We start from the raw sequence: 144179 nt of genomic DNA, 5'->3' as shown, positions 1-144179 counted from the left end.
CAGGGCAATCTTAGAAGAAAACCTGTTAGAGTCTGCAAAAGACTTTAGACTGGGGTGGAGGTTCATCTTCCAGCAAAACAACTACCCTAAACATATAAAAAAAGGTATGGAGGGGACAAGGGAGCCCCCAGAAAGCAAAAAATGGCAGATCAACAATGGCTTAAGGTACAAAAGTATGAAAAAGGCTTTATTAGGGGTAGGGGTATCATATACATTAAATATCAAGCATATGTGAGGAGAACAATGTATCCAATATAACAAAGTATACCTCACAATACCTAACCATTTAATTAAAAACATGCTGCAGCAAATATAAATAAAAAATGCAGAGCGCTCTGACAGGCATCAAAAATTAGCAAACTCCATTTGTCCAGAAAAGGAAAGAGAAGACACTGCAAAAAACAGTCAATAACGTGCTGTTAGATAAGTGTGGAATTTTGGTGATATTGATATTTTGAAAAACGCACATATACACATCCAGAGTATTTGATGCACTATAATGATGAAGTGACTCAACATTAGGCTCAATGGCTCATGTGAATAGTGAATCAAAGCCAAACCAAAGATCAAACACACAGATCCACAGAAATCTCTAGATCATCAACAGCCTTAAAAGCACTTGTGTTGATTTAACCGCCTATGTACTGAAAATGCAGGGTTCCAGACACTGGATGCATATAAACATATAGCCAGAGCTACAATGGAATGGTTTCGATCAAAACTATTTATCATTTTCACAATTTTGTGTCACGTTGTGTTGGCCTATCACATAAAATCCCAATAAAATACATTTATGTTTTTGGTTGTAACATGACAAAATGTGGAAAATTTCAAGGGGTATGAATACTTTTTTAAGGCACTGTATCTCTGTTTTCAATATGTACGGATGAAGTACATTGTTAAAAAAAAAAAAGAAGTAGTAAAAAAACTCTTTGGTGTATTAATTCTATTAATGATTTCTGTCCTGCATAACTGGGGGTGGGTTTTTGAACATACCCCCATTGCTGATCCTGTCTAATAAACAAAAATCTTTGGTAGGGCGCCTCCCGCTGTCTGCTCCATAGACGAAACATGAAGGCAATGGGACCGTTCATATTTAGGAAAGTTCTGGCTGAGTTCAAGGTGATTGAATTGTGACTGGTCCCTAAAGGTCTACGGTGGCATTAGGGAGCCTCTAAATGCAATAAATGTGTGTCATTAAATGGTAAATATAATCATAGCGTTCTGAGTCAGGTTACCCCTTCAAGGATTAATGCTTATATCTTCATTCTCTTCAGCGTTCTATGATTCCACTGCAAGTTTTGTAAGTAAGTTTAGGACAAACAATGATCTCTATTTTAAATCCAGATAAAATTAACTTGGGTCCCTGTTTCCCAGGCTCTGTGCGTTCAGTTGCTTGTCAATCTTGCTGTTAATCTCCTTAACTCTATCAGAGCTGGCACTTTTTTGAGCTTGTCTCATAAAACTCACAATCTTCAAACAGATCCTTGTGATGATAAATGGTATGGCCGTCCATACATGGGTGTATCCACAAAGTTCAAATAGCCGACTCTTCCTCATCACAGCAAATGGCAGCCCTTCTTTTTAACTCAGAATATTTATTCACTTTTTGCAATTTAGGTGAGGTGCAAATATTGTTCCATTGCTTGTCTGAATTGTATTTTGCTGAATGGTTTTATGCTTAGGCAACAGAAATGTCCCATTAGACGGGAAAGTTGCTGCCATACGGTGTAATCTTTTCTTGCTAACATTGTTCCTTAACCACTTGACCCCCCGAAGATTTGGCTGCTCAATGACTGGGCCCAAACAAAATTAAAGTCCTTTTTTCCCCACAGAGCTTTCTTTTGGTGATATTTGATCATCTCTGCAGTTTTTCTTTTTTTGCGCTATAAACAAGAAAAGAGTGACAATAAATATCCCCAATTTATAAAAAAAAAAAAAAAACTTTTTTTTTATAAAAATTGCAATAAGTGTATATTGATTGGTTTGCACAAAAGTTATATAGGTAGATTCACATACCTGGCCGCAACTTTAAGGCGGCGTAGCTTAAGGCATTTAAGCTACGCCGCCGTATGTTAGCGAGGCAAGTACATGATTCACGATGTACTTGCCTGCTAAGTTCAGGCGGCGTAGCCTAAAGCGGGCGGGCGTAAGGGCGCCTAATTCAAATTTCTCTAAGGGTGGCGTGTTTTATGTTAATGGTGCTTGACCTGACGTTTTTTACGTTTCTCTTTACTGCGCATGCGCCAGGCGCCTACATTTCCCAGTGTGCATTGCGACTAAGTACGCCGCACGGGCCTATTGATTTCGACGTGGACGTAAACGACGTAAATCCCTATTCACGGACAACTTACGCAAACGACGTCAAAATTTCGAATTTCGACACGGGAACGGCGGCCATACTTAACATTGGCTACGCCACCTAGGGCCTAGCTTTAACTTTAGGCGGCCTATCCTTACGTAAACGGCGTAAATGTACTGCGGCGGCCGGGCGTACGTTCGTGAATAGGCGTATCTACTGATTTGCATATTCTACGGCGACCGCAATGGAAGCGCCACCTAGCGACTAGCCTCAATATTGCAACCTAACATAGGACGGCGCAAGCCGTCGTATCTTAGATATGTTTAAGCGTATCTCTGATACGCCGGCCTAACTCTCTCTGAATCTACCTAATAGTGTCTACAAAATAGGGGATAGATTTATGGCATGTGATCTTTTAATGGCGGTGATCTTTTCACCGGCATCAAGACATTATGGCGGACAGATCGGACACTTATGACACATTGTTGGCACCATTGACAATTATACAGCGATCAGTGCTATAAAAACACACTGATTACTGTGTAAATTTCACATAGCTCAAGCTGCAATTACAACCCAGTCTGAGGTTTCAGTGAGAGACATTTTGCCTGAACATAAATTATGAGGGCTCTTTTATGTTTGCAGTGCCCTCTTAAGGGCAACCCTTTTTAGGATCGCTTTTCAGAGGGCATTTGATGGGCGGCAAGAGCCGTTAGATCACCTCCTCACTGCCTGATTTAACCCTGTAAAGCCACACTACCACGCCACAATTGCATGCATTGTCCAACTCTGCACCCTCTGGCAACTAGATTTGTCCAGCCCTGAGACAGCTAGTATATCCAACCCCAACATCAAACATATGATATATAGCTGCTTAGCAGTCTTTAGATGTGTTGGCTGCATTTGTTTTCTTTTTTTCAGGATATATACATTCTTTACGAGTACAGGAAAAGTCCCATTGACCCTGTTGGAAATCCAGTGTGCTTACTTTGTACTGAACTGATTATTCATTCAATGTTATCATAATTTCCAGCTATTCGCTGTGAACTACAAAACATCTCACCCAATGTAATGGAGATGAGAAAGGGGGAATATTTGTGGTCCATATCAGGGAAGCAGTCTAGGGTGACAATGTTGCTTTTCAATAGATACAGTACCATGAGTGAACTCTGTCAGCCAAGCACAGGAAATGTGCTAATCATGAGGTAAAAAAAGAGGGAAAGAAAGACTGGTAAGCAGCAAAATAGAATATACATTGCAATTTCTTAATTTTTGTACATTATATTCCTGTAGTAAGCATTTCATGTGATTAAACTTTCATCTAGTTAATGCTTCTCTGCTACATTATACAATATGTGATTTCCCATCCGCATGACCTTTCCCAGGACTTAAGTGAGACAGGAACTATATTCTGTCTAATTTCACTGAATGTTTTATTTCCCTAGGGAATGGTTTTATCCTGATGTCTACCACAGTACCAAAAATATCCTAGCTGTGCTTTGTTGGCTTTCAGTAGCTGGAACAAAGTAAACTGCATAACTGGAATATTAACAATGTCAAGGATAATTAGTTTATCATAACGCATTTTCATACAATGTGTGAAAACGAAGGAGAGTAAATATTTATTATCTGAACACAGTTTAGGAAAAAGGTGATTGGTATTCAAAGAATTTGCTCCTTAAATGCAAATGTGTGCACTCTTTATTCAAAGCTCCTGCATGTTCCCCAAAATGTATGTAAACCCTAACAACGGATATTTCTTATTGGCTTCTTTTACAGACATTAACCACTTGCCCTCCGGAAGATTTACCCCCCCTCCCCATGACCAGGCCAGTTTTTGCCATATGGCACTGTGTTACTTAACTGACAATTGCACATTGTGGACCAAACAAAAACCGATGTCCCTTTTTTCCCCCCACAAATAGAGTTTACTATTGGTGGTATTTGATCACCACTGCGGTTTTTATTTTTTTGAGCTATAAACAAAAATAGACCTACAATTTTGAAAAAGAAAATATTTTTTACTTTCTGCTATAAAACATGTTCAATCAAAAAAAAAACAAAAAAAACATTTCTTTATCATTTCTGCTACATATTTTTGGTAAAAAAAGCCCCAATAAGCGTATATTGATTGGTTTGCACAAAAGTTATAGCGCCTACAAACTATGGGGTATTTATTTTTTATTTTTATTATTTTACTAATAATGGCAAGGAACAGCGACTTATAGCGATATTGCAGTAGACAGTTACGACACTAACTGACACTTTTGTGGACCAGTGACACTAATACAGTGATCAGTGCTAAAAATATGCACTTTCACTGTACTAATGACACTGGCTGGGAAGAGATTAAACATCAGGAGCAATGAAAGGGTTAACTGTGTGTCTAACCAGTGTTTGTGCACTGTGTGGGAGGTGCTTTTACTAAGGAAAGGCATTGATCCATTTTTCTGCTTTGCAGGAACACAGGATCAATGCGCTTCCCCATTGACAGAATGGTGATCTGCCTTGTTATCATAGGCAGATCGCCGCTCTGGCTCTCTGCATGATGATCGATGGGCGCCGGTGGTTTATCGAGTCCACGGTATCCGCAAATCAGCTCCCGCTGTATCTCGTTACAGTGGTAACTAGGAATGAGGTTCGAGTCGAACTCATGTTCGACTCGAACATTGCCTGTTCGCCTGTCCGGCGAACAACGAACAATTAGGGGTGTTTGCGGCAAATTCGAAAAGCCGCGGAACACCGTGTTAAAGTCTATGGGAGAAATCTAAAGTGTTAATTTTAAAGGCTAATATGCAAGTTATTGTCCTAAAAAGTGTTTGGGGACCTGGGTCCTGTCCCAGGAAACATGTATCAATGCAAAAAAAAGTTTTAAAAACTGACGTTTTTCCGGGAGCAGTGAATTTAATAATGCTAAAAGTGAAACAATAAAAGTGTAATATTACTTAAAATTTCGTACCTAGGGGGGGGTGTAAAGTCAGCATGTGAAAAAGCGCATGTTTCCCGTACATAGAACTGTCCCTGCACAAAGTGTCATTTCTGAAAGAAAAAAAAGGCATGTAAAACCGGCTTTGCGGCTCTAATGAATTGTCGGCTCTGGCAATTCATTGATGATTCATTCATAAAAAAAAAAAAAAAAAAAGCGTGGGGGTCCCCCCAAATTCCATTAACAGGCCCTTCAGGTCTGAAATGGATTTTAAGGGGAACTCCACCCCAAATTAAAAAAAAAATGGCGTGGAGTTCGCCCAAAAATCCACACCAGACCCTTATCCGAGCACGTTGACCTGTCCGGCCGCAGAAAAGCTCCCCCCTCTCCTGAACCGCACCAGGCCACATGCCCTCAACATGGGGAGGATGTCCCCATGTTGATGGGGACAAGGGCCTCATCCCCACAACCCTTGCCTGGTGGTTGTGGGGGTCTGCGGGCGGGGGGCTTATCAAAATCTGGAAGACCCCTTTAACAAAGGGGACCCCCAGATCCTACCCCCCCTATGTGAATTGGTAATGGGGTACACTGTACCTCTACCATTTCACGAAGGAAGTGTAAATAGTTAAAAAAAACACACAGACACTGTGTGTCCCAGTGACGTACGAGGGTGCGTCAGAGGGGGCGGGGTCACGTGACGGGTGGCCGCTTCCCCTATATAAGAAATGTCAAAACTCCAGCGCGTCTCTGCGGGGAGACACTGTGTTCACAGTATCTCCCCACAGGGTTGTAGTCCCAAGGGAGGGGGCGAGCGCCTGTCCAATCGCTTGCGCATGCGCAGTGGGTGCCCGGCCGTGAAGCCGAAAGCTGTCACTGCCGGGTGCCCACACTAGGAATGAAGACATCCGGCTGGCGAGGGGGGGCGAGGAGCGGAGCCCCGGCCGGCGCGTCGCTGGAGACGTGGAACAGGTAAGTGTCTGTTTATTAAAAGCCAGCAGCTACACTTTTTGTAGCTGCTGACTTTTAATAAACTTAAAAAAAGGCTGGAACACCCCTTTAACAACAAATGAGTTTAGTTTATTTTTCTGATGTCGGCTAACCTTCAAACATGATTTGTTATTGGTAAAGCAATATGGCCATCAAAATGAAACATGATCATGTCGGTGATCAGATTTTTGAACTGGCATGTATCACCTTGCTCCTAAGGCATCGTACACACAAGTTTCTCGGCAAAAACCAGCAAGAAACTTGCTGGGAGATATTTTTTTGCCGAAGAAACCGGTCGTGTGTACATTTTCGTCGAGGAAACTGTTGAGAAACTTGACGAGCCAAAAAGAGAGCATGTTCTCTATTTCCTTGACGGGAATGAAGAAAATTGGCTTGTCGAGTTTCTCGACGGCTTCACAAGGAACTCGACGAGCAAGACGATGTGTTTCGCCCGTCGAGTTTCTCGGTCGTGTGTACGAGACCTTAGTGTAATATTTGGGAAGAGAGTGTACTATAGGAAAACAGAAAGTCCGCTCTCTGATCTTTGCTTATTTTCCGGGGTGTGTAGACAAAGTGCACAGGGTAGACACCAACGAGTCTTTATGTTGCCTTTTCTTGTATGTTTTCGGAACAGGTTCCCGAGGTTTCCCATTGCACTTGTTACAGCCTGGACTGACCTCTTTCCTGTATGGATATTATTGACTTGTTTTTCAGGCTGTCTCTGCCAGATAAATTCTGCAGCTCATCTTCTCCACTAACGTAATGAGTGGTTTTCCTGCCTTCTAGAATCAATGGCTCTTATCAGTGACACCCTAGCCTTCCCTGTGGTTTTTAAAAAAACAAGAAGATTTTTTTTTTTGCTTAATTTGCAGTTATGGGGTTGACAGAGAATGGCCATAATTTCTGGGTAAACACTCAGATCTCACCTTCTCCAAAAACAGCAATTGACCTGGGAAATTGCCAATCTCTGGCTACATGTTGCTCTTGGAAAGACCTGCAATCCTGTTTCCTCCTGCTGTCTAAGCTACAGAGGAAGTGCCAGAGCAGGCCAGTGTTTGGAACATATGCATTAGTAGTGAAGGACAGCACTTATTTTAAAATACAAAAACAATGTTTCATGACTTGGTTAACCTGTACATAAGGACACATTCTTTGACAGTTGCCGGTAGGCGATTTTGGTTGTTGACTTTAGCAATTTCTGCAGGTTTTTCCCACTTGTTTATATTTATATGTTGGACAGAGCAATGCAGAGTTGGCGCTTTTATTTGGACAGGTTAAAGAAGAATTCCGGGCATGGTATGTTTTACATATGTAGCGCCTGTGTACTTAAATTTAGTAGGATGAGAGACTTACTTGCTCTCATCCATGTTGATTTATTTAAATTTGTCTGTCGCCAACCCTGAACTGTCCTGTGGGTCATTCTGTGCTCCGGAGATGCATTTCCATCTCTGGATGGCAGGTGGCGCCAGAGGGGTCCAGGCGGAGCCGCTTCTCCCCAGCAGCCAATTAGAGGAGTTTTCCCTCGCGGAGCATGCTGGGAGGGGTATTTCTGTGGCGAAGGCCATTGCTCGGGGTTCTTCGTGGGTTCCAGGTGCGGCACCCACCTTTAGGGTGTGCGCACATCACGGGCCCCGGCGATATGGCCTACCAGGCCGGGGCGCACGTGCTACGCGGAGTTCCTGACTCTGGGCCCTCATGGCCCGGAGCATCTGATGCTGTAAAGGGGCCCCAGTGACTTACTGGGTCCCTCACCTCTATTGAGAAGATCCCAGGCGAGTTGTGCTGTTCGGTTGAGAGTCGGTCTGAGGTGAACCCGGAGGCAGGTGATCCAACAGAGCTTGAACGAACCATCGGGGATCTGGGTACCGGACACTTACAGGTTGTATGCGGCAAACTGTCAGTCGGTGGCCCCAAATTATACACTGGGAGGATTCGCTCTACTATCCAAACTTTTAAAGCACTAGGCCTGTGGCAGAGGTCTCATCCTAAAATCTTAATTCTATTAGAGCCAAGTCTGTGGCAGAGACTTGTTCCTTCCCAGGAGAGCTAAGTGACACTCTGTGAGAGGGGCCTGTCCAGGGGCACTTTACCCACTTCGGCTGAAGTGGCGACGAGGAAAGATTTGCTACCCGGAGGCAGGACTGCTTCTGTTCATCCATTGCCTGTATCTGCAAGGTTTATTCTTTTTCATCAATCTGTCCTATCTACCTCAAGTTGACTGTTGGTCATGTTGGACATTCCGTCACTGCTCTCATCACTAGACATATCATGGAGGTAACTTAAATACGCCGATCCCAAATCTAATCAGCGGCTCCTCCGGGGGTAGCGCTACACATAGTTACATTGGTCCAGCTTGGCGGATGTCCCTGGAAGCTGAAGCTACTCCAGTGATCTCCACTTGCTTCTGGGTCCCATGCTAAGCAGCCGGCCTGATGCATTTTGAACATAAGAGGTCGGCAACTCAACAGGTATTGTTCAAAGAATGCAAAAGCTAGGTAAATAAGGGCACATGGATATAAACAGTATTGTTTATTCCATAAAAGAATAATATCCACCTACATAGATGTTGCTTTTATCCTGCAAAGGTCATAAGATGATGGCGAACAAGACCCGATACCAGTGCCATTAGACCTGCTCTACAGCTGTCTCAGCAGCATCTACAGCCACATCTGGCTCACGTGGAGGTCTCTGTGCCCTTGTTTATCTTGTTTGTCAATAGGATCTGTCAAGAGGAGCAGCAGCAAACTTTTGCCTTTTAAAAACTTTCAAGTCCTCACTTCATGGATATTATTCATGGATTCATGGATGTTATTTGCATTTTTATTTATTCATGGCTCTTTTGCTAGTAATATATGTGTTTTTTTTTTCAAAATTCTCGCTCTCTTTTTGTTAATAGTGCAAAAACTAAAAACCGCAGAGGTGATCAAATACCACCAAAAGAAAGCTCTATATGTGGGAAATAAAGGACGCCATTTTTGTTTGGGAAACACGTCGCACGACCGCGCAATTGTCAGTTAAAGTGACGCTGTGCCGAATCGCAAAAAGTGCTCTGGTCTTTGACCAGCAATATGGTCTGGGGGTTAAGTGTTTAATACCAGCTGAGAATTTCCAGCTGTATCATAAAGTGATATTAAAGGTAAGTTTAAACCCCCCCTCCAAAAAAAACGAACTTACCTACTTACCTGCTCTGTGTAGTGGTTTTGGACAGAGCAGCCCCAATCCTCCTCTTCTTGTGTTCCCCGCCGGCGCTCCTGGCCCCTTCCTCCTGCAGAGTGCCCACACAGCAAACAGTTTGCTTTGGGGGCACCTGAGTGACCCAAGCCACTGCTGTGCATGTCTATTCAGACACAGAGTTGTGGCTCAACGCCACCCTATTTTCTTCTCATTGGCTCACTGGCTGTGATTGATGTCTCCCGCTTCTGTCTTAGCCAACGAGAAGACTGGAGAGTTGAGGCTCTTGTGCACATCGCTGGATTGCGATGGGGCTCAGGCAAGTAGTATGAAGGGCTGGGGGGGTCTTCTGCACACAGAAGGTTTTTTTACCTTCATGAAGAATACATGAAGGTAAAAAACCTTGAGCCTTTAGAACCACTTTAGGCCTCTTAAGCTGGGCATTTTTTTTGGGGTCAGCCAGCATACTATTGGATGGTGGAATCCTCCCTGTTGTGTCATCGTATTCTGACAGCAGGCCTCCTCCGCCATCAGAATACACTGATCAACGCTGCATCCAATCGAAGCAAAATTTTCCAACAAGCCTCATACACACAGGCCGAATGTCGGGAGACAATGGACGGTTCAAAAAAAAAGTCAGACAATCGGCCGCGTATACATCGGTCTTTCTGACAGAAGCCAGCTTCTGTCAGACGAACATGCTGGAAAACCAGGATTAGCGCTCTCAGTCAATGGCGGAGAACGCTGATCGGAGTGTTCTGGAGGGGGGCTTCCCTCTGTCAGAACACAATAGCTCAGAGGGGGAGATTCCTGAACTAACCTCACATGGTTAGCATAGCGGCTCCGACTGGAGCTATCATTTTTTTCCGTGCAACTGGCTGGAGTGCAGAAAATACATTTTTTTTTAATGTTTACCCAGCTTTAGACTGAGTGCTCTCCAATAGGGAGGGCCATAGATTAAGTAAATTAGGCCCTTCCCTGCTGAACCGGCCAAATTGTGATCCATCTATAGCCAGCTTAATAAGTGCTAATGGCCCTGTGGCAACTGTTGCTGCGTGCTATATATCTGTCATATTAGCTAGATTCACATAGAGTTAGGTCGGCGTATCAGTAGATACGCCGACCTAACTCGGAATCTGCGCCGACCTAAGTTTAAGTGTATTCTCAAACAACAGAGATACACTTAAACCTATCTAAGATAGGACGGCTTGCGCCGTCCTATCTTAGGGTGCAATATTTAGGCTGGCCGCTAGGTGGCACTTCCATTGCGGTCAGCGTAGAATATGTAAATCACTAGATACGCCTATTCACGAATGTACGCCCAGCCGACGCAGTACAGATACGCCGTTTCCGTAAGAGATAGGCCGCCTAAAGATAAAGATGCCCCCTAGGTGGCGTAGCCAATGTTAAAGTATGGCCGCCGTTCCCGCTTCGAAATTCGGAATTTTTACGTCGTTTGCGTAAGTCGTCCGTGAATAGGGATTTACGTCATTTACGTCCACGTCAAAATCAATAGGACCGTGCTGCGTACTTAGCCGCAATGCACACTGGGAAATGTAGGCGGACGACACATGCGCCGTTCCAAAAAAACGTCAATCACGTCAGGTCAAAGCAAATTATCATAAAACACGCCCCCTCAGCCTATTTTTTAGCATTTACGCTACGCCGCCGTAAGTTAGGAGACAAGTACTTTGAGAATACAGTACTTGCCTCTCTGACTTAAGGCGGCGTAACGTAAATACGATACGCTACGCAGCCTTAAAGTTGCGCGGGGTAACCTGAATCTAGCTATATGTGTATATCTAAAAGAGACCCTGTGGCCAGACTAATTGTTTCAGCAGCAATCTTCCCATGAGATAAAGAGGTTGATTTAGGATCCATTCACACTTGTGCGACTTGTCATGCGACTTTGGACCTCAAAATCGAATGACAAATTGTTACCCATATTTTCCAATTCTAACCATTAATATATGTATGTAGTCGCAGCAACTTCAAATAGTTCATGCACTGCTTTGGTCCGACTTTCATGCAACTTGAGGGCCATAGACTTCAATGTTGGCCCTTGTGCTACAAGTTTTATCCTTATAACCTGTCAATGGAGGGAGGATATATTTGAAAAAAAAAATCCTTGTGTACTGTTAGTATAGCTATTTAATTTAAACTATTGTATCATTAATCTATCACTATCTTTTTGTGACACGAGGATAGGCTGTATCGCCATTCAAAATCATCTGCAGCTACTCTTATCAGGTTCAGCAACCAAAATTTATCTAGGATCGCAACTGCCACTTTAAACCTCTCCTATGATTGGGAGGAGGGACAATTAGAGTATTCTGATATAGGTTGTAAGGGGTTTGTGAACTAATCCGGAAAAATGTATATTATTATTATATTTTAGGCTACTTTATTTTTCCTTGTCAAAATATCTTTATTTAGACATATTTGTAAGTTTTATACATACAGTGTAAAGTTGTTACAGTATAGGCATTACCTAAATAAGAATAAGACATGGAAACTCCTATGCTTGTAAATTAACAAGTGACAATTTCTTGTGGGAGGTGAACTGTGGTACAGGTGGATAAATACGTGCTAAGTTAAGAACTATTTGTACTAAAGATAACGTAACTCTACGTATTTCCTTGACAACTTAAAGTCCAGTATCCTTTACCGTATGTTTCCACTTAATATATTTACATATTGTGATGACGAGAGGAGTTTCCGTTTTGTAGTAACCTCTCACATTTACCTAAAAGGAGTATAAACTATATCGTCAAAATGTTAAACAAGGGGAAGGGAAAGGAGGGGGGAGGGGATAAGGATGGGGGGTCTGCAGGACCAGGCCGGGAGTCTCCGTCACTGAATAAGAAGCGTATTGACGATTACAATGGCTGAGCTACCATGGCATCATAACATCTTTATTAAAAGCATTAGGTAACATATGCGTTAACCAGGGTTCCCATGTTTGTTCAAATTTGGTGATCGTGTCTGTATCAATAGCCGACATTTTGGCATACGTCATTGCATTATTTGTTCTGTTTAGTACCTCTGTTACTGACAAATTTGGGGATTTCCATGCCTTTGCAAGTGTTTGTTTTGCAGCTGTAAGGAGCTGTCTTATCAGTTTAAATTGTGCGGACGTCAAATTGCTGGGTTTTAAAGGCTACTTTATTTTTAAAGTTATTCTGTCATTTTCTTTTGAAAATGCTACATAACTGGCTATGTCTAACTTGTATACTTTTGAATCACAGAACATGCAACAAGAATGTCAACACAAAACATGTCATGCCTAGTTCAGTTTTTTTTACTCTCTCAAAGTATCAGAATGACATTCAGAATGACAGCAAGGAACTAGCATTTTCAAAAAGAGAGATTTGCCTTTTATATTTTACTAGCTGAATACCCGGCGTTGCCCGGTCTTCCTATCTTAACCTTTTGGGGAGGAAAATCATAGTAATATAAATATACCCATCTTTTATATAAGGGTGTAGGTAAGGGTTAATTTAACTGTCATATATTTTTATTTGGCATATAAGTAATATGTGTACCAGGTATTATTGAAATATCTCCAGGCGTACAGAAATTATGTGGGAACATACATTTCCCATTGATTTGCATGGGACTTTAAACAAAAACCCCGACCCTCACAAATGGGGGTAGTTAAGGGATAAATTAACTATCCTATAGTTTAAGTGGACATATAAGTAACATGTGACCAAGTGTTATCGAAATATCTACAGCCGTTTGGAAGTTATGAAGTAACATGTATTTCCCATAGAGTTGAATGGGACTTTAAAGGAAAACCCCGACCATGGCAAATGGGGGTGGGTAAGGGTTAAACCACCTATCCTATGTTTGTTCCTGACATATAAGTAACATGTGTGCCAAGTTTCATGTTTATATCTTTAGCCGTTTGGACGTGATGCTGGAACATACATACACACACACGTTGAGTTTTATATATATAGATATAGATTTTTAAACATAACTCTTTATTTAACCATCTACCGCCCAGCCTATAGTAAAATGATGGCCGGGCAGTGGTTGCCTTATCCTGACTGGACATCATATGACGTCCAGCAGGATAACAGCCGCCACGCGCCCGTGGGGGCCCATCATGGCGATCGGTGGTGCGGTGTGTCAGTTACACCGATCTCTGTAAAGAGGCTCTTTACCACGTGATCAGCCGTGTTCAATCACGGCTGATCACGATGTAACCAGGAAGAGCCATTTTCCTCACTCGCGTCTGACAGATGTGAGTAGAAGAGAGTCAATCGGCTGCTCTGAGTGGGGGGGGGGGTATGTGCTGATGGTTTATCAGCGCAGCCTCCCCTCGGATCCCACCCAGGACCACCAGGATGCCACACAGGACCACCAGGATGGCCATTCACACTAGACCACCAGGTATGCCCCCCAGACCACCAGGGAAATGCAAATCTGTGCCCAGGCAGCTGCCAATAAATGCCCAGGCAGCTGCCAATCAGTGCCCACCCACTATGCCTACCACTGCCAGTGCCAACAGAGATCCCTTTCAGTGCCGTGTATTAATGCCCATCAGTGCCCATCAGTACCGCCTATCAGTGCCCATCAGTGCCGCCTATCAGTGCCACCCATAAGTATTCATCCTTGCAGCCTTTCAGTGCCCATCAGTGTCACCTATCAATGCCCACCAGTGCCACCCATGAGTGCATATAAGTGCTGCCTATCAATGCCCATCAGTGCTGCATATCAGTGCCACCCATCAGTGCCGCCTACCAGTGCCCATCAGTGCCGCATATCTGTGCCCATCGGTGGTGCCCACTCATTGGTGCCACCTCATCGGTGCCGCCTTATCAGTGCCCATCAGTGAAGGAGAAAACGTACTTATTTACAAAATTGTATAACAGAAACAAAAGCAGAACTTTTTTTTTCAAAATTTTCAGTCTTTTTTTATTTGTTTAGCAAAAAATAAACACCGCAGAGGTGATCAAATACCACCAAAAGAAAGATCTATTTGTGCTAACAAAATGATAAAAATTCTGTATGGGTACAGTGTAGCATGACCACGCAATTGTCATTTAAACAGTGACAGCGCAGAAAACTGAAAATTGGCTTGGGCAGGAAATGGGGTAAGTGCCTGGTATTGAAGCGGTTAAAGAAGATTGGCAATACAATACAATAAAATATTTCCATTCTAACACATAGAACAAGGTAACACGGTAAAATCCCCCAAACAGTGCATACAGCATTCGTCCCTAAAGGTGTCCACATATATCAATGTAAATATCAATATAAATGAAACAAGGATTTAAAGACTATTAAAAGTGTTATTGCGCTTTCTACTATTTTCTTTTGTGATGACATATATACAGTGCCTAAATCCATTCATATTGATGTAAGTGCATTACTTATTCAATAAACATAGTTGGGTAAGGATTTTATGCTATGTTGGCATTTGCCTTCCTCAATCTCTATATGCCTGGTTGAGCCTTGGATCTTTTGGACGCTGCATTGGAGTGGTTGCATACCATTTGTGCTGGTTCCTGTGGAGTCCAATCTCCTTTGGTTTTTCTGCACATTTGGATCCTTGCTGATAGCAAGTAGCCCATTGGATCTGGTAAGAGTACCCGATCATTTTGCCTGGTGGTGGCTGCACACGCGGGAACGACGGCCATCACTTAACATTGACTAGGCCAGCTATTTGTTCGACTAACTTTACGCCGGAAAAATACGTACGTAAACGACATAAAAAAAATGCGCTGGGCGCACGTACGTTTCTGAATCGGCCTTATCTAGTCATTTGCATATTCTACGCCAAACTCAACGGAAGCGCCACCTAGCGGCCAGCGTAAATATTGCACCCTAAGATACGACGGCGTATGAGACTTGCGCCGCTCGTATCTTAGCCTAATTTAAGCGTATCTGGTTTCCAGAATATGCTTAAATTTAGGACGACGTAGATTCAGAGTTACGTCGGCGTAAAGCTATCTGAATCCAGCTAATAGTGTATACAATTAAAATAGGGCCTAAACTGTGGTAGCTGTGCCCCCCCCCCCCAAAAAAACAAACAAAATGGTTACTATTATTGTATCAGGGGCGTAACTAGAAATCACAGGGCCCCATAGCAAAATGGGGTATGGGGCCCCCCCAGAGCCGCCCTAGTGTCAATGCAGCGTGACCTGTGCCCTATACAGTGTGACCTGTGCCCTATACAGGGTGACCTGTGCCCCATACAGGGTGACCTGTGTCCAATGCAGCGTGACCTATGCCCCATGCAGCGGGACCTGTGCCCAATGCAACGGGACCTGTGCCCAATCCAGCCTGGCCTGCCTGTGTCCAATCCAGCCTGGCCTGCTTGTGCCCAATACAGCCTGGCCTGCTTGTGCCCAATACAGCGTGACCTGTGCCCAATACAGCGTGACCTGTGCCCAATACAGCGTGACCTGTGCCCAATACAGCCTGGCCTGCCTGTGCCCAATACAGTCTGAACTGCCTGTGCCCAATACAGCCTGGCCTGCCTGTGCCCAATACAGCGTGACCTGTGCCCAATACAGCATGACCTGTGCCCAATGCGGCATGACCTGTGCCCAATGCAGCCTGGCCTGCCTGTGCCCAATACAGCCTCACCTGTGCAGAGGAAGAGGCAAGCCGGCCGGATCAACAGAGAGCGGGATTGCCCGCTGTAATAGCTTTCATTTGAATTTCCCGTCTTCCCGGGGCTCATCGTCACATAGCCCCACCTCTTAGCCCAACGCCTTTGATGACGTCACATGTCCGACACTGGACCGGCGTTCTGTCGATCAAAGGTGCCGGACCAAGAGGTGGAGCTATGTGACATGAGCCCCGGGAACACTGGAAGTTCTAATGAAAGCTATTGCAGCGGGCAATTCCGCTCTCTACTGATACGGACAGCTCGCCTCTTCCTCTCCTCTCTCTTCCCCTGGCTGGGAGACCATGCCGGCAATCAGGGCCAGTGCAAGGATTTTTGCCAACTCAGGCGAAGGTGCATTTTGACGCCCCCGCCCCCCCCCCCCCGTGCGCGTTATAACGTCTGCAAAGTGCCTCAGTGTGAAAGGGGTCTTAGGTTACTTTCACACTGAGGAGCTTTGCAGGTGCTGCAGCGCTACAAAATAGCGTCTGCAAAGTGCTCTGAAAGAGCCTCTTTTCTCACTAGTGCCGCAAAAACGAAAGTAAAGTTCTGCTAAAATAGCGGCGCTTTACTGCCGACGGCGCAACGCCCCAGTGTGAAAGTAGGCCAAGTAATGTGCCAGGCACATGACCAAACAGATGCAAGCAGCCAATCAAATATAGTACTTGCTCAATATGGATTAAATAAATTAGAATTCTGCATAGCCATAGATAAAAAATAAAGTGATTTGTGCAACAGCAGGTACTACTTGCACAGATCACTTTATTTATGATATCTATGGCTATGCATAATTCTCATTTATTTAATCCATGTTGAGCAAGCACTATACATTTTGGCGGCTTGGCACTGTCTTGCAGTTGGAACCTGGCACACGTCATGATGATACAATGCAACATACACATGATAAAAAGCAGAATCAATGCCTATGTGAAATAAAATATTTGCTCAATAACTCATTTAGCAACATCAACATTTCCAGGAAGAAAAAAATGTAATAGATCTACTTTCCTAGTGAATTACTTAAGCTTTCTCCTCTGTGTTTTTCTGCTGGAATAGGTGGCAGCTGTCCCTGACACACACACATGATACATGGTACCTGGATGGCCTCACCTGCTGCTGCCTGGGCCTGGCTTTGGGGTTCCCCTAATAGCAAAGTCTCCTCACCTGTCCAGGCTCAGTCCTCCACGTGATGGGTACGAGATGAAGTCAAACAAGGCACGCAGAGGAGGGTAGGCGGAGCTTTAGGCTCCGCCTACTCTAGCTACCCAGCCGAATGACGCTAGTCTGGACGATCACACTATTCACCAAGCATGGGGGCGCCTGTCACACTCGGCTCCTCCATGCTGACTGCTGCTGAGCTCATTTTTTTTTTTGCAGGTGAAAATGTGCTGTGCCGTGCCGCCGCTGGGGCTTGTGGGAGACGGACGCAGCCATAGAAGGACGAGTGGGAATCATTTTAGGAGCAGGGAGCTTTTTTCTTGCCGCGCCCCCTCCCCCATAGCGCCGATGGCACTTCCCAACATGCATATCACATACACAGACACATTTTCTCTACGGCGGCGGCGGTGAAAAAAAAAAAAAAAAGACAATTTTCCGATGCTTTTATCCTTACCGGGCCCCCCTGATCCTCACTCAGCTGCGGGCCCCATAGCGCCCGCGTGGGTCGCTATGGCGGTAGTTCCGCCACTGTATTGTATGCTGGCTCCTTGTAGTTGATCTTTTCTCCATCACTCAATTACCATGCCTTTTTTACTGCATTGTGTCTGGGGGCAGCCATTTCTTTGCTTCCTCATATCAGAGCCACACTCCTGGTAACTGGTAGGGTGATATTCAAGAAGCAGTAGGAGAGGTAAACAGATCCAAAAACAGATCCAAACAGAATAAAAACAGATCCAAAGAGTGACTAAAGTAGATACAAGGAGATCCTTGCATTGCATGTTCTCAGGTAAAGCTTCCTCCCCAGCTAGGAGAACGGTGAGTAGCATAGTAGAAATATCACCATTTTTCTCTCCAAATCGTGTGAAACTAGCAGTCACAGGAGACATAGGGGTTGATTTACTAAAACTGGGCTAGAGTGCAAAATCTGGTGCAGCTGTACATAGGAACCAAACAGCTTCTATTTTTTTGTCAAAGCTTAATTGAACAAGCTGTACCTAGAAGCTGATTGGTTACCATGCACAGCTGCACCAGACTTGGCACGCTCCAGTTTTAGTAAATCAACCCCATAGTGCCTTAGATCAGTGGTTGCCTACCTTTTGGACCTCAAGTACCACTAAACTCACAATTTTGAATGGCCACTAACATGAATTTTACATTCCTTATACACACAATGCTCTGGCTCTCTGCCCCTCTCTCCCTGGATCACACTGCTGCCTTATACACACAATGTTCTGGCTCTCTGCTCCTCTCTCCCTGGATTACACTGCTGCCTTATACACACACAATGCTCTGATTCTCTGCCACACCCCCCTCCCCGCACTCTGCATCACTCAGACTCATCATTGGATCTCACCTATATATTTAGACCCCTTTCACACTGAGGAGTTTTTCAGGCGGTTTAGTGCTAAAAATAGTGCTTAATTACCCCCTGAAAAACTCCTGCCCTGCAGTCTCAATGTGAAAGCCCGAGGTGTGCTTACCGCTCCTTTCCTATTGAAAACAATGGGACACCGCGGTAATACAGACGGCAATGGGCCTCTGCAGAGTTAAAACCAAATACCGCCGCAATAAAAATAGCGGCGCTATACCGTCAGCACACCTCCCGCCCCAGTGTGACAGGGGCCTAAGTCATGTGCTTCTTCTTACAATAGGCTAACAGTACTTTCCCATTTTCATTTTTTATCTTTTACTTTTTTTACTTTTTATTTCTAATTTTTTAGTTTCTTTTGCATCACTTTTCTGTTTACCATCTAATTATAGATTATCTGTGTATATACATATGTAAAAACAATTTCATTTTTTTCTGTAAACATTAATATGCATATAATTTTGCATATAATTATTTAATTAATATTTAATTAATACTTTCCGTTGGCATTTTTCCTTTTTACATACTTATATTTCTCTATATGTATGTTTTTGTGCACTCTTGCATTTGTTCCATAGCCCTGAAGAAGGGGGGAGTCTCTGTTACCCCAAAATGCGTTGGCTTGATTTATTTGTTGCTACTCTCAATAAACGGTTTTAAACTCACCTTAAAACTTGCATTTACTATATACTGGACTCTTCTTTCTACCTACCTTTCCAAGTTCACATGCAGAAACAACCCTAAGGCCATTTTTAGAGGCAGCTTCCCAGGCCCCCATAAAGGGCCCACAGCCACCTCTTTCACATTAAGCATAAACGATTGGAAGGAAATTCTTCCTACCTGCTCACGGTACCACCTATCAACCACCAGTGACCAATTGAGTCAGTCCAGTGCGATCTGCAACACTAAAGTTATCTTCTCCTCTGTCAGTGGTAGTGAAAGGACTTTTCTTTTGTATTAAAAGGAACTCATGAAATGGTGTGTAAACAAGCCTGAACTGGCCATAGGGCACACTGGGTATTTGCCCGGTGGGCCTTGGCAGTCGGCCACAACTCCCCCCATTGGCATTGTGGAGCAGTCGGGTGCACAGGAGACAGTAAGCGATACACACTGTACTATTGCCCAGTGAGCAAAGAACGAATGGGGCCAGGAACTCCGCTGACTCTCTGACCCTGCTCTATGACATGCAGACTGTAAACTCAGGACTCAGTAGGCCACGGGGTAGGAGCTGAGATCAGAGAGGGAGTGGCAGCCAGCAGCACTGAGAGCCCATGGATGGTGAGCTTGGCTGTCCAGGACACGGTAGGTCCTTTTCCCCACTGTCTATTACTGTTCCTAACCCTGTCAGTAGCCTGGGTAATCAGTGACTACGGTCGGTATGGGGTGAGGGGGAAAGGGAATTGTGGAGAATGCCCGCACGGCGAGCCTCATCTATGGGGCTCCACTGGGCGCAGAGAGTGGCCAGAGGGGATCTGAAGATCAGAATGGGGGACTGTAGGTGGGGCTATTGAAATTAGAGGGCTTTGAGTGGTATCCCTATGGAGAGAGAAGTGACATTTGGGGGTGGAGTAATGGAGAGTAGAGTGGGCTTTGTGGGAGAGGCTATGGAGAGCTGAGTGGCATTTGGAGGTTGGGCTATTGAGAGAGGTTTGTGAGCAGGACTATTGAGAGTAGAGAAGGACATTGTGGGCATGGCTCTGAAGAGTACAGGGGGGGGGGGGGTTGTAGGTGGGGCTATGAAGAGTACAGAGGGGTGATGGGCAGAGCAATGGAGAGTTGGTTGGGGTTATGGAGCTACGTGATGGGTGAACAGTAATAATGTGCAGTTACCTCTAGCAATCAATCAGTGAGTGGTAAGGATGTGCAATAACCTCTAGCAGCCAATCAGTGAGCAGTAAGGATGTGAAATAACCTCTACCAACCAATCAGTGAGAGGTAAGGATGTGCAATAACCTCTAACAACCAATCACTTTTTCTTCTCAGTCCCATGTTGAATTATTAAAGTGTGAGTAAGCTCCCTTGGTTAATTTTTACCTAAAGGTAAGCCTATAATAAGACTTACACATAGGTACAATAAATATCTCCTAAATGCGCATCACCGTATTCACTCTGAAGGAATAGCATACCCGAGCCACTCCTACAGAGCCCTGTGCCATGAATAGCGAAACGCAGGAGTGACGTCATCACGGCTTGTCCAAAGGACCTGTAGCCACCAACCCAGATGAAAGAGCGAGTGAAGATGGAAGCCCTGTAAGCCGTGACATTTGGTATAAACAAACAAAAAAAATGGGCTGCTTAGTGTAAAATGCCCGATACTATTCTTTGACCCAGTTTAGGCCTGTGTGTAAATGATGTTCGGTGCAGTAGTACTCTGAGCCAAGGTGGGCATGATAACACGCTCAGGGGTGGTGTGTCCATGACAGCCAGGACTCACAGGAAGGTTGAAAAAATTTTTTCACCATTAAACCTGGAAAACTGCAGGGCACAGATCCAGAGCAAAGTTGACTATTGAAGCAGAACCTAATTTATCTATATGTGTTATTTTTGTGACATGTTTTTATACATCTGGAGTCAGCAGCTACAAATACTGTAGCTGTTGATTTTTAGGAAACAAACACTTACAAGCCCATGGAGTCCAGTGCTGTCATCTTTGCAGTCATCTCTTCACCGAGCTTCCGCTCTACAGCATCGCCATCTTGGATGTGGGAATCGGCTGTGACTCCCTGATGTCTCACAGAAGGCTACCCACCGTGGATGCAAAAGGCATGGCAGCGCCGTAGGGCTCATGACATCGATTGTACAGTGTCAGTTAGGTCTGTTCTTCTATAAAACTTAACTTGTTTACTACTTTTGCTACGTTATTTTGTTAAGGTCTTATTTGGCTTTTGGAAAAAATAAAAGCATTAACAATATAGGAAAGTTACTATGATTGGTCTCATGAGAAAAATTAGAGATTCATTTGCAAATATTTTGCCACATATAAGGTGTTGGATGGAGATGTGTCTGCCAGTCTAATGAAGGTACTGAGTGTCAGGAAGCAGAAGGAAATAGATATTAGTGAAAGTTAGGAGACACCAGCCAAGTTAAATAATATTTGGTCAGGTGGAAAAACAAGTTTTGTCGTCTGTAGAGTTAGCTCCCATACATGGGAAGGGAAAACTTTTCCATTCTAGGTAAAGGGTCAGGTAATGGCTTTAGTCCATTAGGCAAATGGTTGATGTTTTTTGATTGTTTATTCTGTAGATAACATTGTACTTGGCTCAATCTCTGTTAGTAAATGCACAATAATGAACATTATTATAAATATTCAAGTTTTAAGGAGAATACTAGGATGTCTGCAGCGTATTTAAAGCTGAACTCTAGGCAAACAACAAACAGTAAAAATGCTGTACATATACGGGAGCTAAAGGATTTGTAATTGTGTCCATCCAGTCCAGAGGTTTACACAGGCCTGCATGACTATACATTATAGCCATGCTGGTAACCTGTGTTTCCTGGAGCAGAATTTCTGCAAATAGGAGAATATGTCATACAAGCATGCGCATGTATATGTTGATGGACTAAAGCGCTGGTGTTTACCTGAATACGTCCCGCACAGCTATTCATTTTCATAACGGCACAGTGGCTAAGTGGTTAGCACTTTTGCCAGCCTGCACTAGGGTCACATGTTCAATATCCCAACTATGACACCACCTACCTGAAGTTTGCATGTTTTGCCTTTGTGGGTTTCCTCCGGTTTTTATCCACACTCCAAAGACATGCTGGTAGGTTGAGTGGATCCTGTCTAAATTGGCCCTTGTATATTTATGCATAAATGTTAGTCAGGGACCTTAGATTGTAGGCTCCTTGAGGCTGTACGATGTGACAATGGCATGTGAATCAAAAGACGCTTATACACTATATTGCCATAAGTATTGGTACACCTGCCTTTAAACGCACATGAACTTTATTGACATCCCAGTCTTAGTCCATACGGTTCAATATTGAGTTTACCCACCCTTTGGAGCTATAACAGCTTCAACTCTTCTGAGAAGGCTGTCCACAAGGTTTAGGAGTGTCTATGGGAATGTTTGACCATTCTTCCAGAAGTCCATTTGTGAGGTTAGGCACTGATGTTGGATGAAAAGGCCCGGCCCGCAGTCTCTACTCTAATTCATCCCAAAGGTGTTCTATCAGGTTGGGGTCAGGACTCTGGGCAGGTCAGTCAACTTCTTCCACCCCAAACTCGCTCATACATGTCTTTATGGACCTTGCTTTGTGCACTAAGTGCTTTTTACATTTTCAACCACAAACTTCTCATCATTGCGTTCCAGGTCTCCTATTTTTCTTGAAATTTCTTTGCATCTTGTATGGACAGCTCCCAGCACTTCCACATCCAACCTTTCCACTCAACACCTATACGTTTAAACATGTGCGTTTTAAAGCAGGGGTTTGCAATTGATTTTAACCCTCCTAGCGGTATTCCCGAGTCTGACTCGGGGTGAGATTTTTATACCAAAAGCGGTAACCCTGAGTCAGACTCGGGCTTGCCTCGCTGCAGCCACAGACAAAGTTACTTACCTTGTCCCTGGATCCAGCGATGCCACCGCGCTGTGTGAGCGAGCGGGACCTCGCTCAATTCACACAGTGTCCTCCTGTGCCGCCGATCTCTGTTTCCTTGCGACGTTACGACGCACGGGAGCTGAGAACGGAGCCAAATTCAAAAACGTAAACAAACACTTTACATACAGTATACTGTAATCTTATAGATTACAGTACTGTATGTAAAAAATACACACCCCCTTGTCCCTAGTGGTCTGCCCAGTGTCCTACATGTACTTTTATATAATAAAAACGGTTCTTTCTGCCTGCAAACTGTAGATTGTCCACAGCAACCAAAAGTGTCTTTTTATGTCAAAAATGGTTTTAGAGCAGCTAGAAAACAGCGATAATAAATTATAATCACTTGCAGAATTGAGCGATAGCGATTTGTGGGGAAATTCGTCATAAAAAAATAAAAGTAATGACAGCGACAATTCGGCAACTGAGCAAATTTCAGTGATTTTGAGTTGATTACATTATTGAATAATTTTTATTATAATTATATTATTACTTGTTATAATTATTTATAATTATCTATTAGATTATAATTTATAATTTTGTTTTTAACCACTTCCCGATCCGCGTATTGTAAATGTACGTCCTCTTTTTAAACATGGATATCTCAGTAACGGCAGCAGCTGCTGCCACAACTGAGATATCCATGTTTTCAGCGGGCGGCCGTGTAAACGATAACGGCGGTCTCCGCTTTTTTTAAAGCGCCCCGTCCCGACGAGCTCGCGCGCAGAAGCGAACGCATACGTGAGTAGCGCCCGCATATGAAAACGGTATTCAAATCACACAAGTGAGGTATCGCCGCGATCGTTAGAGCGAGAGCAATAATTATAGCCCTAGAGCTACTCTGCAACTTATAGAATTTTTTAAACGTCGCCTATCTAGATTTTTAAGGGTAAAAGTTTGACGCCATGCCACGAGCGGGCGCAATTTTAAAGCGTGACATGTTGGGTATCATTTTACTCGGCGTAACATTATCTTTCACAATATATAAAAAAATTGGGCCAAATTTATTGTTGTCTTATTTTTTAATTAAAAAAAGTGATTTTTTTCCAAAAAAAGTGCGCTTGTAAGACCGCTGCGCAAATACGGTGTGACAAAAAGTATTGCGATGACCGCCATTTTATTCTCTAGGGTGTTAGAAAAAAATATATATATAATGTTTGGGGGTTTTAAGTAATTTTCTAGCAGAAAAAACTGTTTTAGTCTTGCAAACACCAAATCTGAAAAACACCTAAGGTCTTTAAGTGGTTAAAAAAATGTCATACCCGGGATGCCTACTAGACTCTTGTCAATCTGTTGTCAGATTTAGGTGAGTTATTCCTAAGAATTACAGGCCTACAGTATAAAACGCCAAATTTCCTTGCAAATAATTGTACCACTTTCAGCACCTTTTTTCTGAAATAATCATACCGCCAGAGAGGTTAATGGTCCTAGTTTGCAAATATATAACATATTGACCAGAACAATGTCATTTTATTTTAATCCCTAAATGCACATTATAGGGTCTTTGGATAGTTATGGCAATGTATGAAGTGTGTCAAAAATGCACCTCAAAAACACACTGCAATGCATACGAATACATTTGAATCCAGGCTCTATGTAAGCAACTGCACCCTTTAACACATGCACACACTCCCGCTCTTCTTGATTAAAGTTTATCTAAATCCAAAAACAAAAATGTTATATGTTGAAGTTTACCAGAACCTAGATGAGGTGGCTGCTCATATTTGAGGCTTTTCTTTTTCTTCTTTTTCACCTGGTAATCCTGTGAATCACACATTTCTTGTACCTTCGTGGCTACATTACATTTTTTACTGTATCTATAGAGGAAGTCAGTGTTGCCACCCAGGCTAGACTGCAAACATATTTGCCGTTATTTATTTTCATTACAATAGCTATGGCTAATTCGCAGAACAAAAATAAAGTTGTTCATGCTTTAAGTTCAGCTCACAGAAAGTAACAAGGACACAGCATTTCTGGCAAGATCCACAAGTATTTCCTTTGCTTACTGAAAATGTCCTTAGCCTGAAAAATGTAAACAAATGCAGCCACCACATCGAGGAAGAGGTCCACCCCAGCTTCTCTGAGGCAGGGGGAGATCCTGACCACAAGGCCACATCCTCTCCCCCACAAGACTTAAGCCCCATACACACGGTCGGACTTTTGGCCAACCAACTTCAAAATCCGCAACTTTTCGAATTTGTCTGACCGTGTGTACGTTTCATCGGACCAACTTTACGTCAACAAAAGTCCGATGGTGCAAAGTCCGACTGTGTGTACAGCAAACAATTGGACTTTTGGACAAAGTACAAATGTGCATGCTCAGAAGTAAAGAGCATCCGGAAGCCTTCTGTCTAGTAAAACTAGCGTTCGTATATGAAAAAGCACATTCGTGACGCGGCAAGTTTCGAAATCTCGAAAGCACTCACACGAACGTCAACTAACTATAGAGTAGCTGAAGGAACGCAATGGGTGACGTCGGAGAATTGAACTTCCTCTTTTAAACGCTCGGCAGTACGTTGAAACGTCACTACGTTCGTGTTGGTTGCCGAAAAAGTCAGAGCGTGTATGCTATGGGTGTGATCGGACAAATCAATTAGGACAAAAATCCAAGGGAAATTTTGTTGGATATCCGACCGTGTGTACGAGCCTTTAGAGGGCTATCTACTGAGTCTAATTACCGAGTGGTCTACCATTTATTCAAAAGAAAAGATGCCCTTGGGAGGGGGAGATCCTGACCATAAGGCCAAAAGAAAAGATGCCCAGTGGCAGGGGGAGATCCTGACCATAAGGCCACGTCCTCTCCTCCACAAGACTTACAGGGCTTTTTACTGATTCTAATTACTTATGAGTCTAATTACCGAGTGGTCTACCATGTATTAGAATAAAAGATCACAGTGACAGTTATCAACTAAAAAAACATTTTTATTTCTTTATCATGTACAAAAAGTATATACAAATCATCCCTGTTTTTACCACCAAAATTCTTGTAAGTCTGGCCTTGATCTTATTTATGTATAGATTTCAAGTAATGTGCTCCTCAATAAATAACAGTACATATCAAAAAATGAACATAGCAAGGTCAAATATCCATTGTTTTAACTGCCAGATTTGATTCACCATTTGCTAAAATCAGTTTAAGGAAAATGAGAAGAAAATGTAGAGAAATTATGTAAATGAATTCACAGATAAACAAGGAATATTGATTGTTACCCAATGCTAAGTCTGCTTTTTTCTGTCATGCTCTGACCTATAGCAACAAATACTGCATCACAAAGTTTCCATTTGTTAACCTTAAAAAGTGCAGCGCTGAAGTTGAACTATATTGTAAGTGTGAAACAAACAAATTAATCAATAGTGATACATGGGTATATACAATAGCAAAAATAAATGTGCATATAGATGGTGTAAACTGAGTGACTGGTATAATTGGCATGTACCAATAATAAAGTGCAATGTACAAATTAACCATAAAGTAAAGTGAATATTCAACCTGAAAAGAAAATAAGGTGCAAATAGCCAATGTATGTTCAAATAGTTCAAATGATGGAAGCAGGCTGAAGGTGTAGGTCTGTTGAATGAATGTGGAAATTAGTCACTGTCCACATGAAACAGTTCAAATAAACAGAAGACTGAAGATTGAAGTCTATTCAGTGAAGGTAGAAGTAGACAATCATCTGCTAAAGAAGTCACCCGGGATTGTGCATCTGCCACCCAGAGGGGAGAGTAAATACTCTTACCAGAAACTGTGGACTCTACTGCCAGCGGCAAAGAGTCAAGCCTCGTACACACGACCGAGGAACTCGACGGGCGAAACACATCGTTTTCCTCGTCGAGTTCCTTGTTAGGCTGTCGAGGAACTCGACAAGCCAATTTTCTCCATTCCCGTCAAGGAAATAGAGAACATGCTCTCTTTTTGGCTCGTCGAGTTTCTCGACAGTTTCCTCGACGAAAATGTACACACGACCGGTTTCCTCGGCAAAAAAATATCTCCCAGCAAGTTTCTTGCTGGTTTTTGCAGAGAAACTAGGTCGTGTGTACGAGGCCTTAAACAAACATAAAGATGGAACAGCATATTGAAGCTATGGAGGGCCGTCACTGGAGATCAACTGCACAATTTATCCCAATGTCTCGTTCACCAAAACGAATCATAGGCTTGACCAGCCAATGTCCCCCTAGTACACAGCACTGTACTAGGGGGACATTGGCTGGTCGAGCCTATGATTCACTTATGCTTTATGGTTAATTTGCAAAATGTGCTTTATTATTGGTACATGCCAATTATACCAGTCACTCAGTTTACACCATCTATATGCATCTGTTTTGCATTTTTTTTTATTGCTATTGTATATATGCACTATTGATTAATTTGTTTCCCACTTACAATATAGGTCAACTTCAGCTCTGCACACTTTAACATTATTTCCTTCACAATTTATCAGATTGTAGTGCTAGCAGCTACATTTTACAGACAGTAGCACAGTGATTCTTCCATTTATCCATGTTTCCATTTATTGGCATGCCTAATGGCATCATTCTGAAAGTGCAAAAAGTGCAGGGACATAGTGCAAAAAGTGTTCTGTGCATATTTATTGGACAAAAATTGGGTTTAGAAGTTTTATGAAGAACGGCATAGTTTATGGGTGACCAAGAACCACCTACAAATGATGATTTGTGGACCTGCTCAATCTTGCACAAGTTTTTAATTTGTGTCATAAAATGCCACACTTGCTCCCACTGTGGGAATTAAATTCACATGGGCACTAAGGCTCGTACACCATGAATGGCCATTTGTTTATGTGGCTTGAGCCGCCAGGTTCTGCATGAAGGCAGCACATGTAAGCTCATTGGGACACAGCGACTGTACAGACTCAGCCGGTCATCCTAATTTGACAGGCGCACAAGTGCAGGCAACTGGCCCTGAATATAGACAGTGTGCGCTTGGAGCCACTCCTCTACATTCCAGTTAAATTGGGGTGTCCCATTCACGTTGTATGGGTCCCTGTCAATGCAGTTATACAATTGTTTCATTCAGCCTATACAGCACAGACTGACAAATCTCCCACTGAGGCTATTGTATTCTGACATCCAGTGCTGATGGCTGTCAGAATAGATTGTGTGCTGGCTTACAGTGACTGCAGCTGAAGCCTGCCCCTTCAATTTAATTTAATTTATAAGACACTTTCCCTCCAAACGCATTTAAGTAATGAAATTAACTGGCACAATCAAATGTAAGTACACCCCGTTGTGTACTTAAAAGTGGGGTATGCCTGTATATAAGTTTCTGATTAGATACAATGGCCCAGAGTCATCATGCATAGAACACAGAACAATAAAGCAGGCAATTCTTAGATGTGATGGCTGAATTCATTTTCTTTCTGGCTTTCTTTTTCATATAGTGATCCTGCCAGTAACAAACTTCCTGGTGTGACAAGGTTCACGCACACTAGCCATATAAAAGCAGTGTTGTCACCCTTGAACAGTTTGGCTCCATTAACATCTTGGCGTTTGAAATATCGACAAATCGTAGGACGCACATGTGATTCCCATCACTTCCAATGGCACCAGGATCGTGGTGCAATTTTGCCACGATTAGTCAGAAGACAATCGTGGCAAAATCGCACCACGATTTGCCGCTATTTCAAATCATGGGCAGAAGGAACGTCAAGATATGAACAGAGCCTAAGGGTTTGATTTTTCTAAACCCAGAGAGTGCAAAATCTGGTGTCTCTGTGCATAGAAACCAATTAGCTTCCAGTTTTTTTTGGTCATACTTTAATTGAACAAGCTGAAGTTAGAAGCTGATCGGCTACATGGACAGCTGCACCAGATTTTGCACTCTCCAGTTTTAGTAAATCAACCACTTAGTGTTTTAGAACTTCAGAACATCTCCCCTTTTCGTCCCCAGAACATAGGTGGCAGGTGTTCATAGTGCATGGGACACAGGAAAGCAAATTATTTTGTCAGGGTCAATAGATTTCTTATGCACTTTTCAGACTGATTTAGCAAAATGCTTTCAACAATATATCTAAAAGACCAAATTGGAGCTAATAAGACAAGTTTATTTTTAAGGTTTACATATACTTTAAAGCTGAACTCCAGTAAGTTAAAAAGCTCCACACTCTTCATAATAAGGTTTTAATGCTTGTATATTCTAGAAGATTTGCATACCTCAGGGTAAGTTCACCTTTTCAGAAAAAGAAAAAAGGTGAACTAACACCCTACACTTCTCCCCCCTGGTTTCCTTAGTACTTGTAGGTTAAGAGCTGTTAGTGCCCATGCAGCTGGTGTATCAGCAGGGGGGTTTGAAAGCCTGGCTCTTTTCCCCCTACTTTCTGTAGAGCTGGATGGGTCAGAATGATTTCAATTGGTCAAAGCAGTCACAATGTCGGCTCTGACCAATTAGAATTACTCTGATTTGTCCCTAAAGCCCTACAGAAACGGGACTACAAATCCCTGATACACTATCTGCATGGGCACTGATAGCTCATCACCCACAAAGATAAGAACAGAGGGAACCAAGGGGAGCATTGGTTCACCATTTTTTTTTCTGAAAAGGTTAACATGCTCTTTAAGTAGAATAAATAAGCATTAAAACCTAATTACACAGGATTGGGAGCTACCAAAGGTTAGTTTTAACTTACTGGAGTTCAGCTTTAAAGTATATGTAAACCCTAACAATGACCTTCTTTTTTTTAGCTCCCATTTGGTCTGTTAAATATATGATTAAAATAATTTTGCTATATAACGGCTGCGTGGGCACTGACAGCTCATTACCCATAGAGGTAAGTATAGAGGAGGGTGGGAGGGTGTAGGGTGTTTGTTCACACTTTATTTCCGAAAAGTTGAAATAACCCTTTGATGACCTTTTTGCTAACTCCTGCAGGCTTCCTCCTTGCCAGTCACACAACCACTTTATAACATACAGCAGCAGTCCTTCATTGTACGTGGGCCTGTCCACATTTCAGGGATAAGGCAGATGCAGGGGAGGAGCCAACTTCCTGGAGAGTGAGGAATACGGTAAGTATCTCCTGAGACTTAATGAGCATTAGAGCCTTACTATATATAAGAGGAGCCCCCAAAAGGGGAATCTCATTTGTGGACTGGAATTAAACTTTAAGTGCTATCACAGCTTGATAAATCAGGCCCAATACAGCAAAACAATAACTTTTGTGTAAAATATGCGTTCAAATAGTTGCACTGTATACTAAATTATCAAAGTTATCTGTGGAAAGTTTTCATAAATGTTCTCTACTGTATCTTGCCAGCATATCATATACACTTATCATAACAAACTAAGACTGCCCAAAGACATGCACATGGGTCACCAAGAATGATTGGAGGTGAGACATCTGCATATCTTTAAAATTGTCACAGTCTAAATTTTCTAATGAGCAAATTTGGTGCAAGCATAATTTTTTCAATAGAAAGGAGAACAATTGTTAAACGATGCACAGAAGTTTTTAAAACCCTATCCTATGGGGTCGATTTACTGAAAACTGGAGAGTGCAAAATCTGGTGCAGCTCTGCTTAGGCCTCGTACACACGGCCGAGGAACTCGACGTGCCAAACACATCGAGTTCCTCGGCCAGTTCAGCACTGAAGCCGCCGAGGAGCTCGGCGGGGAGAGAGCTCCCATAGAACAACGAGGAAATAGAGAACATGTTCTCTATTTCCTCGCCGAGCTCCTCGTCGGCTTCCTCGGCCGAAAGTGTACACACGACCAGTTTCCTCGGCAGAATTCAGCCAGAAACTCGGTCGGAAGCTGAATTCTGCCGAGGAAACTGGTCGTGTGTACGGGGCCATAGAAACCAATCGGCTTCCAGGTTTAATTGTTAAAGCTTAATTGAACAAGCCAAAGTTAGATAGCTGATTGGCTACCATGCACAGATGCACCAGGTTTTGCACTCTCCAATTTTAGTAAATCAACTCCCGTGGGTGTTAAGAAGTGTGCCCAATTTTTTAAAGTGCTTGTTCTTCTTGACTAAGGAACCCCTACATGGCCTAATTCTCGCCCAGTCTTCACTGCTGATGCTTGATCAGGTCATGCATGAACTCCTCACATTGTAATGTTGTAATATTGTTGTCTTGTGTAATAAAAGATTCCAATGGATCCTTATTCTCCGCAGTTTAAAATGGAAAACTATAATATAAACACCAGCATTCTATATTGCAACTAGAACACATTTGTACATGAAATAAGACTGATCTGTAAATAGATGCAAATATGACCTAACTGTACAATAGCCAGATGGGGATGTACATAAAGATGAGGGAACATCCATAAGTCTTTTGAGCCTTTGACTAAGTAATTCATAGAATCACACAGCGCAAGCGTGAAAATTTGAATGGATGCTGTCTCTCACCAGCTTTTTATGATTCACATAAGCTGGCATTCACAGTTAAAGTAAGAAAACACAAAGAAGATCTAGATTAAGGCACTGGCTGAACTGTCCCACTAAAATTTGCAGTTCATACTGCAGACATTTCAAGTTAGCTTAGTCTTTCAGTACACATTATTGGTAGTAGGTGGTATAGAACTACAAAAGTACTGGCAATCAAACCAAATGCTCAAAGCAAGAATAAAAAAAAAATCATGAAGGCACTTTTCTCAGACATACTGTTTCTTAGAGGATGAACTGCTGGCTCTGCTTGGTTGCTTTTCGACAACAGCATGGGAGTTGGGAGAAATAGGTTTAAATTGGCTGTTGCTGTAATGCTCTAGTGTCTGATCGCCTCCAGTGAGGCATAGCTGTTTCTCAGTATTAAAGTTTGTCCAGTTGTCCTCATTTTGTACTTTGTATGCTGGGTAGGAAATGTTCTCAGTCATGGGAAGGTACAGGTAAGACTTGTCCTGAAAAGGAGCACTGGCTGTCTCAGAGCATTTCCCTGGGTATATATGCTCTTCTTTTGTGTATTTTGTGCTAGGCACATATGGGGAGTATTTCTTTAAGGCATGAATCATGCTCTTACATACTAGATGAATCAGTTCTAAGAGGTTCAGTAGTAGAGAGATCAGCGACACTATTAGCATGAAAAGAATGAAGATGGTTTTCTCCATGGGTCTGGAAACAAAGCAGTCCACTTTATGAGGACATGGGGATCTCTCACACACATATAGTGCAGGCATTACAAAGCCATACAAGTACCACTGGCCAAGCAGAAAGCCAGCTTCAAAAATACTCTTGAAAATTACACTGGTTGTATATGTCAACATCAGCGCTCCTCGGATTTTGATCCTACCATCCTCTTGAATGCAGATTTTTAGACGTTTTCTCTCAATGACACTTATGGCATGGTCCACTTGCTGGTCCTTCTCATCTATAGCCCTTAGCTCTTCCTCTTTTTGCTTCAGTTTTTCTTCTTTTCTGGACAGATAAATGACATGCGCCAAGTAAAATAAGGTGGGGGTGCTAACAAAGAGAAACTGAAGTACCCAGAAGCGCACGTGAGAGATGGGAAAGGCTTTGTCATAACAGACATTTGGACATCCAGGCTGGTCTGTATTGCAGACAAAATCAGATTGTTCATCGCCCCAAACTGATTCTCCTGCCAGTCCAAGAATTAGGATGCGAAACACAAAAAGCACCATTAGCCAGACTTTCCCAATGCTTGTGGAATGTTCCTGTACCTGATCCAACAACTTCTCTAGAAACTCCCAGTCTCCCATAGTGCAAGGCTTGTTCCCTGAAAAATACAATGCAAATTTTATGTATGGCTTTCGATGGCAGTTATTTTAAGTTCTTAGAATAGTATATATGTTTTTATGAGATGCAAATTTAAAGGATTGTCACTTAAAGTACAGCTAAAAAAACTGGCAATATCCAGTGGTGATGGTCCCTACCAATCAATGATTGACACTTGTAGCCTATGGACATTTTTAATTAAATAACTCATCTTTTCCACACCTGGAAACCATTCAGCCAAGGAAAACACTTTACAGTGTTATGTTTGATGAAGCTTTAGAGAAACCTGCCACTGGGCATTACTGCTCATTTAAAAGAGTTTTATTCTTCCAATGACAGTGGAAAACCCCTAAACTTACAATGTTTTGTTAAGTGCTGCTTTATTTGATTCAGTCCCTTTTTCCATCCCATCTGCCTAATATGTAGCATTAAAGTGGAAGTAAACCCTCCTATCGTTTTCAGCCAATTAAGCTGCCATCTTGGCCTCTGTTTAATCTACAACTGCCATTATGCTGCACACATGATCAGTTATGACACCAACCATTGGATGGGTTGACAGTCTGGTTGAGAGTACAAGCCATGGGAGTGTTACATTTCCGGTACATCCCGGAAAGGAATCTGTTGTATGGATGGGTTTACTTCCGCTTTAAATATTAACCTTTTTGACAATATAAAGGCCGATTTTTAAAGTCTACCAATCACAAATGGACAACAGTACACTTAGGGGTTGATTTACTAAAAATGGAGCGTGCAAAATCTGGTGCAGCAGTGTATAGAAACCAATCAGCTTCTAACTTCAGCTTGTTCAAATAAACTTTTGAAAAAAAAACCTGGAAGCTGCACCAGATTTTGCACTCTCCAGTTTTAGTAAATCAACCCCTTAATGACAAGCAGATGGAAAGCCTGGGTCCCACACTGTCTTTAGCCTAGAAATATAACTGTTATTTTTAGCTAATATCACAATACATGAATGCTATTTTATACATTCTGTGAACTGGTTAAATCCAGGGAACTTTGAACAACTTTGTAAACGCAGCATAAAAATGATGTTGTTATATTCAATACAGCAAGCTATGTTATGTCGACTATAAGTATATTGTCTAATTATATCAGTACTAGTTCATATTAGTTAAAAATGTATTAACTAAAGACAAAAGCAAGACAGGAGCAAACCAAGGATGTCCGCATGTTAAAGCAATGGTGTGCAGGAATTTAGTTTTTTATATACCTATACAGTGAAAGTAAAAAGTGACTCGATCAACAGAAATTTTTACAAACTTTCCTGATTCAGAAACTCAAATTTTTAATTGCTAGTTACCCACATATAGTTTAAAAAAAATCTTGAATCTTTACAAAATCAGCCTGTATTTTTAAAATGTAAAATTGGCTGTGGTTACCAAACTGGAATGTATAGCTTTTTTAATTCACTTCTTTTAGATACACTGTATATGCGTAAAATTCAACCTTGGAATTCATAAAGGCTGGTGGAGGCAGAGTTTGTGAAAGTGTCTTTCATGCATTCTAAAAGTGGGAAAGAATGTGCCAAATTCATATAGCTGTCTAGAATTTGTACTTTGGCTCATGCTCCGCCACTTTTAGAATGCACGAGAGACACTTTTACAAAATCTGTCTGAATCAGTTTTTCTCTCTGTACACCAAAAGACAGTTGGTCCTAATTAGCTCCACTTTTACATTTGGCGCAATCAATGCAACACAATGCAACACATTGTAAAAGTGGTGCATGTTAGAACTAACTAAATTTGGTGCACAAGTCACTGTCAGAATCAAAAATTTTCAAAATGCTTTATGAATTAGGCGCAATACGTTAACAAGAGGGATTAATGTTAGAAAAGAGGTGCAACAGCAATATTTAATTTCCCCAATGTATGTTAAGTTTTTATTTCTGCGTTTGATTACATATGTATATGGGGCAGCCATATTTGTTCATTGCATACTCAAGCTCTGTAATATACATCTTCCTCCCTATATGCAAAAACAATTGCAAATATACACTATACGCTATCGTTTGAGGTTTATAATAAAATGTTGACTTTTATGACTTACTGCCATATTTATGATTCACTAATCCAATTAAAAAAAAAAATCACTTTGACTTTAAGATGCCTGTAATCCAATCCAATTACACACTTGCCTCTCAAAATATTTATATTATAGGGATATAAATATATATGTCTTGACATTTGTAAATACCATTTTTACTTGAGGAGCAGCAGACATACATGAACTGCACTAGTCTGATATCGGGACATCTCAATGTAATTCAGAAGTCAACTTCTTTAAATGCCACTAGTACATCTATGCTGTTACTGAGCTCTTTCTAAAGATGCAATTTGCCTGACAGCCTCTGGCTTCAGTGATTTGAGACACTGAATTAATTATACAACAACCACGGTCATAGTGAAGCAGAACTTCTGATCTGCATATTTGTTCCTGGTCATGTACTGAATACATTTGATTAGCATGACAGCCTGGCAACTAGATCCTTCCGAAGGACAAGTTAGTAAAGGCAGCCTTTATAGGTATGCGGTCCAAAAAGAGCACTGTATGTATTATTCCAAATGGGCCTATTTAGGTGACACAAAGGACCCGACTATCCACATCTATCTTCCCTTTTAATAACCAATATAATTATTATCACTCTACCTGAGCTATTGAGCTTTCTCTATGTCTGTTACACTAAAATAATGTGGCTACTTTAGGCAACATGTTAATATACAAATTGTGTATTAAGCAAAACATTATGACCTTATAGATGTAGGTTAGTATTATAGATTATGAAACAACAAAATTCATAAGACATCAGACAACCAAAAGTCTTTGCATCTTTTAGTTTTGCATGTTTATTTGATGGAAAGTTGATAAAGTTTGTGCAGTTTTACAATTTTAATTTATTACAATTGTTTTTTGTTTCATAGGCAACTATTATCAACTTTATCCAAGATTTGAGACTACTCAGTGATGTATTACTATGTTTTAAATTTTAGGTAACAGTAACAATAAGACAATTTGTATCATATAAAATACAATGTAAAAATAATGACATCAGAGCAACCTTTACTACATCTTAGATTTTTTTATTTTTTTTGTTTCATTTTTACAATTTAATAATCTGCATTCTAAAAAAATATAGGAGAGTATTGGAGATGATTCAAATTGCAACAGATTAACGTACCTTAAATGTTCAGAGAGGAACTTCTACCTTCAGGACTTAAAGAAGTTTACCACCTGCATGCCAGGGATGTTGGTAAAGCCAGCAACAAGGCCAGTCTTTCTAGCTAGAGCCATATGAGGTTTGCAGTAAGAGGGACTGTGTGATAAGAGAGCTAAACAGACGATGCCCTCTCGTCAAAAAATCCCAGAGGGGAGAGGAAACCATGGGATGGACCAGAGGAGGTGCAGGATATCAGGGTTGTACTCTCATTTTTTTAGTGGATTGGAAGAATAGTTTAACATGTTAGTTGCTAGAATGGCAGCTATTAATCTCTTACACCATATAATTTACATTTGTTCTTATTATTTTTAACTTCCAGACACTTTTATGAATTGTAGCTTTTTGTTTTAATAATAAAATAATGCTTTACGGTTAAGGAACTACTGTAAGCAGGTTCATTATCAAATCAGTTATTATTCATGAAAACAAAGAATAAACCTAATTCTTACAATTGTTCTCTCACTTCAAAAATAGAGAAATGACTGTGAAAGATTTTTTATTAACACATGCACAGAGCACAGCTAAGCAAGTTACTGGACACACTGGGCCAGATTCAGAAAGAACTGCGGCGGCGTAACGTATCGTCTTTAAGTTACACCGCCACAAGTTTTCCTCGTAAGTGCCTGATTCACAAAGCACTTGAGTATAAACCTGCGGCGGAGTAACGTAAAGACGTCCGGCGCAAGCCCGCCTAATTCAAATGGGGCGTGTACCATTTAAATTAGGCGCGCTCCCGCGCCGGACGTACTAGGCATGCTCCGTTTTGAAATTCCCGCCGTGCCTTTCGCGAAGTGACGTCATTTTTTTGAACGGCGACGTGCGTAACGTACTTTTGTATTCCCGGACGTCTTACGCAAAAAAAAAAATTTGAAATTCGACCCGGGAACGACGGCCATACTTTAACATGGCTCGTCTAAAGTTAAGCCATGTTAAAGCAGGCTTAACTTTGCGACGGGAAAAAACGACTAGCGATGACGTAACGAACACGAAAACCTTTGTGGATCCCCGTAAAAGCTCATTTGCATACCCGACGCTGGAAAACAACGCAAACTCCACCCAGCGGCGGCCGAAGTATTGCATCCTAAGATCCGACGGTGTAAGTCAATTACACCTGTCGGATCTTAGGGCTATCTATGCGTAACTGATTCTATGAATTAGCCGCATAGATACTCTCAGAGATACGACGGCGTATCAGGAGATACGCCGTCGTATCTCTTCTGTGAATCTGGCCCAATAATGCTAGGTGTGGCCTGGAGAATAAAGTTGTTACTTTTAATATATTTAAATCTGAACTCCAGGTAGTTATATTATTATTAGTAGTAGTATTTATATAGCACTGGCAATTTACGCAGCACTTTACATACTATTCATTCACATCAGTTCCTGCCCTCAAAGAGCTTATGATAAAAGGTATGAATTATATTGCATAGCCACAATGGTCCAGCTTGGATTCCATATTCCATACCTGAATGATCGCTGTGGAAGTGGAGAATCACTGAAGCAGTCACCACTACCACACTGATTGCCACTGTCTTCTGGGTCCTCTGCGTTGCATCCATTGAGAAAAATGTAAGGCATTCTTTTACTATGCAGCATGAAAGCCGCTTGCTTGGCATAAATGCAGTTTACAGAACACCTTTAATTTTTCTTAATAAATGCAAAGCATTTTATGATTGAATGAGGTATGGCAGCGGCGTGATAACCTCTACCTCTTTCAAATCTGAGACTTCCCTGCATTCCCTGACAAAAATGTAGGCATCCTGGCATGGCACCAATGCAGAGTGATTAACTTCTTGTGGCTACTATGCAACAGGGCAGCCACTCAGCACATAATGCTTAAGACAGCAAGGATCACTGTATAAGCAGGGACAGTGATTCTCTTCTTCAACAGTGGTCACACAAGTATGGCGCATGCCTACTTATATTGGTCCAAGCTCCATACCTTGAGTTCAGCTCTGATAAACATCAGATATAGTACTCCCATGTTTAGTTGACTTTGGGCATAATAATCCCATATTCAGTACTTTTTAAAAATGGTGCTCCTAGTTGGCAGCTGAATCAGACAACCACAGAGGAGGGAAGAGCTCAGCAAGGATGGAATGGGAGCATTCCTCTGCATTTTTACACACAGCTGCAGGGAGTGTGTGTATGTTTCATGTTTCAAAAGCTGACTGTTGACTTTCATGCTGGACTTCCCTAGCTGCAACAGAATGATACTTCCATATTCAGGTGTCACTTTCCTTGGCCGCTGTGCTAAACACACATACAAATGTAAATACACCCATTGGGGGGGTGCCTACGTACACAAATGTTGCTTGCACTATGCATTACATATTGTCTAGGGCCATTATTCACAGTTCTAGGGCCATTATTCACAGTTAAAGTAGAATTATAGGCACATTTGTTCCCATTTTGGATAAAGCAAGGGAGGGTAGTAACCCCCGTGCGATAATTTTTTTGCCATCTCTGTCCCATTATGGAGATTCCCCTTCACTTCCTGTCCCAAAGCCAAACAGGAAGTGAGAGGAAATCCCTGCAAATTAAGGGTATTATTTGAGGACTCACCAGAACTAATTTCCCCATTGGAACATTTCCCCTCTATTAATTTACTGGGAACAACCCAAAATTTGGGGATTTTTTTTCACTTTTGATGGTAATGGTAAACGGGACGAATACATCTTCCTAACAGGGCCACAGACAGCAATAAAAACAGATACACTTGAATTACCATCCATTTGTATGTGCCCTTCCTGATTACCACCGCTGCGCTATAGAGGGTAAATAAATAAAGATCTCCTAGCTGCTGTTTTAAAATAAGGTAACTGTGAAAAGGTGTATAAATACTAAGTGATAATTCTAACACCATGTGTATAAATACAAAACAGCGCTCAAGTATGTGATGAACATATACCAACTATAGTGACAAACAATTATAAGTATCAAAGATAAATATAAAGTAGAGTGTCCGGAAAAAAAAAACCTCTATAAGATGAACCCGTGAATAAATAAAGTGAAAAAAGTAAAAAATTCAAAGTTCATGGAAAATAATCTTGTAATCTTCAAAATCTTCCACCACACTAGAAGTGCTCCGTGAATCCTCCACCCATCAAAATGGTCACTCACCAGAATGATTTGCCTAGCACTCTCGCGTTTTGGCAAAAAAAGCATATAGATTTTTCCAAATCAAGTGCAGAAATTTCCAGAAATCATAAACCTCCGTGGTATATCAAAGTGATTAGATTGGCTCCATATGTGAATTAAGAAAAATTGCACAATAGTGTAATATTGCAACGCAGTTTTAATAACACACTACAAACAAATCTTCAATGATCAAACTCACAAAAGCAGCCAAAGTAAAAGCAATATTCACAGCAAGCTCAAGAATCTCTCCTTTCCCCTCAGTTGGTGACTTATGGCCTCGGCGGGCCTGCACACACTGCAAACAAATGTGGTTCTCACCGCCTCCACCGTCCCGCACTGCAAAGGTCCCAGGTTATGGAAAACACCTCCCGCACTCCTGCTATTGATCGCTGGTTAGTAAGCGATCCATTTCTCACCCTCCTGTCACGTCGGTTTCACAGTCACAAATCACAGCTGTGTAGCCACGCCCCCGACATGTTTCGTCACAAATGACTTACTCATGGGATTGGCTGCACAGCTGTCAGTACCCCCTATATATATCCCTTGCACTTTCGCACATCCAGAGTAATTGCAATTCACTTTCGACGTACCGGCCAATCGCATCGCACGCCGCTGGTCACTCCCCCATACTGGGGCTTGCCAGCCCCGCGTAACAGCGAATACTATTGCTCCTAAGCTCCGGGCGGAAGTGATGTGCAGAGCGCAGCCTGTAGTGAGGGCGGATATCCCTCAACTTTACAGAGCTTTTCTGCGCATGGCGAGTGCGAGCCAATCCTCATGAGGAGGGCTGGCCCTTAAGCGTCGTGGCCAATGTCCGCATTAGCAATCTCTGGGCGGAAGTGTAATTTTGAGCACAATTCAAGGTGAGGGCGGAAGCCGCTCACCTCCGCAGCATTAACCAGCAGGTCGTCTCACCATAGCTCACCAGCTGTACAGATTAAACCAGTTTGCAAAAAATGAGACAAATACTTGATCAATGTTACTCTAATTAATATTAAAACACCTAATGTTAAAACATTTCCTTATGGACATCTAAATCGGCGGTAATATAAAACACTGTTACATAAACATATTAACCAGTTGTAAATATCATGGCAAATATACATAGTGCTGCGTGTGCATATGATACTGTCATGTCCCAGCCAACAGTGGTTTACATATGTTGATGTGCACTATATAATATCAGAGACTTCTATATCTCTAAAACGTGAAATGCAATAAAATCAACCCATTAAAGGTATAATGGAATCATTTAAAACAGTTAATTGTTAAAATAAAATTAAAATTAGAAAGAGTGGGGTTGAGCTGTAATCTTCAGTATATCATGTGGAGTAACTAAACTGCCAGATACTCCTATACTATATATTGCCCAATAGTGTAAAAAGTATGATAATAATAAACTTAGTAGCCTCACTATACAGTATTCAGACATAATGTGTATATATACAATGTTTATAGAAAGCGACATCAAGAGTTATTGATAAAGCAATTTATATCTAGCTCTATATTGAGTCCCCGTGGGAAAAGACTTTTTAAAAGGAAAATCCATAGGGTTTCCCGTTTGTCCCAACGGGAAACCCTATGGATTTTCCTTTTAAAAAGTCTTTTCCCACGGGGACTCAATATAGAGCTAGATATAAATTGCTTTATCAATAACTCTTGATGTCGCTTTCTATAAACATTGTATATATACACATTATGTCTGAATACTGTATAGTGAGGCTACTAAGTTTATTATTATCATACTTTTTACACTATTGGGCAATATATAGTATAGGAGTATCTGGCAGTTTAGTTACTCCACATGATATACTGAAGATTACAGCTCAACCCCACTCTTTCTAATTTTAATTTTATTTTAACAATTAACTGTTTTAAATGATTCCATTATACCTTTAATGGGTTGATTTTATTGCATTTCACGTTTTAGAGATATAGAAGTCTCTGATATTATATAGTGCACATCAACATATGTAAACCACTGTTGGCTGGGACATGACAGTATCATATGCACACGCAGCACTATGTATATTTGCCATGATATTTACAACTGGTTAATATGTTTATGTAACAGTGTTTTATATTACCGCCGATTTAGATGTCCATAAGGAAATGTTTTAACATTAGGTGTTTTAATATTAATTAGAGTAACATTGATCAAGTATTTGTCTCATTTTTTGCAAACTGGTTTAATCTGTACAGCTGGTGAGCTATGGTGAGACGACCTGCTGGTTAATGCTGCGGAGGTGAGCGGCTTCCGCCCTCACCTTGAATTGTGCTCAAAATTACACTTCCGCCCAGAGATTGCTAATGCGGACATTGGCCACGACGCTTAAGGGCCAGCCCTCCTCATGAGGATTGGCTCGCACTCGCCATGCGCAGAAAAGCTCTGTAAAGTTGAGGGATATCCGCCCTCACTACAGGCTGCGCTCTGCACATCACTTCCGCCCGGAGCTTAGGAGCAATAGTATTCGCTGTTACGCGGGGCTGGCAAGCCCCAGTATGGGGGAGTGACCAGCGGCGTGCGATGCGATTGGCCGGTACGTCGAAAGTGAATTGCAATTACTCTGGATGTGCGAAAGTGCAAGGGATATATATAGGGGGTACTGACAGCTGTGCAGCCAATCCCATGAGTAAGTCATTTGTGACGAAACATGTCGGGGGCGTGGCTACACAGCTGTGATTTGTGACTGTGAAACCGACGTGACAGGAGGGTGAGAAATGGATCGCTTACTAACCAGCGATCAATAGCAGGAGTGCGGGAGGTGTTTTCCATAACCTGGGACCTTTGCAGTGCGGGACGGTGGAGGCGGTGAGAACCACATTTGTTTGCAGTGTGTGCAGGCCCGCCGAGGCCATAAGTCACCAACTGAGGGGAAAGGAGAGATTCTTGAGCTTGCTGTGAATATTGCTTTTACTTTGGCTGCTTTTGTGAGTTTGATCATTGAAGATTTGTTTGTAGTGTGTTATTAAAACTGCGTTGCAATATTACACTATTGTGCAATTTTTCTTAATTCACATATGGAGCCAATCTAATCACTTTGATATACCACGGAGGTTTATGATTTCTGGAAATTTCTGCACTTGATTTGGAAAAATCTATATGCTTTTTTTGCCAAAACGCGAGAGTGCTAGGCAAATCATTCTGGTGAGTGACCATTTTGATGGGTGGAGGATTCACGGAGCACTTCTAGGGCCAGATCCTCAAAAGAGATACTCCGACTTAAGTGCTGTTCAGTCTGTGTGTAACTTTGGAAACGATCCTCAAAAGGCTTTTTCCAAAGTTACACAGAAGATCCGGCATGTGTAATTGAATTACACTGCCGAATTTTAGGATGCAGTACCGCATCCGCCGCTGGGGGCATTTCGAGTCTAAATGCCGTTGCTAGTATGCAAATTAGCACTTAAGGCGATCCACAAAGCTTTCTAGCTTCCTTTTTGCGCCGTAAGTGTTATTTTGCAAGTGTAAAATTAGGGCTCGTTCTACAAAGTGTAAACTAGTTACACCTTGTAAAAGCCCATTCCAGCGACGGCATTTGGTATGCTTTCCCGAGGGAGAACTCCACGGCAATTTGTAAAAAACAAAACCGGCATGGGTTCCCCCCCAGGAGCATACCAGGCCCTTAGGTCTGGTATGGGTTGTAAGGGGACCCCCCCTACGCCGAAAAATCGACGTAGGGGTCCCCCTACAATCCATACCAGACCCGTATCCAAAGCACGCTACCCGGCCGGCCAGGAAGGGAGTGGGGACGAGCGAGCGCCCCCCCCCTCCTGAGCCGTGCCAGGCCGCGTGCCCTCAACATGGGGGGGTTGGGTGCTCTGGGGCAGGGGGGCGCACTGCGGGCCCCCCCACCTCAGAGCACCCTGTCCCCATGTTGATGAGGACAGGACCTCTTCCCGACAACCCTTGCCATTGGTTGTCGGGGTCTGCGGGCGGAGGCTTATCGGAATCTGGGAGTCCCCTTTAATAAGGGGGCCCCCAGATACCGGCCCCCCACCCTAAGTGAATGGATATGGGGTACATCGTACCCCTATCCATTCACCTGGAGGCAAAAAGTAAAAGTTAATAAACACACAACACAAGGCTTTTTAAAATATTTTATTATTCTGCTCCGGACGCCCCCCCTGTCTTCGTTATTAGCTCAATTAGCAGGGGGGGCTTCTTCTTCCACTCTCCGGGGGTCTTCCACTCTCCGGGGGTCTTCCGCTCTCCGGGGGGGGCTTCTCCGGACTCCGGGGGGGCTTCTCCGGACTCCGGGGGGCTTCTTCCATCTTCTCCCCTCTTCCGCTCTTGACTCGGCGAACCCCGGTTCTTCTGCAGCTCTCCGGTGCCTTCTTCTTCAGCGCTGGCTGCCTGCTATGTTTGTGTGTTAGCTCGATTTCAAACAGGCAGCCGGCGCGGTCTTCTGTGGCGTCATCTTCTCTTCTGTTCTTCCGATGTTGCCTCGTCGCCTGTTGTCGCTGTAATGATGGAAGCGCGCCTTGCATCCCATTTATATAGGCATCACCGTCCCATCATGCTCCGGCAGGTACCCACGTGGTGGGTGCCTACCCACGTGCACCCACCACGTGGGTACCTACCGGAGCATGATGGGACGGTGATGCCTATATAAATGGGATGCAAGGCGCGCTTCCATCATTACAGCGACAACAGGCGACGAGTCAACATCGGAAGAGGGGAGAAGAACAGAAGAGAAGATGACGCCACAGAAGACCGCGCCGGCTGCCTGTTTGAAATCGAGCTAACACACAAACATAGCAGGCAGCCAGCGCTGAAGAAGAAGGCACCGGAGAGCTGCAGAAGAACCGGGGTTCGCCGAGTCAAGAGCGGAAGAGGGGAGAAGATGGAAGAAGCCCCCCGGAGTCCGGAGAAGCCCCCCCGGAGTCCGGAGAAGCCCCCCCGGAGAGCGGAAGACCCCCGGAGAGTGGAAGACCCCCGGAGAGTGGAAGAAGAAGCCCCCCCTGCTAATTGAGCTAATAACGAAGACAGGGGGGGCGTCCGGTGCAGAATAATAAAATATTTTAAAAAGCCTTGTGTTGTGTGTTTATTAACTTTTACTTTTTGCCTCCAGGTGAATGGATAGGGGTACGATGTACCCCATATCCATTCACTTAGGGTGGGGGGCCGGTATCTGGGGGCCCCCTTATTAAAGGGGACTCCCAGATTCCGATAAGCCTCCGCCCGCAGACCCCGACAACCAATGGCAAGGGTTGTCGGGAAGAGGTCCTGTCCTCATCAACATGGGGACAGGGTGCTCTGGGGTGGGGGGGCCCGCAGTGCGCCCCCCTGCCCCAGAGCACCCAACCCCCCCATGTTGAGGGCACGCGGCCTGGCACGGCTCAGGAGGGGGGGGGGCGCTCGCTCGTCCCCACTCCCTTCCTGGCCGGCCGGGTAGCGTGCTTTGGATACGGGTCTGGTATGGATTGTAGGGGGACCCCCTACGTCAATTTTTCGGCGTGGGGGGGTCTCCTTACAACCCATGCCAGACCTAAGGGCCTGGTATGCTCCTGGGGGGGGAACCCATGCCGTTTTTTTCTTTGAAAATTGGCATGGAGTTCTCCCTCAGGAATGCATGCCGCTGTCATTTTTTTTTCCCCGACGCAACTTTAAGCCGTCGCGATCCTCAAAACTCGGCGTAACGTAACTTCGCTCATGCGCAGTACGGCCGGCGCGGGAGCGCGCCTCATTTAAATGGGACTCGCCCCATTTGAATAGGAACGCCTTGCGCCGGCGGAATTTTAGTTACACAGCCTGAAATTTCTAGATAAGTGCTTTGTGGATCAGGCACTTAGGTAGAAACTTTAAGGCAGTGTAACTTAAATTGGATTTTTTAAGTTACGTCAGGTTTTTGTGGATCTGGCCCCTAGTGTGGTGGAAGATTTTGAAGATTACAAGATTATTTTCCGTGAACTTTGAATTTTTTACTTTTTTCACTTTATTTATTCACGGGTTCATCTTATAGAGTTTTTTTTTTTTTCCGGACACTCTTCTTTATATTTATCTTTGATACTTATAATTGTTTGTCACTATAGTTGGTATATGTTCATCACATACTCGAGTGCTGTTTTGTATTTATACACATGGTGTTAGAATTATCACTTAGTATTTATACACCTTTTCACAGGTGTTCTATTAAACCCTATTTTCTGGAGGATAGGATCGAATGGGATCAAATGAAAACGGACAAGCGGTCCGTTTTCATCCAATCTCCCATAGAGGAGAGCGGGGCTCTGACAGGTTTGTCTCAGCACAGTGAGCAGAGACAGAGCTGTCATCCGCCTGCTCAGCGGGGATCAACAGAACAACCACCCGATGAGCAAAACGGAGTCTGTCGGGCGGAAAGCCTGTGTGAAAGGACCCTTAAGTGTGACCTGTAAAGGCTTTTAAAGACCTATGGAAAATATATGGTACTGAAGTTTGTCATCATTTAATGGGCACATGCAATTTTAAAGCTTAACATGTAGGGTATCTTTTCCCTCTGTGAAACCTCATCTTTTATATTTTACGAAAACATTTCATAATACATTTGCATGCCCTAGAATAAACAACAGTATTTTTTTTGAAAGTTTGTACTTGATAAACTTGTGCGACATGTGACATAAAAATTAATTAAAAATCCACTCTTCTAAGTTGGTCATGGAGGGTTCAAATCTCAGCCGGTTCAGCAGGGCTGATTGTACCCAAGTCATTACATTGATCAACTTGGGTGCAACCAGCTTTTAATTTTTTTTAGGATGTGATCATTGCTCAATGATCCCTGTGTTCTCCCGCCAGGGACAGCTCTCCGCACTCCCCTGCCCCACCAGGAGAACACAATAGCTCCATGGGAGGGATTCCCCCATCAACACTTCAGGCCTAAAATGTTTTTTTTTTTAAATTTCAGGTACTTTTATCCCGCCGTCAATTTATGCAGCGCTTTACATATACATTGTACATTCACATCAGTCCCTACCCTCAAGGAGCTTACAACCTAAGGTCCCTAACTTACATTCATACATATACTAGGGCCAATTTTTAGACAGGAGCCAATTAACTTACCAGCCTGTCTTTAGAGTGTGGAAGGACTCTGGAGTCTCAGAAATTTTTCATTAAGGTCTTTATGTTATATAGTTTGAATACCATGTCATAGATATAATGTTTATCCACAGTCCTTTTTTTCTTATTTTTTGGGACAAGAAAAACAAAACCAAAATACCTTTTCCTAATTTTTCCTGATTTATTTCCAGGCCTTCCCATCTCTAGTATAGAAGAAAATAGTGCAGAGCAAAATATAAATATATGAATATATAAGTGATAAAAAAGTCCAAATTTTATGAAAGCAAATTCCAAAAAAGTGCCAAAAAAACAATATCCAGAAATATTCACCAGGTGATGTTTAAACTCCAAACTCAATGTGATCCCTCCACCAGTAAGAATGGCTACTCTCACATCCAAGCATGGACTCCTGTCTTACCAGGTAGTCAAATAAGCAGAATTCACAACATGGAATGCCAGTAGATTCCTCGTAATATCGATAACATATGGACCTTTTACTCCCCTGCCACTTTATTCACCAGATACTTTTCACCACTTACGAAATTAAGTAGGTCAAAATCCAATTTGTAACACTCCTTAGATAAATACTCCAGGCACCACAGTTGTTCTCCAACTCCTATCTCCCTGAGTACTCAATCATGAGGGGAGAAGTGCCTGTGATCTGGTTGCTTGTAATTAGTGTGAGTATATAAAGATCAATGAGTTTCTGGAATCCTGACAGACCCTTGCATCTTTCATCCAGTGCTGCACTGACGTTTCTTGATTAGTTGATCCAGAGGAAGGCAACAAAAAAAAGCACGAACCAATTTGCTCCACTGAGGGGGAAACAAATCAGGGAGAAAAATCAGCCCTACCAGTCACCCCTAAGATAAAAAATATACCTTACATCCCTGTTTCTGTCCACAGTGCCTAGGTTAAGGTCACAATGAAGGCATTCTGACAATATTTTGGGAATGAGAGGATCCAAATCTTGCGAGAAGGCTCCATCCATGCAGGAGAGTCTTCTTTCAAGATTTGGGATCTTCAGCTTATGCCCGTATCTCGTCTAAAGTATTTCTCTGTCACTCCTACCTAGGTGCCGTGGGCTGGGTGTAAAGAAAGTATACTGTATATTAATTATTTATTAATTAGGGTAAGTATATATATATATATTATTTATTAAAGATTAATTTTCTCTTCAGGTGTGTTTATGTTTAACCATGTACTAATGTGTAATTTTCACACGAGGGAGGTGAGAAAGTGGACCTTGCAAAACCATTTCAATCAAGCAAAATTATTCTAACATACATCTCTTGAGAAAATACATGGATATTAGAAGATTAAACAATGTTTACAATTTCATGGTTGTACATACCTATAGTGGAAAAAAGTAAGATTGCTGAATGGTCGAAATCCAGGTTTGGTGATTTTTGTTTTTGTTTAGTTTTTCTTCTATGTACAGCGCAAATTTTCTTTCTTGATAAATATATATATATAGATGTAGATATTCTGAAGTGTTTTAAGTCCTTAAGGAGTTGATTTACTAAATTTGGAGATCTGGTGCAGCTCTGAATAGAAACCAATCAACTTCCATTTTTTTTTGTCAACAAGCTAAAGTTAAAAGCTGATTTGCTACCATGGACAGCTGCACCAGATTTTGCACCCTCCAGTTTTAGTAAATCGACCCCAATGTGTCTATTTTTAATATATTAATTAGACATACTGCATTTTTGAAATGGAACTGCCAGAGCGGTTAGAAAGTTGGTTCGGGTCATGGCTGTAAACGTTATTGTCCAGACTTGAATTAATTCCACCATTCAGGGCCATCTCCTTCTCTGTATTATAGTTGACCCAATTTTCCTGGTCAGTCATTTTGTAGGGAGGGCATTTATCCCTATTTATTGGAAAGAACGGACATGATTTGTCAGGCTCTGGTGCAGTAGGTAAGTTAAAAGTCTTGTCCTGGAACCTACAGGCATCATTTTTATATGTGGCTCTTGCATACTTTTTTATTCTCCGACATATGCTGTGAGCAGTCAGAAGAGCCAATTCTACTAAATTGAGGCATAAAGAGATGAGGGAGACGGCAAGCATAAAAAGGATGAATATAGTTTTCTCCATGGGTCTTGACACAAAGCAGTCCACCTTATGAGGGCATGGAGATCTTTCACATACATAGTTTGCAGGCATCACAAAGCCATAGAGATACCACTGGCCAAAAATGAATCCAGTTTCAAATAGACTCTTAAAGATAATGCTTGTTATGTATGTACACATCAGTGTTCCCCTGATCTTGACGCTTCCATCCTCTTGAATGAATAATTTCCTGTGTTTCTTTTCATTGATTGATAAGGCAACATCCTCGTGTTGAATTTTCTCCTCCACATTCCTGTATTGGCTTTCTTTCTGTCTTAGTTTTTCTTCTTTCCTAGACAGGTAGGCAATATGACCCAAATAGAACAGAGTGGGGGTGCTCACGAAAAGGAACTGTAGCACCCAATACCGAATATGGGAAATGGGAAAAGCTTGATCGTAACAAACATTTGGACAACCAGGTTGTTTAGTGTTGCAAATGAAGTCTGATTGCTCATCTCCCCAAACTGATTCCCCAGCAAGGCTTAAGATCAGAAGGCGAAATATGAACAGCACCACAAGCCAGATTTTGCCAACTGTTGTAGAATGCTCCTGCACTTGGTCTAATAATTTCTCCAGAAAGCTCCAGTCCCCCATGTTAATTACAGTGTCTGCAAACACAAAATAAAATGTTATTAGTATACTCGTATATTAATTGACAAATGCAGTGTACAGATTTATACAGTTGTATTTGTATACCATTAGCATGATTCTTTATCTGCTTGTGACTTTTTAAGAGCTTGCTTACACTAGAGGCAAGGACTGCATGCTCGGTTTGCTTTTCAGAGGTATTTCATAGGTGGTGAGCAGGCAATATGCCATCTCCTCACCACCTGTTTTAACCCCCAGGTTTAACCCCCATCCACTTTTTAATGCATTGCATGAATCTATCTATGGCCACCGCTGCCACCCCCTATTCAGGCGCCCAGTTCCTTTTTGGGCGCCTGAATTACATGCTTGACGCTCGCAGTTCACTCAGCTGTGTTAGAAAAAGCGAATGAATAACCGCCTCTCTGCCAATCAGGTGCTTGGGTCTGTTACCTGTCACCTGATAAAGTGACAGGCACCGCTATTGGACGCCTATCAGGAGGAGAGGACTGGAGATGAGGACGGTGACAGAACAACGTCAGGAGACGCATGAAGGACCCCGCTCGTCGCCGTCACCCGCTGCCCCACCAAGACAGAGTAAGGGTCGGGCAGATGACGAGCGGGTAGGGGTCACACTGGCGTCATTTAATCACTTAAGACCTGGACTAATATGCAGGTTAAGGAACTTGCTCTTTTTGGCGATTCGGGCACCACGTAGCTTTAGGTGCACACTGCAGAGGACACAGGCAGTACACACTACGTAGCTTTAGGTGCAAACTGCAGAGGACACGGGCAGTACACACCAAGTAGCTTTAGTGCAAACTGCAGAGGACACGGGCAGTACACACCACGTAGCTTTAGGTGCAAACTGCAGAGGACACGGGCAGTACACACCAAGTAGCTTTAGGTGCAAACTGCAGAGGACAAAGGCAGTACACACACCACGTAGCTTTAGGTGCACACTGCAGAGGACACAGGCAGTACACACTATGTAGCTTTAGGTGCAAACTGCAGAGGACACGGGCAGTACACACCAAGTAGCTTTAGGTGCAAACTGCAGAGGACACGGGCAGTACACACCACGTAGCTTTAGGTGCAAACTGCAGAGGACAAAGGCAGTACACACACCACGTAGCTTTAGGTGCACACAGGTGGACACAGGCAGTACACCACATGAGAATACTGCAGCTAGCACAATTACCTGCCTGCCAGTAAATTAGGAAGAGCTGATCTAGCTAAACTATACAGTGTATAAATATATATACAACACCTGGGATGCATATATAGCCTCTACACACTGTGGCCCAGATTCACGTACAGCGGCGTATCTTTGTGCGGGTGTAACGTATCCTATTTACGTTACACCTCTGCAACTTTTACAGGCAAGTGCCGTATTCTCAAACAAAAGTTGCGGCGGTGTAGCGTACATAGGCCGGCGTAAGCCCGCCTAATTCAAATGTGGTAGATGTGGGCGTGTGTTATGTTAATTTTATGTGACCCCACGTAAATTACGCTTTTTACGAACGGCGCATGCGCCGTTCGTGAAAGTATTCGTGAAAGTATTCGTATTCGTATTCGTGAAAGTATTCCAGTGCGCATGCTCCGAATTAACCCGCAAGAAGCCAATGCTTTTGACGTGAACGTAAATGACGCCCAGCCCTATTCGTGAACGACTTATGCAAACAATGTAAAATTTTCAAAATTCGATGCGGGAACAACGTCCATTCTTAACATTGGTACCCTGCATGCACGCCTCATATAGCAGGGGTAACTTTACGCCGGGAAAAGCCTAACGTAAACGGCGTATCTGTACTGCGTCAGCCGGGCGTACGTTCGTGAATTTGCGTATCTAGCTGATTTACATATTTCTAGGCGTAAATCAGCGTACACGCCCCTAGCGGCCAGCGTAAATATGCAGTTAAGATCCGACGGCGTAAGAGACTTACGCTGGTCGGATCTAATACAAATCTATGCGTAACTGATTCTAAGAATCAGGCGCATAGATACGACAGCTCAGACTCAGAGATAGGACGGCGTATCTGGAGATATGCCGTCGTATCTCCTTTGAGAATCTGGGCCTGTAACTTTAACTGACTAGCCTGCCTGCTCTATCTACCTAGAAAAAAATGACACTCTCTCTCTCTCTCTGGCTCTAACCACCGCCGCAACACACTACACAAGGCCGACATGCAGGCGGCCTTTTATAGTGTGGGGCAAGTACTAAACCCCCTGAGCCATAATTGGCCAAAGCCACCCTGGCTTTGGCCAGTTATGGCTCTCCGTTTTTTGCGCGCTGTGATTGGCCAAGCATGCGGGTCATAGTGCATGCTTGGCCAATCATCAGCCAGCAATGCATTGCGATCCCGCAGTGAATTATGGGCCGTGACACGCCACTCGAATTTGGCGCGAATGGCCCTGTAACGTTCGTAATTCGCCGAACGGCCGAACATACGATGTTCGAGACGAACATGGGTTCGACTCGAACACGAAGCTCATCCCTACTTTTAAAATGTCTCACAAGGTCCCCTGGGCATCTTTGTTTTTGGGTATATATATTATATGGGACTGAGTCACATTATGCCCATGGATACCAGCTATTAATGGTGATTTTACTGTAGCTCACTGCACTGCAACTCCGGGGCTGTGTTAAAGTGTGAACGAGGCACACAAAAACAATTGTTTTCTATGTGCACTAGTGGTGACTGATGTTTATCCAGTGCGGAAAAGCACCAGTCACTACATTATGTGTGAACAAGCTTTTTGTGAAGCTGAGTTCAAGTCCATATTGTTATATTTTTCCTGCTACTGAAAACCCACTCTCCAAGCTCACATCAGTCCCATAGAATGGACCCTTAAGTAGCATGACTAGCCACCGAAAGTTTCCGCAGCCAGAAAAACACGGGCTCCTTCCATTGCTCTTTTTTACACCAAGCATACTGCACAGTAAGCTCACCAGTGCCTAGAAAAATGCAGTTAGAAAGTTATAAAAGTATTAATAACAACAAAATGCTGTTTGTAGACAAGTAATGATATTTGTAGACACAGAATCTCTCCTAATCCTCTGACTAAATACATCTGGATCAATATTATTAATTATTTAATCCCATGGAGCTCAACTAAAACCGTATCACTTTGTCTAGGATAAATACATTTCACCCATCACCACTTACTTCTAAATTGCTTTAAACTAGTTGTATACATTAAATGTACTGCCTGAGATTTATGAGTGATACTTTATACCTATTCTATTGGGTTCAAAGTGGTTGTAAACCCTTTACAACCACTTTATGCTACAGGTAAGCCTATATTAAGGCTTACCTGTAGCTACCCAGGATATCTCCTAAACCTGCATGGTTTAGGAGATATCCCCCGTCTTCTGCATGTCATCGGCACATGCGCACTGGGGCAAATTTAAGCAATGGCACCTATGTGCCGTTACCGTCGGCTCCGCACATGCGCGGGAGTGACGTCATCACGGCTCTGGCCAATCACAGTGCCGGAGCCGCGATACTTGGAAGTAAGCCCTGGGGGAGATATTGGTGGCCGGAGGGGGAGATGAGCTGCGGGGGCTTCTATCTGAGGTAAGTAATACATAATGAGCTAGTATGCATTTCATACTAGCTCATTATTCCTCTGTCTTCTTGTTTTTTTTTTATTTATTTATTTGGGTTTACAACCACTTTAACTACCTTTGTACTTTGGATGTAGTGTTACTGTACTACATTGTGTTACTTTGTACTACCTTGTAGGTGTGTACATTGTTGCATGTTTTCTATGCTACAATGCTGTAACCTGTGTAATGCAATTTTTTCTCCCGATTCCCTTTATGTGTTTGTTTTTTTGTGGACTAAAAAGACTCAAACACATCTCAATAAAAGCTTTTCTTTTTTTTTTTTAAATCAATGTCTGGATTGTTACTATGAAAATGTAATGATTGTTACTTTGTTTTTTCTAATGAATGTATCCCATCAATTTCAATGACTTTAGTGTAAAATAATCACTTTCTCAAAAGGGGGGACATTGCTCATTAGATTTAAATCTGGAATATTGTTGACACCTACTGTTTCCAGAAGCGTAGAAGCATATGTCAAAAGATTGTTGTAATAACAAGCAGAATTATCTGAGCCTTGACTCATTCTTTTGTTTTATCAATGCAAATGAGATATCATTTTAGTAAATATAAATCATGGTGCACTGATTTTTAGCATTACAGTACTTTGTATAGACGCCTACTTCAATATTTTACACTCTTGATTTTTGCAAGGTCACCCCTCTAAGTTTGCATGATAAAGTCAAAAGCATTTCCTGCTCTTAAGAAACAGCATTCTCTTCCAGCACTAAACTTAGCAACCTTTTTGTTCTACCTCCAGACCAGCTGACTCTATGTTCATCATTCCCAGCAGGGTCTGACTCCTGTCAGGCCTGAAAGTGATTCATACCTACAGCAGATCACACGGAATGGTGTAACTATAGTCAGGGCTCAAGTCCTGCGGGAACGCGTGGGAACGGAGTTCCTGCACTTTTTTCACAGCAGGAACTCAGTTCCCTTTGCAGAACTAGAGCAGCCGAGCCAATCCTTCACTAAGCGGCGATGCCCAGCTCGAGTCACTGTCAGGGGCAGGCAAACCTTAGTAATCTGTTAGGTTACTGGCTTCTTCCTGTATATGGATTCATCGGGTAGTGTGCGGGTATTCCGTCACTTCCTTGATGCCGCAATGTCTCCTGGGAGCTTTTGTCATTGTTCCCAGGAGACATTGCAGAGATCTGCTGCGAGTTATCGTGGGATTTAGAAAGAACTTCTTTCTAAAGCAGCCAGTAACATAAAGGATTACTAAGGTACAGTGGATCGAAAAGAAAAAAAAAACATGCGGTTTAGTAATTATGCATATGAGCGTATAATTTTTTTTTGGTGCGGGAGTGGATCTTGGGTGGGAGTTCCAACACTTTTTTCCCCAGGACTTGACCCCTGACTATAGTGAAGAATAAAACTGCTATAGGGCCAGTGGTAGACATATTAGCTGTATGGCCTGTGCCTGCACTTGTAACGGCTCTAATGTGGAGCGCCACCCAAATAGGTGCGCATGTGCAGTAGTAAGACGGCTGTGAAGCTGAAAGGCTTCACTGCTGGTTTTCCTTCATTAAGATGCAGACACCTGGACCCAAAGCCAATTGAAGAATTGGCTCAGGTGAGGATAGCACTTGATAGCAGGACAGGTAAATGTCCAATATCTGTAGCTGCTGACTTTTAATTTTTTTCAGGGATACTGAAGCTTCTCTTTAAAGTGATATTAAAGGTTAATTTTTTTTTCTAAAATAATAAACATGTTATACTTACCTGCTATGTGCAATGATTTTGTACAGAGCAGCCCTGAACCTCCTCTTCTGGGGTCCCTGCTGGAACTCCTGGCTCCTCCCCACTTTGAGTACCCCATTAGCAATCCACTTGGGGTATTTGTGCAGGCTTGACACATAGTGCAGCTCAGCCCTGCCCCTTGCTCCCTACAAATACTGCAGCTGCTGACTTTTAATATATGGACACTTACCTGTCCAGGGCACCCGCGATGTCGGCAGCCAAAGCCTATCTGTCCGTCGGCTCTCGGATGCTGCCGCCGCCATCTTCGGTAGGGGAATCAGGAATTGCGGCTTCACTACTGCACTACTGCGGATGCGCGAGTTGGGCTGCATGTCCTCACTGGTCCCTCCTGTCTTCTGGGACCTGTGTGTCCACCACTTTGATCTATGCCAGGAAGTGGGAGTAAATACCTGTATTACACAGGTATCTGCTCCCTCCTCCCCCCTGAAAGGTGCCAAATGTGACACCGGAGGAGGGGGAGGATTCAAAAAAGTGGAAGTTCCATTTTTGGGTGGAACTCCACTTTAATGCAGAGAATACATTAAGGTAAAAAAAACTTTAGCCTTTACAACCACCTTAAGCTGGTCATAGATGGTTAGATTATTTTGCTAAGCCAGCGGGCTGATTAAAAAACAAAAGAAAAACTTCCAAACAAACCAGGTGGACGGAAAAATCCCCCCCGCCAGGAGATTGTATTCTGACAGTTGGTCATCAATTGCCTGCAGCTGCTGATTTTACCAGAATGTCCCTTTGGCAGAAGTGGATCAAATGATTGACTTCTGATGGCCAGCGGTGGCCACATGCTGATTGAAATTTGGCTGATCTCTACTGAACCTCAGCTAAAGAGCCTATCCTGACTGTGGCTGGGTTTGTTGATGAGCATAGTCCAAAGAATGGGTGGTCTTATCTAGAGCTTCTGATGGTGGAGATGGGTTGGCCGCTTCCCACTCCCAGGTCACTACCAGTCAAAGCAAGCTAAGCCAAAGGCTCTGGCAGGGTGCCGGCCACTGAAATGATGAGTGATGGATCAATACGGCAAACAAGCTATAAAGGACTGAGTACAGTGCACCATAGTGAGGTTCCAGAGGACTGCAGATTGTATGGCGGGCAGGATTTCCAGGAACAGGTTATGGCTCAATGTAAAAGATTTTCAGAGACAGGTAAGCAGAGTACATAGTAGAACTTTCAAGGACAGGGTACTGCTCAGTATGCAGGATTTATAGAGACAGGTGAAAAGAGTGCAGAGTGGACCTTCTTAGGACAGGGTACTGCTCAGCATGAAATATTTCTAGGAACAAGTGAGCAGAGTGTGCAGTGGATCTTTCTGGGACAGGGTACTGTTTAAGGCCCCGTACACACAACCGAGTTTCTCAGCAGAATTCAGCCAGAAACTCGATCGGAGCTGAATTCTGCCGAGAAACCCGGCGTGTGTACACTTTCGGCCGAGGAAGCCGACGAGTTCCTCGTCGAGCCAAATAGAGAACATGTTCTCTATTTCCTCGTTGTTCAATGAGGAAAGTTGGCTCGCCGAGATCCTCGGCGGCTTCACACAGAACTCGACGAGCAAAACAATGAGTTTTGCCCGTCGAGTTCCTCGGACATGTGTACGGGGCCTCACATGTAGGATTACTAGGGACAGGTGTGCAGAGTGCACAATGGAACTTCCAGAGACAAGGGGGTCACAAAATAGAGAGCTTGCCAAAATGTGAACAAACATTGTTTGGGCAAGGATGGCTGATCTTCGTACAGCTTAAATAGTGTCACTGATTGACAGACGGGGTGTAGACTGGTTCTTTTTCAGGCAGCAGGTGGAATAGGGCAATGCCTAAACCTGCCAGACCAGTGCAAGATTCAGGTGAGAACTGACCATCAATCAATGGGACCACAGATAGCAGTTCAGCTTTACAGATAATCTGTGACACCTGTATAAAAGTGGTATCTCATAGTTCTTGTTAAAAGGAAGCAGGAAACCACATGACCAGAGAAGCCCCTGTTTTAGGACTACTGTAACTCCTGACCAACAATGAGTAAGGCCTCGTACACGCGACCGAGAAACTCGACGGGCGAAACACATCGTTTTGCTCGTTGAGTTCCTTGTTAGGCTGTCGAGGATCTTGGCGAGCCAAATTTCCCCATTCCCGTCGAGGAAAAAGAAGACATGCTCTCTTTTTGGCTCGACGTGATCCTCGACAGTTTCCTCTTCGAAAAGTGTACACACGACCGGTTTCCTCTGCAAAAAAAAAAAAACAACAAGTTTCTTGCTGGTTTTTGCCGAGAAACTCGGTCGTGTGTACGAGGCCTAAGGGCCACTTTGTCCCACTGAACACTGATTTCACTCAACATTCATTCTTCCCCTAAAAATAAATGTAACAAAGTAATTGATGCCAACCTATTCATTTTGACCTCAAGTGTAACTGGTGAATTTTTACTGACTACCAATATAACAAGGTAATTTACACTGACCACCAAAGTAAAGGGGGGATTTACACTGACCACCAATGTAACTGCAGAATTTATACAGGTTGCCAATGTAAAGGGGAAAATTACGCTGACCACCAATATTTTAGGGGCCTTTACACCTACCATCAACAGAATAGATGCATTTACACTGACCACCATTATAATAGCGGTATTTAACCTGACCACCATTATACTGGGGGTATTGGTGGACAATGTACTGTAAATGTCCCTGTTACATTGGTGGTTAATGTAAACACTCTTTTAGATTGGCGGTCTGCATAAATACCCCTGTTACTGGGGATACTATGCTGAACACTAGTGTACTGGAAGCCTTTATTGTGCTAAGGGGCCTACATTTTCTAGATAAACTTGATGCAAGCTACCCCTGGGATCGTGACTGAATATGAGGGAGCCTCAAATTGCAGGGGCTGATGGTGCCTGAAATCCAAAGAGCCTCAGCATAAAGGCGATAATGACGGCTGAATAATGTTGTTAGTTACCACAAATTACTTTTGCATCATAATATAGTTTTGCCCGATGATATAATGTAATATTTCAGCCTGTGCTCTTGCAGAGTGAAATAATGTGGTATGGTAGTCTATATTATTGCTGGATAATATAAGGTGCAGTTGCTGTTTGATGGACTTTGCTATTAAGGCGAAAAATTACATAATTTGCTGTAATAGCATGCTCTGTTGTAATGTGTATTGCTGTGCAGTGTTATATGGTTATGTGACAGTGACATATTGGGGTCAGTTTACCAAGGGCCTGTTCACACCACTGTATGTGTATTGGCAATTTCATTGCTCTGTGCTACAGAAAAAGAAGACAGCAAGATCCATTTTTTTCATTGCAGCTTATTCATATTGAATAATTCATGTTGAATTGGGCTGCCTAATGCAGTGTGCCGCAATTCTCCTCAATGGGTCAAAATGCATGCTTTGAATTGAGATGTGGAAGGACACTAAGGCCACGTTTCCACTAGTGTGACTTGTCATGCAACTTGGGACTGCAAAATCGCATGACAAGTCGTACCCCATGATTTCCAACGATTACCGTTCATATCTGTGTGACTTTAAGTTGAAATGACTTCAAAGTAGTCCCTGCCCTACTTTGGTCAGACTTTGATGCGACTGGAGATCCATAGACCTCAAGAATGCACAGGCATTGCTTCAAGTCTCATCGAAATCACAGCAAAAAATCATGGCAAGGTCGCAATAGTGGAAACCTAGCCTTAGAAGGATGAGTTGTTTTAACTCCATTTTTCTTTTTATCTTACAATAAATTTTCTCTTACAAATTTTCAAATCACAGAAATAAATATTTGTGGAATTTTTGCATGATATGAGCAATTCCTCATCATTAGTCAGTGAGCTATAATGTACATGCTACTTGCCATTGTGATAGCAACAATTTTATGTACAATATAGCTCATAGATTGTGATTAGGATGTAGCAAAAGTGGCAGCTGTGGCAATGGAATCAGCCTGTTGTCAAAAGCAAGACAAACTTAAAGCGGAGGTTCACCCGAAAATCAACTTTCTGTCACTAGATCCAGCATACTGCTGACATCTGCAGTATGCTGGATTTTTTTTTTTTTTTGTACTTATCGTTGTAGCCATATTTCTTCTCCGGCTCCGAGTGGGGAATCCGTCGGGGAATAGGCGTTCCTAAATCAAGTGCAGTTGATTGACAGGCTTGATAAGCGCGTTACGCCATCCGGAAATAGCCAACGTAATTCTCCGCTGCTTACGGCGCCTGCCGTGTAGAGCTGACTGCGCAGGCGCCGTAAATTGCTGAGAGTCACGTCGGCTATTTCCGGACGGTGTGACGTGCTATCCATGCCCGTCAATCAACTGCGCTTTTTTTAGGAACGCCTATACCCGGAAGGATACGCCGCTCCGTGCAGGAGAAGAAATATGGCTAAAATGATAAGTACAAAAAAAATAAAAAATAATCCAGCATACTGCAGATGTCAGCAGTATGCTGGATCTAGTGACAGAAAGTTGATTATTGGGTGAACCACCGCTTTAATCAGGAACTAGCCTCTCGGTTCCCCATCAGGCCTTGCCCAATCCCCACAAAAAAATTCTCAGCAAATGCACCTGTCAGCGTGAAAAGCTCAGTGGCAAAAGAAGGAGAGCTCTGGGAGTTCTCGTTCTTTGCCCATTCTCTTCTGACCTCTGACATCGGCGACAACAAGGCATTATCATCCGCACAAGTGCCATTTAGTGTAAGTGTAATTTCTTCAATGTTGTCACATGAAAAGATATAAAATATTTGCAAAAACGTGAGGGGTGTACTCACTTTTGTGAGATACTGTATGTATAAATATATATATATATATATATATATATATATATATATATATATATATATATATATATATATATATATATATATAGTTCACTTTTAGCGCTGCACTATTTCCATGGATATAAAGTTCATTACACTCTTATTATCTATGTATCTATGTATATTAAATATTGTCTTGCTGATTCTGTTGTTTCCTTTAAGAAGCCATGGGATTTTTTTGGGGGAAAGGCAAAGAACAAGCACCTTTGTGGTATTGCTAAGTGTCAGTTCCTCTTTATTATTTATTGTGCTTTTGTTTTTAGCGACTCAGCTCTAAAACCTGTATAAATACATCATATCCTTCCTGAGTGAGAACGTTGTGAGCATGGAAAGGAAAGACAAATCTCAGTTCTTATCGTGTTCTGTTCAGCAACAAGTTTTGTTACATGCTGTTAGGATAAGTTTTCTTTTCATTAGGCTAGACCAAACGCAGCCAAAAGTTATTCCATATAGAATTTTATTTGGCTGTAAATGCTTTGCAAATTATCGTCTGTGCATGTGCAGAAGCTTTAGTCTACATTCACACTGGTGATTTAGGCGGGTGTCAATTGTAGCGGCAGAAGTCTTCTGATTCCTGCTGCTGTCCTGAGCGGCTTGGTGTGGCTGCTGACCCTGTTCACTATGACATGTCTTTGTCAGCTGCAGGTGTTAGCGGCTGTCTGGCCAGCCAGCAATTACCTGCTATTATTGCTGCTAAATGCACACAAAATGTGCAGCAGGAGACGGAAGATATTTGCCCCTACAATTCGCACCGGCCCAAATCACTGGTGTGAATGTAGCCTTAAATGGAAATCTGCCATACAAAAAATATGGAGGGGTGGGGGGGAAGGGGGTGTGTTATTTCTCACCTTTTCTAAAGATGTTGATTGGATGTTATGCTAACTCAATCGTTTTAATAGTCTTTGGATAATACTTGGAAATATTGGATAATAAGTTTGATAATACTAATAATTTGGAAGTAATGAATAATAACTTGAATAATACTAATACTTTGGAAGTATTCAATAATACGTTGGATAATACTAATACAGTACTTTGAAAGTACTGGACAATAGGTTGGATAATACTAATACTTTGGAATTATTGGACAATTAGTTGGATAATACTAATACTTTGGAATTTTTGGATAATAAATTGGCTGATACTAATACTTTGGAATTATTGGTTAATAAATTGGATAATACTAATACTTTGGAATTTTTGGATAATAAATTGCATAATACTAATTCTTTGGAAGTATAGGATAATAAGTTGGATAATACTAATACAGTACTTTGAAAGTACTGGACAATAGGTTGGATAATACTAACACTTTGGAATTATTGGATAATAAGTTGGATAATACTAATACTTTGGAAGTATTGGATAATAAATTGGATTATACTAATGCTTTGAAAGTACTGGATAAAACTTCCATTATCCAATCATGTGCAAGCAAAGTATTTATTTATTTTTTTCCTTGAAAGTGATTGCGTATTCTTTGCAAAGAATATTTCACTATATTCACTATGCTCTGTGGATAATTCCCCATGCAACGTGCAACTTTCCTAGAAGAGAGAACAGCTTTTTTACCTTTAGTAAATCTACTCTCTTGACTCGGAATATAAATGCAGGTCAGGGAAGTTAGAACCCCTTATCTATATTTTTGTTTTAGGGTATGGAAGACAGACACCTTATTAAAGTTGATTGTTTCTAGCAATAAATATGCATGTGGCAACTGATACTGTGGGGGTTATTTACTAAAGGCAAATCCACCTTGCACTACAAGTGCACTGCACTTGGAAGTGCAGTTGCTGTAGATCCGAGGAGGACATGCAAGAAAAATAAGAAACAACATTTTAGCTTGCACATGATTGGATGATAAAATCAGCAGAGCTTCCCCTCATTTCAGATTAACAACGACTTCACTTCCAAGTGCACTTGCAGTGTACTTTCAAGTGCACTTGTAGTGCAAAGTGGATTTGTCTTTCGTAAATAACTATAATATAATTTAGGCAAGCTTTGCAGAGAGATCAGCTTGATTGCCTGCTGTTTCTTTGTTGAGTATTTTTAAAACAACTCTGCCGGTGTCAAAATCTTCCTTGGATTATATCTCTCAAGCCATTCTTTATACTCATATCTTGTCACTTCTGCATTTAATATAATTGTGCAGGGTTTAAACTGGTATGTAAGACAATTAAAATAAAAACTGATGACAGGCAGACCTTAGTGGTCGTGGTCTCTTGTTTCATAAATGCCTCCCCTGTCTGTCAGCGGTAATGTGATCAAAGCTGCGTATGTGAAGCTCCCATCACGTTTATGGCACCCGCTCTGGCCCATATTGATGTGACTCCCATGATAGTGGCGCAGGTGTAAAGTTGTCAAATGGCCAAGAAAACAGACAGAATTCGGAAGGAAGACTGGATTAAGCTGGAAGCGCTGGGACCAGCAGGAATGACAGCACAGGGGTCAATTTGATAGGTAAGTCTGTCATAATAGGGGAGATTTACTAAAACTGGAACACTTATAATCTGGAGCAGCTGTGCATGGTAGCCAATCAGCTTCTAAGTTTAGCTTGTTCAATTAAACTTTGGCAACAAAACATGGAAGCTTATTGGTTTCTATGTAGAGCTGCACCAGACTTTGCACTCTCCGGTTTTCGTAAATAACCCCACTGTGCTAATTTGCTGTGCATACTAGCATATTGAGTATAAAACATACAAACAAACAACAGTAAACCTGCCACAGCATTGCGACTCCATGCAGGAGTCAGTACCAAACGGGGCACGTTTTTTCCAGCAGAGAGTGATCATTTTCCTGGCATAGAATAACAGGAGTCCTATCAGAGTCACCGTGGGGGCTAATTCTTCTACTAAGCCTAGAAGGCATATCTGCGGAGGTTGGGGCTACATCTATTTCCACCACCTCTTGTATTACAGATAGTACTTGTGACCAGTAGTGTCAAATTACTGGGCAGGACCAGAAGATGTGTATAAAGTCGCCCGGATCCCCAGTACACCTCCAGCACTCCGAGGACAGGGAGGTTCTCATTTTATGCATCCTGTAATATAGAAAAAGAATAACTCATGTAGGACGGCATCTAGTTGCCATCATACCTTAGTCAATCAAAAACTGAAAAATCTCAAAGGGGGTGTGATTTTTAACCTGCCTGGCGGTCTTCCCGAGTCTGACTCGGGGTTAGATTTTCCTGCTTGCGAGCGGTAACCCCGAGTCAGACTCGGGCTTGCCTCGCTAGATCCACAGGCACAAGTTACTTACCTTGTCCCTGGATCCAGCGATGCCACCGCGCTGTGTGAGCGAGTGGGACCTCGCTCGATTCACACAGTGCCTCCGTGTGACGCCGATCTCCGTTCCCTGCGACGTTACGACGCACGGGGACGGAGAACGGCGCCAAATTCAAAAAAGTAAACAAACACATTACATACAGTATACTGTAATCTTATAGATTACAGTACTGTATGTAAAAAAAACACCCCCCCCCTTGTCCCTAGTGGTCTGTCCTGTGTCATGCATGTCATTTTATATAATAAAAACGTTTCTTTCTCCCTGCAAACTGTAGATTGTCCATAGCAACCAAAAGTGTCCCTTTATGTCAAAAATAGTTTTAGATCAGCTAAAAAACAGCGATAATAAATTATAATCACTTGCAGAATTGTGCGATAGCGATTTGTGGGGAAATTCGTCATAAAAAAAAAAAAAATAATGACAGCAACAATTCTGCAACTGAGCAAATTTCAGTGATTTTGATTTGATTACATTATTGAATAATTTTTATTATAATTATATTATTATTTGTTATAATTATTTATAATTATTTATTATATTATAATTTATAATTTTGTTTTTAAAAAAATGTCATACCTGGGATGTCTATTAGAATCTTGTTTGGTCAGATTTAAGTGAGTTATTTCAAAAAATTACAGACCTACAATATAAAACGCCAAATTTCCTTGCAAATAATGGTACCGCTTTTAGCATGTTTTTTCTGACAGAATCATACCGCCAGGGAGGTTAAGGCAACAAATATTCAACTCAAAAATTCATAAAATAATTATAAATGTATTACATTTTATAAATAGAAAATACCAAAAATAAACAATAGGACATAGACATATATAAAAAGTTGTATGACAAAATGATACTGTCCGTCAGGAAATGCCCGTCACCAAAGGGCTGATGGCACATAAGACGGATGATCCAACGCGTTTCGAATGTCTAGCATTCTTCTTCAGGGTGATTTACAGTATCAAAATCTAAGAATAAAAAATACAAATTAAGACATATTCAAATATTCCAGAAAAATATCAATCGTAAACCCACATCCCCAGATGTAGATATACTGATGACTCACTTTTTCTCACAAAATATTTATGTACCCAATATTTCAGGGTGTGCCCCTCACAGTATTCCAGAGTGGAGATATTCACTTTTTTGCACCACGCATTCAATAGCTTCCCATCCCTATAGCCCATAGGGGGGCAGAATAGACAAATTCCACGAAATGGCATCTAAAATTCCCTCATCATATCAAAACTACAATGGGAGAGAAAAGGGGATAAATGGTTCCAAAAAAAGGATTAATATATGTAAACAGACCACCCAAGGCGAGAAACAAAAATTCTCAAATAAATATCCAAAAATAAGAAACTCACCATATAATGATGGAAGCAATCCAAAAAAGAAGAAAAGCAAAATCTCCTTAGAAGCAGGCCTTTAGGCCCAAGTTGGAACAAAGGTCCAGAGGAGAAAAAGGAATGGCAAATGTTGTTAAGGATAGAGGAGACACCTATAGGGTGACCTCTAAAAGCCTCCTGAATCCTCCCATAGAAGTACCCTCCTTGGCGTCCTTATATACTTACCTTGTCCTCGTTCCAGGTGAGAGTGATTCATCCCCTCCTCCCAGCCGTAGCGCTCAGTGTGTTGTTTTGAGACACGGCATGGCCAGCAACAAGCCGCGTCATTAAGACCCAACGTGTATGGAAAGCCGTCATTGGACAGCTTCCGCTAACGTCATTTCCGGAACCGTAAATTCCGTCGCGGCCATCTTGCTCCTAGGCATTCGCCACATCCAGAGCTGGCAGCCACTCAAATAGAGGAACTGCCAGATCACGGTGGGGATGTAATTCTGCAAAAACCAGGGGCAAGAGAGGATGTAAATGCGGCCCAAAATCCCCTAAACCAGGGAGATGGTAAACCGATAAGTCCGCGGCAGTCATTCCTAGACCGGAAACTCCGCCACGGCCATCCTGCTCATGGGCTTTGCCACATCTGAGACATGGCAGCTGCCCACAACGAGAAGCCACCATGTTGCGATATACCAAAGGAAGGCAAAAAACAACCAAGGGCAGGGGAGGATCTATAAGTGGCACAAAAAAAACCCTTGAAAGAGGTATCTGTGCCACAAAGTCTGTGGAAGTAGTTTCCAGACCGGAAACACCGACACGGTCGTTTTTCCTTTGGACTTGGCTGTATCAGAGGTCTGGTAACCCCTCACACAGAAGGACGCCTGACCACGGTTGGAATGGATAAGCAGACAAGTCCAAGGGCAAGGGGAGATCTGTCATGTGGCATGTAACCCCCGAAAGAAGTAACCAAGGGGGTAAAAGCCACATTGACATGACCTGGGCTTGCCTCGCTAGATCCACAGGCACAAGTTACTTACCTTGTCCCTGGATCCAGCGATGCCACCGCGCTGTGTGAGCGAGTGGGACCTCGCTCGATTCACACAGTGCCTCCGTGTGACGCCGATCTCCGTTCCCTGCGACGTTACGACGCACGGGGACGGAGAACGGCGCCAAATTCAAAAAAGTAAACAAACACATTACATACAGTATACTGTAATCTTATAGATTACAGTACTGTATGTAAAAAAAACCCCCCCCCCCTTGTCCCTAGTGGTCTGTCCTGTGTCATGCATGTCATTTTATATAATAAAAACGTTTCTTTCTCCCTGCAAACTGTAGATTGTCCATAGCAACCAAAAGTGTCCCTTTATGTCAAAAATAGTTTTAGATCAGCTAAAAAACAGCGATAATAAATTATAATCACTTGCAGAATTGTGCGATAGCGATTTGTGGGGAAATTCGTCATAAAAAAAAAAAAAATAATGACAGCAACAATTCTGCAACTGAGCAAATTTCAGTGATTTTGATTTGATTACATTATTGAATAATTTTTATTATAATTATATTATTATTTGTTATAATTATTTATAATTATTTATTATATTATAATTTATAATTTTGTTTTTAAAAAAATGTCATACCTGGGATGTCTATTAGAATCTTGTTTGGTCAGATTTAAGTGAGTTATTTCAAAAAATTACAGACCTACAATATAAAACGCCAAATTTCCTTGCAAATAATGGTACCGCTTTTAGCATGTTTTTTCTGACAGAATCATACCGCCAGGGAGGTTAAGGCAACAAATATTCAACTCAAAAATTCATAAAATAATTATAAATGTATTACATTTTATAAATAGAAAATACCAAAAATAAACAATAGGACATAGACATATATAAAAAGTTGTATGACAAAATGATACTGTCCGTCAGGAAATGCCCGTCACCAAAGGGCTGATGGCACATAAGACGGATGATCCAACGCGTTTCGAATGTCTAGCATTCTTCTTCAGGGTGATTTACAGTATCAAAATCTAAGAATAAAAAATACAAATTAAGACATATTCAAATATTCCAGAAAAATATCAATCGTAAACCCACATCCCCAGATGTAGATATACTGATGACTCACTTTTTCTCACAAAATATTTATGTACCCAATATTTCAGGGTGTGCCCCTCACAGTATTCCAGAGTGGAGATATTCACTTTTTTGCACCACGCATTCAATAGCTTCCCATCCCTATAGCCCATAGGGGGGCAGAATAGACAAATTCCACGAAATGGCATCTAAAATTCCCTCATCATATCAAAACTACAATGGGAGAGAAAAGGGGATAAATGGTTCCAAAAAAAGGATTAATATATGTAAACAGACCACCCAAGGCGAGAAACAAAAATTCTCAAATAAATATCCAAAAATAAGAAACTCACCATATAATGATGGAAGCAATCCAAAAAAGAAGAAAAGCAAAATCTCCTTAGAAGCAGGCCTTTAGGCCCAAGTTGGAACAAAGGTCCAGAGGAGAAAAAGGAATGGCAAATGTTGTTAAGGATAGAGGAGACACCTATAGGGTGACCTCTAAAAGCCTCCTGAATCCTCCCATAGAAGTACCCTCCTTGGCGTCCTTATATACTTACCTTGTCCTCGTTCCAGGTGAGAGTGATTCATCCCCTCCTCCCAGCCGTAGCGCTCAGTGTGTTGTTTTGAGACACGGCATGGCCAGCAACAAGCCGCGACCCAACGTGTATGGAAAGCCGTCATTGGACAGCTTCCGCTAACGTCATTTCCGGAACCGTAAATTCCGTCGCGGCCATCTTGCTCCTAGGCATTCGCCACATCCAGAGCTGGCAGCCACTCAAATAGAGGAACTGCCAGATCACGGTGGGGATGTAATTCTGCAAAAACCAGGGGCAAGAGAGGATGTAAATGCGGCCCAAAATCCCCTAAACCAGGGAGATGGTAAACCGATAAGTCCGCGGCAGTCATTCCTAGACCGGAAACTCCGCCACGGCCATCCTGCTCATGGGCTTTGCCACATCTGAGACATGGCAGCTGCCCACAACGAGAAGCCACCATGTTGCGATATACCAAAGGAAGGCAAAAAACAACCAAGGGCAGGGGAGGATCTATAAGTGGCACAAAAAAAACCCTTGAAAGAGGTATCTGTGCCACAAAGTCTGTGGAAGTAGTTTCCAGACCGGAAACACCGACACGGTCGTTTTTCCTTTGGACTTGGCTGTATCAGAGGTCTGGTAACCCCTCACACAGAAGGACGCCTGACCACGGTTGGAATGGATAAGCAGACAAGTCCAAGGGCAAGGGGAGATCTGTCATGTGGCATGTAACCCCCGAAAGAAGTAACCAAGGGGGGTAAAAGCCACATTGACATGACCTGGAGGGACGTACATGGAGGGAAGAAATATCCCTCTAAATCTAATATAATGCTCCGTCATGGATGGAAAATGACAGAGCAAAAATACAAAAATAAGGAAACAAACACCACCGCTGCCAGGGGATAGCCCTGATGGATGTAATATACACCCCAATGGGCATAGAGAAAAACAGGCAAAGCCCGTGTTTCTCCCCCTGGCAGCGGATGGGAAAGGGATTATGGGAACTAAAGCAATGCTGGGCCCCAAAGTGACGAGAAAAAAATGTGGATTACACCACCCCGAGACATTGGTTGTACACAATTAAACACATAACAATTCCTTAGTAGTATTTATTTTAAATAAATACATGCATAAAAACATTATATTTTGACAATAAAAAAAATGTCTAATACGAAAAATATATATAATTATATATAAATAATACAAGAAACAAAAACTAAACGTTTCTTTTTTTGCCTTCCTTTGGTATATCGCGACATGGTGTCTTCTCGTTGTGAGCAGCTGCCATGTCTCAGATGTGGCAAAGCCCATGAGCAAGATGGCCGCGGCGGTGTTTCCGGTCTAGGAATGACCGCCGCGGACTTGGCGGTTTACCATCTCCCTAGTTAAGGGGATTTCGGGCCGCATTTACATCCTCTCTTGCCCCTGTTTTTTTCCATCCCCACCGTGATCTGGTGGTTCCTCTATTTGAGTGGCTGCCAGCTCTCAATGTGGCGAATGCCCAGAAGCAAGATGGCCGCGACTGAATTTCCGGTTCCGGAAATTACGTTAGCGGAAGCCGTCCAATGACGACTTTCCATACATGTCGCGTCTCAATGACGCGGCGTGTTGCTGGCCATGCCAAGTCGCACAACACACTGAGCGCTACAGCTGGGAGGAGGGGATGAATCACTCTCACCTGGAATGAGGACAAGGTAAGTATATAAGGATGCCAAGGAGGGTACTTTGGTGTCATTCCCCCTCCATCTATGGGAGGATTCAGGAGGCTTTTAGAGGTCACCCTATAGGTGTCTCCTCTTTTCTTAACAACATTTGCCATTCCTTTTTCTCCTCTGGACCTTTGTTCCAACTTGGGCCTAAAGGCCTGCTTCTAAGGAGATTTTGCTTTTCTTTTTTTTTGGATTCCTTCCATTATTATATGGTGAGTTTCTTATTGTTGGATATTTATTTGAGAATTTTTGTTTCTCGCCTTGGGTGGTCTATTTACATATATTAATCCTTTTTTTGGAACCATTTATCCCCTTTTCTCTCCCATTGTAGTTTTGATATTATGAGGGAATTTTAGACGCCATTTCGTGGAATTTGTCTATTCTGCCCCCCTATGGGATGGGAAGCTATTGAATGCGTGGTGCAAAAAAGTGAATATCTCCACTCTGGAATACTGTGAGGGGCACACCCTGAGATATTGGGTACATAAATATTTTGTGAGGAAAAGTGAGTCATCATTATATCTACATCTGGGGATGTGGGTTTATGATGAATATTTTTCTGGAATATTTGAATATATATTTATTTGTATTTTTTTATTCTTAGATTTTGATACTGTAAATCACCCTGAAGAAGAATGCTAGACATTTAAAACGCGTTGGATCATCCGTCTTATGTGCCATCAGCCCTTTGGTGGCGGGCATTACCTTGACAACTTTTTATATATGTCTAGGTCCTATTGTTTATTTTTGGTATTTTCTATTTATAAAATGTAATAAATGTATAATTTTTTATGAATTTTTGAGTTGAATATTTGTTGCCTTAAAAATCCCACCCCCTTTGAGGTTTTTCAGTTTTTGATACGGGGTAATATAAGCCCAGTGTAGAATTTTGTATTGTATGAGACGGCCTCGAAGTGAGACCAGGATTTTGAAGGGGAAGTCCCACATGTCCTCCCAATTCTCAGGCCCCGTACACACGACCAGTTTCCTCGGCAGAATTCAGCTTCCGACCGAGTTTCTGGCTGAATTCTGCCGAGAAACCCGGCCGTGTGTACACTTTCGGCCGAGGAAGCCGACGAGGAGCTCGGCGAGGAAATAGAGAACATGTTCTCTATTTCCTTGTTGTTCTATGGGAGCTCTCGTCCCGCCGAGCTCCTCGGCGGCTTCAGTGCTGAACTGGCCGAGGAACTCGATGTGTTTGGCACGTCGAGTTCCTCGGCCGTGTGTACGAGGCCTCAGAGTCCAGTCCCGGGATGTCCTTGTCCATCCCTGACAGAGCTTAGACAAATCTGGAGAGGAAACTCTAAGGAGATATGCGTAGAGGACTGAGGTCAGTTTCCTGGTGTATTCATATCGAATTACCCTCTCTAGATCAGACTGCACTATTTGCATGACGTTTGGTGTTATTTGGCTTTAAACACATGAGACAGTTGCATATAGCGAAATAGATGCGAGGGAGGCACATTGTTTTGGGATACTAGATGATTGAAGGGGCGTTTAGCCGTGCCGGTGGTGAGGTCAGATGACAGTTTAATACCACATTTGGGCCATATTTTGGGGTCTGGTAGCGAGTAAAGATGGGTCAATGTAGGGTTGTTCCATAGGGGGCATGTGGAGAGACTGCATTCCGTGGGAACTTCTCAATTCCCAATCCCGCCCTACAGGCCTTCAGAGTCCTGTGCATGGAGGTGGTCAAATCGTATGGAGCATTGGGACCGTGAAGGGGTATATGTATTGGGGCCTCTACAGAACGAACTACCGCCGCCTCCAGAACTGACGTTGGGTTGGACGCGTCCGGCACTAGCCACCAAACTGCGTGACCAGCTGGGCTGCCAGAAATATTTCCGGCAGAGCGGAAACGCCAAACACCTCTGCGACACTGGATGCATCAGTGTGGACAATTTAAATCTAGGAGGATTTGAGTCCCAGAGGAAGGAGGAGAAGAGTCGGTTCAATTTCGTAACAAATAAGCAAGGAATCCATTGTGGGGAATTACGGAATAGGTAGGTAAATTTAGGTATGATTTTCATTTTAATTAAGTTAATGCGGCCTAATAAGGATAGAGGAAGGTTCTCCCAGGCTTTTAGTTTGGCCTTGACTCCTTGGACCACCGGTTCTAGGTTAAGGGGTATAAAGCTGGATGCGTCCCTCGAGACGCGCACCCCCAAGTACACCATTTCGTCTACTCATTGCAGTTGGAGATGTGGCGGGGCTAGTCTTTTAGCCTCAGGGTCTATAGCTAGCAATTGGCATTTAGTCCAGTTCACCCGTAATCCTGTTATTTTAGAGAAGTCAGTCAATACTTGCAGTGCTCCTTTGAGGGAGGAGTCCGCGTCGTTCGGAAAGAGTAGGAGGTCGTCTGCATACAGAGCTACCCTCTCCTTCAGCCACGCAGAGGGCACATTTTAACATAATTTCTAATGTCTTCAAAGCAAGCCATTCACAGACAGATACGTATGACCTACTGACGTTTCTCATCACTAATGTTCAGATCTGTAAAAAGGATGTTTGGCATAATGAAGGATGGTGACAGTGATATTACACTGCTGGTGTCTGGGAAACATTTAATAATCCTATGCAGGATCCAACTTTTAATGTCGCAGATCACAAATGAATTGCATTCAGTTGCTCTATAAAAATGAATTTAGTCTTCTCTTTTCGATTTTTTTTATGCATATTTTCTACTCCTGGAACTAATATTGTCTCTTCATTGTTTTCAGCTACTTTGGTGAACAAATGGAAAATGGGTGACTAGGTACCCTATATGTCTCTATCAGGCTTTGTGCTTGGCAGCAGTTTCCCTGCTTCTGTGGAGGAGACATTATCCAGAGATGTCCTGGAACAATGCAACAAGGCAGCCAAGCCTTCAAGCACATTAACCTAAGCTGACTGAGTAAATGTAGTGACACAAGGAATACTATAAGTGTTAGATCACGCAAAAGGCTTTTTAATGCTTACCGATGCAGCTGATAAGGGATCTTAATAAATTAGCAGTTATTATATTGTTATCTTTACACTACTATAAGCACCATATCATAACACATGCTAAACTCATTTAAGCACGACAAGCCCATTGTGATCTATATTAGTTATGTATTTTAGACACAAACCATACCCATAATTGTCAGGATACTGCTCTTTTTAAATTGGTCTTAATGAATTAAAGTAACATCCGTCACGTCTATATTTTAGCTGACAGTTAAAGTACATCTAAACCTAAAATGGTTGTAAACCCTTACATATACCCATGAAAGTGACTAGCCTCAGATGATACACAGAGATAAAACAAATTATCTTTCATACATTGTATATGTTTATTTGCAGTCTTCTCTTCTCTACATCCCTACAAAGCCCAGGATTTATCAGCTTGTTTGAGCTGTCAGGAAAAAGGGGGCGAAGAGCTGAATTCACACTCTGCAGAGCTCAGTGAGGAGAGCTCTGAGAGCTGATTGGAGGGAAGACAAAGGGAGACATACCCCCTTCACAAAGCACACGGGAACAGAGCTGAGGCTGTCATCCAGCCGGAGATTCCTTTCCTGTCACCATTTTTCTCTTGGTGTCAGGAAAACTTGTCAGAAGTGACTCATGCAGATAGCAGAGGAATGTACAGCAGACAGAAATGACACTTAGGGGTTTATTTACTAAAGGCAAATCCACTTTGCACTACAAGTGTACTGCAAGTGCGCTTGGAAGTGTGCTTGGGAGTGCAGTCACTGTAGATCTGAGGGAGACATGCAAGGAAAATAAAAAACAGCATTTTTGCTTGCACATGATTGGATGATAAAATCGGCAGAGCTTCCCCTCATTTCAGATCTTTTCCTCAGATCTAAAGCGACTGCACTTCCAAGTGCACATTGTAGTGCAAAGTGGATTTGCCTTTAGTAAATCAACCCGTTTGCTCTTAACTGAGACAAGTACACACTACAGAGGGGTATGCTATTACAGAAATGTAATATATTGCAGTTTACCAGTCATTGCATGCTGGAAAATGCATTAGATAAGACTAAGTACATTTTCTGCGAGTATGGGAAAGATACCTGGTAATCTTGTCAGAAATCTTATGTACTTATAACTTTCTGCACACTGAACTGAAATCTCAAGCATTGTTATCAACTTACTCAGCTATATTATGTGAACTGCAGAGCACTACCACTCTATGTAATGAGGAGGAGTTGTTTGTAGTCCAAACTTGGAGAGCAGCCTTGTGTGACAACCTGGCCCCTCTGTAGTGCATTATTAGTAGAATCACAAGGTGAAATCACAAGGAAAAATACCTTAGCTATCACATCTAGAGACTGGTAAGCTGCAATATATTATATTTTTACTCCTAAATTTAGATACACCTTAAAGCAGATTAAATCCTAAAACTTTTACCTGGTGATCCTGCCAGCAAGTCTATTATTTTTCAACTTCCTTTAACAGACCAAGCTATTCAGAAAAAGAAAAAAGAAAAAGTGGCACTTCTAGTGTTGAAACAACCCATTTAACACTTTCAGGGGTGCTTAGATTGTTATTTTTTTAAACTTATGTAAAACCTTCAGCTAAAAAGAAAAAAGCTGTTGCTCTAACTGCTTAAAATGTTTTAGCTGGAGTTGGGCTTTAAACCCTTACAGACCACTTAGACCTACAGGTAAGCCTAGATTTAGGCTTACCTGTAGGTGCAAGAAATATCTCCTTAACCTACACGGTTAAGGAGATATTTGCAAGAAAGACGGCACTTATGTCTAAGGCGCCTGCTCGCCATAGAAATCGGCGCAGGCGCACTAAGCATGCACGGGAGTGACGTCATCGCGGCTCCGGCCAGCCACTGCCTTTGTCCTCAGGGTGTATTTTTTTTCTTTTTGTGGGTTTACTTCCTCTTTAACTCAATAATCAAATCCATCTAAATTTTCTAGTGCATTTACCCTCTCCACAGACTGACAATGCTGATGTTCAAAGGTATCTCTATTGCTCCTCCATCCAGAGTTGGAATACCCTAAGATAGGAAGTGTGTTACTGGCTGGAAAACATTTATAAAAAATAATGCAACCAATACATTTAAGGATTTATAAGCTGCAATATATAAAAACAAATTTAGGGGGGATTAATACCGCTTTAAGGTGCTCATATACAAAATAGGACTGTGGTTTGGTCAGTAGTCAGCTAGATCATAAGACCAACCGCAACATATCATCTCGTAACATCTTTATGTGATTGCGATAATTTAAACACGATAGTCTTACTCACCACTGTTTTTCATTAAAACAGTGGCGTTTCATCATATGAACTGCAACACTAGGCATCAGACATTGTAATCAGAGAACATTTGTTGATAATAATATTAAGCAGCATAATGAAATTAAAGTACCTTAAAGCGGATCTCCGCCGGAAAAAAAATATTAAAAACCAGCAGCTACAAATACTGCAGCTGCTGACTTTTAATATTAGGGCACTTACCTATCCTGGAGTCCAGCGCCGTCAGCAGCAGAGGACGAGCAATCGCTCATCACTCTGCAGCCCCCACCGCCATCCTCGGTGAGGGAACCAGGAAGTGAAGCGCTCCGGCTTCACTGCCCGATTCCCTACGGCGCATGTGACGTACTACCCACAGAGTTCCCGCAGAGAGGACTCCCGGAAGTGGATGCAAATACCTGTCTTTGACAGGTATCTGCACCCCCTCCCCCTCAAGGTGTAAAATGTGACACCGGAGAGGGGAGGGTTACGATGAGCGGAAGTTCCACTATAGGGTGGAGCTCCGCTTTAATGCCTTTTATGCATTAAAGTGGAGCTCTGTCTGAAAAAAAAAAAATAATTCAAGGCAGCAGCTACAAATACTGTAGCTGCTGAATTTTAATATAAGGACACTTACCTATCCAGGGATCCCGCGATGTCGGCACCCCAAGCCAATCCATCCATTGGCTTTAGGTGCAGTCGCCGGCATTGCAAGTAAGGGAAAACTACTACTGCGCATGCGTGAGTTGTGCTGAGCTTTCTGAATGGTCCCGCCATCTGCTGGGACACACACAGGTCCCAGAAGACAGCGAAATGAAGGAGGAGATCTTACCCGGGAGTGGGTACCTGTCAATACCCACTCCCCCCCCAAAAAGTGCCAAAATGTGGCAGTGGAGGTAGCTAGGGTGCGAACAATCTGAGCTTTCCCTTTTGGGTGGAAAACCTTTTTATTACTTGAGCCTTACCTGATACCATACAGTGATGTGCATGAGAGCAGCGACTCCCACTGCTGTCTCCCTCCTAATTGGACATATTGATAGCAGCGGGAGCTCCAGCTGATGTCAACCAAATGCTGTGACACAGGAGTGGGAGGTGGGACCGAGTCCCGCTGTCTGTGTCAATGGATGCAGAAGCTAGGCTCAGGAGCGAGCACGCACTGGTGTCCCCAAAAAAAACAGCATGCCCCCCCCCAGGTCCATACCAGGCCCTTGGGTCTAGTATAGATTCGGAGGGGACCCCCATGCCAAAATTGTAAAAAAAAATGGCTTGGGGTCCCCCCAAAATCCATACCAGGCCCTTATCCTAGCATGCAGCCAGGCAGGTCAGGAAAGGGAGGGGAAGAGCGAGCGCCCCCTTCTGAACCATACTAGACCGCATGCCTTCAACATGATGGCGATGGGTCCTTTGGGGCAGCCCGGGGGGTGATGGGTCCATGATGTCACACGGGGACGTGGAATTCCAGATGACATAATCCGATTGCCACGCCCCCATCGATACTTAAGAAATGCAGGACTTCGGTGCCGACAGATCAGCGGGACACAGGATTGGAGGAGGGTCGTCGGTGGGAGCGGCGGCAGAGAAAGAAGAACACCGGACAAAAAAGGCAGAAGAAGAGCAGAAAAAGAAGCAGGGGAGAAGGAGAAGACTGGAGGGTGAAGCTGTAGGAGAAGATGGAGGAAAAAGCGGAGAAGAAGATTTTTTATAAAAGACTTGTCAAAAACTGTCTATGGTATTTTTTAACACTACACTACTTTTTTTGTGAATGGGTAGGGGTACAATGTACCCCTACTTATTCACATTGGGGGGGGGGGGGGGGGATCTGGGGCCCCCTTGTTAAAGGGGGCTTCCAGATTCCGATAAGCCCCCCGTCCGCAGACCCCGACAACCAACGGCCAGGGTTGTCGGGAAGAGGTCTTTGTCCCCATCAACATGGGAGCAAGGTGCTTTGGGGTGGGGGGGCACAGAGCCCCCCCCACCCCAAAGCACCCATCCCCCATGTTGAGGGCATGCAACCCGGTATAGTTCAGGAGGAGGGACACTCCCTCTTCCCCTCCCTTTCCTGACCTGCCGGGCTACATGCTCGGATAAGGGTCTGGTATGGATTTTGGGGGGACCCCCACACCATTTTTTTTAGAATTTTGGTGTTGGGGGTTTCCTCTGAATCCATACTAGACCCAAGGGCCTGGTATGGAGCTGGGGGGACCCCATGTTTTTTTTTTTTTTACAATTTTTTTTAAGCCAGCATTATTTTTTACATTGAGTGGGAAGCCAGCTGACAGCTGATGACTCATCGGTTTTAAGGACACGGCAGCTGGCTTCCCTACCCCTCCTTAGAAACCAGCTATATACAGTGTAAAAAAAGAAATACAAAAAACGTAAAATGCAAATCGTGGCACAATCGCGGTACTTGCATTTTGGATGCAGGTCCATTGAATTCTATTACATGCAAAACACTACATTTTACAGGAAAAAAGTCCCTGACCCTTTCCAAAAATGCAGAGGCACAAAAATGCATTGATGTGAACATGTTCCATAGAAACCCATGTTAAAAAATTTCCCTGCATTTCTGCAAAATGCAAAATGCATCCAAAAACACATTTGTGTGAATAGAGCCTAAAGCCCCCGTACACACGATCGAAATTTCCAATGGAAAAAGTCAGACGGACTTTTTCTATTGGAAATTCCGACCGTGTTTGCCCCATCGGAGTAATTAAATCGGAAATTCCAATGAATTCCATCAGAGTTTACATAGAGAACATGTTCTATTTTACTCCGATGGAATTACGTCGGAATTCTGCTGTGAATTTGGTCGGACAAAGGTCCGATCGTGTGTACAGGGCATAAGAAAGGTGTATAATACAACAGGTTTTGGACAGCACAGTATTTTATATCTATTTATATGGTAAACTCTTGTTCTGTTTTTTTTTTAAACAAAGAAATTATTAATAATATTATTATTATTATTATTATTATTATTATTATTATTATACAAGATTTATATAGCACCAACAATTTGCTCAGCAATATAATAAAAAGGGAGACTGTGATTACAATACAGTAGGAAGGAATATGGGGCCCTGCTCATTTAGTAATTTCCCAAAAGCTACAATAACATACTGTATATATGTGCAATGTATATTTCAATATTTTAGAAAAAGTACATGTGATATCCATAGGCATAGCTATGTTATACATCTTTAAACTGTTGCAACATATATATTATTTTGGTAACAGCGCTGACCTCTATATACATGTATGTGACCACGTTATATTTACTAGCTATATGCGTACTAACTTCCTGAATTAGGGTTGCTCCCTCTGTCTGCCCACTAGTGAATGTCACTACTGTCCACAAAATTCATTAGTAAGAAAAGGGTAGAGCGCAAATTTTAGAACAGACTTACCTCATCGAAAGTTTTCTTTGTGTTGAGGAAGGACAGGTAGTAAATTGTAAAGTTCTCCAAAATTACATGGTTCTTAATGGTAGTCAGATTTAGTAAAGGCAGAAGATTTTCGGGAGCAGGATGCTGAGAGGAGGAGCAGGGAGAATAGGGCAGGACGTGATTTAACTCATTGTCTGTAAAACTGTGCTCCATAAAGGAATGCTTTCATGCACATAGCAAGTCATTTCCCATCCTCATTCCGTTTCCCACTCCAAGGTGCCTTATCAACGTTTAGATATCAAGTTAATATGTACAACACTGTCTAAAAATGGTTTGTGTAGATTTTAAGAGATAATGTATAGTAATAACAAAAGAACTTTGTAGAATAGATTGGAATTCATATTATTGGCCTTTATTTAATTAAGCAAAAAAGTGTTGTAACCCACAGCAACCATTAAAAAACGAATCTTTCATGCTTTCTGACAACTCTAAATGTATAAAACGTTAAATTAGTTTGGTTGCCATGAGTTAAGATTTGTGATGTGATGAAATGAGGTATGATGAACATCAAACTGAATGAACAGAATGCTGTATGATACTGAAACCAGTGCCACCCTCTTTTCACCAAAATAAGCAAGTCGGACGCCATCACGGAGGCCTGGGCTGTTCAATGCGGCTTTCTGTGTCTTTGTTATGGTCATACAACATAATCAACACAGTCACTGACCCACATTGGCTGACCTACGGTACTGCACCTAAGATTTTGACCATGTTTCCCTTTTCACTACTCTGCTCTGGTCTACTGGCCCTTGATGTGGGCTCTCTTTATAGCCAGCCATACTTATCATAAAAATAGCACTCTCTTGATATCATTTTTAATTATGACTGTGATGCCTACCCCAACACAGGTAGTCAGACATAGCTGGCTACTGTGTTCTTCGCCTATAGCAGTCCCTTTCCCATAAGGCAAGCAGGCCTACTGGTATTCAGTTGCCCTCAGATCTTATACACAATGCCATGATGCTTGGGCACCATGCCAGGACAAACTGAGCAAAGCAAATAGGTACTTGCGGTTGGCAGACAGGCAGAGTGGTTCTATGACAGTCCATGTAAAAGGCAGGCTGAGTTCAGGGATAGTCCAATATCCAGTCCAAGGTCATACACAGGGAAATCCAAACTAGTAGAGCAGTGCAGACAGACAGGGGGGCTTGATCACGAATTACACATGTATCACTCTCTATCAGAAATGCAAGTGTTTGGCTGGCTTATAACAGGTTTGGTTGCCACATGAATCACCTTGCAGACAAGGAGAATGCCATAGCCAAGACCAGGATTCTGGAATGAGGAGCAGGAGTGCTAGATGCTCCTGACAATGACAAAACCAGCCTTTGTATGTTTTTTTTTGCTATATCTGCATCCCTGGGTTAATATATTATGTGAACCTCAAGCGAATCCTGAAGAAGTCTAATTTGGGCGAAAGGCGTCGATCCCACCATCAGTGCTGTTGACTGTTTAGCAAAACTGGCAGCACTGTATACATATTTTTAAAATATATTTTTCTATGGATTAATAAATGTTGTTTTTAAACATGTTATTATCTAGTTTATTATAGGCTGTGACACATAAAACAATCCCCTATACCCCTGTGTCTCCCCTTGTGGAAAACACAGGGACATCCTTTGTTTTTCTAATACTGACACATTTCATATAACCTCAACTACATTAACCAGCCTAAGCAGATCAAGTTGAATAAACACTATTTAGCAGGGACTGAAAAGCCCAGAATTTCTCTTTGTTGTAATGTAAATTGTGAAGTGACCAAAGAAGTTCTCCGCTCTGGATTTTTTTTTAAAGTCAGCCTATACAAATCCATTAGCTTCTGACTTTTAATAACAGGACACTTAAGCCGTGTACACACGATCGGTTTGTCCGATGAAAACAGACCGATGGACCGTTTTCCTTGGACAAACCGATCGTGTGTGGGCCCCATCGGTCTTTTTTCCATCGGTGTTAAAAAATAGAACACGTTTTAAATTTTTCCTATGGATAAAAAAACGATAGAAAAATCCGATCGTCTGTGTGTAACTCCATCGGATAAAAATCCACGCATGCTCAGAATCAAGTCGACGCATGCTCGGAAGCATTGAACTTCATTTTTTTCAGCTCATCGTGGTGTTTTACGTCACCGCATTTTGGCACGGTTGGATTTTTGACTGATGGTGTGTAGGCAAGACTGATGAAAGTCAGCTCCATCGGATATCTGATGAAAAAATCCATCGGATTAGATTCCATCAGATATCCGATCGTATGTACAGGGCTTTACTCTTTCAGGGATCCAGCGTCATCCTCACTCCGGCTAGTTTACCTCACTAGCGTTTCGGTTCCTGGCACCCGCTGCCCATTGTGCATACGCGAGCCGTATTGTACTTTGTGAAGGGTCTCACAGTCTTCTGGGACCTGGATTTTTGTTTCACTGTAAATAAGTCTAATTTAAAGCATACTCAGTATGGTCCCAGTTTTCTAAGTGTGGCCAAACAGATGTGGCCATCTCTGCCATTGGATAATGACAACAATTTTATACTATCTTATAATTCCAGCTATGATAAAGTTACATTAACCACTTAAATCTGAACTTTAACTCTATTTTCACTAGAACTGAATGGAGCGATCAATCCGAGCATAGATCATACTTCTGTACCATGTTGCTCTGTTGTCTTCAGATCCCTTGATATGCTGGGTTTAGTTGTAGCTTTGTACCATGAGACACTCTTGTATATCTTGCTGATAGACTCTGTCCCTTCCACAGTCACTTACTGCAGAAGCTGGAGTCTATAACACACCCCTATGTACTCTTTCAGACACTGAAAATTACGTAACTTCCTTCACAGCTCTGATGGTGGGTGGGATGGTTGAATACATTTTAATTAGCATTCAATCCCACACAGTCACAGCTACAGACCTTCCAAGTCCTGCCTCACAGATCACAGCATTATTCAAGAAGGAAACCCCTTAATATTCTTAAAGCTAGCTGTGCTGCTGCTTGGCAGGAAGGAATGGCTCACAATTATAAGTCAGTCCTGCCCAGTTAAATATGCCAACCAGTGTGAACAGGGAGAGTATCACCCCTCAGATCTCATCCTCCCAGAGCCCTGCTCTATGAAGTGATTAATTTACATATGAAGGAAACACCTTCAAAATAACCTCCCTTAGCCCTTCCTCTGTAGACTTGCAGTCTTTATTTTTTGGTATGCTGCAAGACAAGAATGACACAAGAGGAGGTATGACACATTTACACCTTTTACCACCCACATGAAGGCCCAGACACACCCAAAGTAAGCCTAGGACCCCCCACGTCAACTTCCAGAACTGGTACAAGTGACTCCTAAAGCCGCAGAGGTTCAAAGGTTAATGGAAGATATAGTATTAGGAATGAAAAAGTAAGGAAACAGGAAGTTAGAAAACTCTGAAATTCAGTGAGGAGTAGGAGTGACATCACAGACACAGATGACCAGGGTATTTTTTGCTATTGTGAGAAACCATGAATCAGACCGAGATATAAGTGCATTTAAAATCACACTTGTTTAATAATAATAATAGTAAAAGGTAAACAGAGCAACATGGTCAAATCAAAGCCAGAGTTTGGTAACGGGAATGGATAGTCAGATAAGCCAGGAAATCAGAAAGCCAGAGATCAGCTTACTTCAGGACAGGCCAGGAAATCAGGAAACTGGTGAATCAGCTTAGTGGAACAGCAAGCAGGATCAGGAACCAGAAGGGACGTCAGCCAAGCAAGTCTTCAACAGGAACACAGGAGAGAGTCTCTGGAACACCCATGCGATCCGATTTTGCTGCAGACCAAAAAAAGGGTCCTGTGCAAGTTTGATGCAAATTCAGCTGTATCTTTATACAGGGCTTTTTTTCTCAAAAATAGGTGCAGGAACTCCCCCCTTCTGAGTTATCCTTCTTTTCTGCTCCCTACGCACCTCTGAGTATTGTCCCTTGGTTTCACCTCCCAGTACCAACCCTTTTAGAGAAGACAGAACCAAGTATCATTTTCTACTAATAAGTGATTTGCACTGAATTTATTAATGATAACAAGGAAGGCAGTAAAATAAATACCCTGCAGTAACCACCCCAGAAACAGTAGATCCCACAGCAACAATAGACCTCACCCCACACAACAATAGACCCCCCCGCAACAAAATACCACCCCAGCAACAGTAGACCCCCAGCAGCCAGCATCAATAGACCCTCCAGGAGCCAGCAACAATAGACCTCTCCCTCAACAGTAGATCCCTCCCAGCAACAATTGACCCCCCCCCAGCAAAATAACACCCCAATCAGCAACAATAAACCTACCCAGCAACAATAGACCTCCATACAAAAATAGAAAAATATATTCCCCAGCATCAATAGACCCTCCAGCACACCCCAACAGTCCTTGATATTACATACATTAATTGCTGGAGGTGCCGGAACTGCATTCCCCCTGAAAAAAGTCCTGTCTTTATATATCTTTTATATAGATCTTTATGGCTGAAATCATATCGCACAGAGATCGCATGTGATTTGAACTGCAGTGCGGTGCGAATCACATGCAATCTCAGACCTCGCACCAGTGGGAACCTGGCCTAAATCCCATATCAGACCAACTGAAAAATGTAAGGAGACCCCCAATGTTTTAGTTACTATATGCCATTTTTCAAGGACTACCCACCTGACTCTACATGTCTTGTATGATTCATAGCAGGGACCTGCAGTGAGGTCAGTGGCTGGTGAGGCACTGGCTAGTATCTGAGTCAGATACACACAGGTTACACAAGTTATGTATTTGATTCTCATTATGTAGGCGATTTCAGGTCTACTAGTTCTACTCATTTAACAAAATTTTTTTTTTTTAAATGTCCCTTTAAGATGTAATGTTTGGGGGCTTTGAGTAATTTTCTAGAAAAAATAATTATGATTTTTACATGTAGGAGAGAAGTGTCAGAATTGGCCTTGGTGGCAAGGGGTAATTGCCATAAGTACCGTATTTATCGGCGTATACCGCGCACTTTTTTGCCCTGAAAATCAGGGCAAAATCGTGGGTGCGCGATATACGCCGATACCCGCTTCCCACGCTTTGTTCGAACCACTGCGCCGACATATACCGAGCGCAGTACACTCGGGTATAGTCGGGCAGGCTCCTCTCGCGGTCACGTCCTGTGTGTCCTGTACGTCCTTTACGCGAGTGTACTCCTCTCAGTATATGTCGGCGCAGTGGTTCGAACACAGCACGGGAAGCGGGGATGGCCGCAGAAGGACGCCAGACTGGACGAGGCCGGCGATGGACGACGGGCAGGACGCGATGGACGACGGGCAAGACACTGACGAGGGGCATCCAAACTGTAAGTATTTTTTTTTTTGCAGGAATCTTCTTTCAAGTTCGGGGGTGCGCGCTATACGCCGGGGCACGTTATAGCCCGATAAATACGGTAAGTAATATACAAATAATTATTATATATTGTTTTTAAGGTAATTTACTTTATTTTCAAAAACTGTACTCAAGCAGGTCACTTAACGGACAAATTACTGAAGTTATAACTTCCAACCAGTAATTTCACAGTAAATAGATAAATATTAAATTATTATGTTATAACATATAGCATAATAATATATTATTTACTTGATTAAAAAAGTACCTTTTCAGCAGCAGCGGATCTTCCCTCTTAACTGTGTGGGAAAAACATGGGATTATGGGTAAACCTTATAGCCATAAACACCTTTTTTTCATTGTAGTTAAGGGGGCTGGGCTGGAAGGGAGCATTGGTATTTTTGACACATGCCCCCTCCTATGGCACTGCAGTGAGAGGAGAGCCTCCACTACAGCATTTTTATTGGACAGCTTGTTCCAATAGTGCTTTACCATTGGTCCAAGGCTCCAAGCTGTTCATTGAGTAGATGTGCAAAACGAAAAAAAATCTGTTTAGTTTCAATCCGTTATTTACATAAATTTGTTTAGTTAAATTTGTTTAATTCGTTTTAACCCATTTTCGGAATTCCTTTCGTTCATTCATTTTCAAATCGATTCATTTTTTTTAATTCAAATTCGGACCGATTTGAAAAGTTTTCCAATCCATTTTAAATCGTTTTTGAATTTGATTTTTTTTCTAATTCAAATAGTTTTCAAATTCGAAAAGTTTTCGAATTCGAAAAGTTTACAAATTCAAATAGTTTTCTCATTTCCGAAGAGAATAAAATAGAATGGAAAATAAAGGAATATAAAAAAAAGAATAGAATAGAAAATAATATAACAGAAAACAAAAGGATATAATATAAGAGAGTAAAACAGAACAAAATAGGATAGAAAATAAAATAACAGCATAGAATAGAATAGAATAGAAAGAAATAGACTAGAATAGAAATAAGAATATAATAAAAATAGAAATATTATAACCATCTTCTGAAATATGAATAGAATAGAAAAGAATAGAATTAAAACAATAGAATAGGATAGAAATAATATAACCATTTTCCAAAATTCAAATAGAATCAATTCGAATTTGAAATAATAGAAAAGATTAGAGTATAATAGAATAGAAAATAACACAATAATATAGAAAAAAAAACAGAATAGAATAGAATGAATATAACCATCTTCCTATTCTAATCTATTCTTTTCTATTCTATTCAAATTCAAATTGATTCTATTTAAATTTTGGAAGGAAGGAGCTTTATTAAATCTTAAACTGTATATGACGTCTTGTGTCATATGATGTCCATCTGAAAAAGTGGGGGCACACAGTGTGGGCTTTGGTGTGGGATTGTTATGGACTTTGGGATAATAGATTTTTTAACACACAACTTTGTCAAGGGCGACGTGTTTTGTTTAAGCTTCTGATGGGTATATGGATATGACTATTAATTTAGTCCTCGGAGACTGCTACAGCTGCAGGATTGTCTGATACAGTGCCCGTTCACAGCACAAAAATGTCCTCCAGTCTCTGCATGCGCATTTTTAACAAGTTTTTTCATGCGTTTCCATGTATTTCCAGATGCATTCCAGAAGCTTTTTTTTTTTTTCCTGTTTTCTTTTCACTGTACTGGGGTACCAGGGTTCAGTTCATTTTTTATTTATTTTTTACACGTTGCAGTACAGTTCTGTGCAGGAAAAAATCAGCATGTTGTACTTTTTTTCTGGAATGGAAAAGCACTTGAACTGGTGCGGCCTATGCTATTAGAACCCATATAACCTACTTTCCATGTGTTTTTGATGCAGAACAAAAAGCACTAAACTGCATGTGGTGTGAATGGGCCCACAGACTAAGGAGTAAATGGTGTAGAAATATGCTTGTAGGCCCTATAGTTTGAGTCAACCGTCACGGCAGAGACTTTTCATAAAATCCAGCACAGCTGTAGAATATTCTTCCTTTTAAAATGCAGAGGAGTTAACTCTGCCTGAGGGAGCCAAGGAAGACTCTGAAGTATGTGGACTCAATCAGGGGGGACCAATCCAGGCTATTGGCGTCAGGTCCTTCAGGTCCTAGGGTCTTGATCTGGAGAGGCCCATGGGATCAATCCATTTGTGTTCAGGATCTATCAGGAGGCAACATAAATAAACACAGCAAGGCAAACCTAGGGTACTCATAAACCAGATGCTGAAAGTAGGTGAGGCTAGTCACTGAGGGGTTGATTTCAGTGGCGGCCCTTCCATAGAGGGCGCACGGGCGCTGCCTCTCCTATCTATGCGTCTGGCCCCCTGATCTACTTATAAGTGGCACCGCACCATGGATTTGAATGCGGGGTGAGTGCTTTTTTGAAGCACCTGATTAGAGCCAGAGGCTCTAATAGGCTAATGCACAGGATGTGCTTATCCTGTGCATTAGTTTGCCCATAGTGCTGATGCCGAGGACTTTAAGCATCATACACCCACATTGTGGAGTATCTGTGACATCTCAGATTTAAAAGGGAACAAGGAGGAGGCATACAGAGGAGCCTGTCTGTGCACCCCTATGTGGGCAAAGCGTGGTTTGGCCTGGAATTGACAGGTCAAACGTGGAGGTAAACGGATATTTGAATGGTGGTGGGAGTCACATGTGTGATTCATAAAGATTGGCACAGAGTGTGATTCACCATGAATGAACTTTTCACAATTGCGTGAATAGAGGACATTAAAAGAATTTCTATTTGTGTATTATATTCAACAATTGTATATAATATTATATAAGGAACAGTGACACATGAAGAGATTTGTGTTTATTCGGAGCACTGTATGGAAGTTATAATTTACATTTATGTAATGGATGTTGATAATTTATTTGTGGTATAAACAGTGGGGTTGGCACAACAGAAATGATTTGTTATTGTTTATTAGTAGGGGTTGTGGGAACATAATTGTGCTTTTTGCAGCCACCCAATAGGTACATGTCTTGATTATACATGTTGGTGGTATGGTAGTGCGGGATAATACACTTATTATGATGGCTGTATTAGTTTCCTTTTTTAGGCTTTCTCTCTTCTAACCTGGTGATCCAGCAGAATGTACCAGTTTACATGGATGAGACAAACCATTTAACACTGGAGGGGTGAGTATAATTATCATCTTTTATTTATTCACGCAAAACCTATATCCCAAAAGGTAAACAAAATGTTTGCTGTAACTGACTAAAGTGTGAGCTGGAGTTTGACTTTAATTTGTTAGTGTAATTAAATCTGCTAATACATGTAACACTACCCCTAGAATGACAAAGCTGCTGCCTGCTGTGCCTCTTGTGCTCATTCCTCCAGAGTTGTGTCTAACTAATACAGTAGGTGTGTTACTGGCCAGATCACCAGATAAAAAAAGAGGGTAAAAAGCCTAAGAAAAAAAAAATGATGCAGCCACCACATCTAATGATTGGTAAGCTGCAATATACCGTATATACTCGAGTATAAGCCGACGCGAGTATAAGCCGAGGCACCTAATTTTACCACAAAAACACTGGGAAAAAGTATTGACTCGAGTATAAGCCAAGGGTGATAATGCAGCAGCTACGGTAAGTGGAAAAGAGGGTCAACAATGCCCATTTGCAGCTTCACTGTGCCCATTTGCACGCCTCACTGTGCCCATTTGCAACCTTACTGTGCCCATTCTCACTGTGCATATTGCAGCCTTACTGTGCCCATTGCAGCCTTACTGTGACCATTCTGACTGTGCCCACTGTAGCCTTACTGCGCCATTTCAGCGGCAGAGCTTGTCGTGTCAACATCGAATGGAAGAGAAGAAGGAAGAAGACAGCGGAGAAAAGCCCTGCCCCCCCGGAAGCGACAGGCAGAAGAGGGAACAGAGAAGAAAGTGGAGAGAAGCCCTGCCCCCCCCCCCCCGGAGGAGACAGACAGAAGAGGGAACAGAGAAGAAAGCGGAAAGGAAGCCCTGGGCTCCGCGGAGGAGACAGGCAGAAGACAGGGCCATCTTTTCCATTGGGCACGCTGGGAAGTTGCCCGGGGGCCCCGCTTGCCTGGGGGGCCCCACCGGCTGCCCAGCAACCCCAGTAAAAAATTATGGAGAGTGACGGGTTAGAACTGCCCATGCCCAGTTCGCGGAAATCACAGAGAAGATCCGGTCCTCCACGAGTGCGGGGGGTTGCTGATGTAAGGGGGGAGTGAATGCAAAAATGTAAGGGGGCACTGATATAAAGGTTCCCCCTCCTATATTAGTGACCCCCCCTTACCTTAGTGTATTTAATCTAAGGAAGGTGGTCTCTGGTCACCAGAGTACCCCCCACATCAGAGTCTGCAGGATTCCCCCTTACAATGCAAGGGGGAACTCAGTCTGCGGACCCTGATGTAAGTGGGAAAGAGAAAGCCGTGGACTCTGATATAAGGTTGTCTCTGGTCACCATAGCCCCCCTCCACATTGGAGTTCCCCCCTTAGATCATGATCTGCAGCGTTCCCCTTTACATAAGAGTTCCCTTTCACTGTAAGGGGGAATCCTGCAGACTCTGATGTAAGAGGAAACTCTGTGCTGGCTGGGTTATAGTAACCTGACCTTTTTTTTACTTTTGTTTAACTTAAACACATTTCTAATAGCACTAGCTATATGTTTATAGTTTAAATACTGACATTTGCATTGTTGGGCACTGAAAACTGTAATTTTAGGTACTTTTTTTGCAGTGGCAGTAAAAAATGTGGTTCTGCCAGTAAATGTTATGATTTTTGTCAGTAATTCTCGTGCGTAATTGTGTAGACAGTGCCCCAGTGCACTGTATTGCCCGGGGGCCTATAATGCTCTTAAGATGACACTGGCAGAAGAGGGAACAGAAAACACAGCGGAGAGAAGCCCACCCCCCGGCAGAAAACTACGAAGCCTGGGTGCCCCCCCCCGAATCAAAAAGAGCTTAAAGGGGTGGGGGGCCCCGGCAGAAGGCAGCGGGAAAAGCCTGGTGGAGGTGGCGCCCCCCGGCAGAAAACTACGAAGCCCGGACCCCCGGCGTGGGGGGCCGGCATCTGGGGGCCTCCTTATTGAAGGTGGCTCCCAGATTCCGATAAGCCCCCGCCCGCATACCCCAACAACCAACGGCAAGGGTTGTCGGGAAGAGGCCCTTGTCCCTATCGACATTGGGGACAAGAGTGCTTTGGGGTGGGGGGGCAGTGCCCCCCTGCCCCAAAGCACACACTCCCCCATGTTGAGGGCATGCGGTCTGGTACGGCTCAGGAGGGGGGGCGCTCGCTCGTCCCCACCCCCATTCCTGTCCGGCCAGACTGCGTGCTTGGATAAGGGTTTGATCTGGATCTTGGGGGAACCCCACGCTGTTTTTTTCAGCGTAGGTTAACCCTTTATGATCAGACCAAGCCGAAGGGCCTGATGTGCCACTGCAGGCGAACCCACGCCATTTATTTTATTTGAATTTGGTGTGGAGTTCCCCTTTAGCGTCCACGCTTGCCCCTGGTCCCAGAGCGAGAATCGGGAGTTGTGTGTGTGTAAACACAGCTCCCGGTCCTGTCAGGGGGACAAATGCATGATCGTCATAGCGATCTGTGATTTCCCCTAGTCCCACCCCCCTTCAGTTAGAACACACAGGGAACATAATTAACCCCTTCCTCGCCCCCTAGTGTTAACCCCTTCTCTGCCAGTGGCATTTTTATAGTAATCAATGCATTTTTATAGCACTCCTCGCTACAAAAATGCCAATGGTCCCAAAAATGTGTCCGATGTGTCCGCCATAATGTTGCAGTACCGATAAAAATTGCTGATCACTGCCATTACTAGTAAAAAAAATATAATAATAAAAAAGCATTAAAACTAACCCCTTTTTTGTAGACGCTATAACTTTTGCGCATTTTGCGATTTTTTTATAACCAAAAATATGTAGAAGAATACGTATCGGCCTAAACTGAGGATTTTTTTTTTATAGATTTTTGGGAATATTTATTATAGCAAAAAGTAAAAAATATTCATTTTTTTTGGTTTAAATTGTCGCTCTATTTTTGTTTATAGCGCAAAAAATTAAAAGGTGATCAAATACCACCAAAAGAAAGCTCTATTTGTGGTAAAGAAAGGACGCTAATTTTGTTTGGGAGCCACGTCGCACGACCGCGCAATTGTCAGTTAAAACAACGCAGTGCCGAATCGCAAAAAGTGGCCCGGTCATTGACCAGCAAGTGGTTAAAAAATAACAAAACAGTAAAGTTATCCCAATTTTTGGTGATAATGTGAAAGATGATGTTACACCGAGTAAATAGATACCTAACTTGTCACGCTTTAATATTGCACACACTTATGGAATGACGCCAAACTTCAGGACTTTAAAATCTCCATAGGCAATGCTTGTTTTTTTTTTACAGGTTACCAGTTTAGAATTACAGAGAAGGTCTAGTGCTAAAAGTATTGCTCTCGCTCTAATGCACGCTTCAACCTCACATGTGTGGTTTGAACGGCGTTTACATATGTGGGCGGGACTTACATGCGTGTTCGCTTCTGAGTGCGAGCTACTAGGGACAGGGGCGTTTTAATTATTATTATTATTTTTTTTTTTTACGTAATAATTCAATAAGACCTCACATCTGTCCTTCAGGCTGGAAAGCATGCGATCGGGAAAAAAATAAACACAGATCCCATGCTTTCAGCTGCGATTGCAGCTTTGTTTGTTTCTGCCTCTGCATTTCTTGTGAACTGAGCATGCCCAGGGACTTAGAATTTTTTATGTTGCTTTTTGTGGTCTCATAGAGCGTGTTTTTTGGGGTAGTAATTTAAGGAGAAAGTTAACAGGTTTAACAAGTGCACCCAATGGAGACTGAACTTTGTCCATGTGTTTTCAATTGCGTCATCAACACACAAGCCTATGTTATATAAAGCGTGTTTATAGCATTTGTCAGCTGCCCTGAAAGAGGGCAGGTTGTGTGTGTGGGGGCTGGCTAGAATGTCTTTGCAAAAAGATATGTTTTTGATCAAGGTTTTTTTTTTTCTATGTATGTTTTTATTTTTACGCTGTTCACTCACTCAATGTACTGCATTATTTTGCTGAATATTTCTCAAGATGTTGTGACTAATATTTCAAACTAGGGTTGTCCCGATACCACTTTTTTGAGACCGAGTACAAGTACCGATACTTTTTTCAAGTACTCGCCGATACCGATACTTTTTTTTAAATGTCATGTGACAGTGTCAGGTTTTTTTTTTTACGCAATTTTTATTTTTTACTATTTTTTTTTACAGTGATTTTTTTTTTAGGGGGGGGGGGGTAGTGTCAGTGTGTTTTTTTTATTATTTACATTTAAATTTTTTAATTATTTATTGCAAAATTTTTTTTTCATTCAACCCTGTTGAGGGGGCTTTGGTAAGATATCAGGGGTCTTAACAGACCTCTGATATCTCCCCTTTGAGACAGAGAAAGGGACTAAGGACAGTCCTTTTCTCAGCTGCACTGAAAATGAATGGAGAGAAGACAGAGGCTCCTATCCATTCATAAACTGAAACATTGTAAACACAGGTTACGATGTTTCAGTTATATGAATGAACAGAGTCAGTGATCACTCGGAAAAGGTAGGAGCCGGGTTCAGCGGCTCCTACTGCCGCTCTCCATCCTGACAGAGGGGATGAAGGAGGAGGACATGGAGAGTGACACCACGAAGGGGGGACACAGAGCATGGAGGGGGAGAGCGGAGCACGGAGGGGGACAGCTGCGGCACGGAGGGGGACAGCTGCGGCACGGAGGGGGAAAGCTGCGTCACGGAGGGTGACAGCAGCGGCTCGGAGAATGACAACAGTGGGACAGTGGGGGACAATAGCGGCACGGAATGGGACAGCAGAGGCACGGAGGGGGAGAGGAGCGGCACGGAGGGTGACAGCAGCGGGACAGTGGAGGACAACAGCGGCACGGAATGGGACAGCAGAGGCACGGAGGGGGAGAGGAGCGGCACGGAGGGTGACAGCAGCAGGACAGTGGAGGACAACAGCGGCACGGAATGGAACAGCAGAGGCACGGAGGGGGAGAGGAGCGGCACAGAGGGTGACAGCAGCGGGACAGTGGGGGACAACAGCGGCACGGAATGGGACAGCAGAGGCACGGAGGGGGAGAGCAGCGGCACGGAGGGGGACATGGAGCATGGAGGGGGAGCGCAGAGCCAAGGAGGATAGCAGCCATACAGAAGTGGGGACACAGAGCATGGTGGGGGAGAGAAGAACCCAGGAGGATAGCAGTGGCATGGAGGGGGCACACGGAGCGTGGAGGGGGAGAGCAGAACGGATGGGGGGAACTGGAGGAGGATACAGGGAAAGTCAGGTATCGGGTGAAGTATCGGAGCATTTTCCCCGAGTACAAGTACTCAGGGAAATGCTTAGTATCGGTCCCGATACCGCTACTAGTATCGGTATCGGGACAACCCTATTTCAAACCTGTGTATGTGGCTCTATTGTGTTATTTCCAAAGCATAAACCATATGCTGTTTACTGTCTCAAATTAACCTGTTTATTTTTATTTTTTATATTTATTTTTGTTTATTGTTTTTTTTTTTGCTTTCCTTGTTTTGTTGACCAATAAAATTACTTTCAAATTTTGAAGTTTGTTTTTTGTTACTTTTTCATGCTACAGATTTTGACAGCTGCAGCTGAATTAGGGCTGATTGGTTACAACAATAACTTGTGATTTTTGTCTGGAAGCTCTTTTGCTGGTGTGTATGCATGAAATGTTTGCTGTCATGTTTATTCACCAGGAAAGGAAATGCAGCACGGTAAGTATTATTTCCTTTTTCCTGCAGTGGGCCTCAGTCAAGTACCCCCGACAGGACATGTTTTGTGGATTTATCTTATCAAGAATTGCTGTCCAGACTGTCTTTTAAAGCACATGTGCAAGATGAAGGAAAACCTGCAAACATGGCCTGTTGGGGGGTGGGGGTGTGTTGGTGGACAGGCTTGAAGTGCTTATTTACAGCACTGTGCTTAAATCTAGCGCAAGGCAACCCTATTCTAATTGTGGGTGTTTGAGGGAAGCCAAGTGAGTGTTAGAACCCCTGCTTGTGTTTTTTTGGGTTAAGCTTTGTGTCCCTTTTCTTAAAATTGGCTTCACTTCCTGTCACACAGCTGAACAGGAAGTGAGGTTAAAACCCTACCAATGTCTTTTCTTGGGGACACAGGTCAATCTAACTAGTGTCCCCATTAAGCAAATTGCACTCCAGCACTGCTGTGTACACCCCAAATGATTATTTAGTTTGGGGTTTAGTAAAGGCAAAGCCACTCTGCAGTAGAAGCGTAGTCGCTGAAAATCAGAGGGGAAGCACTGATGGTTTTAACATCCAATCCTGTAGAAGCAACGTTTTTTATTTTATTTAAATTTTTTTCTTCCTTGCTTGTCCACTTGTAGAGCAAAGCGCATTTGCCTTTAGGAAATGGACCCCAAAGTCCAAGATCCCTAATAATTTGGGGTGTACACAGCAAAATGCTAGAGTGCAATATACATAATGGGAAACTATTTAGATTGATCTCTGTGTCCCCAAGAAAAGATATTAGTAAAGTTTTACCCTCACTTCCTGTTTGGCTATGTGACAGGAAGTGAATGTATTTGAATTAGAAAGTGACAACATTTGTGAGGTGTCTTCACCCTATCAGGGGTGCAGACATCCCCAAAAAATGAGCAGATGATACTGATTTGCAAATTAAGAAAATTGTTTATTTAACATTGGGTGGTGTTTGTGGGGGGGCCTAACACACATTCATACATATTAGCAATGCTGTATCCTGGCCTATTGGGATGGTTATATTTTCTTAGTCCTCTCAATAAAATTATCAAAAATGTGTGCTTAATGTAGAACTATAATCAACACTTTTTTCTTTAATTTTGGATGGAGGGAGGGTTATAGCCCCTGTCAGTTTATTTTGTAGCATCCCTGTCCAATTGGGGAGATTTGCCTTCACTTCCTGCCCCATAGCCAAACAGGAAGTGAGAGAAAAACTATGCAAATTAAGGGAATCCAGTGCCCCCCTTCCCCCCCAGAACTAGTGTGTGTGTACCCCCCCTGAAAATTTCTGGGCGGGTCCTAAAAAAACAGGGTGTGGCCTTGACAGGAAGGGGTGGGTCATTTTTCTATTAGGAGGTACAGAAGTTTAGTCAGGCCTTGGGCAGCACAAAACCTAAATATACCACTGAATATTACGGCTTATTTAGACAGGATCCGATTTACAGCATGTTTTTAGATTGTGGAAGGAAACCCACCCAGGCACAGGGAGAACATGAAAACTCCATGCAGATGGTGTCACAGGAGGGATTCGAACCAGCGACCCTTTTTGCTGCTAGGTGAACGTACTATCCACTACACCACTGTGCTGAACGAAAATGATCGTGGCTGAAAGGATGAGATAAGTGTTTTTTTTTCCGATCTCATGCTTTCCAGCCTGGAGGAGAGATGTGGGGTCTTATTGACCCCGACTCTCTCCATAAAGAGGACCTGTCACACACTAGTCCTATTACAAGGGATGTTAACATTCCTTGGAATAGGAACAAAAGTAATCCAAAAAAAAAAGGGACAAAAAAGTGCAAAAATGAAAATATTACGTAAAAAAAAAAAAAAAATTAAAACGCCCCTGTCCCTAGTAGCTCGCACTCAGCAAACACGCATGTAAGTCCCGCCCACATATGTAAACACCGTTCAAACCACACATGTGAGGTATTGACGCGTGCATTAGAGCGAGAGCAATAATTTTAGCACTAGACCTCCTCTTTTTTTCTGAACTGGTAACCTGTAAATTGTTAAGTTCCGAAGTTTGGCGCCATTCCATGAGTGTGTGCAATATTAAAGCGTGACAAGTTAGGTATCTATTTACTTGGTGTAACATCATCTTTCACATTATCCCTAAAAATTGGGGTAACTTTACTGCCTTGTTATTTTTTAATTCATGAAACCGTTTTTTTTGGCCAAAAAAAGGCGTTTGAAAAATTATTGCGCAAATACCGTTGGAAACAAAATAAAAAATGACCTCCACTTTATTCCCTAGGGTGTCTGCTAAAAATATATATATAATATTTGGGGGTCCTGAGTAATTTCCCAGGAACAAAATATAATTTTTACATTAAGGAGAGAAGTGCCAGAATAGGCGCGGTATGGAAGTGGTTAAAGTGAAACAATAAAAGTGAAATATTCCTTTAAATTTCATACAGGGGGGGGGGTGTATAACATGCCTGTTAAGGTGTGCATGTCTCCCGTGCTTAGAATTGTCCCTGTACAAGATGTCATTTCTGAAGTGAATAAAAAAGTAATTTAAATGTACCAATGGCTATAAAGAATACAGTCATTGCTCATTAAAACTAAAAACAAAACAAAAAACGTGGGGGTCCCCCAAATTCAATTACCAGGCCCTTCAGGTCTGGTATGGATATTAAGGGGAACACCACCGTCAAAAAAAAAAAATGACGTGGGGTTCCCCCTAAATATCCATACCAGGCAGTTCAGGTCTGGTGTGGATTTTAAGGGGAACTCCACCCCAAATGTAAAAAAAAAATGGTGTGGAGTCCCCCCCAAAAATCCACACCAGACCCTTATCCGAGCACGTTAACCTGGCCGGCCGCAGAAAAGAGGGGGGGGACAGAGTGCGCCCCCCCTCTCCTCAACCGTACCAGGCCACATGCCCTCAACATGGGGAGGATGTCCCCATGTTGACGGGGACAAGGGCCTCATCCCCACAACCCTTGCCCGGTGGTTGTGGGGGTTTGCGGGCAGGGGGGTTATCGAAATCTGGAAGACCCCTTTAACAAAGGGGACCCCCAGATCCCGCTCCCCCTGTGTGAAATGGTAATGGGGTACATTGTACCTCTACCATTTTACCGAAAAAAGTGACAAAAAATTAATTGACAATTATTTTATTAATATCTTCTTTCCGCGCTTCTTCTTCTTTTCTTCTTTCATTCGGGTTTCTTCCTCCATCTTCCTCTGCTTCTTTCTTGGGACTTCTCAAACGCATCTTGACCGGCGTCTTCTTCCATCTTTTTCTCCTTCCGTCTGCCTTCTCGTCCCGCATCTTCTTGTTCTTCTGGACGCTGAGCTTGAAATTGAATTCCCCGCCGTGTGCCGCTCATGTGACCCCGCCCCCCTCTGACGCACATGACTTTCTTATGAGTTTACCTGTGGCGTCAGAGGGGGGTGGAGTCCCAGGAGCGGCACACGGCGGGGAATTCAATTTCAAGCGCAGTGTCCGGGGAAGAAAAAGAAGATGCGGACGAGAAGGCCGACGGAAGGAGAAGAAGATGGGAGAAGACGCCTGGCAAGATGCGGACGAGAAGACCCAAGAAAGAAGCAGAGGAAGAAGAAGATGGGGGACGAGAAGGCCGATGGAAGGAGAAGAAGATGGAAGAAGACGCCGGGCAAGATGCGGACGAGAAGTCCCAAGAAAGAAGCAGAGGAAGATGGAGGAAGAAACTCGAATGAAAGAAGAAAAGAAGAAGCGCGGAAAGAAGAGATTAATAAAATAATTATCAAAAACCGGCTACTGTAATTTTTAACATTTTTGACACTTTTTTTGGGGTGAAATGGTAGAGGTACAATGTACCCCATTACCATTTCACACAGGGGGGGCGGGATCTGGGGGTCCCCTTTGTTAAAGGGGTCTTCCAGATTTCGATAAGCCCCCCGCCCGCAGACCCCCACAACCAACGGCCAGGGTTGTGGGGATGAGGCCCTTGTCCCCATCAACATGGGGAGGATGTCCATGTGGCCTGGTACGGTTCAGGAGAGGGGGGGCCGCACTCTGTCTCCCCCTCTTTTCTGAGGCCGGCCAGGTTAACGTGCTCGGATAAGGGTCTGGTGTGGATTTTTTGGGGGGACTCCACGCCATTTTTTTATTAAATTTGGGGTGGAGTTCCCCTTAAAATCCACACCAGACCTGAAGGACCTGGTATGGATATTTGGGGGGAACCCCACGTCATTTATTTTTTATTTTTTTACGGCAGGGTTCCCCTTAATATGCATACCAGACCTGAAGGGCCTGGTAATTGAATTTGGGGGGACCCCCACGCATTTTTTTTTTTATGAATGAATCCTCTCAGAATTGCCGGGAGCCGACAATTCATTATAGCCGCGAGTGAATTTTAAATGCCTTTTTTTCTTTCAGAATGTCATTTTGTGCAGGGACAGTTCTAAGTGCGGGAAACATGCGCTATTTCACATGCTGACTTTACACCCCCCCCTAGGTACGAAATTTAAAGGAATATTTCACTTTTATTGTTTCACTTTAAGCATTATTAAATTCACTGCTCCCGAAAAAAACGGCCATTTAAAAAAAAGAAAAAAGCATTGATACATGTCCCCTGGGGCAGGACTCAGGTCCCCAAACACTTTTTAGGACAAAACTTGCATATTAACATTTAAAATGTGACTTCTATCTGATGCATGCTAAAAAGTGTACTGGGGGTGCTATGGAGTGATATGTAATTACACAACTTGTCCTATAATATGCAACAAGTAAATTAATAAAAATAGTAAATAATAAAGTCCCATTGGTGCAAACAAAGATACAACATCAATGCTTGAATATCCTCTAGATATATTTCTTGCTGTGATACAAAAACCGTCTCCGGTCGTGCAAACTTAATTAATCTTCCCCCACCTGGATAATTAGTACGACACCCAATGTGCACAAGTAAAAGTGCCCTTCTCCCGGCACTGGGGCTGCAAGCTTTGATAAAAAAACACTGGCTCTCCCACCTCCAAGGGGCTTGAAAACGTAACTATATGATACGTACGTCGGCGGCGGAACCTGGTCACGTGTACTATGTCCTACGTCACTTCCGGAATGTCTGCATAGTGTCAGCAGCTGGTGGAACGCACGCCGCCACGGAGGTGGGAGAGCCAGTGTTTTTTTTATCAAAGCTTGCAGCCCCAGTGCCGGGAGAAGGGCACTTTTTATGTGAGTAGCCAATTGGCTGGTGTTTTTATTCCATTTTAATAAAATAGCGTTGCACTATGGAAGCTCTCTGTTTGTATTCCATGTTCTAAAATCTCAACATTCCGAGGGTGAGGTATCGTACAAGCTCCAGTCGATTTATATGTCTGCAGGCATTATCCTGCTCAAGCGCATCTGACCATCTTTTTCATTAAAGAGGTCAACCAGGTCTGGTAAGCACAATTTACTACTTGTGCACATTGGGTGTCGTACTAATTATCCAGGTGGTGGAAGAACAATTAAGTTTGCATGACCGGAGACGGTTTTTGTATCACAGCAAGAAATATATCTAGAGGATATTCGAGCATTGATGTTGTATCTTTGTTTGCACCAATGGGACTTTATTATTTACTATTGATTTATTAAATTGATTTATCACGTACAACAGGACACATTTTTATTAATTTACTTGTTGTTGCATATTATAGGACAAGTTGTGTAATTACATATTAATCCATGTCCTTAGTCTGCTTGTCTTCAGCAAACTGTTTGCAGGCTTTCTTGTGCATCATCTTTAAAAGAGGCTTCTGGGATGACAACCATACAGACCAATTTGATGCAGTGTGCAGCGTATGGCCTGAGCACTGACAGGCTGACCCCCTCCCCCCCCCACCTCTTCAACCTCTGCAACAATGCTGGCAGCACTCATACGTCTATTTTCCAAAGACAACCTCTGAATATGACGCTGAGCATGTGCACTCAACTTCTTTGGTCGACCATCGTGAGGCCTGTTAAACCGCTGTATTGTCGTGGCCACCGTGCTGCAGCTCAGTTTTTAGGGTCTTGGCAATCTTCTTATAGCCTAGGCCATTTTTATGTAGAGCAACGGTTCTTTTTTTCAGATCCTCAGAGAGTTCTTTGCCATAAGGTGCCATGTTGAACTTCCAGTGACCAGTATGAGACAGTGAGAGCAATAACACTAAATTTAACACACAGTTGAAGGCATCTTTATTGATATCTTCTGTAGCAGATGAAATCCAATACAGTCACTTCATGTTACAGAAAACAGGAAAAAGCTGTTGACGTGTTTCACACCGTATGGAGGTGCTTTATCATAGTTATGCTATGATAAAGCACCTCCATACGGTGTGAAACGCGCCAGGTGCTTTTTCCTGTTTTCTATAACGTGAAGTGACTGTATTGGATTTCATCTGCTACACAAGATATTAATAAAGATGCCTTCAATGGTGTACGGCCATCCAGGACTTTTTCTTTCTTCCTAATTTTTTTGCAGAGCCAGCACCTGTAAGTTCCTAGAAGGGCATGTGTTTTAGAGTACTGGGGCTTGGAGCGGCAATCCTTCTTCACTAAATTTAACACACCTGCTTCCCCCTTCACACCTTAAACCTTTTAACACTAACGAGTCACATGACATCAGGGAGGGAAAATGGCTAATTGAGCCCAATTTGGACATTTTCACTTAGGGGTATACTCACTTTTGTTGCCAGAGTTATTTTGACGGGACAGCAAGTTTACACTGTTATACAAGCTGTACACATTTTAGCAAAGTGTCATTTCTTCAGTGTTGTCACATGAAAAGATGTAATAAAATATTTACAAAAATGTGAGGGGTGCACTCACTTTTGTGAGATTCTGTATGTAAAGGCTTCGGTTTTAAGGAGGTTATATTCAGTCTGGAGATCTGTGAAGGTTTTTAGAGAGCCTTTAGTGTAGAGGTCTGATATGCTACAAATCTTGTGCTCTTGCCAATGTTGTACCTTAAGATTTGACAGGTGCGTTCTTGGTGTTTGGCAATTGCCTGGGTGAATTTCTTCCAGTGCTGTCAGTGCTGCTGTAATTGACACCCCACTGATATCTTGCTAACACCCCATCCCCTGTCATCCTCATCCTTATCTTCATCACACCTGGCACCCCACTGAAACCTTGCTAGCAACATACCACCTGTCATCCGTATCTTCATCACACCTGGCACCCCACTGAAACCTTGCTAGCAACATACCACCTGTCATCCGTATCTTCATCACACCTGGCACCCCACTGAAACCTTGCTAGCAACATACCACCTGTCATCCGTATCTTCATCACACCTGGCACCCCACTGAAACCTTGCTAGCAACATACCACCTGTCATCCGTATCTTCATCATACCTGGCACCCCACTGCCACCTTGCTAACACCCTAGCTCCTGTCATCCTCATCACACCTGGCACCCCACTGCCACCTTGCTAACACCCTAGCTCCTGTCATCCTCATCACACCTGACACCCCACTGCCACCTTGCTAACACCCTAGCTCCTGTCATCCTCATCACACCTGAAACCCCACTGATACCTTGCTAACACCCTAGCTCCTGTCATCCTCATTCCTCCTATAACCCACTGCCAGATTCCAAACACCTGCATTGACAAAGCAGCTTATTGCGTTGTTGGGAGGACAAGGGTCTCTTCCCCACAAATGTGTGGTGGCGGGTAATGTGGTTATTTTTTTAAATATGGAACACTATGTTAACAATGAAGATGCCACCCTAGGTAAAATGATTAAAGTGTTACTGAACCCCCAACAGTAAAATCAAACTGTATATGCAGTAGGGCTGCATTCACACCTCGGCGTACTGAATCGCGGCATTTTGTCCCGCGAACTGCGGCGGCAAATAGCGGCGTTTTGTACCGCGATTTGCGGCGCCAAAACGCTGGGATTGTGAATGCAGCCTCACCCCCTCTATGGAGATGGTTCACATCTCCTATGCCGAACGCCAAAAGACGCCTGAAAAAAAGGTCCGGGACCTTTTTTCAGGCGGCAGGCGTCAGGCGTCCGGCGTTCGGCGTGGAGATGTGAACCATCTCCATAGCCGACCATGTAAAATCACCCCTCCAGCGTATGAGGGGCGGCTGCGGCGTCGCGCTTCAGGCGTATATACGCCTAGGTGTGAATGCAGCCTAAAGCATGCTTGATCATCTCCTTCTTCCACAGACTTCAAAAATAACCTAATATTTACAGAGTCTATGGAGTCAGGCTGCTCAGTTTGGTATGTATTGCTAGGGAGTTTTTCTTTTTCTTGGGAGGGTACATGTGATCAGCACTGGGCCAAACAGCATTGTCCAGACAGAGGATCAGGGGTCTAACTGCTATATACAGCTAGGGTGACCACATTTCCAAACTGCCATTCAGGGACACACCCCCTCTCTCACCTTCCCCCAAAAAAGATGAGGGTGGGCGGGGGGTAATGTAGTCTCAGGTTGATGGGGAATTTGGCAGCGGGTTATTTGTCAGGTGAATATGCCACTTGCCACCAGATGCAGTGCCGCTTGCCACCCATAGCCTGCCACCAGATGCAGTGCTACTGTCACTCCCTCTGCATGAGCCATGTGCGTAGAAGGAAAGGAGTGGCGTCACTTTCTGGAGAGTGAAGATCACACCAGTCCCTGCTGCTTGCCTCTGGGTGCCGGAGAAAGTGGAGGTGCCAAGGTGGGTGGGAACAGCAGTGCTGCACTAGACGCAGGCCTCGCTCCCGGTCTTACTGTCTGAGAGTATATTGTCACTGGTTGCAAGATGCCAGGCAGCGCTCGCCCTAGCAACCCGTTCCTGAAATGTAGTTATTAGTTAGTAGGGGGTGACTGTGTCCTCTATTTCATTCTGGGACATTTTATTGTTCCGAAATGAAGGTGCCTGGGACCCAGGACAGACGTGTCAATTGGGGGACAGTCCCTGGCAATCTAGGGACACGTGGGCACCCTATATACAGCTAATGATAAAAGGTATTTATTAGTCTTTATATTTTACTAAAACTATTGCATTTCCATGTTCTGTCGGAGACCAGATATAGTGAATGCAGGGTCTAAGTTTAGTAACACTTTAACTTTAAAGAAGCTCTTTTGACTTGTATAGGTTGCAGGACAACAACTATTTTATTATTCACTTGTTTCACTGTATTTGTTTGTATGTTGTTATATATTAGGTCAAATTATTCTATTTATTTACAATTTATTTAAAGTGGTAGCACAGCATATTTAGGGAATCACATTTTCTTTTATATCAAATATCAGGATATTATGTGAGTGACTTCCCTGTTGATATTTTATTGCACTAAGCATGGAATTGTATACATTTTTGTGCCGGTGTCATGTACCTCTCAATGAACTCTGAATGATCTCAGAAGCATCTCAAACTGATGTCAACCTGATGTGATTGACCAAAGACTAAAACTTGTCAACACAGGCAAAAGGCCAGAAAAACCTAGCCGTAAAAATCCAACCCTATTAACAAATGAATCGCATGAGTAGAAGAAAAGCACTGACAAGAATTTCAAGAATCCTGGAAGTGCTGTCATCTAAACACTAAGGGCATTGAATGACATCTAGTGGTCACAATTGGTATTGCAGTTCATTTGACAGGTAATATACTGTATACCGTATGTGCAGTTGCTTTGTTAAAGGATGCTTCAGTAAACTCAAACCAGTAATAAGCATAAATGTATCTTGAGATACAATAAAATTAAACATTTTATTATAATTAATTGTATTTATCAATATAATAATACTTTCATGTATTTGCACGTATAAAGTGGTCATTGAGTGGCATCCAGTGTTCACCATTGGTATTACAGTTTAATAATTTTATAGCAGGACTTATTACTATCGATTTTGGTATGCTGTTTGCATAACAGATTTTGAATAGTAGCGTTGCGCCGATACCAGGTTTTTAAGACCGAGTATGAGTACCGATACTTTTCCTCAATTACTTGCCGATCAATTACCAATATATATTTTTACATTTACCTGGATTGCATCCCGATCAGTAGGGATGAGCCGAAAACCCCCCGTTCGGTTCGCACCAGAACCTTCGAACGGACCGAACGTTCGTGCGAACATTTAGAACCCCATTGACGTTTATGGGACTCGAACGTTCGAATTCAAAAGTGCTCATTTTAAAGCCTAATATGCAAGTTATTGTCGTAAAACATCTTTGAGAACCCGGGTCTTGCCACAGGGAACATGTATCAATGGAAAAAGTTGAAAAAACTATAGTTTTTTCAGGAGCAAGACTCCTAAAAAAACGAGCGTTTTTAAAACTTTTTTTCCATTGATACATGTTCCCTCGGGCAAGACCCGGGTTCTCAAAGACGTTTTCACAGGAAAACTATAGACACCCAGCAGGTGCAATATTTAAAGGAATTTTTTTTTTTTTATTTTATTTAAGGATCATTAAAATCACTGCTCCTGCATATTGTACCTGCTGGGTGTCTATAGTATGCCTGTGAAAACATCTTTAAATAGCACAATCACCTGCCTGCCAGTAAATTAGGAAGAACTGATCTAGCTAAGCTATACAGTGTATAAATACATATACAACACCTGGGATGTATATATATCCTCTACACACTGTGGGCCAGATCCACAGAGCAAGTACGCCGGCGTATCTACTGATACGCCGGCGCACTTTCAAATTTCCCGCGTCGTATCGTTGTTTTGAATCCTCAAAACAAGATACGACGGCTTCTGGGTTAGATCCGACAGGTGTACATCTTCGTACGCCTTCGGATCTAAGATGCAATACTTCGGCGTCCGCTGGGTGGCGTTTTCCGTGTCGGGTATGCAAATTAGCGATTTACGACGATCCACGAACGTACGCGCGGCCATCGCATTTTCTAACGTCGTCTGTAGTAGGCTTTTTCCGGCATATAGTTAAAGCTGGTATTTTGCGGCGTATAGATAGAATTGCCATGTTAAGTATGGCCGTCGTTCCCGCATCGAAATTTGAATTTTTTTTTTTGCGTAAGTCGTCTGTGAATAGGGTTGGACGTAACTCACGTCTAAGTAAAAAAAATGACGTTGTTGCGAAGGGCCTTAACCGCCGGGGGGAACAGATGTCAGTCATCTGGGCGACCTCCCAGATGACAATCCCCCTAGGCATAGAAACGCCTACTCCCGCGGGGAGAAGTAGATTGAAAAGATGGATTACAAGGTACGTAAAGCATAAAAATAAATAAAAAATTGCGGACTGTACTTGTTACGAATGTAAGGAAGTTTGTCAGATATACATGTTATTAGGGTGAACCTCCGCTTTAATAGAAAAGAGAAGCTCTAATAACATAGTAGGATGGACACACCGGTCAGTGATGACAAAATAATGATGAAGATATTTTTTATCTGGGCACCTGGGTAAAAACAGGAAGCTCTGAAGCATGCTCGATTGTCACATGTATATGAACTTTAAAGCATAAAACCTATGCCATACCATTGTCCCACCAAGAAGCAGATTTCTAGAACCAATTTAAACAATAGGCTCATAATATAATATTCCATAGAAGGTAAAGAGATTTTTGAAGATTTCTTTGAGCTGGAAAAATTGCCTGGAGAAGATTCCTTGGAAAGCCAGTTTTCTTCAGTAGGTGCTCCTAGCCCAGGGTGGGTAAGGAAAGAGAAAAACCACAGCCACGTTGGAGCAGTGACCAGTAAGATCTGACAGAACCATTACTGTGCATGTGTAATTGAGCCCACCTCATTCATGCACAATGTTGTGCAACCAGGCTCTTTTGTATTGCATTGAAAGAAAGATTTTTCATTCTTCCATAGTGAATTCCCTGCAAGAAGTAGAGTCAGCACCCGCATAATGAACAGCACAGGAAGCCACACTACGGTAGTATATTTCAGCATAATATTCAGCCATGCCATCAATGATAGTTCCATCTCTCTATAAGACATGCACAGATTAATAACACTTTAGCTGTGATATTCAAATTGTAACAGACATGTCAAAGGTTTTAAAATTCCCCAGGAGACCTAAAAAGAATAACTTGAAAATGTCAAAATCTTGCTTACGCTAACTGTTGTCGAAAATTCAGAACGTGTGTACGCGTACACACGTTCGGAATTTCCGACAACAAATGTTCGATGGGAGCTTGTTGTCGGAAATTCCGACCGTGTGTGGGCTCCATCGGACATTTGCTGCTGGAATTTCCAACACCAAAAATTTGAGAGCTGGTTCTCAAATTTTCCTACAACAAAATCCGCTCTCGCAAATTCTGAGCGTGTGTAGACAAATCCAACGCACAAAATTCCACGCATGCTCTGAATCAAGTACGAGATGGAAGCGCTCGGTCTGTTAAAACTATCGTTCGTAATGGAGATAGCACATTCATCACGCTGTAACGGAATGAAAAGCACGAGGCCGAAAAGCGCAAATCGTCTCTCACCAAACTTCTACTAACACGGCTGGTATTGAACTTCCCTTTAATAGTGCCGTCGTATGTCTTGTACGTGACTGCGTCCTTGGCGTTCGGAATTTCCGACAACATTTGTGCGACCGTGTGTATGCAAGACAAGTTTGAGCCAACATCGTCTGTACGCGGCAGAGTCTTCTGTGGGTTACTGGAATTCTTTTTGTTTGAGTTGCCTAACATAATAATACTTGTAACAAAAAAAAAAAAACTTTCAATTTTCCAAGACATCATAGGATAAATAGTAACAGTGACTGACAGCAGCTCTCACCACAATGTACACTACACAATCTACACTTCATAACAAAAATGCGTAGTGCTGTCAAACCATGATCTTAATGATTAAAGTGCAAAAAATAATCTAATATAATGCAATAAAGATGGAAACATGAAAAAATTAAAAAGGGAAAAATATAAATTATTATTTATAATTCAAATGTCCCAATTCCACATCCAATTGAGCAGGCTGGGTAGTGGATGCAGTTGAGCCCATAGTGAGGGGTGAAAGCTCACTAATGCGCAGATAGACCCTGGAGGGTCTTAAAATCTGGTGAGCAGATATACTTACCCTGTCTATCCTGTGGGGAGCACTGGGTGTCTTCACAAATTGAACATTGGATCAGCACACGTTTTGAGTTCACATTATGGATGTGGAATTGGGACATTTGGATTATTAAAGGGGTTTTCCAGCCTTTTTTTAAGTTTATTAAAAGTCAGCAGCAACAAAAAGTGTAGCTGCTGGCTTTTAATAAACAGACACTTACCTGCTCCACGGTTCCAGCGACGCGCCGGCCGGGGCTCCGCTCCCCGCCCCCCCTCGCCGTCCGGCGTCTTAATTTCTAGTGTGGGCACCCGGCAGTGACAGCTTTCGGCTTCACGGCTGGGCACCCACTGCGCATGCGCGATCGGCACTGCGCATGCGCGAGCGGCGCCGTCCGATTGGACAGGTGCTCGCCTACAGGGAGGGGCTGCAATAAGGCGATTAAGCTATTCGCCTTACCATCCCCTCGGCGGAAGGAGGAAGTGGGACAGGAAGTCCCACTCCTCCTGAAGCCCCCACTCCCCCCCCAAAAAAATTACATGCCAAATGTGGCATGTAAGGAGGCAAGGAGTGGATTAAGCGGAAGTTCCATTTTTAGGTGGAACTCCGCTTTAATAATAATATTTATTTTTCCCTTTTTCTTTTTTCACATTTTTATTGCATTATATTAGATATATATATATATTTTTTTTGCACTTTTATCATTAAGGTCATGGTTTGACAGCTCTACACGTTTTTGATCATAGCATAAATACATTTAAACTGGACATTTAATTTAATCTGTGATCTAAATTGAATGGTGACACTGGCAGTCACAGGTTATAGGTGGGTGCTGGATCAGGGTACTTGCTCCAGCCAAATCCTGTGCTTGTTGGATCAGCATGGTAAGAGTTTTAAAATGTCATATACAGTATGTGCATCTTTCAAAATTAGGTTTGTTAAAGTGGATGTAAACCCGAAATTTTTATTTTTTATTTTTTTGATGTCACAATGTACAGTATAAGATTTCCTATCATCTTTGCCCAGTCTTGCCACACAGAGTTAATCCAGCTCTGAGCAATCCTCTTTTATTGTTCAGTGAAATAAAACAAACTTACAGAGGAAAACCTTAGTACGTTCCGCCCCCGTGCTGTGAATGACAGGTTATTTACATATCTCATGCACTAGCCTGGAGACAGGCATTATTTTTCAATTCCCACCCCCACTCCTTTTCTGAAGTCATGTGGTTACTTTTCTGGATTTTGATTGGATGTTAGTGATCATAGCATAATTTAGTGTAAGTAATACACAGGAAAAAATGCATGTTGACAAGGGGAGTGTAGAGGAGGGCGGGGAGTCTACTGACATCACGACTTCACCCACAGAGCTCCAGACAACAGATCCACCCACAGAATCTGCAGTTTTTCAGTTCTTATAACAGACAGAGGGGAGACATTTGACGGGTGAGGATACATGCAGGAGGCTTCTATATCCTTATAGATCAGCACTATGGCAGTAGTTTAGAAAGAATGAAAGTGGGTTTACATCCACTTTAAGGTAAATTGGGGATAATTTGGGGCTACGGTGTACAATTTGTACTGAGTAGCATTAGTCATTTACTGAATGATTATCTATTTTTAAAGTGTTACTAAACCCACAGGAGTAAAATCAGTCTGTATATGCAGTAAAGCATGCTTTTTATACTCACTCTGCGTTGTGTATGCACAGATCCTACTCTTCTTCCACTGACCCCTGATAATTTCCTGATAGTACAGAGCCTATGGAGTCAGGCTGCACATGCCCAATTTGGTGTGTAATGCTATAAAGGTTTTTTTTTTCTCTTGGGAGAGGGTATGTGATCAGCACAGGGGCTCATGAGTTTAGTAACACTTTCATTTTACCGTATTTATTGGGGTATAGCGCGCTCCCGCGTATAGCGCGCACCCCTAAAGTTGCCCCGAATTTCTGTGGAAAAAAGTTTTTTTGTACTTACAGTTTTGGTGTCTTGCGCGGCGTCCATCGGCGGCCTCGTCGGGTCCGGCGTCCGTCTGCGGCTTCGGGTGTCCTCTTCGTTGGGTCCGGCGTCCTTCTGCGGCGTCCTCCCCGCTCGTTTCCCGCGCCGAGTTTGAATACTGTGCCGACATATACAGAGCGCAGTACACTTGTGTATTGTCGGGCAGGCTCGGCTACTCCCGTGCTGAAGTCCTGTACGTCCAGGACGTCAGCGTGAGAGGAGCCGAGACTGCCCGACAATACACGAGTGTACTGCGCTCAGTATATGTCGGCGCAGTATTCAAACTCGGCGCGGGAAAGCGGGTATCGGCGTATACCGCGCACCCACGATTTTGCCCTGATTTTCAGGGCAAAAAAGTGCGCGGTATACGCCGATAAATACGGTACATACGTGTACTTGATGATTTATTTATTCCACTCATAATATATTAGTGTGGAGAAGACTGTAGTTACATTTTTTCTTAGATTGCATTTATATTATAAAATGACAGTAAGCTTACAATTATGTACTGAATATTATTATTTATTATTATACAGGATTTATATAGCGCCAGCAGTTTGCGCATCGCTTTACATCAGGGAAGGCAGTACAGTCACAATACAAATCAATACAGGAGGGATCAGAGGGTCCTGCTCGTTAGATCTTACAATCTAGAAGGGAGGGTCAAGTGGAACAAAGTCTAGTTAGCTGTGGGGGATGATCAGATGGACTCAAATAAAAATACAGTTGTTAGGTGTGGGAAGGGTAGGCTTCTCTGAAGAGGAGGGTTTTTCAGGGATCCTCTAAAAGCCAATAGAGAAGGAGATAGACAGAGAGATTGGGGTAAGGAGTTCCATAGGCTTGGAGAGGCTCTGGAAAAGTCCTGGAGACGAGCATGGGAGCAGGTGATGTGAGAGCTAGAGAGTAGGAGGTCTTGAGAAGAACGAAGAGAACGATTAGGTTGGTATTTAGAGACTAGGTCATTGATGTAACTGGGTGCAGAGTTGTGAATGGCTTTGTAGGTAGTTGTTAGTAGTTTGAATTTAATTTGTTGGGTGAGCGGAAGACAGTGGAGGGATTGACAGAGAGGAGTAGCAGAGACAGAGCGGTTGGTAAGGTGGATGAGTCTGGCAGCAGCATTCATGATGGACTGAAGGGGGGTTAGAGTATGTAGAGGTAAGCCAATGAGGAGGGAGTTGCAGTAATCAAGGCGAGAGATGACCAGGGAGTGAATTAAGAGCTTTGTTGTGTCATTGGTTAGAAAGGGGCGTATTTTGGAGATGTTGCGAAGGTTGAGGCGGCAAGATTTGGACAGGGATTGAACGTGAGGCTTAAAAGGAGAGTTCAGAGTCCAGGAGTACACCTAGGACCTTGGCATGTGGGGATGGCCTGATAGTTGTGCCATCAACATGTGCTATCATATACTAGAACCTCAGAAAATTGTTTATTTACATCCTTTTTTTGTTAGCAATAGAATGAGCTCCAACATAAGAAGCAGAATAGAAACGCCTGTTAGTGATAACATAATAATGATGAAAACATTTTTTTTAAAGGCATCTGGGTAAAAACACTCTACTTTGTGAGGACATGGATAGTTTTTACAACTGTATTGTTCAGATACATGAAAATCTACGAAATACCAATACCCTACTAAAAAAGCGATTTCTAGAATCAATTTAAATAAGAGACTAAGAATATAGTATTTTTTAGAAATAGAAGACGCTATTAAAGGCTTTGTTGAAAAAGATTTTCCTTCTTGAGATGATTCCATGGCAATCCAGTCATCACATGCCGCTTTCGATCCTTCGGGTCGTGTTAAGGAATATGCCATCAACAGCAACGTTGGAGCAGTGACCAGGATGAGTTGAAGGAACCAGTATTGTGGATGGGTAAATCGGTGCAGGTGACCGTAGCATAATGTGGCACAGCCTGGTTGCTGAGTGTTGCATACAAAGAGAGATTCTTCATCCTTCCAAACTGATGTCTCAGCAATAAATGCCATCAGCACCCGAATAATGAAAAGGATAGGGAGCCATGCCCTTCCGACTGGAGTACTGTATTTCAGGACAAGATTCAGCTGTGCCAACAAGGACATTTCACTATGTGAGATATAAGGAATATACAATATTGTAGAGATGAGATGAGGAATGCATACAGTAGGTGACGGTCTCAAAACAAAACAGCAAAATGGCAATAAAAGTATGTACATACACAAGATATATACTGTATGTGTAAAAGCACCGGCACTGCAAATGTAAATGAAAGTGGTTTAAAGTGGAGGTCCACCCAAATTTTTTTTTTTTAAAAAGCCAGCAGCTACAAATGCTGCAGTTTCTGACTTTTAATAAATGGATACTTACCTGTCCAGCACGCCCACAATGTCGGCAGCCGAGGCCGAGCAATCGCTTGTCTCACGGCTGCCCCCGCCGTCATCCTCGGTGAGGGAATCAGAAAGTGAAGTGTTGCGGCTTCACTGCCTGGTTCCCTACTGCGCATGCGGCGCGCCCTCACTGGTCCCCACCGTCTCCTGGGACCAGTGTGTTTCCCAGAAGACAGCGGGGGGGGGGGGGTGATGCGAAGGGGCGCAACTATTTCCAGAAGTGGGTGCAAATACCCGTATTATACAGGTATCTGCACCCCCCTCCCCCCTGAAAGGTGGCAAATGTGACACCGGAGGGGGGGAGGGTTCAGAACACTTTTTGTGTGGCCCTCCGCTTTAAAAAAGATCTGGCACCAGGATCCTGTTCTATTCACCAGGGAAACCTGTGCCCATTAAAATCTGAGCAGTGGATGCAAAACAAATAAATACATCTTTAATTTCTAGCTTTGCTGGCAGTAGTTCCACCCTCCCCAAAGAGGGGCTGTGCAGGCTCTGTGTGGACTGCCTTTCATGTCCCCTCTCCTCCTGAGCTGTCATTCAGAAATCAGTCTCAGTTGATCAATGTTGTTGGATGGCTAAGCATGTGGACGGGGGCTGACCATCTGCCACCAAAGCTCAGTGACTCCTGCACAAATTTAGGAGCTGGACTTAAAGTGTAAATTGAACTAACACAGGTCCCCCCCCCCCAGTCCCGCTGACCTGTGCCGCCACAATCTCCGGTTCTAAGCCCTGGTATATCCAAGCCAAAAATCCTCTCTGCTTCCTTTTTCATCTTCTGCATAGCTGACAGGATGGGCTATGCAGCTTCTGACTGTGATGACACTGACCAGTTGGAATGCTTCAAAACATTCTGCAGTACGGGTTAGCCTCTTGCAGCGGGAGAAAATGAGCTTCAATGCAAGCTGCATGTTGAAAGGATGAGTGAACAGAGATAAGCTCATCAGTCTGCTGCTTCTCTTTTCACTGCCCAGTCACAAGACTGGTGATGGACAGGACCTCTCTACATATTGCCTGCTACAGGACAAGATTTCAGTCCTACAGTAGTGAACTTTAGATGAGAAAAATCATGTCTCCTGACCTGCCAGACGAGGCTGTGTTGTGGCAGAGAGCAGTGCAGTTCGTATGATAGTGGGCAGTATGTGCAGGAAAGCGGTGCAGTGGGTATGATAGTGGGCAGTATGTGCAGGAGGGCGGTGCACTGGGTATAATAGCGGCCAGTATGTGCAGGAGAGCAGTGCAGTGGGTATAATACAGTGCAGGAGAGTGGTGCAGTGGGTATGATAGAAGGCAGTATGTGCAGGAGAGCAGTGCAGTGGGTATAATAGCGAGAAGTATGTGTGGGAGAGCAGTGGAGTGGGTATGATAGATGGCAGAATGTGCAGGTGAGCAGTGCAGTGGGTATAATAGAGTGCAGGAGAGCGGTGCAGTTGGTATGATAGCATGCAGTATGTGTGGGAAAGCTGTGCAGTGGATATGATAGAGGGCAGGAGAGCAGTGCAGTGGGTATAATAGCGGGCAGTATGTGCAGGAGAGCGGGACAGTGGGTATGATAGAGGGCAGTATGTGCAGGTGAGTGGTGTAGTGGGTATGATAGAGGGCAGTATGTATGGGAGAGCGGTGCAGTGGGTTTGATAAAGGGCAGTATGTGCAGGGAAGAAATGTGAAGTATATGGAAGAGCACATTATGTCAGGTGATAGTACAGAAGGTATGACAGCAGGCAGTATGAGCAGGATAGAAGTGCAGAGATCATTACTGGGGTAATCTTATGTGCAAGAGAAGAGTGTGGAGGATATTTCGGAAGGAAATATGACCAAGAGAGGAGGGTATTGTGCCATTTGCACAAGAATGTGGTATGGATGATATGACAGTGGGCAATATGTGCAGGAGAGGAGCACAGACTATGACAGCAGCAGGCAGAATGTGCAGCAGAGAAGTCTGTAGGTATGATGGGGCAGTATGTGCAGGAAAGAATTGTGGAAACTATCATAGCAGTCATTACGTGCAGGAGAAGAGAGTATGGATGTATGATAGCGGGAACAACAGTTAGTCTTTTGTCAAATGGTGGGTACTGATCTTTCCATAATTAGAAAAGAAGGCTATATATAAAAAATAAATAAAAATAAAAAAACATGCTCATAGCCTTACAGCAAGCAGGCTGTAAAAATCATGTATTGGCAGCCATTTACAAAAGTGAGTATTGTATTTATTGGCGTATAACACTCACTTTTTTACCCTGAAAATAGAGGGTAAGCTGTGCCTCCGTGTTATACGCAGGGAGCTGTGGAAAGTTTTTTCCCTGAAACTTCCCTCTTAAAGTTAGGGTGCGTGTTATACGCCGATAAATACGGTAATAAGAAAGCAGCAACATAGGACTGAAGGATAAAAACTGTTTACTATTTAACCCGTCACGTGATTTGTGTTTTTGCACAGCCAATCTTGCTATATATAAACTTAAAAGGCTTGTATTTGTTAAATTATTTATCAGTAGCATCAGAGCAAAACCTGGTTGATTAAAGGGGTTAATTTGTTTTCTAAATAGGTTACTTAAAGTGGGGGTTCACCCTAAAAAAAATTTTTTTTCTAACATGCCATCTAGCATACTAGCGCGAGCTACAGTATGCCTTTATTTTATTTTTAATCCCGTAGTCAAGTTTCAGTCTAGTAGGCGTTCCTATGCAGGGGGAACATGATTGACGGCCGGCTATGGCGCGTCACGCTTCACGGAAATAGCCGAAATAGGACTTGGCTCTTCACGGCGCCTGTGCAGTCAGCTCCTAGTCTGTGCGCAGGCGCCGTAAAGTGCCGTGAAGAGCCGAGTCCTACTCGGGAAGCGTGACGCGCCATAGCTGGCCGTCAATCATTGTCCCTCTGCATAGGAACGCCCATTCCCCGTGGGGAGTCTGAAATTTAACTCCGGGATTAAACAGTGAGTACGGAGCAAAAAATAAAAATAAAGGCATACTGTAGCTAACGCTACTATGCTGGAAAACATGGTAGAAACTTGCATTTTAGGGTGAACCACCGCTTTAAGAGCTGGTTCACACTGGGGCGACTCGTCAGGCGACTCAGCCGCCTGACAAGTCGTTTCCCATTCTATTCAATAGAACCGTTCTAATAGGAGCGACGCAAGTCGCTCCGACTTAGAAAAAGGTTCTTGTACGACTTTGGGGGCGACTCGGGGCGATTTGCATTGACTTCTATACAGAAGTCATTTTGAAAGTCGCCTCTGAAGTCGTCTTCAGGACGCCTTGCTGAGTCGCCCCCGAAGTCGTGCCGCCCCAGTGTGAACCGGCTCTTAAGCTAGTGCATTATTGTTCACTTACCCTTTCCTTCAATTTCCCTTCTAAATGTTTTTTTCCTTTGTTTACTTTGTCTAAATTTCTCACTTCCTGTTCCTCCTCAGTAAGGTGTTCTGGCTGATTAACCACCGCTCGGATAATGGGGGGCAAGCTTACTGAGGAGGAACAGAAAGTGAGAAATTGAGACAAAGAAAAAAACATTTAGAAGGGAAATCGAAGGAACAGGTTAGTGAACCAACAATGCACTAGCTTAAAGGAACCAATTTAGAAAATAAAAAACAAACCTTTACAACCCCTTTAACCCCTAATTTCTAAAACACTGAAATCAATACGTAGAAAATGAAACAACGGTCACCAAGAAATAATTCTGATGCTACCAAGCAATGTAGAATCTCAGGAGAAGCAGAGCTTTAAAAAGAGGTGAGAAACAGAGGATGGGAGAGAAAGGAAAAACCATAAAATAGTACATCATAAGCCATATTCTTTGCTGGGATACATATAGTTAAAGATAGGAAATTAGTAAATGTAATTCTGAATGCTCCATGTATATTGAAATCTAGTCATTTTACTCACCCAATATGGTTGAGAGGTGCAGGGATCAGATAGTAGATGTACTTGAATACAGATTTGCTTAAATGGAAGTTTGTGTGAGAATATAAAGTCTGGAGGAGGGACAGGAATGAGTTTTGCAATCGGAATTTAACTCCTTCCAGATTTGGATTTAAAGCTGATCTTCAAGCTTTAAAAAGGTGGTACTTACAGTTAAAGGGTCACTAAAGGAAATTATTTTTTTTAGCTAAATAGCTTCCTTTACCTTACTGCAGTACTGCTTTCATGTCCTCATTGTTCGTTTTTGCTTTGAAGTAGCTGTAATTCTGCTGTGATCTCCACACTTCCTGGTTGCCTGTTTCCTTATAACCATCGTACTGGGAGATTTTCACGGTGGTCTAAGCTGTCATTACTGTGTGTCTAAAACTCCTCAGAACCAATCAGATTCATTTTAAAAACAAAACACTGCCCTGGATTTGTTGTTTTTGTTCTGTGAGTCTTCCCAACTCACCTCTCACCTGGAACTTCATGTATGTACCATTAAAACCGAACGTGAAACTAGAGGCACATTATATGATAGATTAAATTCAATTTTTAATCATTTTTAAAAGGAATCAGTTAACTTTTATGTCTCTATACCCTGTAAACAGTCATTTCAGCAAAAAAAAAAAAAAATTCCTTTAGTGACCCTTTAAGCCTGATAAAGGAGGAGTTCCTTTCACCCCCAAAATGTTTTGGCTGTCTTTTAGCACATAACTAATAAATGAATATGGACTTGGTCACTTTGAATGAATGAATGAAAAACGTATAAAGCGCGGCGCATGCGAACTGAATCGCTTCTGGGCGCTAGTTGTTCGTGTCTCATGACATCAAAAGAGCAGAGTTTTGATCCGTCTTCTGAAAGTCAGGTGGTTTTCCTCCAACCGAACGCTGGTTGGTAAAGCGTTCCATAGTCTAGGACCCTGAAAAGCAAACCTTCTTTCTCCTTTGGACTTGTATTTGGTTTTTGGTACCCTGACCAGATTTTGGTCGGTGGATCGCAGAACGCGATTCGAATTGTGAGGTTCTATCTTGTCGCAAAGATATTGCGGAGCCTTCCCATGGATGCACTTATGTGTCAGGCAGAGTGCTTTAAATGCAATTCTGTCTTTTACTGGCAGCCAGTGAAGGGTTCTCAACGAAGGTGAGATTGATTCCCATTTTTTTTTCCCAGTCACCAGTCTGGCGGCCGTATTCTGAACGACTTGCAGACGGGAGATTTGGTACTTTGGGAGCCCGAGGTACAGGGCGTTAGCATAGTCCAGTCTGGAATTCACGATTGTTCCCACCACGACTGCTACGTCTTCTTTGGGGATAAATGGAATAAGTCTGCGTAGTAGGCGCAACAGATGGTGCGCTCCGCTGACTACTGACCCCATTTGTGCGTCCATTGTCATGAAGGTGTCGAAGATGACCCCGAGACTTTTGACTTTGGAGCTAGGGGTGATGATTTGGCCCAGAATGGGCGGGGGTGTGCAGGTTGTTGCCAGTTGACTCTTTCGGCTGGCGTGAAACATAAGGAGTTCTGTTTTTGAACTGTTGAGTTTAAGATAACTCTTAGTCATCCAGTTTTCTATCAAAGAGAGACATTTCTCTAAACTGAGATGATGATCTTTTTTGTTGCAGATGCGAAAATACAGTTGTGTATCGTCTGCATAAGAGTGATAGAGTAGTTCTTGGCTACTGATAATATCAAAGAGAGGGTGAAGATAGATGTTGAAAAGCACCGGTGACAGGGGGGATCCTTGGGGGACTCCACATGACACCGTGCGCTTTTCCGACGTGAAACAACCCAATTTAACTGTTTGTGATCAGTTTTCAAGAAAGGAAGAAAACCATGGTAAATCACCTTCTGCGACTTCTGCTACCTTGGCTAGTCGCATCAGTAACAGTTTGTGGTCTACCGTGTCAAAGGCTGCGCTTAGGTCCAGCAGAACCAGGAGACAAGATTCTCCTTCGTCTGCGGTCTCGAGGGCATCGTCCCATATTTTGAGTAAGGCCGTTTCTGTCCCGTGTCCGGGACGGAAGCCTGATTGTAATGGATCCAGTAGATTGTGGGTATCTAGATGCTGTTGCAGCTGTTGTACCACTACTTTCTCCATTATCTTGGAGAGAACATTTAGGCCTGTTATGGGACGGCGGTGAGTTGGGTCCTTGGGATCCAGGTTAGGTTTTTTCAAGATGGGCTGGATTGTGCCCTCTTTCAACAGGGATGGCACTGTGCCTTCCTTAAATGACTGGTTTATAAGCTGTGTGATGGGTGGTGCCAGGATGTCGGCACATTCCTTCAGCAGTTTGGTGGGGATGATATCATTGGGCGATGTGCTGTTCCGCAAAGCACCAATGATATTTTTTGTGGTATCGATGGAGATCGGTTCCAGAGTGAACTTTGTTGATTGTAGAGCGTTTCTGTGGGTGTTTTGTGGTTGATTGACGGTGGGGTTGAGGGGGGTATTGTTTTGCATGATGCTTTCCCGGATTCTTTCAATTTTGTTGATGAAGAAATCCGATAGTTCATTGCAGAACTCTTGGGTGTCCGAGTTGGGGACTTCAAGACATCCTGGGTTCATGGTCTGGGTGACCATCTTGAAGAGTTCGCGGGGGCGGTTTAGGGCGCTGTTAATCGCCATAGAAAAATTATGTTTCTTGGCTTTGAAGATTTCTTTATGATATCGTGTTGTTATTGCCTTGTAGATGATGAGGTTATCCTCTGCAGGACTTCTTTTCCAGGCGGCTTCCGCCCTTCTGCGCTCTTGCTTCAGAAGCGACAGCTGGTTGTTGAACCAGCCGGACTTTCTTTTTCGGATGCAGGCTTTGCGTTTCGGTGCTACTAAATCGGCTGACTGTAGCAGGGCTGCGTTTATGGCATCCAGTGTATCTGCGGCTGTTTGATGTGGATGGATTGTTTTGATTCTGTTTCCCAAGGTAGATTTGAAGAGTTCCGAATGGAGCTTCTTCTGAGATCTAGCCCAGTGTATTGTCACCGGCTTGGGTGCTTTTATCACTGGGGGAATTTTGGAGATTATGAAATTAATTGCATGGTGGTCTGTCCATGGCAATGGTTCATTTTCTAAAATGCTTATTTTCAGATTTTGTCTGAAAATTAGGTCGAGTGTGTGACCTGAAGCATGTGTTGGCCCGCATATAAGTTGCTGTAGCCCTAATCCCTCCAGGTGATCAATGCAGGCGTCCGCAATGGGATCCTGTGCGGAGTTGGCCCACAGATTAACCACTAGCCGACCAGCCACCGTCATTATACGGCGGCAGGTCGGCTCTCCTGGGCGAGAGCCCGTAGCTATACGTCCTATCGTATAGCCGCCACTAGGGGGCGCGTGCGCGCCCCCCGCTCGCCCCCGACTCCCGTGCGTGTGCCCGGCGGGCGCGATCGCCGCCGGGCACACGCGATCGCTCGTTACAGAGCGGGGACCGGGAGCTGTGTGTGTAAACACACAGCTCTCGGTCCTGTCAGCGGGGGAAATGCTGATTTTCTGTTCATACAATGTATGAACAGAAGATCAGTGTTTCCCCTAGTGAGGCCACCCCCCCCCCACAGTAAGAACACACCCAGGCATACTTAACCCCTTCCCCGCCCCCTAGTGTTAACCCCTTCACTGCCAGTGGCATTTTTATAGTAATCTAATGCATTTTTATAGCACTGATCGCTATAAAAATGCCAATGGTCCCAAAAATTTGTCAAAAGTGTCCGAAGTGTCCGCCATAATGTCACAGTAATGAAAAAAAATCGCTGATCGCCGCCATTACTAGTAAAAAAAATATATTAATAAAAATACCCCCTATTTTGTAAACGCTATAACTTTTGCGCAAACCAATTAATAAACGCTTATTGCGATTTTTTTTACGAAAAATATGTAGAAGAATACGTATCGGCCTAAACTAAGGAAAAAAAAATTTTTTTTATATATTTTTGGGGGATATTTATTACAGCAAAATGTAAAAAATATTATTTTTTTTCAAAATTGTCGCTCTATTTTTGTTTATGGCGCAAAAAATAAAAACCGCAGAGGTGATCAAATACCACCAAAAGAAAGCTCTATTTGTGGGAAAAAAAGGACGCCAATTTTGTTTGGGAGCCACGTCGCACGACCGCGCAATTGTCAGTTAAAGCGTCGCAGTCCCGAATCGCAAAAAGTGCTCTGGTCTTTGACCAGCAATATGGTCCGGGGGGTAAGTAGTTAAAGTCCCCGAGCAGCAAAAGGTGTTTGCTGTTAAGGGTATAAGTGGATATAAACTCCGTTAATGATGGCAAAAGCTGCGATTTTGGCCCAGGTGGCCTATAGCAGAGGAGAATGTGAACAGTCTCCTGGGGGGAAGTTTGAAGTTGAAGAGTAAGGGCTTCCATGAATGGAAGAGGATTTTGAAGGGCTGGCTTAGTGATTGTAATGCGATTCTTGTGGATCACCGCCAGGCCTCCTCCTCTTTGCCCTATTCTGTTTTCCGTTATAATGCGATAGTTTTCTGGCACCAATTCTCCGAGAATGGTGTTGCAGTCGTCTGAGAGCCAGCTTTCTGTAATAAAGAGGCAGTCTAGATCGTTTTGTAGTAAGAAATCGTGGATTTCTAATCGGTGTTTTACTGCCGATCTTGTGTTGATCAAAGCACATGATATGTGCTCGAGCTGGGTTAAATAGTTAAAATTTTTGATGGTCGATCGTCGATCGAATCTCAAAAGTTGCTCTATTTTTAAGGCCTTTTTGGTGACGGCTGGTAATGCTGTTGCGAATTGTCTCAGACCCCGAATAGAGTCCGCAGAGTATCGCAGATTAGCCATTGTCGCCAGTCACATTGTCGTCAGTCTTTCCTAATTGCGGCGGCCGCGAATGAGGCCTGGTCTGGCGCGGATGCGGGAAGAGCCGCGAGACGCCGGACGTGATGGGTGGAAGACTGTCCAAGTGAGCCGTCACTCGTTGAGTCTTCTCTCCCCGATTGGTCCAGAGGAAGGCGAAAAACCCCAGGCGTGCTGTGCCAATCTGCAGCGATCGGGGGAAAAAATTCCTTCCTGACCCCTTAACGGCGATCGGTGCAACCCTGGATCAATTGGCTAGGGGGGTGTGGTGGACCCTGCCTGGCTGCACTATCCCTGGGGAGAGCCGACTCGTTTGAGAGCGTCCTGCTCTCACTATCCCTGGGGTGAGCAGACTAAGATGAGAGCGTCTGCTGCACCGCTGAATCAATATAGCAAGAGTTCCAACTTTATTAGCTGCAAGCTTGTTCTGGATCAGTGATTGAAAAAAATAATGAAGACTCCTGTCTTACCTCCTGTTTCAAACTCCTGTTTTTTAACTCGCACTTTTGATCAAAGAATGCACTTCTGATCAGAGAGTCCACATGTGAAGCCATCATCGCTGGTTGTTAAAAACTAAGCAGTGCATGTACCTGGCAGCATCCTTAACAACCACAGACAATGGGAAAGTGTCATGTATAGTAGTGGAAGTAATATCACTATTGCACAGAATGCTCGGCTACTACTGAACAGGTAAATGTAAAATGCCTGAACAGCCAAAGTTTGATCCAAACTTATGTTTGGACCAAACCTTGAGCTCATCCCTATCAGGGAGCAACAGAAGAAGGGTATTTTGATCTTTTGAGTAGAGAGGAAATAAACAAAGCAGCCATGTGTAACTGCAGGGACTGTGCTTCCAGAGAAGCCTAAAGAGGAATTGAACTCCAGAAGCTGTGCCGTAAAAAGGATTACTCACTAGTATTGTTTGTGTTCTAAAAAAGAGTGCTAGTGTCGCCCTTCCTCCAATGTTTTAGCACTACTCAGCGCTCAGGAATGAGCAATCAAGAAAATTGGTAGCAGGATATAAGATGAAAAAAAGAAAAAAAAAATGATATATATATATATATATATATATATATATATATATATATATATATATATTTTTATATATATATATATATATATATTAGGGCTGTGCGTTAAACGCAATATTAACGGCGTTAACGCAAACCCATGTTAACGCCGTCAATATTTTTGTCGCGCGATTAACGCGGGGGGGCTCGGGGTGGACGTGCAGAGTGTGCAGCGGCGCGGCGCGGCTTACCTTCTCGCTGGATTCACAGGCAAGTTACTCACCTTGTCCCTGGATCCAGCGATGCCACCCCGCTGTGTGATCGGCGATGCCACCCCGCTGTGTGATCGAGCGGGTCCTCCTTGCTTGGCGGGTCCTCCTCGCTTGGCGGGTCCTCCTCGCTCGGCGGGTCCTCCTCGCTCGATTCACAGTGTCTGTGTGCCGCCGATCTCCGTTCCCTGCGACGTTACGACGCACGGGAGCGGAGAACGGCGCCAAATTCAAAAAAGTAAACAAACACAATACACACAGTATACTGTAATCTTATAGATTACAGTACTGTATGTAAAAAATACACACCCCCCTTGTCCCTAGTGGTCTGCCCAGTGTCCTACATGTACTTTTATAAAATAAAAACTATTCTTTCTGCCTGAAAACTGTAGATTGTCCAAAAGTGTCCCTTTATGTCAAAAATGGTTTTAGATCAGCTAGAAAACAGCGATCATAAATTATAATCACTTGCAGAATTGTGCGATATTTGTGGGGAAATTCGTCATAAATTAGATAGATTAATCGTGAGTTAACTATGACATTAATGCGATTAATCGCGATTAAAAATGTTAATCGTTTGACAGCACTAATATATATATATATATATATATATATATATATATATACATACACCATCAAGCAGCTGCTTAAACCATGTGCAACATCTAACAAAAAGTAAGAAAAGGGAAGAGAAAAACTTATGAAAGTCCCAAAGTCCAGTATGATACTGTAGCAGCGCTATTTTCAAACTACCGTTTGAAAGCCCTCTATGTGTTACACGTAGGAAACAATAATGGTGCAGGTGAAAAAAATGTCATTGATCAAAGTATTCCTTATCAAGTGCTCCTTTCACCAGGGGGTGGTCACTACGTGGGGGGATGTTCTCCCCTTTTGGGAATACACTCACTGAACTGTGAAATAAAAACAGCCTGGAATAATCATCTGCATCTGTTCTGAATATTGCACTCTCCACCGCTTGCTTTCACTTGTTGGGTTTACACCGCAATAACATATAAGGAAATAAATACTGTAGCGCCCGTGTACTTTCTGTACAGGTGCTATTCTAAATTTAAAGGGGGATGAGAGAGTTAGTTAGCTCACATCCATTTGATTTGGCTAAATTGGGCCCCTGCTTTAGCTGGGCTGTACTGTGAGTCCATTCTGTTGTTTCCGGGGTGCTATACCACCCCGGAGCGACAGGTGGCGCCAGTGGAGTCCAGGCTAGAGTGCCTCTTGCCAGCAGCCAATAGCGGGGGAGTTTCTCCCGCGGAGAATGCTGGGGGAGGGTAATTCTGGAGCAGACGCGATTGGGCAGGGGGTCTTGTTCCGGGTGTGGCGCCCACCTTCAGGGTGACCACACATCACGGCTCCCTGGCGAGATGGCCTACCAGGCCAGGGTGCGAGTGCCACGCGGTGTTCCTGTTTCCGGGACCATGTTGGCCCGAAACATCTGAAGCTGTGGCGGGGGTCCCAGTGATCGACTGGGTCCCCAAGTTCTGAGGAAAGATCCCAAGCGAGATAGCTGTTCGGTGGGGAGTCAGTCTGAGGAGAGCCACGAGAGGCAGGCAATCCAATAGAGCCTCGACAATCCATCGGGGATCAAGGTGACCGTACACTGAAAGGTTGGATGTCAGCAACCTGTCAGTCGGTGACCAAATTGAGAACTACCTGAGGGAGATTCAGGCACAAATACTACTGAGGAGGATTTTCTTCCTCCACGTTCTGGGGAAGGGTCTGTGGCAGAGACTTGTTTTCCCGCAAGGTTCCGAGTGATACCCTGGCTGCCAGGTCGATGTGAGAGGCCTGTCCAGGTACACTATACGCACTCCGGCTGGAGTGGCGACGAGAGTAAAGTGTTGTTGGAAGCAGGACTGCTTCCGTACTGTTGAGCCTGAATCTGCTATTTCTCCTCTTCTTACATCTCCGTTGTCTACCTCAAGTTTTACCGTGTTGGGTAAAATAAAAGCACAAGAAAATACACCTGCTGTTTGGACATTGCATCATTGCTGCTCTCATCATCTACCCCTAGACGCTCACAGAGGTAACACGCCATCCCAATCTATAACCAGCGGCTCCTTTGGGGGTGAGCGCTACAATACATATAGTGCAGTACCGTTTAAAAGGTTTTTGAACCCCACAGGTACCCCTTATAAATTATGCGTACCACAAGATAAACAATCTCAAGCATGAAATGTGTTACTGTGCCTGGATCTGACGCGTTTCGTCATTGGCTGACTTTGTCTGAGGGTGTGACCGAACGTATCAATGACCTGTTCTACAAAAATGGTAGAAAATTAACAAAATCTCACTTCAAATCTCATGAGACTATTGATTACCAATAGCAGATATAAAGTAAGCCCGAAGCAAAAATAAATAAATAGGCGCAGGGCAGCATGATAAGGTACCCAGTTAGACTGGGCTAGTGGGGGTTAATAACTCCTGGGGATTAAAAGGCAGGAGGAGGGGTATTGGCCAGTTAGTGGAGGGAGGCTGGGCAGTGGAGGGGTCACAGGGAATCACAGCAGCCGGAAAAAGCGCCGGAGAATTGTTCCCCACTGTTCTGCTATCTGGATTCCATTGACAAAGCCCAAGAATATTGCTTTGTGTGAAATGTTAAAAAAAAAAAACTCTTTGTGTGATGATGCCACCATACAGTGCACATTTGCATGAACTTGAATAGGGAGATAGGATTGGCCAGGGGAGGTGACAAAATGAACTGGAATGGATCTCCTGTTATTTTATGAGGCATAGAATGGATAGTAGATGTCGCATGGGAATCTGAAGGACCTGCGGGGGGGGGGGGGGGATGATGAGTTGGGATAGGAGACTAGCCATTGTGACAGCTGGCAGAGACAATAAGTGGTCCGCAAGCCAGGTGGCTGTGTGGATATGCACCCAATCAGGAGGAGAACTGGCTGAGATTTGAACCCTTAAAAAAAACGTCAATCACGTAGGGTCATGGTTATTTTACACTGTTCTGCTATCTGTTTGTAAACTTCCTATTGGATGTTGTCTGTAAATTCCCTATTGAAAGAGCCTGAGCCAATCATGAGACAGCAGCAAAGGACTGTGGGGAAGGAGATAAAAAGGCAGAGGAACTAGGCCAGAGCCTCTTTTTGCCTGCACCCCATCAGGAGAGCATCTGCATTCTATGTGTGTGTGGAATCGCGGCCTACCAGGGGACAGACACACAGCATGCAGCTCCAGCCCAGAGGAACAGACTGTCCATGCTTCAGAAGGACACCCTGCAACAGCTCAAGGACTGAATGCCACTGTGACACACCTGCATCTAAGATCGATCGTTCGCTCAGGGGAGGACCGCTGACTGTGTACAGGATTTGGAGAGGGGGCTTTGCTCAGGAACCTTTAATGCTTTTCATAGAATACCACATCCAAATATTGTCCTACATTGGCGGTGAAGATAATAAAACGCAAAGCTTTGCCTCCAGGACATTACCGCGGTTGCTCTTAAAGGGGACACACCACGGGTATTGATATAATTTCACTGGGTGTGTTCTAGAGGTATCGGCCTGGGGTTCCCCTTTAGCCACAGCATCCCACACACACACACACCAAAAGATATTGTGGAGTCTATTTAATCTGTACATATTGTTACCTATTGCTTTTGTTGTTTGCATAGTGTTCCTGACTGTTTTCTTTAACCACTTAATCACCGCCTTATAGACGATATACGTCTACAAGGCGGTCGCTTAACTCTGGGAGGGACCCCCACACCAATACTCTGCAATACCCATGCACCAATACTCTACAATACCCCCCGCACAATACTCTGCAATACCCCCGCACAATACTCTGCAGTACCCCCGCACAATACTCTGCAGTACCCCCGCACAATACTCTGCAGTACCCCCGCACCAATACTCTGCAATACCCTTGCACCAATACTCTGCAATACCTCTGCACCAATACTCTGCAATACCTCCGCACCAATACTCTGCAATACCCCCGCACCAATACTCTGCAATACCCCCGCACCAATACTCTGCAATACCCCCACACAATACTCTGCAATACCCCCACACCAATACTTTGCAATACCCTTGCACCAATACTCTGCAATACCTCTGCACCAATACTCTGCAATACCCCCACACAATACTCTGCAGTACCCCCGCACCAATACTCTGCAATACCCCCGCACCAATACTCTGCAATACCCCCACACAATACTCTGCAGTACCCCTGCACCAATACTCTGCAATACCCTTGCACCAATACTCTGCAATACCTCTGCACCAATACTCTGCAATACCTCCGCACCAATACTCTGCAATACCCCCACACAATACTCTGCAATACCCCCGCACCAAAACTCTGCAATACCCCCACACAATACTCTGCAATACCCCCGCACCAATACTTTGCAATACCCCCGCACCAATACTCTGCAGTACCCCCGGCATCAGGCATCATTCAGATATCCTCTTTTTCAGTCGGCGATTCTCTACACCATAAGAATAATCATGTCGGCTGTTCCGCCTCTTGATTGTCCTTACAGGAGGCGAAAGGGGATGTCCCCCCTCCCTTCGCCCTCCGGTGCTTCTTCCGACTCACCGCTACGATCGAAGCCAGGATCGTTTTTTTTTTTTTTTACAGGCTTCCCAGCCTAGAGGTGAGATGTGGGGTCTTATTGACCCCATATCTCACTGTAAAGAGGACCTGTCATGCTATATACCTATTACAAGGGATGTTTACATTCCTTGTAATAGGAATAAAAGTGATCAAAACATTTATTTTTGGGGAAAAACATGTCAAACTAAAATAAAGTAAAATGAACAATAACATTTTTTTTAAAGCGCCCCTGTTCCCGTGTGCTCGTATACAGAAGCGACCACATTTGTAAGTCCCGCCCACATATGAAAACGGTGTTCAAACCACACATGTGAGGTATCGCTGCGAACGTTAGAGCGAGAGCAATAATTTTGGCCCTAGACCTCTTCTCCAACTAAAAAGATATAACCAGTAAAAATATTTAAAGCGTCACCTATGGGGATTTTTAAGTAGCAAAGTTTGGCGCCATTCCACAAGTGTGTGCAATTTTGAAGGGTGACATGTTGGGTATCTATTGACTCGGCGTAACTTCATCTTTCATATTATGCAAACACATTGGGCTAATTTTAATGTTTTTTTTTTTAAAGCACAAAACCGTTTTATTTAAAAAAAAAACGCGTTAGAAAAATTGCTGCGAAAATAACGTGCGCGATAAAAAGTTGCAACGACCGCCATTGTATTCTCTAGGGTCTTTGCTAAAAAAGCATATATAATGTTTTGGGGTTCTATGTAATTTTCTAGCAAATAAATGATGATTTTTACATGTAGGAGAGGAATGTCAGAATTGGTCTGGGTGTTCCAGAACGCCTGATGGTGCTCCCTGCATGTTGGGCCTCTGTATGTGGCCACGCTGTGTAAAAGTCTCACACATGTGGTATCGACATACTCGGGAGGAATAGAAGAATGTGTTTTGGGGTGTAATTTGTGGTATGCGTAAGCTGTGTGTGAGAAATAACCTGCTAATATGAACATTTTGTTAAAAAAAAAAATCTTGATTTTGCAAAGAATTGTGGGAAAAAATGACAACTTCGAAAAACTCACCATGCCTCTTCCTAAATACCTTGGAATGTCTTCTTTCCAAAAAGGGGTCATTTTTATTTTTTTGTACTTTTCTGGCATGTTAGGGTCTCAAGAAACGAGAGAGGCTGTCAGTACGTGAGGTGTGATCAAATTAATCAATTTTCAGTAATTGGTACCATAGCTTGTAGACCTTATAACTTTCACCCAGACTAAATAATAACCATTTTTTTTTTTTTTTTTTACCAAAGATATGTAGCAGTATACATTTTAGGCCAAATTTATGAAGAAAAATTACTTTTTTGCAAAATTTAATAAAAGAAATGAAGAAATATTCATTTTTTTTACAAAATTTTCTTTCTTTTTAAATTTTTAGCGAATAAAAAAAACCCGCAGAGGTGATCAAATACCACCAAAAGAAAGCTCTATTTGTGGGAAAAAAGGCCAAAAATTTGGTTACAGTGTTGTATGACTGAGTTATTGTCATTCAAAATGTGAGAGCACCGAAAGCTGAAAATTGGTCTGGTCATTAAGGGGGTTTTCGTGCCTGGTGGTCAAGTGGTTAAACTGTTCAACCAAGTCCTGGGTACTTACACAGGTCCTGGTTGACTAATGTTACCTGAATTTTACTTTTCTTCAAGTAAACTACAAGAAGAACCGTGTTGTGTATTCCTGCTTAGTTATTCCAATAATAACATTGCTAGGTGTGCCAGAGGGGCTGGGACAGTTCATTGGGGTTGAAAGCAGTGAACTTGGTGTTGAGTTATTCACTTTACGGTCATCACTGAGGACAAGGGGGCACTCTTTACGTCTAGAGGAAAAGAGATTTCACCTCCAAATACGGAAAGGTTTTTTCACAGTAAGAGCTGTGAAAATGTGGAACAGACTCCCTCCAGAGGTGGTTCTGGCCAGCTCAGTAGATTGCTTTAAGAAAGGTCTGGATTCTTTCCTAAATGTACAGAATATAACTGAGTACTAAGATTTGTAGGTATAGTTGATCCAGGGTAAATCCGATTGCCTCTCGGGGGATCAGGAAGGAATTTTTTCCCCTGCTGTAGCAAATTGGATCATGCTCCGCTGGGGTTTTTTGCCTTCCTCTGGATCAACTGTGGGTATGGAGTTGGGTGTATAGGATTTTACTGTGTTTTTTTATTTTGTTTTTTGTGGTTGAACTGGATGGACTTGTGTCTTTTTTCAACCAGACTAACTATGTAACTATGTAACTATGAAAGGCAGAGTAACGGACTGAACAAAAGCAGCTCTTTCGGGGGTTTGCTACATACAAAATGGTGTATATCACTTTTATAAACTGTCCATTAATGTACTGACTCTGCTATCTTCTGGTAGAAGGTATAGAAGTATTTGCTTCCATGACACCAGTTTGCGGAAGTGCTTCTTTCCTTGATCCATGTGGCTTTTGAAAGCTAGAGGTATCTTGGAACAAATTGATTGGTTGTTATGTATGCATTATGGTATGTTTGTTGTTTTCAGTTAAGTGTTTTTTGTTAGGTGTGGAATTATTTTATTGTGCGGTAGCTACAACTATGTTTCAGTCTATGATTGTTTTTGTAATACGATAACAAATGTTCAGATTTTATTTTATTTTTTAAACAGGGTTATCCATCCAGTTGCTCCTTTAACAGAAAGATTGCTTCACTTCCAGTAAACCAGTACTTGTTTATAGACATCTGTTTTAACTCTTTTTTTCTGGCACAAACATAAATTTGTTCTATAGCACCATCTGCTGGCTTCATATACAATTATTTTATGATCTCCCAAGACCAAATTTCTTCTGAAGTAGGTAGAACTATTGTATTTCAGTAAAATTACAATTTTATGTTGTCTTTTTCACATTTAAAGAGAACTATTACGATTAGCCTTATGCAAAAATATGTACAGTATATTCAGCCTTTATTACGGTATTTAAAAAAATGATCACTTGAGGTTCCACTACCATAGAGGTGTGTTCAAACCCCAATAAATACTTTTATTCACTCTGCTGACAGGATCATTTAAAAGGGGGGGGGGGAAGGAGGGGGAAAGGGGGGGGAGGGAAACGGAAAGAAAGCCATAAGAGAATTGTGGAATAGGGATGCAGCCTTACCACGACAGTGGGATCCATAGGAAATGGAAACCAGGGCATAATAGAAGGTAGGGTCCTGGTAATAAAACAGGCAGATCGGCAAAACCAAGGATGGAGGACATGGTTGGGTGCAGACACAGGTGGGATCAGGGAAGGTACAGTGGTGAAGGTAAGGTCCAGTAATGTTGGTCATAACCAGCATTATGTCATCAAAAGGAGATATCCGTATGGAGACAAATAGCACAGTAGTGCATAGGACTGGGAGTTAGGGTATACTGCACCCGTAAGCAATCCCCATATAAACTGCCAATGACCTCTGAAGGTGGTGCCGTCTAGCCCCAGGAGCCGCCAGTAACAGACTCCACGCTGCCGAAAAGGAAGGCCCAGAGACCTTTTAAATCGGCGACCCCAACCAGTCGGCGCCATGATGTCACCGGGTCAGTTTCCCCGCACAGCGCAGGTGTGCGATCCGCCCCGAGCCTGGGGAGGAGCAAGAGGGGGTGAGCAAAAGTGACATCCCCTCCAGGGGAAACACAAGTCCGCCGCAGATGGAAAGCATAAGCCGCCAGGGACCGCATCAATTGCCAACAGGGCAGCCAAATACAAAAAAGTTAAAACATGAATAATAACAAAATAGAATTACAAGGTAATAATAATAAGTGGGGGTGTAAATCCCACAAAAAAGATTGCTAATTTTTGGTGACATAGAACATTGTCCCATGATTGACAATTGCAAGACAATGGGGAAACCTGGATGGCAAGGTAGGGTAGGAAGACAGGGTATCTATGATACTACACCAGCACCACGTGAGAAGGTGAGCGTTGAGGTGAAGAGGGGAGTAAAATAGGGTGCTAATAGGAAAACCAAATAGTAAAGAGGCTACAGTGACCGGGCATCAGGGGACCACAATGAGTGGCGTCCTCAGTACCCCTAAGCCCAAACTAGAATAAGGTTAATTCCATAAAAATAATTAAATAATGAGGAGCAGTAATGAAAGTGCTCATGTGAGTAAAAAAGTGAGAAAGAATTATGAACATGAGAGAATTAAGTGCAAGGTTGAAAGTGTAAGGGATTACAAAGGGATTGTGTGATGACATCATAATTCTTTCTCATTATGCCCTGGTTTCCATTTCCTATGGATGCCACTGTCGTGGCAAGGCTGCATCCCTATTCCACAATTCTCTATTGGCTTTCTTTCCGTTTCCCCCCCTTTTTCCCCCTCCTTCTCCCCCCCCCCCCTTTTCCTTTCCCCCCTTCCTCTCCCTTTTCCTATCCTTCCCCCCTTTTTTCTTCTCCCTTTTGCCACGCTATGGATCCTTTGGGGTTTATATATCCTATGTTTATACTTACAGTTCCACGATCTAACACCCCCTCGTCCGCCGCGGGGGGAACCTTTTGGGCCGCCCGGCTCCGCACCCTAGCAATTTGCTTACTGGGTAAGCCATTATTAAATCTTATGTTCTGCATACTCTATTGCTGAACCATATTACATGTTTTATTGCTACTTAATTTAAATTTCCTAGATTGTTTTTTCCTGATGAAGCGGTTCCCCGCGAAACTAGTCGAAACCATGACCAATCGTTGATGTGCACATCTGCTTGTTTTGCAATTTTAATTATTAAAGTTTTTTATATAATTATGTTTACTGTGATTTATCAGTACCGAGATAGTCCCTTTATTCCATTGGGTGGGCATCTTCAGGCTTAGTCTCAGCAACTATCCCTCTGTTCCCACCTCCCATTTTTTTCTAAAATCTTTATTAGTGGAAAAAAAAACACAGCAAAACATGTGGAATTACTACTAAATATAAAAGCTAAAGCTGTATTGGATAAAATATTTGTGAATGTCAAATTTTGCCTTTGTGGGAATTAATGGAAAACAAGAAAAAAAAAAAAACAGTACCCAAACTGTAATTAAGCAATTTAGTCAAAAAATCTGAAGGTTATAATTTTAAATTTTACATTATTTTGTAAAAGACCCCTCCCCAACCATAATTTTTTTAAAAGCACATGACCTGTAGGCGCTACTGCAATAGTTGCCCAAATGTTTATCAAAAAATACACTAAAATCATTATTAGCACTAATAAAAACAGCATAGCTTACAAAAATTTCTGCTACATTTCCTACTAAGAAACAAAAGATTTCCCAGCACACTTACCAGCCAGCCTTTACATTAAAAATAGAGTGCAAGTAGGGTGTGATCCAATCAATCTCAAATGTATAAATTGCACCTCATCCCTGGGTATAACAAGTGAGAACAAAAAGAGGAATGGGATGTTGGCGGTGCTAAATAGAATAAGTTCTAAATGTCACAAATAGTATTTATTAATTTATTAAAATATCAACATTGAAATTCATGCAACACATGATACAAAGTTTAAAAACAATTTTAAGTCCCCAAAATTGGACAGCTGGTAGGTTTGAGATGTTTGTAACCCAATATATTTCGCCTTAATCGGCTTCTTCAGGGGTTTTGAAAGCGACCAGATTTAAACAACCAGCTCTGACATCCCGGATGAGGAGATAAACTGACACCAATCCTGAAAACACCAGGCCATCGAGAACAGCTCGGACCGCAAAGGGTGAAGGGCCCTACACCGAGGTACCTATGCTGCGTCGGGGCAAAGGCTGGACCATAGGGGGAGAGATAGGGACTAAGTGCATAAAGCAAAATTGTAACACACAGAGGGCAGCCAGAAACTTGATCTTTTTCAGATTGAGTACAGGAAGGAATATACCTGATCACGCAATCTGCATAGATACGGAAGTACGGAAGGGCTGTTCCACAGTTCAGTGCAGCGCAGCAGTCCCTTGCTGCACTGAACTGTGGAACAGCTGTGGAACAGCCCTTCCGTACTTCCGTATCTATGCAGATTGCGTGATCAGGTATATTCCTTCCTGTACTCAATCTGAAAAAGATCAAGTTTCTGGCTGCCCTCTGTGTGTTACAATTTTGCTAGTCCTAGTCGCCAGCCATGTCGGCCCCCCGCCGAGGCCAATCCTCGATCCTGGCAGCTCCAAGCGCCGCCATCCACAGTAAGGGAAAAAGACAGTGAAGCCGTGCGGCGCTTTGTGAATGGGCCGGCTGCTTTCTGGGATACACACAGTTCCCAGAATGCAGCGCGCCCCATTCACAAGAAGAAACTGAGGAAGAGAATCTACCGTGGAAGATGAAGAGGCAGATTCGACACTTCCGCATAGCAACAGCTATTTAGGGTAAGTAAAAAATGTTTTTTTTTTTTCATTTTATTTTAGATTTTTGGTGTAAAAAAAAAAATTCAGGGTGGAACTCCACTTTAAATGCATAAGCCATAGTTCCCACGTCAAGGCTCCTCTGTATACTGCAGTCCTAACTATCATTTTCCCAAGTTGGATCACAAGAGGCAGTGGCTAGATTAAGAGCAGGTGTGCCTGCTCTTACCCCTATGAAAAATGAGGCCCAGCAAGAGCACAATAGCAGCTGAAGGCATCCAAGTTCATTCCTGTACCCAAATTCAACCAACAGTACAAAAATGTGGCAACCACCCCAACCTATAGCATGCCTGACAAAGCCTTCCTGGAAGGCTCCAAAACATTGTGCTACTCCATTTGTGATGTGATCTTTCTTCAATAAAAAAATAAATATTATTTACATTGGGTGTGCAGAGACCAAGCTGCCATCTCAGAGCGTTGCAGGGGCCAGAGAGGGATTACTTGTTTTCTTTGCAGAGCATATGCAGAGATCAGGTGCACTTGCGTGCGGTGACCATAAGAGTCCGAGGACTGAGCTGCAGAGAGATTGTTTGCAGACCTAGGACTGGGGTCTGAGTGCCGTTGCCCTGAGTGCCTACAGCAAGGGAGATTTCAGGCTAGGAGCAGCTAACAGGTAACAGTTCAGGTGTGCCGATTATGCAAACAGTTCAAGAACAAGAGCACATAACATGAGCAGGTCTAAGCAGAGCAGGTCAGCTGGGACTTGTAGTTCACCGCTGCAGATGAAGGTAGATGTTGGCTGGACCTTGTAGTTCACCGCTGCAGGTGAAGGTTGGCTGGTGCTTGTAGTTCACCGCTGCAGATGAAGGTACTACATTAGAATCAGGCAAAGCGTAGTCTAGGCAAGCTGGGTCATACACAGGTAGATCAGAGTCCAAACGGTACCGAATCAGAAGCGAGCAAGCAGGGTCAAACAAGCCGGGTTATACACGAAATACACAGAGCAGATATTAGCTGATTCAAACAGTGACACACAAAAGGTAACTATCACGAGCACTGATTGGATGATGATACAGGTGGTTTAAAGTTGAGCTGGCCAATCACTGTTGTTTCCCAGGCAAAGGCTGTGTCAGGTGAGTTGTGCTGGGTCCTAAAGGGATCCTAGTACTGACAGTACCCCCCCCCCCCCTTTTCGAGGGGTTGCTCCTGCACCCCCAGGCTTACTTAGATAATGAAGATGGAACTTCTTTTTAAGTCGGTCAGCATGAAGATCACGAGCTGGGACCCAGGATCGCTCCTCTGGGCCGAAACCTTTCCAATGAACAAGATATTTAGCCAGATTCAGAGAGAGCGCCGCATCTTTAAGGCGGCGTAGTGTATCGTATTTACGATACGCCGCCTTAAGTCAGAGAGGCAAGTACTGTATTCACAAAGCACTTGCCTCCTAACTTACGGCAGCATAGCGTAAATGGGGCCGGCGTAATCGCACCAAATTCAAATGAGGATGGGGGCGTGTTTTATGGAAATTACTCGTGACCCGACGTGATTGACGTTTTTTACGAACGGCGCATGCGCCGTCTGTGTACATATCCCAGTGTTCATTGCTCCAAAGTACGCCGCAAGGACGTATTGGTTTCGACGTGAATGTAAATTACGTCCAGCCCCATTCACGGACGGCTTACGCGAACGACGTAAAATATTCAAATTTCGACGTGGGAACGACGGCCATACTTAACATTGGCTACGCCACCTAGGGGGGCAGCTTTATCTTTACGCAGCGTATCTCTTACGGAAACGGCGTATCTTTACTGCGACGGGCGCACGTACGTTCGTGAACCGGCGTATCTAGTAATTTACATATTCTACGCCGAACTCAACGGAAGCGCCACCTAGCGGCCAGCCTAAAAACTACTCTTTAAGATACGACGGCGTAGGAGACTTACGCCGCTCGTATCTTAGCCTAATTTAAGCGTATCTGGTTTCCAGAATACGCTTAAATTTCGGACAGCGTAGATTCAGAGTTACGTCGGCGTATCTACTGATACGCTAGCGTAAATCTTTCTGAATCCAGCTAAGTGTAAGGAATTGTGTACTCGCCTGGAATCAATAATAAATGCCACTTCATATTCCTGACTATCCAACACATCCACAGGTTTTGGTTTATTTACTTGGAGGCTAGAATGAATAGGTTTCAACAATGAAACATGAAAGACATTTGGAATGCGCATGGATGGGGGAAGTTTTAATCTATAGGACACAGGATTAACAATCTCCGAAATTTCATAGGGCCCGATGAATTTTGGGCCAAGTTTTTTAGATGGAACATGCAGGGACAGATTTCTAGATGATAGCCACACTTTGTCACCAACTTTATAGCGCCACTTGTCAGCCATTTTCTTAAAATCCTACACAGAGCGAGAGATAGCACGATTAACATCGGACCAGATTTTGGAGAAATTTTCAATCGTGATGTTGGCATCTGGAACATCAGAGGGTGGAAGATCAAAGAAGCACACACAAGGATGCAACCCGTAAACACAGAAGAAAGGAGAGGTCCCTGTAGATGAGCTGGCACAATTATTAAAGGCAAACTCTGCCCATTGAAGGATGTTGACCCACTTCACATCATTGGTCATCAGACAACGTAGCATCTTCTCTAGAGTCTGATTAGCCCTTTCTGTTTGGACATTTGTCTCAGGATGATATGCTGAAGAATACGATAACTTAATCCCCAGCTGAGAGCAAAGGGCCTTCCAAAACTGGGCCATAAACTGAGAGCCATGGTTTGAGACAATGTTAATTGGTGCCCCATGGAGCCTGAAAACATGTTTAATGAATAAAGATGCCAGTTCTTTACCAGATGGCAGTTTTGGAAGTGGAAAAAAGTGGGCCATGTTACTGAACCTGTCTACCACCACCCAGATCGTGGAATATCCCTGGGACAGAGGCAAGTCAGTGATAAAGTCCATAGATAAATGGGTCCAGGGACAGGTAGGTATTGGTAGAGGACGTAGAAGACCAGGGGGCTTAGAGGTACTGCCCTTGCTTCTGGCACAAACTTCACAGGCCTGGACAAAGGCTAAACACATCCTGCCTAATTGATGGCCACCAGAGGTTGCGAGAGATAATCTCAAAAGTTTGTCTAAACTCCGGATGTGGTGCAGGTTTTGATGCATGTACCTGCTGCAATACCTGCAAATGAAGAGCCAGGGGCACAAAAGGCATACCAGAGGGAGTGGAGGGAGGGGATTCAGCCTGTGCAGGTAACAAGGCCTCAGAGATGTCAGTCTGGCTGAAAGCCCAAATCCTATCCTCTGAGATAATGGGTTGTGGAGGAAGCGGAGGTGGAGACTCTGATAAAAAGCTGCGAGACAAGGCGTCAGCCTTAATTACAGATGGCCTGGGGTGGATGAGAGAGAGAGTGGGGGTGGATGAGAGAGAGAGAGAGGAGGGGTGGATGAGAGAGGGGGATGGAAGAGAGAGAGAGAGAGAGAGAGAGAGAGAGAGAGAGAGAGAGAGAGAGAGAGAGAGAGGGGGGGTGGATGAGAGAGAGAGGGGGGGTGGATGAGAGAGAGAGGGGGGTGGATGAGAGAGATGGGGGTGGATGAGAGAGAGAGAGAGAGAGAGAGAGGGGGGTGGATGAGAGAGAGAGAGAGAGAGAGAGAGAGAGAGAGAGAGAGGAGGGGTGGATGAGAGAGGAGGATGGAAGAGAGAGAGAGACAGGGGGGTGGATGAGAGAGAGGAGGGGTGGATGAGAGAGGGGGATGGGAGAGAGAGAGAGAGAGGGGGGATGGATGAGAGAGGGGGGGTGGATGAGAGAGAGAGAGAGAGAGAGAGAGAGAGAGAGAGAGAGAGGGGGGGTGGATGAGAGAGGGGGATGGGAGAGAGAGAGAGAGAGAGGTGGATGAGAGAGAGAGAGAGAGGGGGTGGATGAGAGCGAGAGAGAGAGAGAGAGAGAGAGAGAGAGAGAGAGAGAGGAGGGGTGGATGAGAGAGGGGGATGAGAGAGAGAGAGAGAGAGAGAGAGAGAGAGGGGGGTGGATGGATGAGAGAGAGAGAGAGAGAGAGAGAGAGAGAGAGGGGGGGTGGATGAGAGAGAGAAGGGGGGGTGGATGAGAGAGAGAGGTGGTGGATGAGAGAGGGGGATGGATCATGGAAGAGAGAGAGAGAGGGGTGGATGAGAGAGGGGGATGGGAGAGAGAGAGAGGGGGGGTGGTGAGTGAAATTGACCCCCTAAGCTGGCCTGCAGTCCTTCCTGTACCCCCTGTCTGTGGGTAGGTGTGTGTGATGTATGCACCTACCTCCAGACCATCCTTGTCCTCTCTGTCAGCCTTCTTGATGACAGGCACAGCTGGAGCCAACGTTGGGAGAAGGTGTGCAGGCTCTGGGACTGGGAGGATGTCACTGCTGCTCAGGTCAGGTCTTCTCTCACTCCCTCTCATGCTGTTCCTTCCAGTCAGCCACCTGCTGCCCCCCTGGGCCACCACTCTCTGTTGTTCTCAGATGCTGCTGCTCTCCCTCTCACATCAGATGCTGTGAAACTGTTCCTCTCTGGTATGTTAAGGGGCAGCCTCGGAGCTCAGCTGCTTTGGGTCCCAGGAGGCAGACAGAGCAGAAGCGCGGAGGTCGGAGGAGGAAGTGAAATCCTCCCGCGCTTTCAGCTCTGAACACAGATGGGGTGCACTGCAGCCGTGATGTCACTGGTTGCTAAACGCCAAGCGGCTGTAGCAACCAGTGAGCAGAATGAAAGTCAGGTGGAGCGGAGGTGGTTCTGCAATCTGCATGCCGGAGACAGCGCTACCGCGGCTCAGACTCCCCCACTGAAATTATCATGACTTTACCCAGTGCTTCATTCCGGGACACTGTATTGTCCCGCAATGAAGGCATCCGGGAACAGGGACACAGATGCCAATTAAGGGACAGTCCCGGGCAATCCGGGACACGTGGGCACCCTACCACCACCCTATACCCTCCGCTTGAGTCACAGGAATTATTTTCCGATCCATCAGAAGACATTTCCGATGCGCAGCCATTCTTGGCATTGGATCAGGAAGAGGAGGTAGCAACAGCCGCCACTCAGTAGTCTGACGACAGTACCCAGATCAGCCCAAGGAGGTTGGTCCCCGCTGTTTCTGCCTACTCCGAGATCTCTAATGTTAGTGGCGGGGAAGGTGACGTCGATGATGACGTGTCTACAGACGTCACGTGGGTGCCCACAAGAGAGGGAGAAATGGACCAGCAGATAGGGAGGAGAAGCAGGCCAAACTTACATTGCACAGGAGGGACAAACCAGACTGCTAATGTATCAGGAGCGAGCCATTAACTATGTACGGTCTCATCTGGCGCTCCCAGGACGCCGGCCCATGGCTCCGCAGTGTGGGCTTTTTTTAAACGTGTCCGATGCCGACAATAGTGTTGCCATCTGCAGCCTTTGCAGTCAATGCATAAGTCGCGGTAAGCCCAACACTCACCTAGGGACGACAGCCTTAAGAAGGCACCTGGCCTCCCATCACTGAGCCCAGTGGGAGCAACGCCATCAGAACCCACAAAGCCACACTCCAGGCTCCAGGCTCTCACCGTCCAGCCTCTTCTTCTCCTTCTCCTCTATACGCACAATTGTCCTCCACTCCACCTTCCATCATGCCGTCCTTAAGTTTTTCTGCAAAGAAAGGCAGGCTTCCGTGACACAAATGTTCGATCGTAAAAAAAAACGATGACGCCGGATTACCCTCTTGCCCAACGGTTGACCGCTGGCTTGTCGGAACTGATAGCCCGCCAACTACTGTCATAAAACTGGTGGACTCGGAGGCCTTTCGAAAATTTATGGCCATTGGAACACCACAATGGAAGGTCCCAGGAAGGAAATATTTCTCACAGAAGGGCATCCCAGAGCTATATGGCCATGTTCAGCATCAAGTGAATGTATATCTGGCACACAGTGTCTGTGCCAAGATACATCTGACACGTGGTCTAGCAAACACGGGCAGGGAAGGTATATAACTTTTTCTGCCCACTGGGTGAACCTTCTGACGGCCATCAAGCATGTAAACTGTGACACCCATGTAGATTTGGTTTTACCGCCATTGATTGCATGTAGGCCTGCCTCTTCTTCTCCTCCTTCTCCATCCTCCCTCTCCTCATCGGCTGACTCCTCCTTTTCCGATGCTACCGTCTCTTCCACAGCGCCGCCCAAGATCCCCAGAACCTATTCGACATGCCAGGTGAGACGTTGCCATACTGTGCTGCGTCTGTTGTGCCTGGAAGACAAGAGCCACACTGGTCCTGCACTCCTTTCAGCTTTGCGTTCACATGCAGATCAGTGGCCAACACTGCTCAATTTGACAGTTGGTAAAGTGGTGTGAGACAACGGTGCCAATCTGCTGAGCGTGCTGAAACAGGGCAAAATGACACACGTGCCATGCATGGCACACGTCCTGAACTTGGTCGTGCAGCGATTCGTTGCCAAATACCCTGGGCTCCAGGACGTCTTGCGGCAGGACAGGAAAATCTCGGCCCATTTCAGAAGAGTCGGAGGAGGATGGTGCCGGGGCAGATGAGGAGGAGCAAGAAGAGCATGCTTTAAACCTTTCTGGGATCCCTGGTGTTGTCTGTGGATGGGGGGAGGAGAACGAGGATGACATTATCCTGGATGATGAGCAGAAGCCAGGCCACTACACCGCTTGCAGTATAGTGCAAATGGGGGTCTTCATGCTCCAGTGTTTTAAGAGGGACCCCCGTATAAAAAGCATAAAGGGCAAGGACCAGTACTGGGTGGCAACGTACTTAGACCCCCGGTACAAACAAAATGGCGGAAATGTTACCACTATCACAGAGGGCTATCAGAATGCAGCACTTCCAGGCCTTGCTTCGAGAAATGCTGCGGATACCAATCCAACAGCGCCTGCAAGAAGAGGGCGGTTTGAAGATGTGTTGGTCACTAATGATATGAGTTAATTCTTTCATTCGACAGCTGTCCTCCGGATCCAGCATCAGGTAACGCCTAGACCGACAGGTGTCCGACTACATCGGGTTAATGGCCGATGTGGACGCACTTAGAAGTGATGAACCCCTGGACTACTGGGTGGGCAGGCTTGACCTCTGGCCAGCGCTTGCACAATTTGCAAAGGAACCGTTGGCTTGCCCCTCATCCAGTGTCTTGTCCGAAAGGACGTTCAGCGCAGCAGGGGGGGTCATGACCGATAAGCACACTCGCCTAGCTCACGACAGTGTTGACTACCTATTTCTAAAAATGAATGAGGCATGGATCTCGAAGGAATTCAACACATGTGACCAGTAGACCATGTTTGATTCAAATTCCTCATGACAGGCCACAAATATCCGCCACCACCCATAACAATTCATGGTCCCTGTCTTAGGTAAATACAGCGGCATAAAAGGCCTTTTATGTCTGTTGAATGCCTAATTTTTGGGGCCTGCACTTATTTATCCTGTGAATGCCTAATGTACCTCCATCCACAGAATACAAAGTTGTTTGCGGTCAGGTGAACGCCTGTGGGCTAATTTTTGGGGCCTGTACTGACCGACACTTACTTCTGTATCTGGTTTTTCGCTTAATACTTCTTGTAGGTCAGTGTCCATGTTGTGGGACTATTTGTGCACAGCTAGTAAGTATTTTGTGGCTGCAAATATGACCTGCAGGTTTTTAATGTTCACCTGCCATTAAAGTCAATGGGGCCCGCCGCGGTTAGCGTTCGCGAACCGCCCCGTCAGATGTTCGTCCATCACTAGCCTTAATGTTTTTTGGCCCTGGTAAATAAGAAATTTGGAGTCAAATCTGGAGAAGAACAATGGCCACCTGGCTTCACGTGAGTTCAGTCTTTTAGCAGAAACACATCCTGAAAGTCCTTATAACAAAGCAGAATCTGTTCCATTCCCACTTGACAGGTAGCAAGTCGAACAGGGTGCTGGATGCTATTTTTTTTACACTGAATGGACCAGTTCGCCAGTCAATTATGGGATTGTGCTTCTGAAGCCAAGGAAGGCCTAGAATCAAAGGAGTGGATGGAGTGTCAATGACAAGACATGAAATCTTCTCCCAATGCAAGTCCCCCAATTGTAACGGGAAAGAGTTGGTGGATTGAAGCACTAGATTTTGTGAGAGAGGCCGATTATGCACAGAAATCAGGTGGACTGGGCAATCTAGTGCATGAGTTTCCAGGGACAAAGAGGTAATCAGAGTCTTATCAATAAAATTCTCAGCGGCTCCAGAATCTACCAAGGCCAGCAGTCCACGAGTCCCTGTCCCAAAGTGAATAACAGTGGGTAAACGTATACGATTGTCCGCCTGGGGAGATGAAAGCAGACCCAAGGTGACCTCCTCCAATCACCTAGGTCCTGGAGTTTCCCCTGAGGCCACAATATAAGCAGAGTCCCATGTTACGCCGGCGTGTGTGTTCCTGGGAAAATAACCAGGTGGAGCCTAACTGCATAGGTTCTTCCCCAGAACTGGCACTGGAGGTGGAATGGTCAGGTGGCAGGGGAGCTATATAGTTTGCCACAGCCGTAGTTTGCTCTCGCCTCCTCTCTCGCTGGCGGCAGTGAATTCTAATGGCTAGACACATAGCCTCCTCCAGTGAGGCTAGGTAGGAGAAGTTGACCAGAGCATCCTTAATTGCATCTGAAAGGCCTATTCTAAACTGGCTGCGGAGAGCTGCATCATTCCAGCCAGATTCCGAGGCCCACCTGCGAAACTCTGAGCAATACATTTTAGCTGTGGTAGTTCCTTGCAACCCGAGGGCTTCAAAGAAGGCATCTACTGTTAGCAGGGCTGGATGGTTTGGTTCCAGGTTAAAGGCCCAAGCCTGGGGATCACCCTGTAGCAGAGAGATAATGATTTGAACCCTCTGAGTTTCAGAGCCAGACAAGGGTGGTCTTAACTGGAAATATAATTTGCAGCTGTTTTTAAAGTTGCAGAACTCTTTACGGTCACCAGAAAACTGGTCAGGAATTTTCGGTTCAGATAGAGTTTTTGTAGCGGTGTTAGTAGTAGATTGCACCTTGGTGAGCTCTGTGGCCATTTCCTGAACTTGATGGGATAAACGGCAAAGTTCCTGTGCAAACAACTGAGCCTGCTCAGGATCCATGATAGGTTTCCCTTTTTATGTATGGCTTGTGATGTCAGGCTAGGAGCAGCTAAGAGGTAACAGTTCAGGTGTGCTGATTATGCAAACAGTTCAAGAACAAGAGCACATACCATGAGCAGGTCTAAGCAGGTCAGCTGGGACTTGTAATTCACCGCTGCAGGTGAAGGTTGGCTGGTGCTTGTAGTTCACCGCTGCAGATGAAGGTACTACAGTAGAATCAGGCAAAGCGTAGTCTAGGCAAGCTGGGTCATACACAGGTAGATCAGAGTCCAAACGGTACCGAATCAGAAGCGAGCAAGCAGGGTCAAACAAGCCGGGTCATTGTGACAAAATACACATAGCAGATATCAACTGATTCAAAACAGTGGCACACAAAGGTAACTATCACGAGCACTGATTGGATGACGATACAAGTGATTTAAAGGTGAGCTAGCCAATCACTGTTGTTTCCCAGGCAAAGGCTGTGTCAGGTGAGTTGTGCTGGGTCCTAAAGGGATCCTAGTGCGGACAGGAGAATCAATGAGGACCAGAGCTGAGAGCCTGAGCCTTGTGAGCCCCTGGTCACTGGGTACCCGAGGACAGCAGATTGCCAAGTGATCTGGATCAGATTCCTGTGCACCAGGAGGGGCGCTGAACCATTTGTGCTCGTCTCAATGCTGACACAGTTAATGCAATAGAGACTGCTCCTTGTTTTGCAGCCCATCAACTCTCCATTGCACACTCTTAAAGGGGCAGCTTCATGTGCACCACCTTACAGAAGGGTCTCAATAATAGGTGGTAAATACTGACAATTAGGTACAGGCACCTGTAGTCCCCCTTTGTCAGGAATGCATTCCCCCCCAATGGGGCTGCAGGCACCGTAGTCACCTCCAGGAGTACCCCTTTGTCAGGAATGCATATGCCCCCTAATGGAGCTGTATGCGTAGTGTTCACACAAGGACCTTTATTGTTTGGGTTAGTCTATGCCAATATTCCTAACCCTGTCTGCATCAGTTATAATTTTTAATATCACTGCAGTTTAGTTGGATTGCAATGTTGACGTTATTTAGTACTGCATCTTTAAACATGTTCATTTGCTCATTTATGGATTCATTTATTGTTTAGCTGCCCTAATACATTCTTTCAGTCTACCATCCAGTTGCCTGTGGCCCATTTTCTGTGCATGATTATACAATGGTAGTTTAGTAATGTTTAAATTACAGAGGTGTGTCAGTGGGGATAGAGCAGCTTGAAGAGTCCTAGCAGAACAGAGAACTTATATCTAGTGGCTCCTGTGGGGGCAAGCGCTACAACAATGTTATAGATGAATAAATAGAAGTCTGTGTATAGAGGCTTCTTATTCTTTCACAAACGGAAACATAGTAGGGATGGATAAAACAGAAGCGATTGGTACTGATCCCTCACTGTGTTCATTCAGGGAGGGACTTGTAAACATGGCACGTTTACTGCACCCCTTCCTCCCACAGCTCTCAATCCCGACATCCCACCCCAGCAGCAGCTACAGCTGGTGGGAGGGATAGGGGAAGGATGCTGGCCAGCAGTGCTGATGGGGTGCTAGGCGATTGGAGCAACATGAGGGGGGGGGGAATGTGGACAATTCAATTCCCCAGCGGCTCCCCTGTAGCATCTGTAGCTGGGGAGGGAAAGGAGAAGAAGCCAGCAGCTGCAGGGGAATCACAGGGGATCGGTGGCGGGGATTGGATTACTTCCAGTGTGAAATAGGGCCCATGGGGCCCGCTAATGATATGCCACTGAATATGTGATCATTTTTACAGACTGTACAAATCTAATATTTTGGAGGGAACTCTACAGTGAAGTAGATTTACTAGAATGCTGATTTTTTTTTTTTTTTTTTTAAAGCTGCTTAGGTTGAGTCCTGTTAACAAAGGGGCCCAAATTAAAGTGTTTAAAAACAGTGCATGTACAATATTTGAAGTGTTATGTGAAAAAAAATACTGTAATGCGGAGTGTCACAGTTAAAAAAAAAAATGGAACACAGGGGTACTATTCAAATTGTTGTTTGTGTGCCAATAAATGAATGCTGGGAACATTTTAATAAGTACAAATGCAGGTAATACTTGCTGCAATATGTTGAGAGTTATTTCTTGGACTAAAATATACTGTAATGTTAAATTTCACAGTTACAAATGGATTCTCGAAATGGGGATTAAAAGCAGTAGTAAAGTCTGCTTTGTGATTGTTACATACAGGCAAGCCTATAATAAGGCTTACCTGTAGGGAAAGTGAATATCTCATAAACTTCAAAAGCACTGTGCCGTAACTGAGCACTCCAGCGCGATGGCTTTATTTTGCAGGAGAATGTTTTTTTTTTTTTTTTTTTTATTGCAGCGGTTTAGTATCGCTTTAAGCACAAATACTGAGAACATATACCTTACAATCTTTGAGCGTTTTTTTCTGGAAATAAATTATACTGTAATGTTGGTTTCCATCATTACAAATGGCTGTTGGGCTTCATAGTTAAATTGGGGCTTGAGCACAAATACATTGATAGTATACTCTTCTTTTGGGGCTTTCTTTGGGTGCTTTTTCTGGGTATAAATTACAGTTCCTTGCCTATTAGGAAAATGGCCATTTTTTTTTTTTTTTTTTTTTTTTTTTAAATTTAACCTTTGTTGGCTTCAGTGGGATTTGGCTTAAAGTTCACAATTTCCTAAATTTATAAACCCAAGCACATTCACTTATTACTAGTACCAACCTCGGCCCCACTATTTGTTTGCTTCTTGCCTACATTCTCACTGCCACCCGCCTAAATCCGTTACACATTTGTCTCAGCCTGATAATAGTGTATTTCCCTTCAAAACTTTTTTTTAAGTGAGGGAAGAGTAATAAATAAATAATAATAAAAACGTTTTGAATAGAGTTAACATTACCATTTGACATTATTGCATCTGTTCATATGTTATCTGTTACATATAACAAAAAAATGTGGTATACACTGCGCTGCCTGCGAAGAAACAGCTGCTAACACTGCTAAAAAAGAATAAATTAGCAAATAAAATATGGGGAAAAAAAATGTGTAGCGCTTAAATAATATGTGTCATGAAAACATATTGGTGTGCAATATAAATGTGAATAAAAAAATCGCAAATGAATAGAAATGTATCACAATAGAAATTACAGTGATCAATATAAAAATAAAGTCCATATAATTAGCATTCCATCAAAGGAATCATGAGATGCTCAATATATTGTGCTGAAGTCCATTGAAATAAATTCCACAACGTGAATACTGATAAAACAATATGTAAAAAGTTGATTTCTTCCTTTCAATGAAGAGTGACCACCACCAAATAGAAATGGAGGCTTACCAGAAGGGGTGGACTTGTGGTGACATACGCCACTACAAGTCAGAACAGGCTTATATGTGTGGTTCTGATTCAGGCACACAGGGGGTATGTTGGTGTCCACATCTGGTTAGCTGTTTAGATGGCAATTCCAACCATGGGAAGACATGCAAAGATATAAAGGTTCCACAACAGTGTCGCATATGTTACCGGTTACATATAGGATGAACATTAAAGGGGTTGTAAAGGTTTGTTTTTTATTTTCTAAATAGGTTCCTTTAAGCTAGTGCATTGTTGGTTCACTTACCTTTTCCTTCGATTTCCCTTCTAAAGGTTTTTTTTATTTGTTTGAATTTCTCACTTCCTGCAGTAAGCTTTCCACCATCATCCGAGCGGTGGAAAGTCATTTAGAACACCTTACTGAACAGCTTACTAAACAGCTTACTGAGGAGGAACAGGAAGTGAGAAATTCAGACAAAGAAAACAAAGAAAAACATTTTTTTAGAAGGGAAATGGAAGGAAAAGTAATAGAATGTATAAATAACTGACTTTATTTTTAAGTAGAAATTAACTTTTCTATATGTGTTTTGACATACTTACATTAGCTAACAGTTTGCATAGAGTCACAACCTGCTTCTGCTAAGTCATTGTGGTTAAATTCATGGAACAGCCTGATTGTATAAGCAAAGTCATCTTTTAGCCATTGTTAAAACTAAATTCAGCTGGTTTAAATCTTGATAAAGAAAATACTGAGTTTGTATGAAATCTACAGACATGTGCAATAATATGCAGCCCATCCTATTTTTCTTCTGTATATAAGCCAAGGGAGAGAATACACTTTAGAGATCTAATGAACACTTAAATGCTTTCTTGTGTCTCATTGTGATTTCTCACGGAATTCCGGGGGTTACTGAAATGTATCCTGCATTTACCTGAAGTACACCTGGGTGGCGGTATTACCTTTAACAAAAGGTAAGTGAAGCAACAATGCACTAGCTTAAAGGAACCCATTTAGAAAATAAAAAACAAACCTTTACAACCCCTTTAAGCAGCACAATACATACTTTCTAGTGAGAGTCTATGGTGAAGACAAGATGCTCCTTAGGAAGCTCATGCTATTAAATGAAAATTACACTAAACCATGACTTTACTCTTCAGTTACAACTTTGAAAAAAAGCCAAGAGAACGCAATAACAAACCAATGTAGGAAATAGTGACATTTTTTATTTATTTTTTCATATTTTTGCTTATATAATGTGATCGAAAAATATAATCTGAGGTATAAGGATTGGTCAACTGAAAAGACCAAAACATTCATGTGCTCACCCTGTGAAGCAACCCCTACACCAGTTCACAGTCTCCACCTGGCAAATAACTATACATACTGTTGTTTGCTAGATGTCTGGCAGCTGCTTGAATTGGAAGCCAGGTTGGCATTTGAACTAGGGGTATTAGTAACTACCACAGATGATCCACTTTGGGACCAGCATTCAGATGATGCCTTGGTTTTATCTAGACAGTTCACCTGCTCTTCAGTGTTAATACTAGGCCAGTTGCTACTTTCAGAGTTTGGCTTGTAAACTGGTAGCTCTGTTTCTTGGTCACTTGGTGTTGGATTGGGGTAAGATTGATGTGGATGTAGAAGATTGATTGGGTATGCATTTGTGTAGCCCTTGGTAGGATGGCAAGGAACTTTAATATTAACAGTTTTATTAAACTGTTTGCAGCCAAGGTGAATGAGTTCCAGCAGATTCAAAAGCAACGAGATAAGGGACACCACCAGCATAAATATGATGAAAATCGTTTTTTCCATAGGTCGAGAGACAAAACAGTCCACCTTGTGAGGACAAGGTGTCCTAGTACACACAAAAACTGGAGGCATCACAAAACCATAGAGGTACCACTGACCAAAAACAAATCCACCTTCGAAGATGCTTTTGAAGACAACACTGGTGGTGTAGGTACACATTAACGCTCCTTGAATCTTAACCTTCTTGATAGGAGATTCAGTTTTACTGTCCTTAATGTTTGATTCTGTGGCTTTATTGGTCTTTGTTTCATTGTTCTGGAGTTTCAGTTTCTCCTCTCTCCTAGACAAGTAAATCACATGGCCAAGGTAAATCAATGTTGGGGTGCTGACAAAAAGGAACTGCAGAACCCAATACCTTACATGTGAGATAGGAAAAGCCTTATCATAACAGACATTGGTACATCCTGGCTGTTCTGTATTGCAGATGAAATCAGACTGTTCATCTCCCCAAACGGACTCTCCTGCCAAGCTGAGGATTAGAATTCTAAAAATGAAGAGCACAGTCAACCAGACCTTTCCAATGAGGGTTGAATGTTCCTGGACTTCATCAAGCAATATTTTAAGTAAATCCCATCCTGCCATTTTTTCCTGGAAAAAAATAATATCAGATGCATCAGTTTGAGATTAAGTGTAAATAATAATATAACATTTTTTTTCTTCTTGGTCATGTTGGGCTCATCTTATTTTATGGAGTTTATAAAACCTGGAGCAAAAGGTAAAAAGTAGGTTTGTTGCAAAGAATGCAGCGTAATATTGACTGTCCAAGTACTGTTCACAGAACAGTTTTACATTTTCTATGCACCAGTTTTTATTGACTCAATAAATAAAAATATACATAACATTAACTGTAACCACTAAAAAAACAAAAATATGGATCACATTTAATTGTAGATGTTATAGCATTTAATACGTCATGAAGGTTTACATTTTTTAAATATACTTTTTTTGGCAAGAGGCCTAAAAGATGTAAGTGGTACCAGTAACTATTATACTTGGACTATTTATCTTAACCCCTGCTCTGGTGCTACCCCGA

General features: G+C 43.3%; 4 protein-coding genes across 6 annotated transcripts in view; all 4 read right to left on the bottom strand.

Moving 5' to 3' along the window:
• Positions 1-31176: 31176 nt before the first annotated feature.
• LOC120926851 (gap junction alpha-4 protein-like) lies at positions 31177-47803 on the bottom strand. Of its 2 annotated transcripts, none has more exons than XM_040337117.1 (2): positions 47584-47803; positions 31177-32821 (listed from the first exon to the last, which is right to left on the bottom strand). In XM_040337117.1, exon 2 carries the CDS (start codon positions 32802-32804, stop codon positions 31746-31748), a length of 1059 nt encoding a protein of 352 aa, XP_040193051.1. In that variant the 5' UTR covers positions 32805-32821; positions 47584-47803; the 3' UTR covers positions 31177-31745. The 2 variants fall into 2 exon arrangements, with proteins under 2 accessions (XP_040193051.1, XP_040193050.1); XM_040337116.1 differs by lacking the exon at positions 47584-47803 and adding an exon at positions 36014-36572.
• A 55-nt stretch (positions 47804-47858) lies between these two features.
• On the bottom strand, positions 47859-76819 carry LOC120926850 (gap junction alpha-4 protein-like). Its single transcript, XM_040337115.1, has 2 exons — positions 76659-76819; positions 47859-48952 (listed from the first exon to the last, which is right to left on the bottom strand). The coding sequence occupies exon 2, from the start codon at positions 48936-48938 to the stop codon at positions 47922-47924; it is 1017 nt and encodes a 338-aa protein (XP_040193049.1). The 5' UTR covers positions 48939-48952; positions 76659-76819; the 3' UTR covers positions 47859-47921.
• Positions 76820-107042: 30223 nt separating this feature from the next.
• LOC120928603 (gap junction alpha-2 protein-like) lies at positions 107043-112114 on the bottom strand. The gene is made up of 2 exons (XM_040339647.1): positions 111966-112114; positions 107043-107811 (listed from the first exon to the last, which is right to left on the bottom strand). Exon 2 carries the CDS (start codon positions 107805-107807, stop codon positions 107157-107159), a length of 651 nt encoding a protein of 216 aa, XP_040195581.1. The 5' UTR covers positions 107808-107811; positions 111966-112114; the 3' UTR covers positions 107043-107156.
• A 30424-nt stretch (positions 112115-142538) lies between these two features.
• LOC120926849 (gap junction alpha-2 protein-like) overlaps positions 142539-144179 on the bottom strand; it is a 7571-nt gene continuing 5930 nt past the window's right edge. For both annotated transcript variants that reach the window (XM_040337114.1, XM_040337113.1), the window contains exon 2: positions 142539-143734. In XM_040337114.1, coding sequence (XP_040193048.1) covers positions 142712-143728 — 1017 coding nt within the window. In that variant the 5' untranslated portion in view covers positions 143729-143734 and the 3' untranslated portion in view covers positions 142539-142711. The remainder of the gene's footprint in view (positions 143735-144179) is intronic.

This window comes from Rana temporaria, chromosome 2, assembly GCF_905171775.1.
Source record: "Rana temporaria chromosome 2, aRanTem1.1, whole genome shotgun sequence".
Classification (NCBI taxonomy): Eukaryota; Metazoa; Chordata; class Amphibia; order Anura; family Ranidae; genus Rana; species Rana temporaria.
The sequence above is the reverse complement of the archived record's forward strand: the minus strand, read 5'-3'. Positions and strand labels throughout refer to the sequence as shown.

What these genes read in the sequence shown, in the direction of transcription:
- LOC120926851 (XM_040337117.1), bottom strand. Translation starts at nt 32,804, where the DNA reads ATGGGAGACTGGGAGTTTCTAGAGAAGTTGTTGGATCAGGTACAGGAA.
- LOC120926850 (XM_040337115.1), bottom strand. Translation starts at nt 48,938, where the DNA reads ATGGGGGACTGGAGCTTTCTGGAGAAATTATTAGACCAAGTGCAGGAG.
- LOC120928603 (XM_040339647.1), bottom strand. Translation starts at nt 107,807, where the DNA reads ATGTCCTTGTTGGCACAGCTGAATCTTGTCCTGAAATACAGTACTCCA.